The following is a 144,179-nucleotide window of genomic DNA, read 5'->3' as shown; positions in this document are numbered from 1 at the left end:
AGGCTAAAATATGATTGTGGGATCCAAGTTTTTATAGTATAACCTTTTAGGCTTCAGTCTTATAGTAAAGTCCATGAGGAAAATGTTGTCAAAGCTAGTGAGAGAAAAACATGTTACGTCTTTGTGAACATTTCAGTGTCACTGAAATTTCAGCTAACTTAATTCATAGGCACTTGTGATTAATTTGTGGGTTAAAAATAAAAATAATACCTGTACTTAACTTTTTTAAAATTTAAACTGTTCAGAGGGGCAAAAATGAAAAGTGAACATTTCCCTTAACCAACAACTTTACTCCTCTTGGAAACCACTTTTAACTCTTTTATACTTCTTTCCCTCTTCACCTCCCTTCAGCCAGCTCTCTCTCTTTCCTTCTCCCTCTCTTTATGTTTTTCTACTTAATTATACTGTCAGGTAATAAAATTATTCTTTCATTTTCTGAGTTATCAATCTTCAACTACTCAAATTGTCTACGATGAACGGCGAATTCTTTTCACACAATCACTGTCTCCATATCCTCTTACTTCTCCAAATTTCTGATTTTTGTCAAGTTTGATAACATGTACATTCTATTCCGTAGTCATAATTAAGCCTTCTCCTCCTCTTCTTCTTTTTCCTCCTCGTCTTCTTCACTACTATAGGATGATACTATATATTCTAACCCAATAAAGCAGTATTACGTTATATAAATATTTTCAATATTTATAACCAGGACCAAGTATTTTGGTTGGACTTAGGCAAAGTAAATAATATTTCACTAAATGCCCACTGCTGGAAGGAGAGGATCCCAAGCTTCCAAGTCCAGTGGATATATGTTTAAATTTCAGCAGTCTTTTTTTTCTTAATTTCCGGGAATTTTTCCTTTCTCATTTTTTCATAAACAGCCTGCTCTTGTTAATGGATATTATGTTCTTTCAAATCTCTTTAAAGATACTGATTATAATTTTTAAAGTTTTATTTGCTGAACAATGCTTTTCTCCATTCACTCATATGTTTTGCAAGTTCTTGGTTCTTTTTTTTTTTTTTTTTTTTTTTTTGCGGTACGCGGGCCTCTCACTGTTGTGGCCTCTCCCGTTGCGGAGCACAGGCTCCGGACGCGCAGGCCTAGCGGCCATGGCTCACGGGCTTAGTTGCTCCGCGGCATGTGGGATCTTCCCGGACCAGGGCACGAACCCGTGTCTCCTGCATCGGCAGGCGGATTCTCAACCACTGCGCCACCAGGGAAGCCCCTTGGTTCTTTTTTTAAGGCTATTAAATAGAATGCTATCAAATATGGTGATCCTCCATGTGTGTTGCCACTGCAGCTGTGTAAGTTTCCAACAGAACTTCCCGTCACATGGAAGCACCATTAAGTATTTGTGAGGTTTTTCTGAAGGAGGTGTGTGTGTGTGTGGAGCAGGCAGGCACTCAGGAACTCTCATAACTGCCACATAGGATGCTTTATTTTGGCCATGGGGCACTTTGATCTCTGTTTTCTCCTTGGTTGCTGGTAAGAAGAACTACTATTACATCCCCTCTGCCCTGTTTCTCTCTCAGGCCCAACTCCCTCACTGGGCTTACTTTCCAGCCATATCACCCACTTTCTTTAGAAAGCAATTGTTCATTTTTTTGGGGGGGGACTATAGTTTGCTCACATCACATGCTGGAGAGGGAGAGTAGGGAGAAAGATCTTCGTGGGTCAGCTGTTCAGCATGTAACTATCCAGTTCCCTCCCTGCTGACAGCCTCACAGCCTTCTCCTACTGTTTGAGCTTGTTGACTCAACGTGGGCTGATTTTTTCTCTGAACTTTGGGACTGCGGTTTTCTTTCTAGTCTTTTCTCCTTTAATTTACTTCCATTTTCTTTGAATCAGTTTCCTCCGAATTTATGGTTTGCTTCTGGTTTGTTTTCTTATTTACCAAGGCTCTTAGGGTTTTATTCTTTGGAAGACAAAATAAAACAACCTCTTCTGCCATTTCAGTGTGACTTGGAAAGGAAGAGAAGGTAAATATGAGTGCTTGGTTTGCTTTCTTGAGCTGGAATCAAGGTCAAGGGCTGACCTAACAGAACTGTGCTTTAGAAAGATGTCTCTGCCAGTAGATGGAGGGTAGAAAGAGGAGAAACTGAGGCTAGGAGACTCGTTAGGAGGGTGCGAGACTAGTTTGGGTTCAAGATGGTGAGAGTTTTAACTAGGGCAGTTCTTTATTCTTTAATTTTATTTATTTAATAATTGTAATTATTGTTTAATTTTAGCAGCCATATGAAAATAATGCTATGTGTGAAAACAGAAAATTCCAGGGATACTTAAGATGTGAACATCTTAAACTTTTATGTGTACCATCCTGGACAATGAGAGATGATGTTTGGAAGTAATGATCCTGAGGTAGTGCAAAATATTTAATTATGAAATAAGAATTCATTGTGCTAACCAGACTGCATTTTCTAGGACAAATCTAGAAGAACACTTTCAACTAAGGCTAACAGAATAAGGTTTTACAATAATATGGTTTGCTAGTTGTGCAGAAACTTCAATTAACTTCAAGAATCCAGAGACACTCACACCTGTTTTGTGTCAAGAAGGAAATATGGAAATTTTATGTCAAGAAGGAAATATGGAAATTCTACCTTTATTCAATTATGTGACTAAAACTTACATGTGTGAGGGACTTGAGAATTGTCTTGTTTTTAAGGTAGGGCAGCAAAGCCAGATTAGCAAGACTGCACAGTCACTAAGTTTACTTGATATTTTTGGGAGTGGTCTGTGTTTCTGCTTGTATTAGAATTATAAAGAATCCAAACATATGCCTAAAACAATTTCTCTAGGTTCTTTGATGGTGTTAGCATATTCTTCATATTTTAATATATTACATAAACTTTGAGCATTAGAGGGGCAGTGAGAAGAAATGGAACCAAATCACTTTTAGTATAATTATCATTGTACTCATCTAGTAGGAAGAAAAAGAGAAAAATCCTACATATTATGAGTCTTTTTAAAATGCATCTTTGTCAAGGAAATTTTTTGTTTTCATAATAGTTTGGTAGTTACTCCATCACAATGTAAAATGGTATGGGCATAATTATTAACTATATTCCCAGTGAAGTACACATCTATTTCCTTTGCAGATGTGCACTTTATAATTTCTTCTGTTCATAATTTGTGTATTGCCACACAATTCCCTTTTCTCGTAATAATGAAATAAGTGCAAGATGATTTATTAAACTTTTGAGTCTTTTTCCTTTCTTGTATTAGATCATTAAGAATATTCTAATAGACTCTTTTCTTCAGAGAAAATCTATTTCCATAGACTTCTGTGTGTTGTTGGAGAAATGTTTTCTTTCATTTACTCATCCCTCTGTTTTTCCTGCCTCTTTGTGTTTATTTCAGTCAATAAATAGATGAAAAGAAAATGCCTGCATAACAAAACGCAAAGTGTATTTTTGTTTGCTAGTTGATAAATTATTTAGAAAAGATGTGGAGAATGATAAAAATATAACCTGCATTTGCAAGGCACTTTAAAAAACTTTATAAAGCAGCTTTGTAAACTGTGTCCTATTCTGGCTTCTTAATGGTCCTGTGAGTTTGTAGGGCCAGGTATTACTTTTTTAGGATAGGGGTTGAAAAGCCAATTTGCAGAGAGTTTAAGTGACTCATCCAAAGCCCCACAGCTGATTGTGGACAAGTCGATTCACACCTCCTAATTCTGTTTGGGAATGACCCTCTACTATGAGTAAAGCACAAAAGCAGAGTCTATAGCTGGCAACAAATGAACAAAGAAAGAAATAAACAAAGTATTTATTCAGCAATCTTCCTAATTGATACTAAGCCCCAGTATCATTATATTGGTTGTTTAGATATGTTGATTGGCAATCTGCACTGATTATTAAAATGGGCAAAGTAAACAGATTAATTATGTGTTATCCTTCATGACACATGCAAACACATGGCCAATGAATGTTATAGAATCTAGAAACGGGAGAGAGGTCTCTGCAAGGACCTTGTCCAACATCCTGATTTTAAACATGAAGAGACCAAGGCTTGGAAAAACCCAGTGACCTGTCCAGGATCATACCGTTATTAGTCTTAGACTCACTAATAAAAATTCAAATTTCCTTACGTCCAGGCTAGGATTCAGATCTTCTCCTTAGCCATATCTTCCCATTCACATACTAATTATTACCCAAATCATTGAAAAACTGGAGCTCTCTACAAAGTGTTTTCTAGCTCCCATTAACGAGATGGGAATGTCATAGGGTTTCTGATCTGTGTTTCAAAAAAGAAAAAGTAAGTTGGAAGAGGCAGAAGAAGGAAAATGGAGATGTGTTCTAGGCCCTTGCTCCACAGTGTAATCCAGGGACCTGCACCAGGCAGCCTGTGAGACATGCAGATTCTCCAGCTCCAGGCCAGACCAGGAATCTGCAAGATCCTTATATGGTGTGTGTGCACCTTATAGTTGTGAAGCTTTGCTCTAGATCAACAGAGTAAGGAGAATGAATTTTTTGTTTGCTTTTCTCCCATCAATTCTTTTTTTCTAAAGCAAAAAATGTCTTTAAGTAACAAGTTGTCAAGATTTAGCTTTTTGAAACGGTGGAAGTGGCTTCTACAAATTCTTCTCTAACACATTAGAACCCTCTGGAAGAAATCTCTCCTTCAGAATTATAAAATGCTGTATTTTAAAAAACGGTTCTCTATATGCCAGATATCAGGAGTATATAAAATATGCCAGATATCAGGAGTATATAAAGTGCCATTTTAGGAAAAAAATAAATGAATGGATACATCATAGACACGCTATTCACGATGTTAAGGATCCTTCTTTGTTTGGAACGCAGAAGTGTTCAGGTTTATCTTTATTTCGAAGGCTTAGTCCTCTAGGTTCGATCCAAGTTTTTGATATCATAGTGCGAAAAACTCCAAAGAAAATCAATTTTGTATCTAAAATTTTAGAGACAAATGAAGGCAATACAAAATCAGTAATATATTTGTATGTAAGCAAATGACCTCTGCTGACAAAACATTTACCTCAGTGAAATGTAGATCAGTGACTTTAAACATGAAGTTTGCCTAGTATTTATGTAATATTTTCACACAATGCAAATTAAAATGGTTCTCATTATTTACATTATATATCTTATACTATTTAGAGAAGGCTAAGCTAATGAAAGGACAGTCTGATATTTTTGCAGTCCAGATTTTATTCTTTCCTTATTTTGTTGCAAGGCTTTCAGGGCATGAGTCAGTGAGGTGAGGGAAGCAGGACCTGGCCAGTGTCTTAGGAGGTGAATAGGATTTGAAAAAGTAGAGAAAGGATAGGTCAGGCCTAGGAAGAATCTAGGTTTTGTGGGGCCTGCAATGTGTACACTGCTGGGTCACTTTTTAAGATACATAGTCCACATTATAAATACAAACTGGGGACTTGTAAGGGGCTCAAGCAAATGCTTCCTGGCATGTTTGCCTCTAGGAAGGCATTCTGTGTGGATGGAACACTAAGCACCAAGGAGCAGGGTCGAAATGCTTTGAGCGTTACAGAACTGTGTGTACAGAAGACCAAAGAAGATGATAATGAGAATGAAACCTTATTGCCACATGCCACATACCCCTGTAACTTTTCCCCTGCCATATGGGTCTTTCTTAGGGTTTAGGAACTGATAAGTCATCTGGCTTTTCCCAAATGTCACTAACTTTCAATTTCCAGGGAAGAAGCTTGAAAATAAACCCTGGCTCTGAAAGTGAGGTGACAAATTTCCCAAGAGCATGGTGCTGACTCTGTTTATTTTACCCAGTTTTTAAAAATAAAAGTGTTAGAATTGAGAGAAATATTTTCAGTGGAAATAGAGGACACTCTATATATGTTTAAAGTGGTCTGTGATGCTTTCACAAACTGTTTATGTGAATGGGTTGGTTTTTCCCTGGTGGGTATGCAGCAGTATCCCTTGTGGGTTACTAAATTCTAATTTAGTAAAAGAATTCCAAACCTTTTGCCTTCCCCCAGCCAACTCTTCATAATATTCCCCCAATTAACTCGAATTCTCAAAAATTATTTTTTATTCATTTAAAAATTATATAGCACTTTGAAGTATTGCTAAGTAATTGGGCTTAAAAAAAATAGTGATCCTAGAAATGACTGGGGATCTGTAGGCTAAAGAAATAAATTAATGAATGTGTTTAGGATGTGCCAGGATAATAAGGCCCCCAGCAATTCCTGGCTGAGAAAATTCTGTACTTCTAAATCCCAGAGGGCAAATCATGTCTCTTTCATTCATCACAGTCTTGGAAGCTCCTAATTTTAAACTAGTGTGTAGGTGTCTCTCTGCTCACAATAGAACAAGTGAATCAATAAGAGATGAATAGTTTGGGAAAATTTCAACTGCTTCTGCACCTACTTTCATTACACACAGAGGGCATAGATGCATCAAGGTCAAGAGTTACTTATAGACACTGTGATTTGGGTCCAAGAGAAGTTTTCTCTGGAGTGTCATTCTCTCGAAATGCATTTGCAAGCACACAGCAATTTAGACTAACAAAGGCAATCCACTTTACTAATAATTTGCTGTAGCAGAAGAGATGCTCAAATTCAGGATTCAAATGCAAAGCCAAAAGAGGAGACTGGAATTTAAAAATCAAAACAAAACAAAACCTAACTCACCAACTTGTCTGGTTCCCCCAGTCTTTGCTCCCCTTGGATTTTCCTCATTCTAATACATTTATTGCTCTATCTGGTTAAATCCCAAATTACCACTTCAATTTATCAGCTGGGCACGGTCTCATAGAACAGATCCTAATCCCAGTGTCAGCCTCATTGTACAAGGGCTCCTCCTGCTTTAACTTGGGGCTGAGTTGCCCTGGATACAGCTCCCTGCCTAACTCGGTGGCCCTCACAGGGGGCTCTTCCAGCCCGCAGGCAATGCAAATGAGTACAGGAAATATTACATTAATTTCTAGGCACTTCAAATAAGAGTTAGAATGAATCCCGAACTAAATTGGTAGGGAACAGTTAGGTGACTGCCTTTCTACTCCTGGGTGGGGTACCTCCCTGTTGATTGACAGGTTGTCTGCTTTTGAGCAGGGGAAGAGGCTGAGAATTTAAACTTCACTCCCACCAACACTTTCACTTGAGCAAGGAAAAGCATCACTGTAGTCACAGGAGTATATTTTCTCTTAAAATACTGCTTTATTTTATACACACATGTGCACACGTATAAAAATAGAATTACTTATATGTGCATATATGTGTGAGTGTATATGTATATGTGTATATATATATATATATATATATATATGGATATATATATATATATATATATATATATATATCCTTAGGAATTTTAATGTGCCTGGGTGGACAGCAGGCTTGCTAGGAACACTCTCTGCCTGTTCAAATCCATTGTGTCATAATCCCATCGCCCTGCCTTCATGAAACAGACATTTGTGTTTACTGGAACCTACATAATGCTTAATGAGAGTCAGGACAATATGGTCTATAGAAGACAAGTCCTCCAGGCTAAGACTGTCTAGGTTAAAAATCCCAGCTCTGGCACTTACTGTTCTGTATGTTCCTGAACACGTTTCCGAACACTTTAGTGCCTCAGTTTCTTCATCTGGAAAGGAGGATAATGATAGTAGCATACCAATTAGGATAGATGTGCTGATTAAGTGAGGTAGGACAGGGACTTCCCTGGTGGCACAGTGATTAAGAATCTGCCTGCCAATGCAGGGGACATGGGTTTGGTCCCCAGTCCCGGAAGATCCCACATGCCGCGGAGCAAATAAGCCCGCGAGCCACAACTACTGAGCCCGCGTGCCTAGAGCCTGTGCTCCACAACAAGAGAAGCCACTGCAACAAGAAGGCCGTGCACCACAACGAAGAGCAGCCCCCAGTAGACACAACTAGAGAAAGCTCACGCACAGCAACGAAGACCCAACGCAGCCAAAAATAAATAAATAAATAAATATTTAAAAAAATAAATAAATGAGGTAGAACAGTCCATGTTATATTGCATATAATAAGTACACAATAGGGGCTTCCCTGGTGGTGCAGTGGTTAAGAATCCGCCTGCCAATGCAGGTGACACGGGCCTGAGCCCTGGTCTAGGAAGATCCCACATGCTGCAGAGCACCTAAGCCCGTGCGCCACAACTACTGAGCCTGTGTTCTAGAGCCCGCGATCCACAACTACTGAGCCCGTGTGCCACAACTACTGAAGCCTGCACACCTAGAGCCCGTGCTCCGCAACAAGAGAAGCCACCACAATGAGAAGCCCGTGCAGTGCAACGAAGAGTAGCCCCTGCTCGCCACAACTAGAGAAAGCCCGTGCACAGCAACGAAGACCCAACACAGCCCAAAATAAATAAATTTTTTTTAAAAAGTACACAACAGATGTTAGGTATTACTTTCTTACGATATTATCAGGAAACAATAGAATATTTTATGTAATGAATTACAACACTGAAGCACAGAATAGTTACCTAACTTGCCTAAAGGCTAGTAAGGGTGGAACAGGGAACTCCATCCCTGGTCTGTCTGACAGAGAAGCTCTTGTTCTTATTTCCCTGTTTCCTGACCCCTGTTTTTGTCTCTGTGTTAGCCTTGCCTGTCTCCTTATCTAAGACCCTGTCTTATACTCTGGGGCATCATCTACAGTGCTTCTGGCAGTGTGGAGCCCAGAGGATGCATAACAAAGATGCATTGGTGGGTTAACTTGTTAGAGCACCCCTGCCTGTGACGCTCCTGACCAGTTCTTAAACTTCTGTCTGACAATATACTTCTTTAATACCTGTTATAAAATGTTTATCTTTCAGAATCTGCCTTTCTTAACTCATATCTTTTTCTCCATAGTGCAATTTCGCATGGCTCTGTCATATCCAACTTGTTGGTTGAGATTGTTTTCTAATTGTGTATAGCATGGCCAAATAAATTGTAAGTTGTACTGTTTTATATTCCTGCTTAATTTCTCTTGCACTTTAAGGAGCAGTAAATAATTATATACACAGTGGAGATTCCACATATAAACAAATTGAATTATCAAAGGAGCCATTGCATTTTTCCTTACTGGTGTTTTGCTCTCACATGGTTTGAAGAAATGTGATGGTGAGTGTAAAGTCAACAATGACCTCCAGGTTGCTTTTGTCTTATTTGTCCTTTTTGTAACAGTTGATACTACGGACCAATCCTCTCTCCTTGAAGTTCCTTCTCCCTTGAACTTTGGTGACACCAGAATTTCCTGGGCTTCTCCTCTCTCTCAAGCAGCCTCTTGGGCATTCTCCTACAAGTTCCTTAAATGGTCATTTCTCAGGGCTCCCTCTTTGGTGTGCTCCTCCTTTGACTCTAAAATTGCTGCCTGGCTACTCTTATTCACATCCATAACCCTCCCTATGACACACCACATATTGTTCTGCAAACTTTAGTACCGAACCTATGTACCTAACTGACTGCTAGATAATTCTCAGGTCTCTCTCACTGTACCACAAAATCATGTCCAAAGCTGAACTAATTTCCACACAAAGCCCCCAGTCTTCTCCTCTTCTCTATATTTGATGTCTAAATGAATAACACCACCATTTACCTTTTGCAAAATAAATAAAACCTGGGTGTGAGTTCAGATTCTTCCTTCAAACACCAAGTCTTATGTATATTACACCCTAAGTATCTGTTGAATCCACCTGGTCTTCATACCCAGTACCACTATCTGAGTTTCATTCATTGCTACTTCTTGCCTGTGTTATTATTAACCCCTAAGTGGTCTCTCTGTCTCCATTCTCACCCCCTCTGATTTATCACCTTTGTGTTTTCTAGAAGGACCTGTCTAATCAGAGATGGAATTATGTCTCTTCCGTGGTAAATACTCATTTAGGTGCATGCATTCCCATCGCTGTCAGGGCAGAAACAAACACCAAGCACCAAGCACTGGAGCATCCTTGCAGAGAATGCAGATTTAAGACCTGGTTCCTGCCCATTTCTCCAGCCTTTAGGAGACTGGAGGACACTTCTTCATGCATATTCTGTGTTTCTGCAATCCAGCCAACTGGTCTGTCCTTGAACAAGCACTGTCTTATTCTTTCACATGATGTGAGTGGTAGAGTGTAGGGCAGTGATTAAGTATGCGGACTCCTGAAGCCTGACTGTCTAGGTTGAAATCTAGGCTCTGTATGACATTGGGTAAATTGTTTAACCTCTCTGGTCCTGGCGTTTTTCAACTATATCTACAATATAGGATAGTTGAAATGGGTGAAGCATAAAGAATAGCAAGTGCTCAATATAAGGAAGCTGTTATTATTTCTATTACACATTCTTTAGTGACTCAACTGCCATTCTCCTAATTCCTGGTCTAGCTAACATCTTCTCTTTCTTTAAAACTTAGCTTGCATTACATATTCCAAAAAAGTTCTCTGACCCTCTCCTCTGGGCTTCCATTGCATCCCGCACATACCTCTATCACTGTGCTTACCTTGATTTAGTGTAGTTGTTTACCTGGTTTGAGCTCTTTAATCTCTGTCTTCTCTGCACCAAGCGCTTAGTACTGCCTCTGTAATTGCTGAGTGGTTTGTTTAAGAATGTAAGTCAGTGTTTAAAGAAGACTTGAGCTTGAGCCTGGGAGTTAACTACTTACTTGCTCTGTGGCTTTGGGCAAGAGAAAGTACGTTTTCTCATAGGGTTATTGGAATTATTAAATGTATGTGAGTATGATTTAAGCACTCTAAAAGTGTTAATTATCTGAACAGCTGAAGATGGAAGTGGTATTTCCACCAGATCGTACCTTGCTGTATAAAAGCCATGTACCTTTGTTGTTCAGCTGTGTGGACAGTTATACTTAATTGCTTTTTCTCTGAGATATCACAGAATAGACACTTCAGCTGAGAGACACCATGAGCTAGAGGAAAGAAAGGATGCCGGGCCCGAGGCATGATGCCTGGTTTTATTCTGTGTGTATTCCTGACTGCGTTAGGGAAGGAGGTGGCCTCTCAGAAACTCAGTGTCCTTACCTGCAGCAGAGGGCTGGTGTAATTTGTTTAGGTTCCTCCTTGCAATCATAGCCTATGATTTGTAGCATCTGAAGGAATACTGTAGTAATGGTTTCATTCTTAGGTACTCTACATTCTTAGTCACCTCATCTTTCCTCCTTTTCTCCATCTCTACCAAAAAGCAAACACATCAGCCTGGCTACAAAGTGGTTTATTCCAAATATTTTGAAATATTTTTTAAACCGTTTTCTATACGGTTTAAAAAGCACTTGTTTGTGTTGCCTGAGTGACGAAAGAGAGCTTTAGAACTTACTGTGGAATCCCGCTGCCTGAGAAGGAGGAAGGGTGGGATGGGATGATGATGAATGAGAAGCCCTCTGGCCTTTCAAAGGCAGAAAATAATTGATATTTTAATGGACCATCCACCCCAAAATGTTTTGGGTTTCATATCATGAAAGAAAAAACACATTATAAGATCTGCTTCAGGTAGCAAGTGACCAGAGAAAATGCAACAAAATAAATAATACTAACAGTATCTATTCCTAAACAGGCAAATGGCTCAAAGAAGGACTTGAGAAACTTTATTAAATAAGAAGGAATTCCTGGGCTTCAGAAGAACAAGGCTGGACCTCAAAGGAAGATTTCATTTCTAGTGTACGGATAAGCATTTACTATGTGTGTGTGAGGCCTGGTCATAGGCACTTTGCATGTATTAAATCACAGCGACCCCATGACATAGGTACTATTACTATACCCATTTATCAGATGAAGAAACTGAGGCACAGTTCTACAAAGTCACACAGCGAATAAAAAGGGCACATGAGATTTGAATTCAGGCAGTCTAGCTCCAGAGTCTGAATCTTACCTACTACACTGTATGAAACATTCTTATTTTAATTTTAATGTTTAGTTGGAAAGATTTCCTGGAAATGGGTGTGGAAGCAGGAGGAGGATGGATTTTTTTTTTTTTTTAAAGGGAAAAGTAGAATTTCCAAAATTCTAGACCTGGCCAAAGTAGTCATTTATTTTCCTAAATCTTCAAAATGTATGGAACTTAATTATCCCATATCCTGTATGTTCAGTCATATGGAAAGATCAACTCTGAGGAATGGGTTAGTGCAAGTTATTAAGTGCAAAATGAATAACCCCTTGTTGTGTGTCATGACGATATTGACATGCAGGACCCATGGTTCTTTATGTTCATACATCCTTCACTATATAGGAAAATTCAGTGTGAATGAGATCTTGCCATTAAAAGAAGTGAAAAAGTCACTGTGGTGACCTAAATGGGAAGGAAATCCAAAAAAGAGGGGATATATATTATGCATATAGCTGATTCATTTTGCTGTAACAGTAGAAATTAACACAACATCATAAAGCAGCTCTATCCCAATAAAAATTAATTTAAAAAATAAGTGAAAAAGTATAAAAGAATGTTGAACCCCTATTTTCCATGGAGTACTGTAAATTTGGAAAGTTGTCAAAACTGTCAGTGACATTTTCCTTTTTTAATTTTTAAAACTTTTAAATTATATCGCACAATTAGTAAAGGCATATAAAACGTAAAGCTTTAATGAATATTTCCAACTGAACATGCATGCAGCTCCCGTTCTGGTCAAGAAAAGGACACTCCCAACACCTCAGAAATTCCCTTCCATCCATTTAGCAACCCAGTCACAAGCCATACCTTTCCCTAAAGCTAGCCACTATCCTTATGTCAGTTTTATTTTTAACTCTTTTTTAAAATCATCAAATATCCATCAAACCACAGAAACCTAAAAATTGTTTTACTGGGCTTCCCTGGTGGCGCAGTGGTTGAGAATCCGCCTGCCAATGCAGGGGACACGGGTTCGTGCCCCGGTCCGGGAAGATCCCACATGCCGCGGAGCGGCTGGGCCCGTGAGCCATGGCTGCTGAGCCGGTGCGTCCGGAGCCTGTGCTCCGCAACGGGAGAGGCCACAACAGTGAGAGGCCCGCATACCACAAAAAAATAAAATAAAATAAATTGTTTTACTCCATACTATCAGTCCACTGACTCACTAGTTTAATAATCACAGAATCATACTGTGCAGTGCTAGGTTCATAAATAAAATTCATTAAAAAGTTACCAGTGTTTAAAAAAAAAAAAAGGTTATACTGTTTGTTCCTCAGGGATCATTGCTCTTCACTAAGGAAGAGTGTCCTATACTTTATGTAACAAGGGCTAGGAGTCAGTTTAACAACTATTATGTTCTTTTTTTTTTTTTTTTTTTTTTTTTTTTTTTTTGTGATATGCGGGCCTCTCACTGTTGTGGCCTCTCCCGTTGCGGAGCACAGGCTCCGGACGCGCAGGCTCAGCGGCCATGGCTCACGGGCCCAGCCGCTCCGCGGCATGTGGGATCTTCCCGGACCGGGGCACGAACCCGTGTTATTATGTTCTATTTGTATTGTACAAAGGACGTTTGAAATAATTTTTTCAATTCTTGCAATAAAATTGAGGTAAATATTATTACTACCTTTTAGTGGTGATAGATGAGTGAATATCATTATTATTCCTTTTACAGATGAGGAAATAGGAAATTTATGGGTGATGGATGAGCTAATATCATTATTACTGCTCTTACAGATGTGCAAAGAGGTTGGGTGAAGTGCCCAGGAGCACATAACCAGGAAGAAGCCACTGTTGGGACTCAGTGTCTCTGTTTCCTGCCCTTTCTGCTTGATCCTCCTGCTTCTTTTAAAATAAAATGTTTAATAGCCGTCTTTTAACTTTTTAAAGTAACAAATAGTTCACCAGGTGCTTTTAATTCAGGAGACTTCTTAGCAGCATCTATTCCTAAACAGGCAAACGGCTCAGAGAAGGACTTGAGCAACTTGATTAAATAAGAAGAAATTCCTGGGCTTCAGAAGACCAAGGCTAGATCTCAAAGGAGGATTTCATTTCTAGTGTACGGATAAGCATGATCTTAGCAGCCCTACTAAGGTAGGCAGAGCAGAAGTTTTGAGTCTCACTGGGTGAAAAAGCTGAGGTGGTTCAGCGATGCAGTGTAATAACATTAAGTCATGTATCCAGTGACTTTCGGAGTGAAGTCCTTTATGTGGATGCCAGAGTGAGGTAGAGGAGGAAAGGAAAGAGGGGCCTCTGAGGGGGTCACATCCTTTCCTCCTCCCTTCCCCTTTGACCACTGCTGCCACAGGCCGTGTCCTTGACCACAGGGAAGACCCTGGAAGAGGCCGAGACTGAGGTTGTAGCAAGCGGCCCTGGGTGTGAAAAGCCCTGCGGTGGGAACAGAGAAGAAGGTGGCCAGTGGGGGGGGAATCACAAGAGTGGAAATGAGTACAAAAGTGGTCCTGAACTCTGAAGCAAGAGACTCACTAGGAAACAGGCTCATATAAAAGATGGGGACTATCATAGTGTTTTTGAGATATGAAGAGAATAAAACATCAAAAAAATGAATCATGATATTGGTTTCAAGGTCAGTTGGATAAAAAGAGAGTTTCATTTTAAAAAATAAATTTCTGCAGTTTTTCTCCAACCCTATTATTCCTAATTTGGGGATACACCATTTGGCCCTATTTAGTCTACCAATAACATGTGAGAATTGGAAGTTTCTATGCCTAATCTTTCTTTCAAACATCCTTTCTTGGTTCTTCTGCCTGGTATGTCTCAAGGAAGCGTGTAAAATTCTTTCCACAGGCATTTAAGATGTATCTTAATTTAACAAAATAATAAGCATATGCTTTGTAGCACTTTTAAGAGGGAAAGGAAGGTAGAACCCTATCAAACCATCATAGGGTATTACAATTCTATAAAGGTGAAGAGACTTCATCAAACAAATAAAATAGATCCAGGGGGACCAAATCTGTAATTTAAAGTATTAAAAATTTGGAACTGGTAGCTAATTTTAAAGTCATTTTCTCACCGCAAACATCAAAGTGATGACGGTATCAGAGCACTGTCATTCCTCTTTCAAATATTTACTCACACAAAAAGCCAGTAATTAGAGAAGCGAGCAGGATTTTCACAGTCCAGTCTTCGTCTCAGAAGGAATCTGTTTTTTTTTTGTTTTTTTGTTTTTTTTTACACCCTTTCAAACTATTTGGAGATTTTATATGCCTAGACTCAATCATAAAATTGAATCCAGATATAACCTTTTGCAGTATGTGGAGCTAATGAAATCACCCCAAAGGTCATTTACTTAAGCAATAAGCACTTCAAATTGATCATGATCAGTTAAACTATCAACGCCAGGTAATGATTTTTTCTCTCCTTTTCTTTTTTTCTTTTAGTACTTACTCAAGTACCAGAATTAGAAGATCAGTTTGTCCCTAGTGTTTAATATCCAATTTTCTACCAATCAGAACATAAGACATGCTCAGTTAGATTTATGATACTCTTAAAATGAGTTTTATTTTACAAGTCAAGGTACAATCACCAATTTTGTTGACATATTATTACGAGCCATGTAAAATCTTAGATAAAAGCCAGAAAGGAGATAAATCTGTATATCTCACATCCAGTAGTTAGATATTGTGGGAACATTTGAAATATGTAAGGATATGAATATAGACATGTGCTTGAAAATAAAGGGCAGTATTTCAAATTCAATATTTTTAGCTCAGTTTTCAAGATCAATTTTTATTTCTTATCTCTCTAATAACATTTGGTAAGTCAGGCTGTGTAATACTACATATTATCTTTACCTCAATCAAATAAAAATAATTATGTCAGTAAATTCAAAGAACCAAATGTAATGTTATCCTTAGCTAAATATCACAATTTCTTTAAAAATTTCTAGGAATTGTGACAAAACTTTAGCACTGTTGCTGAATTTGACTTTAGCTAGTTCTAAGCAGAATATAATTATTTTATCACGTGAATATGTGCCACCGTCACATCTTTATTTTTTATTTGGATGGTTAATTTTTGACCAGTTCACAGCATATATATAGCCCTTTCTCTAGAATATGAGCAGAGAAAATAAGAGGAGTAGAAATTTAAATCATCAACTGTGTCACCTTGTCAGCACCCCTGGCAAAGCAGCTGATGGTTGCTCAGGTTGAAAAGGATTATTGAAATGAGACTTTGGGGACTATGGATTTAATTTTGTTTTTCCTATTATGAACTCCATTCTAATGCATCAAGTAGCATCTACTAGCCGGGACAGAGGTCAGAAGAGGAAACTAAAGTTAAATAGACAATGGCGCCTCCTACAGAACCTTAAAGTAATTGTCTACCTACCTCTCAGATTCTGAATACATGATTTATGGAATCATCCACCATTCTTTCACTAGTGAAAAAACTATTTTTTTCTGCTTATTGAAAAGCCTTTATTTTGTATTCTATCCAAGATTTTTATTTTGGCTAAAATATTTATATTATCAATATGATGATATTGTTTTGCTTATTTTTTCTTGCGTCATGCAGGTAATTTATGTCCCACATCCAATATATAAACAAATCCTGTTGGTTTTGCCCTCAGAGTGTCCTGAATCCAACCATTTATGACTACCTTATCTCCAAGTCACCACAACTCCCACCTGGATCACAGCAAGAGCTCCTAATAGGTCTCCTTGCTTTCAGTCAGGCCTCTGATAGTCTACTTTTCACAAAGAAGTAATACTCTCAAAGTGTAAATTAGATCATGTCAACCCCCTGCTCCTGCCCTCCCAATCACAGATAGTACAAAATGCTAAGTTCTCACCATGGCCTGTGAGACCCTGCATGACGTGGCTCCAGGCTTCCTTGCTTCCCACCCCCCTTCCGGGTTCCAGCCACACTGGCCACTTTGCAGCTGTTGAACATGTAAGCACGCTCAGGGCCTTTGTTCTTGCAGTCACCTCTACCCGGAAAGCGCTGCCCCCAAACACACAGTTTGTGCCTTCACTTCATCTAGGTCTCCTCTCAAATATCAGCTCCTTAGAAACACCCTCTCTGACCATCCTATCCGAAGGTCTGACCCTCCTGTTACTCTTAAGAGTATAGTTTTCTTCAAAGCACTTATTGCTATCTAAAATGATATTATCGGTTAATTGGTTGCTTGATTAACTATCTGGTTGCCCCAATATGTTTGACTGCTCCAGAATATGAACTCATATAAGTCAAGGACTTCCCTTCTCCCTTCCCCTTCCTTCCTACCTTCCTACCTCCGTTCCTACCTTCCTTTACTGTTCTATAACTGGGAAGTGCAACTAGTGCCTAGAACATAGAGGCACTTGATAAAAATTTTGTTGGAAGATTACTGGAGGAATGATTTTTCTTTTTAATAAAATGTGACATAAGTGTGACACATTTTATTTTCCCAGATGGTTTACCAAAGATCCCAGTACCTTGCTTCTTTTTTCACTGATAGAAATGCCATCATTGTAACAGTGAACAGTAGTATCCTTTTGCATTTGTTTGCAGAGATTCCTATTCTATCCCTTTATATGATTGGTGTTTTGGAACCAGCATCATACTGCTTTAACCATTATAGTTTTGTGATCTGTTTCAATAACTGACAGTGTCAGTTCCCTCCCCAATACTCTTTTCAAATTCTTATTGATTATTGCCCATTCTTCTTACTTAGTTTTGACAGATGAGCATTTGAAGGGCCAATTCAAAAAAGTTGGATTTTAACTGAAATTATGTACAACTATGTATTAGTTTGGAAATCTTTCTGCAGTTTTTACAATGATGGGTCTTCCAATTCAAGAGAACTATGTCTCTCCATTTATTTGAGTCTTTTTAATAGCTCAGTAAAGCTTTTTTTTTTTTTTTTTTTTTCCATTTCTGGACCTTTCTCATTATGGTTATTCTCAGGTATTTTGTATTTCACACATTATGTATAAGTGATTTCCAATTGAGATGTAGCTTTATTTTAAGTGCTATTTTCCCAATGAGCCCCACCTGTAGTTAGCTTTCTCTTTGTGCTGTGTAACTGAAGATTTGAGTTCATGTTAGAGCAAGTATTTTCAGACAGTCAGTTCCTTTTTTCATAACTCATGATTTCATGTTCATGATAATAAATATAAAATTATATATTTCTAAAATTCTCATGTTATGGTCGTTCATCCCTATCCCTGCCACTCCCTGTCCCCTTTATCAAAATAACTAACAGAATTTGTCGTTTGTATTTATACAAAAACTCCCTGTCATTTGAACAAATTATCAGCCATCCATCCAGAAATACACCATGAAGATAAGTTTAACACTGTTCAAATAATTACAAGTCATTTAAAATCACTTTTTGGAAAAACAAACAAACAACTAGGTTCTTTCCAAGTAGAATATGTAGAGAGAAGAATTTTCTATATTGTATCTGGTAAGGAAACAACTCATTCCTTTTTTTTTTTTTTTTTTAAGAATAGTCTAAGCAATGGAAGGTAAAACCAAAAGAAAATCACTAGACCCTGAATTACAGAAAACCATAATAGATGTAAAAATAATTCAGAAGTATGCAATATATCCCTTCTTATATCATGTACGTTTTAGAGGCTTAGCTTATATAAATGGTAAAACTATGTGACATAAGTCAGAAGTAACAACCAACACTTGGAAATTACAAATTCTTTTTTTTCTTGTTTGTGAAATTTTATTTTACTTCATGTGCTGCTGTGGCTTTCATGTGCAAGTACTATACTATTCTCAGGTCTAGTGCAGGACACTCATATCAGATACAGCCTGGAGAAAGTCAAGGGTTCTAAAATATAATTTATCCTCATAAATGATTGTAAATAATGAGTTCTGGGATGAAATTATTTAGCATATAAAACATGTTATAATATGAATAACCTAAAATGACCACTTGCACCTTCTGTTTTGTAAAACCTGTAACACCTTCTTGGTGAGGACTTTTTTCCCCCGTATCAGAACTCTGTGACCAGAGTTATGCCCCCTTAGCTGGTGTGAGCTTCAGTACTCACGTGGTGTTTCCTCAGAGGAGATGGTCATTTGGAGCTTCTGGAAACCAGTATGCTTTTTTTTATGTTTCAGGGAGCAAAAAAAAATAAAATCCCTCTCTTACTATCTGTTTAGTGTATATCCTTCTGCCTTTTTCGGTGACACTCATGAGTAATCTGAACTGTCACTTTGATAACTGGTTCCTAAAGACCCATTTTCAGAAGATCTGAACTTCTGAAGAGGGAGGCCGGGTTGGGCAGTGGAGGCAGGGAGCGCTGGGGCTCCAGCCAACGCGAGAGGGCAACACGTGCAGGGACGCCGCGCTCATTTGTGAGAACTTGAGGGTCGGTGGCTTTAAATTAAATATTAACATTAAAAAAAAAAAAAATGAGGTCTGGGCTGGTTGTCACTGCACAGAGGAGGCCTAAATTGGGCTGTGGCCCTGTGGTCCCAGCTCCACGGGCAGAGCCAGCCCGCTGAGAGGGGCAGAGCCATTGGCCTGTAGAGGGAGGTGAGATTGCAACTTCATTTTCCTCTGACATATTTTGTTGGCTGATTAATAGGCTGACACTAATTTAGGTCTCAGAAGACTGGAATGTTCCGTAACAGGATAGAGAAGGAAGGAGTGGGGGACGGACGAGAGGGGGAAAAACAGAATGTGGGTTGTCTCAGAATTCGGGCCTAGGGAAACCCAGGGCATATTTTAAAGACCTTACCCGCTGGCAAAGTGAGAATGAAAAAGCCAGTGCCTTAAACAATTAATTTCCCTAATCAGGCAATCTAAATTGTCACACTTAAGTATCTCAGTGTTGACCTGTTTAGACAATATGCCTTAATCCACGGGGGAGTAGTTTCGGTAGATCATGTTTAAGCTAGCTAATTAATATCAAAAGCAGTGTGGAATTGACTAACAGGTAATTTAATCAAAAGATAATTAAAACTATTGAAATTTATAAATTATTATTTAATTAATATTAGTTAATATTATAATTTCCAAAGTCTGAGTTATGCTGATTAAAGGGTTCTCTCATAAATACCACTGAAAATGAATTGCAAATTAATATAATCTGCTGAACATCCTCTTAATGGACTTCCAGCTATTCTTGACTTTTGCAATAAATAAACATTAGACCCCATACTGCATCCCATCCTCCTGAATGTATTAGGTATTCTAGAAATATTGAGGCCATTAACTCCTTGGATTTCTAAGGGAATTCACACGTAGAACGGCATCTTGAATAGCCAAGAGGTTGATTCTTTTACTGAGAAGGAAGCTGAAGAGCACTGAGTCTGGGTGAAGATGCTGAGGAAGGAATTCAACTAGCCAGTGGCTGTGTGGCCCTTAGTGTGTCTCCATCGAATCCCTTTCCTAACCTGCTTTAGTGAAGTTTCCAGAAGACAGTTGGGAGGGAGGGTGCAGCAGACAGTTCTGATATGGAATGTTGCCCTAGGCTCTTTGCTTCTCTCTGTACTCTGCTCCAGTCCCTGCCTGTGGGTGAATTAAGTAGGAATGTTGTGAAAGGATTCAGGTGAGTATGACTGGGGAGCCAGTGAAAATCAGACCTTGTCAAAGCCACCCAAAAGCCTGTGATGGAGCTGTGTTACATCTGCAGAGAGGAGAGAGAAAGGCAGGAGAAGTCGGGGTTTGCACTAGATATTTCTGTCCCCTCTTATCTACCACAGGAAGACAAGCTAACAACAAACCCGGGGGAAATGTTGTTCTTATTATATTAGGGAGTTGTCAATATTTCCATATTGAACTGGGCAGATACCCTCAAGAGACAAGTCTTTATTGCTGCTTCTCCCAGTATTTAATTTCTTGACTGTTAGGGGACCTAGAAAGAGGAAATGGAAACCAGAAAGCTGAGCCAAAGGGAACTCTCTTTGGTCATTGAGGATTTGTGCTATTAACCTTTCCTAATAAACTGAAAATGTAGGGCCGCCCCCCCCCCTCCTGCCACCCTCAGTGTATAGCATCTAGCACTTTGGGGGTGCCCTGTAAATATAAAATGACCTCTCTGCCTCTATTTATGAGGTAGTTAGATGCTGAATGGGATGTCACATAACCTAATACTACATATAGAAGCCCCTGGCTGAAATGTATATGCAGTAAAGACAGATTTATAGCTGTCTTGAGTTTCCCTTTGAATTTCTAAGATTTATTTGAGCTTAAGATCTCAACTTTAGTTTATGCTGCCAGAGCATTCTCCAGAATTCACACGAGAGCAGGGTCTTGGGACTAGTGCTGAATTTCCTTTGGTGAACGTATGCTTTTGGTCTCTCATTTTCTCTGGAGGCTGTGACTGAAATTGAGGGTGATGGTCTTCATTTTGTTTTTGTCATTCACTGTGGACCACTATCAAAACTGCTTTTTCTTAATTGGAGCATTTTGGGGAAACTAATGAAGGGAAAATCTTGCCCCTTAAAAATTGAATCACAGCTCTAGTAGTAGATAAGACTGACGCATTCAGTCTTTAGAAAGAGGCAATCAATGTTGAATGCATCAGGTGAGTTCATTTCTCAAGCTCAGCTTTAATAGCTTATAAAGAAGATTGATTAAGTTCCTGTCTGATAGATCAATAGTGGAATGAAACTGAGCTTCCCTCCTTCCCTTCTTAAATGTGGATTCTTGATATGCTTCGAGGCAGAGAAAAGGCAAACATTTGTGCATTGCTTTTCTGCTTCAACTTGTTATTAACAGCAGCTACTATAAACAGGCACAATATTTTAAAATTACCTAGGTTGCTTTATTGTATATTAAACATTTGAGAAAGTTCATTAATTCACTCAACAAATAAGTCCATTTCAGTTGTGCTACTATGAATGATTCTGGTCTAGATAAAGATAAAAGTGATAACATCAAAAACTTAGGGAAACTTCATGGATTTAAACATTGAGTTTTCAAATCTGCCGTCTATTCTTTTCTGTGTAGTGGGTATTAGCTTATAAATGTATGAAATTTTCGGTTTTATACATTTCTGTTATATTTTTAAGGTAGAATTGTAAGTATTTGTTAAACTAAATAATTTCCTTTACCAATTATTAATATAAAATACATATGCATAATTTATTTACATCGTATATTATATATTCCTCAATTTAGTTAATTCAGTTCACGTACTTATATTCAGATTTTTCTTCAGTTGTCTTCCTTTCTTCTCTCTTTAGTCTGTGGAATCATGACTGTTGACATTGAACTGTAGTGTGATGATTAGGTAGATAATTATTAAGTTTTCCAACAAAGATCAACTTGCGTATATCTGTAGAATATTTTTAAGTGCCATATTTCTAATTACTTTTATAAATTGGGCAGATTTTTTTCTGCTTAAGCTACTGTTTTATCATTTACATGTAAATAAACTCCTTAGTGACTTCCTGGTGCTCTAAGAATAGAGATCCAAAGCCTCCTTTCCCAGCCCTGTATGGCCTTGTGTAGTCTGATGTCCAGTTAATCAGCCTCCAGTTCCATCACTCCCACTCACATGCTGCTCTCCAGCCATACTGGACATATTTCAGTTCTTTAGGCAGTCATTTCTCTTTTGCACTATGTGACCATTGAAAAATGGTTTCTTTTTCTTCTGCAAGGAGCCCTATCCCTCCATCACCCTCCCCCCATTTACCTGGTCATCTCTTACATAACCTTAGTTGGCCATTTATTCGTCACTTCCTCTGGAAAGCCTTCTCTGATTCCTCCAAGGCACATCTTGCTCTTTTATATAGTCTCACCTGACACCTTGTACCATAGTTTGTATAATGCCTTTGTTTGTTTAATTAGTTGATCAGTGCCTATGAGCCTAGTGACTAAGTCTGGTTTTGCTCACCTCTGCAATATGGGTCGAATAATAATAAATTGAGTTTCTGGCACTTAGTACATATTTGTTTAATAATGTATGAGTGTTGACTATGGAACCACCTTGAACCATCCTTTTGCTTTAATCATCTCCCCGCCCCTTTTAAAGAACATTAGGAAGTACAGAAAGCAGGTAGAGCATTTAATAAAATGAATAAGCCAACTAACTTTGCCTCTGATTACTGAGTACCCAAGTGGATCTTTTCTTCCTTAAAGAAAGGAAGAAACATAATTTAATGAAAACCATATATTGCTGCTTGATTAATACTTAAGTTCCCTCCTCTCTTAGTAGAGATAGGAAAGAAGGTGTGTGTGTGTGTGTGTGTGTGTGTAGGCAGGGGGGTTTGGAGATGGTGATAAGAAGTGTTGTGTTTGAATACTCACAATAGAGGACCTGGAGAAGGGAATTATAGTATTTTAAGAATAATTACAGTGTTTTCCTCTGTGATTTATTGAAGAAAATGTCTGATCAATGTCAAGGTGAGATTAAAATACTTTTATACATCATCAAAATAATCCTGCTTTTAAGGGAGAATAATAGGCCATCAAGAGTAAAAGGGTGTCTCCTAGAGGTTGGTCTCCTCTTCATGCATATGAGCACCCTCTTGGGTACAAAAGGAAGAACAGAACGGAATATATCAAATGATCAGATATACGTTATTTGACAGTATTGCAACCATGGATTACTCTGAGGTTAAAAGTGGCATGTTAAGAATACAAGAAGCTTTCTAGGAGGGTGAAATTATTCTTTTCCAACCATCTTTTCATCTCTTTTTACATAATTTTTCATCTACCATTAACTTTTCTTTCTTTTTGAATTTTAAACCAAAATGCTAATACTTTTCAAGCACAGTGTTTCTTAATTTTCAAAAGCTGTAATGAGAGCAAGTCAAGTGAGTTGAGTGTACCGGGCTTCGATGGCCTCTAGCTCTGCCTTTGGTTTTGGTTTCGGTTTTGTTTTGTTTTTTAATGACCAGGGCAGCCTTCTTAACCTTGTTTCTAAAATTGCAATAAATACTGCAAACATCATAGGTTTTTAAAGGAAAGAATTACCTTAAACTTCCAGAAATATTATTTTAAATAAAAGGTATTATAACTGTTGTTTAAAATTACCGTTAAATGATTGATCACTATATATTAACTGATTGATAGCATAGAAAGAAATGTTCAAGGTTACAGCAAAGTTCATTGGCACAATAAGAGCAAGCATGCAACTTTTAATTATATATTATTCTTATTGACTTTTTATTAGTAGCATAAGTATGGTAATATGATAGGGAAATCTTTTTCTTTTTTTTAAGGTTTTTTTTTGAGGTTGATTTTTTAAAGTTTTTTGGAGTATAGTTGCTTTACAATGTCGTGTTAGTTTCAGATATACAGCAAAGTGAATCTGTTATACATATACAGATAGGCACTCTTTTTTAGATTCTTTCCCCATATAGGCCATTACAGAGTATTGAGAAGAGTTCCCTGTGCTATACAGTAAGTCCTTATTAGTTATCTATTTTATATATAGTAGTGTGTATACGTCAATCCCAACCTTTCAATTTACTGAGGTGGTTTTTTTTTTAAAAAAACTTACTTTACTCATTTATTTTTGGCTGCGTTGGGTCTTCATTGCTGCATGTGGGCTTTCTCTAGTTGCAGCGAGCGGGGGCTACTCTTCGATGGGGTGCACTGTCTTCTTATTGCAGTGGCTTCTCTTGTTGTGGAGCACAGGCCCTAGGCACGCAGGCTTCAGTAATTGTGGCATGCAGGCTCAGTTGTGGCTCACAGGCTCTAGAGTGCAGGCTCAGTAGTTGTGGCTCACAGGCTCTAGAGCGCAGGCTCAGTAGCTGTGGTGAAGAGGCTTAGTTGCTCTGCGGCATATGGAATCTTCCCGGACCAGGGCTCGAACCCGTGTCCCCTGCATTGGCAGATGGATTCTTAACCACTGTGCCACCAGGGAAGTCCCTGATAGGGAAATCTTTGGGATGCAACTCTTTTCACCTTCTCAATGACTTGGTAACCACAGGTAGTGTTTGTGTTTATTTTGGAACTTTGTCTTATCAAATAACTTTTGAGATAAAAGTCATTAGTCTGATGGCACAGGATAAGGTTTATGTTACTAATATCTTTTTAAAACCATTTTATAGAGTGTAAGTTTCTAATTAGAAACTTAAGAAATAAAACATTGACTCTAGAGAGAGATACCTTTGCCTTCTCCCTGAGAATATGTGGACAGAAAAAAAAATAATGAGGAAGTTGGGAATTCCCTGGTGGTCTAGTGGTTAAGACTCAGTGCTTTCACTGCTGGGGCCTGGGTTCTCTGGTCGGGGAACTAAGATCCCACAAGACATGCGGTGCAGCCAAAAGAAAAAAGTAATAATAAATAAATAAAACAACTGGGAAAATATTCTGCGTAGATTTTCTCAACCTTATCTCAGCCAATAATCTCTTTATTATAAACATTTTATAACTCTCCTTATTATCCTGAGATGAAATACATAGTTAACATAACTTGTTACACACATAACATTTTTTTAAAAAGCAACACAATTTTCTAATTGTAATTTAAAAAAGAAGAAAAAGGAACATGATCAATAATAAAGTAATATGTATCTCAGAATGTAAATGCTTGGCAGGACTACACCAGAAGATGGAACAGAGTTGGCTGAAGCTTTGCCTGTATGTATGTCACCATGACTGACCATGGCTGGGAGAACTCTTTGACGTGTTGGCTACTCAGATGCCGGAGTGGCTTTCCATCTGTGAAATGAGTTACCAAACAATGAATAACACTTGGTAAAGTTAAAGAACAAAGCAGTGCATAATCTTCCCTTGATTATGTGGTAGTTGCATTCCCAGAAAATTCAGTTTCTGTTAAATTTGTGGGAGAAAAGCTTTGTGTTTATGTGTAAAAGGGTACCTTAGGCTCAAAGAATTACAGTGGGTTTTCAACAAGAATATTGTGCAAGACAACAGAAAATTATTCAGGATGTAGGTTAGTTTTTTGTTACTTATTGGATTGACTCACTTATTGCAAGATACTTAGCATCCCTGGCCTCAACCTGTTAAATGTCGAAAGAACCCTCTTCATCGTTATGACTACCAAAAATATCCCCGCTTTTTCCAAACAGCTTCGAGGGCTTTCCACTGAGAACCAACCATATGATTGCTAGTGAGCACTGCTGTAGCCTATATAAAGGAGAGAGATAAATACCCCCTACTCCAAGCTAAGTATCATTGAGTCTTTCATATTTGGGTTCAATCACAGTGTGCAAATAGGCTGAAATCATGCAGCTATAAAATACGATCATTATCAAAAGCTTTATTTGGGGACTTTAAGGTCCTTGAGATTATAATGATCTTCTAATGGTGAGCTTGTGACCATTTCTAGATTTGCAGTTTTCAGGAGAAAAATTATTTTTATTGGGAATTGTACTTCAAAAAAGTCCCCCCAAATTTAGCTAAGAAATGGCCGTAACCTCCACCAAAGGGCATGCCTTACCTAGGAATTGAAGTGAAAAGGGCAGTAAGAAGAAACTGAACAGGGCTTATGCTGAGGGGAGAGCCCAGTCACAGCATGGTATAAATTGGGTTCCCAAGGATGTAGACTCTGAGACAGTGTTTAGTGTATGGGGTGTTTATCAGAGAATGCCCCGGGGATCAACACCTGTGCAATCAGGACAGAGCAGAGAGAAAGGTCAAGCTGTATCCAGGCTTAATATCTACTTAAGATGACTTAATAGAGAGACTAATCAGGTAGGATGGCCTCTCAGAGTTGCACCAGGATGGCCAGATATTTTGGTCTCACAGTGACCATCCATTTTATGTGGACGGCTCCAAGAAGGGGAGTGAACTTGAGTAAGGCCACTCTTTGCAAGTGGGGTGAACCCTGGAAGGGCTAACAACTGAAGACCGTTTGCTGACAGCACACCCTGCAGTCAGGACAACTTGTTCTTTATTAAAGGGGGGTGTGGATGGCACCTCACGGTATTCACCACATAGGTCAGGCCATCTGTCCAACTGGAATTTAAACAGCCCACCTGGCAAGGATACCCATGGAATCCAATCTCTTGGATGAGAGGCTGAGGCAGCAAGAACCTCTGGCATACATCTTATGAATGGCAATACACACATTATTCCAGAAAGATCTGGCAGTACTGAAAGAGGGACTGTGAATACAGAAGAGTCCAGTCACCAGGAGCAGAATATTGGCCAGAGAACCAGGTCCAGGCCCCAAGCAGAGAAGCTAAAATTCAGCACAGAACTCCAAGCCCCAGTAGAGAAAAGAGAGACCAAGGAGCTAGAATACCTTCTGGAAGCTGAGGTAGAAGGATAGTTGTATGGTCTGGACAAAGATCATAGGTTTGGGGAAAGAGGCTGCACATCAGAGGGAACACCCTAGTGGCCCTGACCTCAGGGACAGATTCAGGCTCTGACACCTTATGTCTGAGTCGGGATTGGCTCAAAGGTTGCAGGCTGGACATCACTGAAGATTTTTATTACTGTTGACTGTATGAGGTGAAATGGGCAGCAACTAACAGAAAGGAGAAACTCATTATAACGGACATAAATCTGAACAGTGGAATGGAATTCACTGTGCTTTGAGGAAACACGTTTTGGTTATAGTGACAGGCTTAGCAAAATGGCCTGTCTGGGCTGTTTTCAGAGGATTCGGAAAAGTCCAATAGCTCTCATCTCAAACTAAAGAAATCTGAGATCTGTGTCTCATGGAGAGACGTGACTGTGGAACAGGACGGTAGAGGATCAGATGTCAACCTTAGCGTTTCCCCTTTCGATTGGCATACAGTCGAGTTCCTCTGTCTGGATTTTTCGGTCTGGCATAGTTTCCTTTCACCCACTTGTCCTGCCTTACTCCCTGACCTCTCCCATGTGGCATGCTCACTGCCTCTTCCAGTGCCCTCCTGCTGGAGGCTCCCCCAGCTCTTTGCCTCTCCTATCCCGTCCTTCTTTTTAACAATCACTTCCGATCACACCTTCTCCATGGAGATCTGCTCCATACAGCATCTGTTCTCCTGTAATTGTACTGGCAAAACTTAAATATTTAATTGTTCCCGACTTATTTCCTGGATACTACTTTTACCTTCCCAGATAAACAGACTGCACTCCTCTTAAAGGAAAGGATCATGTCAGAAGTTTCTTTTTTATCCTTCCCAGTGCTCTGAGCAGTGGACACCAAGTGGCTGCTGGGTAAACAGTGAGAAATTCATCTATTGACTTGGCTGGAGAAAGCATATTCCAATTCACATTTCTTGATTTAATGACATGGTTTTGTTTTTAAAAATCTCCCCATAAGATCTCATGTTTTCTTACATCTGATGGTGATGAAAATATCTCACCTCAAACATATGAAAATATGAATTCTTATCAGTATAATCTCCTTCCTCTTTTAATGAATATGTTTTCACGGCAGTCAAGATTTTAGGTCTCACTGGGAATTAACTTTTGTCTTATTCCAGTGTAGCAGTGCCATCTATGAATCTCTCTGAGAGACGCCTGCCCTGCCATCTCTTCTATAGTTGTGACCCAAAGGGTATTAAATGATAGCTATGGGGCAACATTAATTATTCTCGGGAATGTATTTCTATGGTAGAATGTGAAGTTCAGAATTAAGAGGACCTCTTTTGCTCATGACATTTTGTTTCATCTGTGTTATTTAATTAGAGATAGTCTTGTATTATTAAGGACTCTTTCTCTTGAATCAGACGGTGTTTCTCTTCCTAAAGCTCAATCTCCTAAACACGTATTCTACAAATATAAACTCCATTTTGTGAGACCTCAACAATACAAAGATTATTTTCAACACACTGGTTGACTAATTAATCTTACATAAACCAGCAATTTGAAATCCTTGATGTATTTATTCAAGTCTGAAAAGAAGGTCTTGTTTTAAATTCAATAAATGTGTTTAAAAATATCTTCTTGGGCTTCCCTGGTGACGCAGTGGTTGAGAGTCCACCTTGCCGATGCAGGGGACACGGGTTCGTGCCCCAGTCCGGGAAGATCCCACATGCCGCGGAGCGGCTGGGCCCGTGAGCCATGGCCGCTGAGCCTGCGCGTCCGGAGCCTGTGCTCCGCAACGGGAGAGGCCACAACAGTGAGAGGCCCGCGTACCGCAACAACAACAACAACAATATATATATATATATATATCTTCTTTTAAGGTTGTCATGTTATTCTTTATATTAGTTAATAATGACTGTTATGTATATTTCTATATATATGTAAATGTTATGTGTATACATGTGTTATCTATTATCACAATAGCATTTTACCTTTTTCTTTTTTTGTGTGGTACGCGGGCCTCTCACTGTTGTGGCCTCTCCCGTTGCGGAGCACAGGCTCCGGATGCGCAGGCTCAGCGGCCATGGCTCACGGGCCCAGTCGCTCCGCGGCATGTGCATGTGGGATCTTCCTGGACCGGGGCACGAACCCGTGTCCCCTGCATCAGCAGGCGGACTCTCAACCACTGCGCCACCAGGGAAGCCCCCACAATAACATTTTAAAACAATGCTTCTCATTCATTAAACAAATATTTATGAAGTGCCTAGGATGTGCCACTTATCTAGATACTAGAAGAGAATAAACAAAAAGCCATGACTTACAGTAGTGTAGTGGGGAGTACAGACAATAACTTACATTCAAGAAGGGAAGGCAGACAATAAATTATAGATTAGTAAAATGAAGCAGGAAAGGGGGATTTTTTTTTAAACTGTAGTTTTGTTGAATTGTTAGATACGTAGGAAGGTCAGGGAATAAGAGGAGGGCTTTTAAAAATGCCTGAAAGAAGTGGAGGAAGAAGTACCAAATGTAAAATAGCTAGCTAGTGGGAAGCAGCTGCATAGCACAGGGAGACCAGCTCGTGCTTTGTGACCACCTAGAGGGGTGGGAGGGTGGGAGGGAGATGCAAGAGGGAGGGGATATGGGGATATATGTATACATATAGCTGATTCACTTAGTTATAAAGCAGAAACTAATGCACCATTGTAAAGCAATTATACTGTAATAAAGATGTTAAAAAACAAAAGAAGCCCCATGGCTATTTGGGGGAAGAGCATTCCTGGCGGAGGTAGAGGCAAGTGCAAATGCCCTGGGGCAGAGGCCCAGATATGTTTTCAGAATAACAAGGAGGGGAGTGTGGCTGAAGCAGAAAGATTCACTGGGAGGGACTAGTCATAGATGAGGTTAGAAAGGTAATGAGGAGCCCAATCCTGTAGGACTCTAGTCTTGGAAGCCATCATCAGTACTCTTATTCTTAGTGAGATGTAAGCCACCACAGGTTTAGAGCAGCATTACCAGTTACTATTATTACACCCATTTTACAGAAGGGGAGACTATATGGAGCTCTTATTTGAAAAAAAATTTGAAAAACACTCTCATTCTTGAATCATTTATATTATAATCCTATTGTATCTTTTTAAGGAGAAATGTTTTAATACTTGTTCATGTATAGCAGAAAGAGTGACCACTTCTATTTGGCAGATTTTTAATGAGAAAAGTCTCTTCAGGGCTTCCCTGGTGGCGCAGTGGTTGAGAGTCCGCCTGCCGATGCAAGGGACGCGGGTTCGTGCCCCGGTCCGGGAAGATCCCACATGCCGCGGAGCGGCTGGGCCCGTGAGCCGTGGCCGCTGAGCCTGCGCGTCCGGAGCCTGTGCTCCGCAACCGGAGAGGCCACAACAGTGAGAGGCCCGCGTACCGCAAAAAAAAAAAAAAAAAAGAAAAGTCTCTTCAAATTCCAGTAGTAAAAGCCCAGCCCAGGTAATGGGAAAGGTATTGGATTTCGAATTTTCTATAGTTTTGGGATCTTGCTTTACTTCTACTGGCTCCCATTTACCGAAAGCTCACTAAAGACAGGCATCGTGATAAGACTTTTACATTCACTGTCTCACTTAATTCCCACAACAGCCCTATCAAATAGGTATTATTCCAATTATACAGATGTTTAGATGAAGAAACTTTGGGTTAAATAATTTAAATAACTTGCCCAACGTCCTATTACTAGTGATCAAAGGAGCCCTCATTTAAGTATAAGGTGCGGTGACTTCTGATACCTGAGACAGGTTGTAACCCTTACATCCTTTATCACTGTGGCCAAAGGGAGAGTTTTGATAGACTCTGGGAACCTTTCCAGGTATCCCAGACTGAACTTGTTCCACTGAAAAGGAGCTGGGGTTCTCCTTGTTTTAGGGCCACTATTGTTGAAAGCTTAGGTTTTTATTTTGTACTTGCTTAAAATGAGACTCTAAATAATAAGACAAGTTTTCTTCCCTCTTTCTCTGTTTCCCTCTCCCCTTTCTCCTCCTCATACCATCTGCACCCCCCTCCCCTCCTCTGTCCCTGATGGTAATAAACTGTGTGTATGAACCGTGACTCTCCAAGTTCGTATAATCATATGTAAACATAGATATTTCCTTTGCTTTACAAAAAAGGGATCGCTCTGTATAAACTTCTCTGCATGTTGTCACTTGACATTGGCAAAAAAAAATCCCTGGAAAAAATTCAGTGGATCTTCAACCATTTCCGTATTAAAGGCATTTTCTTTGTTTCCAATTCTTTGTGTTTCTGTAAACATACCTGTTACCCACTGATGCTTTTATTTTTGAGATTGATTCCCAGGTATAGGATTACTGGGACTAGGGTATATACAATTTTAATTTCTATAGATCTGTCTGGATTACTTTCAAAAAGTTACATAACAACTCATATTGCCAGCAGCTGGTTATGAGATATAACCATTTTCCTGAATCCTCACCAGAAGTAGGTGCTACTTCTCTGTTTAATCTTTTCTAGTCTGATGGACATAAAATCATGGAATTTATGTTCTCCTGTCTGGTAGGGAGGTTGAACATCTTTTCCTTTTCATAAGTTTATTGGGCATTAGAATTTACTCTTTTGTGAAATGTTTATTCAATTGCTTTGTACATCTATTAGATGGTATTTTTTTCCATTGAGGTGAAATTCACATAACATAAAACTAAACATTTTAAAGTGAATAATTCAGTGGCATTTAGTACATTCACAATGTTCTGTGACCACATCTCTATATAAGTTCTAAAACATTTTCATTGCCCCAAAAGTAAACCCCATACCTATTAAGCAATTACTCCTTATTTCCTCCCCCCACTACCAGGCTCTGGCAACCACCCATCTGCTTTCTGTCTCTGTGGAGTTACCTATTCTGGATATTTCATATAAATGGAGTCATACAATAGGTGACCTTTTGTGTCTGGCTTCTTTCACATAGCATAATGTTTTCAAGGTGTGTCAGCCTGGGTGGTACATCTTTTTGTTATCAATCTGAAAAGCTTTTTGTGGATCCTAGATTTTAAAACTTTTATGTCATCTGGATTGCAAATCTTCTTTAAGATAATACCTGCCAATGGATTTTGTTGATTGAATTATTTGTCATATAAAAGATAGTAATTTTTACATATTCAGATATGTCTATTTTTCTTTAATTTCTGGGTTGGAAATTCAGTCTAATATTTGTATTGGTTTAGGTTTACATTTAAATTTTTAAGCAAATGAATTTTAGTATACGATTTTTCTTCCTCTCAGAGTGATGGCTGCTGGTATCATTATTATTTTTTAATAAATTTCCTTTCTTTGCGTGATTGAAATTGCATCTTTCTGTATATTAAATTCCTGCTATTGACTTTTTCTGTTTTCTCAAGTGTGTTTCACTGATGTTTCTGACTATTCCTATGCCAGTGCCATACTATTTTGATTATGGTGCTTTGTATTGCTCTTAATTTTCTTTCCCTGTTACATTTTTTTGTGAGTTTATATTAACATTCCTAAAATTTTTTGATTGTATGCAAGAACAATTACTTTAGTTTTTTTTTTAAAATTTGGATCTTAAAAGCAATAAATTTAAAAGATTCCTTCTGACCTAAGCTGACTAGATAATTTCCTGATATTTCTGTTGCTAAATCTATAAATTGCAATCCTGATTAGCAAGAAAAGATTGCTTCTTGACTGGTTCCTTCTTAGGGAGAACACAGAGATTTAGCCCCTTCCCATCAAGTCTTATATAAATCACGAGTATTTCATACTCAGATCCATCCCCACTGCATTAATCTGTGAGTGTGTTTGAAGGCAAGTACAGAGTGATGCGCCAGCTTTCCCAGGAGAAGTTATGTGAAATTTGCTTCTTAGCGATTTGCAGAACTTGTCACTATGCATGACTTTTGTTCCTTGATTATTAAAGACCCTTGAACTCTTCATTCGTGAAGCATTTGTAGGCAACCGTTATGTACCCATTACTGGGTAAGATCTAGAAAAGAAGACATTACTCGTTCCAGCTTTGAAAAACAAAGATAATTTTTACTTCACTAAAAGAAGACACCATCTCTACCCTTGGGAAAATCACAGCACAGTTGGGGATATATAAATATTTATAATTATATCCAAATACATCCTCAAATCAACATTTATACACACATATACACATATCTCCCAGTAATAACTTGCATTTGTATAGCACAGCTCTTTATAGTTTAGAAAGTGTTTTCATCAAAATTGTTGTATGAGAATGTCCCTACAACATTGTGAACAATGTCCAGCAGTTATTTGTACCCCCAATTTACTGATGTTCAAAATAAGATGTTTGGGGTAGACAAGGGCAAGGTCCTTTCAGAGAAGATGGTTTAATTCCTGATGCTTTTTCTCTGGTTTATTCTTTAATGGAGTCATCCTTGCTTCCAAGCACCAAAGGTATAGGACATTGTTTTCCTCTAGAAGTGGGGCTGTTCACCTGTCTGGTGGGCATTTATATTATGTAATATGGCTTGTTTGGGGGGCTAGAGATCCAGTAGAAAACAAGACCTCCATGGTCCCTACCCTTATAAAGACTGTGTTTTTGAGGGGAGGGACATATAGGGCAGGGAAGGCAGGAATAATAGATATATAAACAAATAACTAGAATTGTGACCATTATACAGCACATTGGTATATGGAACACATAGTATTTGACCTGGCCTAGGTGGATAGCAAAGTGAACTTTTCTAAGGAAGTGATTGTTAAGCTGAGTGTGCCACAGCTTGGGGGAAAGCACTGAAGAAGAGGGAAAGCCTTAAGACAGGAAGGAATACAGAACACTGAAGGATCTGAAAAAGAGTGGGAGAGTCTGAAATGTGAATAGTAAAGTCCGACTGTAAAAGCCAGGCAGTGAGTTGGGGTGAGATTCTGCAGGGCTTGTAGGTCAAAGTGAAGATTTTGGAAGTTATCCCTGCAGCATCAAGAAGCTTAGGAGAGGGCTCTGACTGGTTCAGAGTAAGGCATAAGAAGAGAGACCAGTTAACAGCCTCCTGAGAGAGTTGAGGTAAGAAATAAGGGTCACTAGGACTGGGATATTGGTAGTAGAGAGAGACAGAAGGGGATGGATTTGAGAAGCATTTAGGAAATAGAATTCACAGGGCTTGATAATTGATTCATGGTGTGGAGATGTCAGGAATATCTTCCAAGTGTTGGTGGGCTTAGGGGGAAGATTATATGAATTTAAAATAACAGTTGGATCAAAGGGTCTTGAAAATTATTTTGGTTCTTTCTACCTTGGTGCAAAAGGGGAAAAAATAATAAAAGAACGTGCCCTTGTAAGCATTAAAGCCACAACGACACACCAAACATTCGCTTTAACTAAAGAAGGCTACCGTTGTACAGAGCTGAATTGAATATGATACACTATTGATAATAAAATTGAGGTCCTGCCCTCCATAAAAGTTAAACTACTTATTATACTCTTGCATGTTCACTCATGTTATTTATTATTTTCTATGTAAAACCATTATTTTTATTGCAAAAGGGGCATAATTTTACTCTCAGCCTATAAGCCTTACTATAACTTATCTGTATCTTCTAAGCACAGAACCATTTTTGTCCCTTTAATAAGTGTAGTAATTTACAGTGGTATAACTATGATAATTAGCATAATGTAGTTGTATTCTTAACCACTGCCTTATTACAACAATTTAAAATCTTGTTATCTTTTCCTGGTGGAGTGGAGCTTATGCTTATCCATGATTTTTTTTAAAACTATGTTTAAAAAAATTTTTGCTTGCTTTATTTCACTTCTGGCTCAATTCAGTCAGCAAAACTTTATATGTAGTTTGGAGATTTTAATCACTATGTATTGGATGAAATTGGATACTGTGTGCATGTTTTTTTTTTTTTTTTTGGTTCTAGATTTATTTAGGTTTTCTTCCTAAATCTTTTACTTCCAGGCTAGTGCTTGCAGGTTTTCTTGCACGGCAAAAGGGAAATTTAGTCTTTCTTTTTTTTTTTTCAACTACACTGTGGTAGACAGTTGGAGCAAGGAGAGTTTAGTGTTAATGATTAAAATACTGAATAAAAATTACAGTGAACTCTGCCATCTGGAATAATTATAAAATAAAATGCTTTGTTTAGCCAAATATTCATATACACATATATTCCATATATAATTTATAGATGGCTAATTTTCAAATAATCAGAGCTAAATTAACTTCCCCTAAAAATAAAACAAAATTTAATTGCACGTTGGCCTTTGAGGAGTCAGAAGATGTATCAGGATTTTCCAGTGTCTGAGGGGGCTTAAATGGGAACTTCCCATCATTTCAGGTTCCATTATGCATACTCTCTATAGTTGCAAAAGTTCTTTGTAATAGAACATATTAAGTATTCAGAAAAGATAGCTTTGCTCAATATGTCAGATCTTCATTATCTACTTCTAAGATATAGTAAATTCTCAACTTTTTAAATAAATACATATTCTACAAAGTGTGAAAGCTAGCAAGGCCACATTTAGGAAGTAAAAGAGATAGTTAAAATAATTAAAATGTGAGGTTTTAATTTTTTATTTTATTTAAAACCTAATAATCTGGATCCTAACTCACCAGAACCATTAATTAAGTGGATTTTTTTTTCAGCTCTGGCCTTTCCCACTTTAGTGCTGAGGTTGTTCAAGTTAAAATCAGCCCTGTTGTCTTCCTGCCACCTCAGATCACCAACGATCAGAACACCTTTCAAGGTTTCAAATTATGAAAAAGTGTTAAATTATGTTCAGTTTACACTAAGTTAGCCAGAAAACTTATTAATCAAATACCTTGAATATTTCCAATTTTTACAGCTTTATTTAATTTAGAGAATTTGGTAAAAGAAACAAACACAAGAGCAAAACACATTTGTTTCAACAACTTATGAAAGTCAAAAGAATATGATACTTTTTTCATTTTTAATTACCCAGAGGCAAAGTATGTTCCTCTTCTCTTTGACTCATGAAACTCCATCTAACATGGGTATCACAAGGGACAGTAGCAAAGGTACTTGCTGCATTACTCTTTTGGTGCAAATTGTGACAATCTGTGGAACTTTTTAATGACATTTTTTTAATCGGATGAGATTTTACATATATCAAATAATTGCATCCATTTTCTTCGTTGTTTATCTCCCGGAAGTTGCTTAATAAACGTTCAATACAAATGCTATTAACCACAAGAAAGAAGCCATGTATGTGAAACAGCTTTGCAAACCGTAAAGTGCTCACAGATATATGATAATGAGAATGTGATAACAGTGGGTGTTTTAACAAGGCTGACGGTTGAATATTCCCTGAGTATTAACTGGGAACCAGGGAGCAACTTTCTTGGAGGAGACTTTGTAGTACTTAAGCTTCTGCATTAATTTGAATCTGCTCATCTGCTCTGCTGAGATCTTGCACATTGGCCCATTTCACTCTCTAATGACAGGCCTGGTGCATTTTGATGGAGAGCTTGCCAAACATGTCAAATTTCAGAACAACAGGTAGCCAGCCATGTCTGTCTCTGAGATCCTTTCTACATTTTGATTTCATTTGTTTCACCTCCTTCTACAAGGTCCAACTCCAGGCTGATTTCTTTCAGAAAGCCTGTTCTTCACTATTCTGATGTCAAAGGGCATTGCCTCAGTGGCTCTTAATATTTGAGCTCTTATTTTGACATCAGATTAGTAGTCAATGTTGAGGTATCTCTCCTTTTGCCTTCTGGAATCTTTACTTGGATCCATACATTTTCAGGTAAATCTTATGTGTGTAAATTTCAATTTTCAGGTCCAAAACCATACCTTTTATTCCTTTGGATGCTTCACAGAGCTCAGGATCCATGAAAATATATGATCATTTCAGTTTCTGTTGATTTGATTTTGATCACCAAAGAGATAGTCATAAAACTTCCTGTGCTTGGAACATATATTTGATTCATTTATTTACTTTTTCACAAAGAGGTATACTTTTTGTAAAAAGGGTTGTGTGTGGTTTGGATAAAGGAAAGATACAAAAGTATGTTTTTTGCAATTCTCTCTGTGGTCAATGCCAGTTGGATTGAAAAGGATACTTCATGTGGATGGCCTTCATAGGGTCCTTAAGCTTCCTGAAATTATATGAGTAATGTTGTGTGTTTGGGGACTTTTTTCCCTTTGTGGGGAAAGAGTCCAAAATTTTTATCAGATTCTCAAAGTGACTCAAAGATAGTTGAGGGTTATTGGATTAGAAGGTACTGGCATAACTGAGTTTAGGACTACAGATGTGTAGACTAAAATACCCAGTAACAAAGGCTTTTTTGTCTAGCTGTTGATAGTACTACCAAAGACGGTTGTTCCGTGTGTTACTTTTCACTCTTAACCTTACTTTACCATACCATGTTAATGCATTTATAAAAATACTCAATACATAAAAATCCAAATTTATAAATAGGGTGATGTTTACCTCATGAAATGATTAGGTAAAATTTTGTTTAATGAGCTTTCCCAGACATTTAAATTACTTCATTTATGTGTCACTTTTCAGAAACAAATGTTCTTTGCTCTGGACAAAGTATACCAGGAATTCTATACTTTGCAATGGAATAAGCAAGCCCATAAATGTATTGCATCTTTCTGTGGGGTAGCCATGATTTTAAAGTGTGAGTCTTACAGATGTGAAGGTGTTTTTTGATTTGTTTCTGTTTTTTAATTCTATATGAGCCCTCACATTGTCCACAGCACTGGACTCACAATTGGTAGATGAATAAAACCTGTATGTGGATTAAATGACTCTGTTCATGTATTAGTCACATGGGTGATTCTTCCAAAACCCCAGCCTCCAAGTTCCTTGACCTCCTTTCCCACAGTGATCTTGTTTTCCATCATACCTAACCCAAGATCACACCCTGGACCAGTGATTCTCAAAGTGTGGTCTCCAGACTAGCAGACTCAGCATTACCTGGGACTTACCAGAAATGCAAATTTCAGGGCTCAGCCCCAAACCTATTGAATTGGAAACTCTGAGTGTGAAGTCCAGCGATTCCTTTACCAAGCCTTCCAGGTGATTCTGAGAGCTGCTTCCCTAGACCTTGCTGATACCAATAACTTTACCTGTTTCCTCATCTCAGTTTCAAGCTTCCCACTCTTCAATCACCATTTTTATCTTTCTGGCTCTCCCCTTCTAGTATCTTAACTTTCCCTAAGATCCATCAATCATTTTTACTTTTTTCTCATCGTCAGCTTCATAGCTCCTGTTCTAATGAGATTCGGTGGTCCTTGATTACAATCATTAAGTTTCATGCTCCCTCTAACTTCATCTTACCTGGACAAATTCCCACCCTAGTTAGGTCAACCCTCCACTCCTGCGCCCTCACAGCTGAGTATTTGGAGGAAAACTCACAACCATGCCAGAAATCTCACTTTACCACTAACTCAACTGGGCCTTTGGTGCTACTTGGAAATCATAGTACATTTCCCTAGTCTAGTCACCTTCATATTCTTTTAAGTATTTTCACATGGATGTTACTGTGGATAAACTACCCTTGCCCTTCCAACGGCCATCCCCAAGCTCCTGCACCAGCTTTCACCTCCTCTTCCCTATTACAGGAGATTATTCCAGCAATTCTCCTTTCTTTCTCCTGCACCACCATTTGTTCCTTCTCTAGTGGATCACTGCCATCAGCAAAATAAATATGTCGTGCTATCATATATCATTAAAAAAAATTCTCTTACGTGCAAATGCCCTGCTACCTATTACCCATTTCTAATAGAAATACTCCTTTTAAAATGCTGTATCTAGTCAATTTCTCCCAATATTCTCTCTTGAAACTATTCCAAACAGGCTTTTGTTTCCATTGTTCCACTGAAACAATTCTTGTTAAAGTCACCAACGAGCTCCATGTTACAGCCTCCTAAAATGCCTCATTTCTGCCCTTCTCTCTGTCCATTAGATGCTGTTCTCCACCCCACAACTAGGACAGTCCTATTCAAAAGCAAATTGAGGACTTCCCTGGTGGTGCAGTGGTTAAGGATCCCCTGCCAATGCAGGGGACACGGGTTCGATCCTTGGCCCGGGAAGATCCCACATGCCACAGAGCAACTAAGCCTGTGTGCCACAACTACTGAGCCTGTGCTCTAGAGCCCGTGAGCCACAACTACTGAGCCCGCATGCCACAACTACTGAAGCCCGTGCATCTAGAGCCGGTGCTCTGCAACAAAGAGGAGCCCCCGCTTACCTCAGCTAGAGAAAGCCCAGCACAGCAACGAAGACCCAACACATCTAAAAATAAAAACAAATAAATAAATAAATTTATTTTAAAAAGCAAATTGCATCATGTTACTTCTCTGCTCAGAGCCTTCCCCAAACTTCCAATTGTATCAGAGTAAAATCAAATTCCTTACTGTGGCCATGTGGTCCTATGTGACCTTGCTGCCTCCAAGCCCCTGCTCTACCTTGATGATCTCACTGTCTGCACTCTTCCCCGTGTACACCTGCTCCAGCCACACTGGCAGTTGCACTAGTGCTCAGTAACCAGATCCAAGCCTGCTTCAGGATTTTGTTTTCTCTTGTTTCGCATGCTTTGCCTGCTTTTTCCAGAGATTTCCAGGGCAAGATCCACATTACCCTGCTCTCTCACTTATTTAAGGTCCCTTCCTTCCCAACTACCCTATTTAGAAGAGTAATAGCCCGCATAGACTCACTTTCTCTTCTACCCCAGCTCTGTTGTGCTCCATGTCACTTATCACCATGTGACATATTATTTGGGTTGAACCACATGAAATTGTAGATAATGTCCATTTTGGTCCTCCAAAAACTGTCAGTGCACAGAGTTCAGGCTAATTCATATTTCCTGTTTTTGAGTAAGCGCTGTGATAGAAGAGGCTTTTTCTGTTTTGTTCACTCTTGTAGCCCTGGCTCATAGAATAGTGATTGGTACATAATTAATACTCAATAGCAATCTATAGACTAAAATGAATGAATGAGTTGGCAATACTTCTAAGGTACTTACAGTGTGCTATTCATGTTTCTATCCATGTATCAATCTCTTTTTTGTTTTATCTCTTTATATAAAAATGAGTTACCATCTTTTTCAACCAGGAACTAGTATGCAATTGGGATGATTCAAGGGGAACAGAGTAACTATTTGAAAGAAGTATGTGATATAAATTCAAATCTAATATATGTATCTATATGTATATAATGTTTATTTCACTAATTATGCTTTATTTTTACTAAGACCCCCTACTGTCAATTCTGATATTTATGTCCTGAGCACATTTCACCTGAGTAGATGAGAGGCGTGCTAGCAGGGCAGAATTAGGATGGGATTAAACTCTTGCTTCAAATTGACAAAGTGATATTTCTCTCCAACTAAATATTGACTAAATTTGAAAGGAAAGGCTCTGGGATCATGGGAAGTATGAGCATTGCCGGTGGGGGGAATGCCTTCTTTCAGTTTTGTAGTAAGAATATGCTTTAAAAGCTGAGGCTGGTTGGAAAGAACCTGAAATGCTTTAACAATGAAGTTCAGCTACTAAACTGAAGTTGGGGACTATGCATGCAGGCCTGTGCTCACCAGTCATCTTTTTAGGATGGTATATAAAGATGTGATCTGGAACACTCAAATGTAATCTGAGGAAAAATAATTGAATCGGGAATCATATTTTTAAAAAACCACACAACTTGCAACATCTGGTAAGGTAGTTAAAATTGCTACATTCATTCTTTGAACAAGTTCACTGAGGCAAAGGAGAAAGCAGTCTTTTTCCAGGAGCACAGCACACATTGGGTGGAAGATCCGGGATGAGAGCCCAAAAGCCCCATCTTCCTGTCTCATACTTTTGTATTCAAAATATTGCAATCTGTTACCTAGAAGATGATTAGTGTGTAAAACTGAGTGCTTTAATTTTACCGCAGGAAAAAGTAATGTAGAGAAAGCATAGGCTGTGATGGAGACAAAATTTGTCTAAACAAAGATATCTTTGGTTAATTAGTAAAATGGCAGAGACATTTATGAAAAACAAGATAGGCAGATAAATCTCTTTCATAAGTGTTAAATATTTCAATATTCACTCATTTGAATATTTTCAAATCATTTGAAAATCTTTTAGTGGTAATTCTCATATATTTGTAGAAATGATTAACATTTCTACAAATTATGTTTGAAACATCATTTTTTTTTTTTGCCACTGAGCTAACATTAATTTTTATCATTGTATCTTTGAATACTGTATTACTTATCTGACCTAGAACATTTCACATAAAAGAAAAGCTAAGTTAGCAAAAGAACAGCTCAGCTCATAAAAAGATGTGTGATATCTGTGAAAACAGATATGATTAAAACAGTGTGTGCTGTTTAAATGAATTAGGAGTCATCATGGAGAGCTCAAGGAAGAAGTCTGCCCATCACACAGAGGCAGTTAGGAAGGCAAATAGGACTCCAGGGTGCATTAAAAAAGGGAGAAAATAATATGGAAATATTAAATTGATGTCATATCAAATAATGATACACTTTCATCTAGAATACTGAGTCTAATTTCAGTCGATGCACCTTAAGACATGTCAAGCAGAGAATGAAAATATCCTGAGGAATGGAAAAAAATGAGTGTATGGGGAATGAATTCATGTAAAGACAATGTATCTCTGAAAAATAAGTTTTGTTAAGTGGGAAGTCACTTGTTTTCCCAAATAGCACAATAAAGGACATTTTGGTAATTGGGTGAATGATGCTTATAGTAAAATAAGTAGCAGTGCTAGATAAACCTAAATAATAAATAAAGACTGTATTATCTGAGAAGTGGAATGATACTTAAAACCAGTGTTCTGGGATTAGAAAATGGTTGCTGATTAAAAAGAACTGAGGGCTTCCCTGGTGGCGCAGTGGTTGGGAGTCCGCCTGCCGATGCAGGGGACGCGGGTTCGTGCCCCGGTCTGGGAAGATCCCACATGCCGCGGGGCGGCTGGGCCCGTGAGCCATGGCCGCTGAGCCTGCGCGTCTGGAGCCTGTGCTCCACAACCGGAGAGGCCGCAACAGTGAGAGGCCCGCGTACCGCAAGAACTGAACAGCAGCATCAGTGATGGAAACAGAACTTCCACACTAGTGGCCTTATTCTTTACCAAGCTGTGTACCTACCTCTGTCCCCAACTGACACATAACATTAATTGTAGGTTTATACCCTTTTATGGTGATATAAAAGTATAAAATAAGGTCTCTTGTCTTTTTTTACTAATTAACAAAGCAACTTGCATATGTGTTTTCTCAGCATAAAAGAATATACTTATTATAGAATATTAGTAAATCTGGGAAAACTAGAAAGGAGAAAAAATTCTTACTGTTACCAACCCAAACTGATCATAGCATTTTGACGTATTTTCTTCCAACATTTTATCTATATTTGGTGCTTGGTTGCTTCGTTTTATATATACCATGGAAACAGTTGTTTTCTGTTTCTTTTCATTTTAGCAGAAACATATTCCTGTGTTATTATAAGTTCTCAGTGATAATTTTCAAACAATAATATTGCATCAATAGATGTACCACAATTTATGCAATCATATCTATAATAATGATGATCCTGATAGTGGCAACTTTGTACTCTGTTTGAGATAGTATTACCAAGTGGTTAGTGAGTAAAAATTTTTAATAAAATGAAAAACTTAATGATTTTACAAGTTGTAAGGAGGAAGGGCAATAACTAGCTTTTTCCCCCACCTATGTTTATTTTCAGTTACATGCATTCACATTATTTTAGCATTTCCCCTCTAGAGTATAAACATCCACTGGGTTTGTATGATATCTCCATTAGCCCATTTCTATGTGCAACTGGGAACTTAGTCAGTAGTTTCTGAAAGCAACTACCAGGGTTAATCATTCAAACAGTGATCATGGCCAACTCTAGAGACAGATACCTGAGGGACAGGAAAATTATCCCCAAAGAATTCTAGGCTTGGAGAATGTAGACTCAATGAAAGAGCTTCTTCACTACAAAGGATACTTTGTGCCTATTACTTAGAACTAAAAATAGCTAGAGCTCACTATTGTGAAGCCTGGAGCTTCCTCTAAGAAAAGAAATGAAATTGTTTTATTTTTTCCATTAATATAATTGTCATTTTATAACATGTTGGATTTAGTTTAACTTGGTATATAAATTTTATCTCATTTATCCTCATGTGCTTGTTAAGATGATTAATATTATCTTATTTTACAATGAAAAAACAGACTTTATGGTTGGAAGAATAAAAGGGAACTAGGTTTAAATCCTAAGTCCTTCACTATGAGCCTAGTTTACAGTCTTTGCAGTGACATTAGTTTTTATAATGCAAGTGACAATGATGAGGTAAACTTAACCCTCATGGACTATTAGATGGAATCTGAGAAGTCCTTTCCTTTATTTATTTTTTGCTTGTTCAAATAGGAAAAGATTAGCTAATTTTAACTCCCTCCCAACACAGGAAGCATGTGCTATTACTAGAAATTGGGCTTATCTATAATGTGCATGTGCATATTTCTAGCTGGACCAGTGCAGATTGCTTTCTTGAATCTCTATCTATTTTTGATTAAGTTATTTATTAACACTCTCTCCCTTAGTCATCCATAGCTCTGGATGATTCCAAAGTTCAAAAAATTTTTATGCCTTTTCCATAGACTACTGTTAGGCTCAAAAATTTTTGTTCCTTTTTTTTCAAATCTGTAAGGAGATTAGTAAAGACTAAAGTTTGGGAAACTTGGAGGAACAAGCTTGTTTCAAAGGTAGAATTAAGAGAATGAACTCACAAGGTACATATATTATTTCAACACCAAACAGATATTCAGAGAAGAAAAGGAGAGGCTAGAAATAGAGTGAAAATAGAGGAACTGAATAGCAGAATCTAAACATTTTAGAGCTTTGAGTGGGGCATTCTTTCTTCTCTTATGTCTTTGAAAAGGATTTGGAGCCTTGATTGCATGCTTAGGACGTCAGAGTACTAAGAAGGGGTAGGGAAATTCAGGGCCCTATTCTGCTTCGCTGAATACTGTAGCTTTTTTCTACCCCCCACTGGTAATTATAATGATTGGAAAGATGGGGGGTGGCGAAAGTTTTTTTTTTTTCCTTGGAGAATGCTTTTCTTTCAAAGATCCTGAGTTTGGAGATGATCTTTAAGTGAAAGGGTACTAGACATAAGAGTCTTTTTAAGTCCTTCTTATCCCAACATTTGAAAAAGCATTTTATTCATAAAGCTTACACTTTTTTTCAAAGGAGCCATTTAATTCATTATGGAGTAGTATGAAGCTGTTGAGAGAGATATGGCAGCTTGATTCATTTGAAATCACAGGACAAATAGACTTTAAAAAGCAAATGCATCCATTTTGACACTAATTATGTGTCTTTTGCACATGCAGTATCTCATGTCACAAATTGCTCTCATTTGCTTCTCTTTGCAGAATGTCTCTGAAATGAGATGAGTGGAAAATGCCTTAAACAGGTGGATATGGAACAGGTCGGGGCTATAAGGACTTTGGTGGAGGAGGGGTGGGTTGAGGAAGGAGAAAAATGAAGGTGTCTTAGAAGACACTGGAATTCATAGGGGATTCGTTCAACGTGATATTGACCTATGTGATAAAGTGGAATATATAGCTTTTCAAATATTATGTATCTTCCTTACAATTGTAACAACAACATAACAAAGCCCACTATAAACCAGGCATTGTGCTAAGGTTATTTTATTTGTACATAATCTTTGAACCTTAAAATAAGCCTGTGATTATATTCCCATTTTATAGATCAGGTCACTGAGGAGGTTGAAGAATTTACCTAAGGTGTCTCCAATATGTGTGTTTTTCCCAAAACACCAAGCAATTAACTCAGTTCCGACACTATCTACCTGGAAATAGCATCAGATCCGACAGGTTAAGAGCTCAGTTCTCCAAGACTGCCTTCCCCCAACCTCAGATGGCAATCTCAAATCTACCTAGACCCCTGTGTTTCTGACCAGCTGGCTATAGATCAGAGGTCCCACAACCCTCTCCTTGGGTGGATTAATTTTCTAGAGCTGTTGATAGAACTCAGGAGAACATTTTACTTACTAGATTACCACTTTGTTATAAATGAATTTAACTCGAGAACAGCCAGATGGGAGAGATGCATAGGGCAAGGTATGGGGAAAAAGGTTTGGAGCTTTCATGCCATTTCCAAGGGTACCACTCTCCTAGCACCTCCATATGTTCACCAACCTGGAAACTCATCAAATCTTGTTGTTCAAGGATTTTTATAGAGCTTAATCCGCAGCACCTCCACCCTTCCCTTTACCCAGGTCGATCAGTGGGGCTGCAAGTTCCAACCCTCTGATCACTTGATATTTCTGCTGACCAGCCCCTATCCTGAAGTTATTGAGGGGCCCTACCCTAAGTCACATCGTTAACATAAGCTGAAAAGGGGCTCCATGTGAATGACAAAAAGTACTCTTGTCATTCTAGAACTTCTAAGTGTTTGAGGAGTTTAGTGCCAGGACCTGGGGACAAAGACCAAATATATTTCTTTTTATATCACAGTGGCATAACTAATACTTGGGGATTAAAGCCCAGGCAATCTGATTCCAGAGCCCTAGAGAGCGCTCTGGCCACAATTGTATCCGGACCTTTGTCCTGCATTTTTCCTGGTCCCACTCTCTAGTTTGCTACCCCTGTGTTCTGTAGAATGCTTCATGACAAAGTTTACTGAAGTCTACAGAATTAACCTGAGTTTGGCATCTTGCAATCCGTCCTTGGATCTATTTAGCACAGGAGGAGAGCTTTATAAATGATGCAAGAGTTTCTTAGAGTTCTTTATAGAACAATTCAAATAGGGCTTAAAACAACCAAGAGGAGAGAGAAGTATACATTCACTTACCCTGAATATGAACAGAAACAAAAGCATTTGCTGTATGGTGTGAATTGGAGGAACGTTATACTATTGAGCTGGTGCTTGTTGCCTGATAAAGGACAAGATTAGCGTCACTTTTCTGTAACTAAGCCTGTAATGGTGTCACAGCCTATTTGATGCCAATTGGTGTTCCTGAGGTCCTTGGTATAAAGCAACCTTTGCAAATGAGTAGTCGAAATGGTTGGAATAAGGAATAAAACCAGAGAGTAAAAAATGAATAGCTAATTCAACACTTAATTTCTTTTAATTTTGAGAGTCTTACATATGTGCTACCACTGTTAATGGGTGGGTTGCTGATGATAGGGGAAGAGTTTTAAATTGTAAATTTATTTTCACCTCAGCTGCAGAATTCAAACCTGGCATGCCTTACACGTAAGGCAGTTTGACAGTTCATTTGAAATAAATGTGCCGATAACCCTTAAAAGTGGTAATAAAATACTCTTTGCTCTACTGTACAGATGATTAATACCACTAAAGTAATTAAATTCCATTAGGCTGAGGTTCACATACCCAAGGAATTGGTGCCAGAATTTAGCCGTTCTCTAGTGAGGACAAAAGACTAATGCCTTTTAAAGCCATGTTTCACCAGGAAAATCCCAGGGAAGTCTATATTAACTTAGGACATCTGCTTGTTGTGATTGTTTGAGGTATTGATGCATTGGATCATTAGCAGGGTAGCGTGAACTAGTGTTTTCCTGTTGACAAGGATCTCTCACCAGGAGCTGCTAGCTTTCTGCAAGGGGAGAGAGAAAGCAAAGCAGGGCAGCCAAGTTGAGTCCTGTGAATGGCTTTGACTTACAGAATTATTGCTAACTGTATAGCCTCTGATGGTAGGAAACAGCATTTTGCCCCCAGCCATTTTTCCCAAGATCAAAGCCAAAGTAACTCTGTCTCCTGCTGTTTTGTAGCTGTAGATTCTTAAAGACTGGCATTATTGTCATCGATGAACAGTTTGCCCCCTTTCAGATGGCTGCAGTAATGACCCACGGGGGAGGCAGTGGTTAGGCAGTGCTGACAATGTGACCAGGTGCTGCAGCATAAGCGTTTCATTAAATATTGAAGCAATGGTTTTCAGTTACACTGGCGAAAAGGGAATTTGGTCTATGTCCAAATATGTGGCTATTTTTTTCCTTCCACCTCTTCTAATCACATTATTTTTTGCATGACCTTTCTGCTGGAAATTAGCTGCCGTCCTAAAAAAGCATTGTGTGTAATCTACCTAAGGTAATTCTGCATTCCACTTTACACGCTGGTAATCATTCTTAATGTATGAATGATTTATTTAACGTTTTTTTTTTTCCTCAAAATATGCGAACCATAAAAAATAAACCTTACGATTCTTTTCAGAGGTACTACATGAAAGAATCCTGAATTTCCAAGGGAGCGATAGTTTGCAGAAACTGAGAACGGGACTGAAATGCATCTAAGAGTTAGGTTTTTATAGGTATCATGTGAACAACAGTTTTAGAGCTTCAACACTGTTTCCCTTTGGAGACCATGTTAAACTTGTCTTTGTAGTTTGTGAAATTGAATTCGCAAGAGGACAACTCCGGTCATTTCTAAAGGAATGGGGTTGCCTCTCCCTCAGAGAAGGGTCTGCTCCTCCACTTCCTGTGTGTGCAGGCTCGCTAACAAATCACAACAATGGCCTGGCTGGTTGCCATGTGACTTCCTGCCATGCGTATTCCTCATCCTCTGGTTCCAGAGTCCTCTAAGAGAAAGTGGGACTTAACATAGGACAAACATTTATAAATTGTAATAAAATGCCACACACAGAAAACTCCCTCAGAACTGCTGGAGAAAAACCTGGTGCCTGTTGGAGGCTATAAAAAGTAAACTGCAACCAAAATGTACAGTAAAACAAACCAAAGCTCCTTGTAGGAAAGAACACAGAATTTAAATAGTTTTGTCCCAGTTTTGTTTACAGTTAGGAAGAAATGAATTAAAATGCCATAATAACCGATCTTTTAATCTTTATCTTTCTTTCTTGTTCCATTTTTATTCTTTTGTGCTTTTTTCCCTCAAACTTATAGGTATTAAATGGGTGTACCTATAAGATTAAAAAACATACTGAAAAATGACTATTTGTTGAACAGGTTTTCATATTATGACTAGTATTAGTAAAATAAAATAACTTTTAAAAGAGATATAAGTCAAATTTCAATTACTTAAATATATTGTTACAATTCCTTTTAGGCTGTGCTGTTCAAAGCACTTTAAGAAATGATTACATTCTTGTCACTGATAAATTCTTTAAAATATAGAGATTTGTACAGAATAGAAAAAATGGAGGCTGCTGTAGATGAAAGCAAATAATGAAAAAACAAAGGGAAGACTTGTTTAAAGAAGTAAATGGTATATCAAGTTTGTTTAAACCTATCTATGCTTAGTTGATGATATTATCACCCAGCTAGTACTTTCATGTTGAAAATTGTCTATAGTCTTGAGACTGTTTCAAGAGACAAAAACTGGGCAAAATTCTAGGGTTTTGCAGTGAATACAGAAGTGAATACAAATGTGTCTCTTGCCAGTACCATTGCTTGTAGCAGATCTAGCCAAAACAGTTCCTAAAAAATGTTCATGATATTCCTCAAAGGAGTATATTTATCTATTTTCAAGTGCTGGATGGCATAGTTTCTCTGCTTTAAGAGTTTTCAGGAGCACTGGTGACATCTTCAAAGTTCAGTCTAATGGGATTGAATAGTTTTTGAGAAGTCGGTAGGCATTGAAATTCGTTCTTTTCTTTTCTTTATTATAATGTGAACATTCTGTTTTGACACAATTTCCTCTTCATTTCTTCATGACAATTTGCATGCACCGTTTAAATTATTCCTCATTATTCAACTGTATTCTTTGGGCTTCTTTGAAATACATAAATATTAAGGATAGATTAATTCCAAAGAGCACATCCAAACTATTGCTGATGAGTCTATCGTGTGGCCAAAGGGGAACTTCTTTTGGTAACTAGAGGAAAGATTGAGATACAGTTAGGTGGGAAAGGGAGGAGCTTTTTATGCTAGGCTACTAACTAGATGATATCTGTTCAGAAGAAGATCTTGTGTAATATAATATATTAAAAATGTTTTTTTTCTTTTTTAAACTTTCTTTTTATGATGAAATAAATATGTTTTAACCTTAACTTTTGTGGGGTTCCTGATTTTGTGATATATGGCCTTAAAGACGCTAAAATTATCTATATTAGGAGAAATCCCTCACTCTCAGAATGTTCTATATGTTGTGCAGTGATTTAGTAATATAAATCAACAAACATTTATTAAGTAACTGTAGATACTTATCTCAAAAAATACTTTGGCTAAAGCATCTGAGGTCTGACCTTAAATATTTAATTTATAGAAATTGACTCTTTGTTTGTTTGTTTGTTTGTTTTGCGGTACGCGGGCCTCTCACTGTTGGGGCCTCTCCCGTTGCGGAGCACAGGCTCCGGACGCGCAGGCTCAGTGGCCATGGCTCACGGGCCCAGCCGCTCCGCGGCACATGGGATCTTCCCGGACCGGGGCACGAACCCGTGTCCCATGCATCGGCAGGCGGATTCTCAACCACTGCGCCACCAGGGAAGCCCGAAATTGACTCTTTGGTGGTGCTTTCCCTGAGAACTTTGCATTCTCTTTTAAAGATTAAGTCATGGCTTAACTTGTATTTGGTAGAATCCTGGCATCCTGTGAAAGACAACAAAGGATTCCTATACTGAAATGTAAAGCTGATAGTTGTCCTGCTTCACCCTAATTAATTTTCTAATAACAATATTTCCATTTTAACCTTTTCTTTTAGGACTGACCCCTTTTGAGACTCTGACTTACTTTTGAGGCTTTTGAGCTAGGTAGCATTGCCGGAGAGAGCCAGAATTTGATCAGCACAGGCATGCTCAAGGAAAACTTGGGGCTCTCGGTCATTAAAGATTGGGATTTTCAAAGGAATGAGTAGAACAGAGGTAGAAGATAGGCGTCATAGACTGCATTCTTTTGTCCTCCCCAAGTTCGTAGGTTGAAACCGCACCCCCCAATGGGATGTTATTAGGAGGTGGGGGCCATTGAGAGGTAATTGGATCATGAGGGTGGAGATCTTATGATGGGATTAGAGATCTGATAAGAAGCGTCAGGAGAGTGCTGGCTCTCCCCATGCCCTGCCCTTCTTTCTCTCCTTACCTCCTCTCTGCCATGTGAGGACACAGCAAGAAGACAACCATCTGTGAACCAGGAAGAGGGCTGTCACCAGAACCCAATCATGCTGGCACTCTGATCTCGGACTTCCCAGTCTCTAGGGCTGTGAGAAATAAATTTCTGTTGTTTAAGCCACCTAGTTTATGGTATTTTTGTTATAGCAGCCCAGACTGACTAAGTTCTGATGGTATGTGTGGCTGAGCCACATGAGAAGACAAGGAGGGAAGGAAGGAGAAAGAGGCAAGAAAATTATCAATAATTGTTGCTAAAAGGAACAATCCCCACCCCTGCCCGGGTCTGGGGGATAAGCTGAAGGGACGATCTAGCAAAAGCAAAGGCAAAGTTCCAAATAGGCAGAGATAAGTTAATAAGGGCGTGTCCAAGCATAACTGAAGAGGAAACTTTTGTTTCTCCTTTCACTAGAGCTGTCACTTACTGAATGTTGAGAAGTGGTGGGCATGCAGACCTCCTGCAACAGGAAAAGTCTAAAATTAGCATGGAAAGCAATCTAGAGCTTTTTCCCTACATTTTGTCTTCTTCTGGGGCTATTTCTGTCATTATGGTTTCAAAGGAGGAACTAAGGGAGAGGCCTCTGATATATTTATGTCTCAAGCATTGTTTCCAGTACTTCACAACTACTATTTTATTTAATACTCTCAAAATTACGCCAAGTAGCTCCAATAAGTGGAACCTTGGCATTTGTAAATGAGCCATTCACTATTATGACTCCTCATGAGTCACTGAAAGGTCTGCTGCATGTATGATTTTTAATGATACTGACAAAGGAGTCTGAATTGCTCTGCAAGGCTTATGTGTAAGGGTAAGTACTGGACAGTGAGTGCACTTGGCTAATCTCCTAACACTGACACCTTTACATGTCTTTTTTCTTCTCACATCACTCAGAATTTTTATAATTTAAATACTTTTTCTTTTTTTTTTTGTGGGTGGAAAAAAAATTCCTAGAGAAAGTCGGATGCTAGGTGATAGAAATGAAGAAGTCTAAGAAAGTGAGAGGTTTTAGTTAAAAAATTCGAAGTTCTAGATACGTTTATGAATGCAGTACTGCATCTGTCTGTAGTTCAAATCTGTAACTAAAGAATCCACTATATGCACTGAAAAGGTAGAAGAGAAAGTGACCCATAAAGCTGTTAAAAGAGTCAAAAGTTCTTTAAATAAAAGAGGAAACTCTGAAAATTACAGATGGTAGAATTTATTTTAATAGCTTCATAAATGACTTAAAACCTGTATTTATAAGATCATTAGGGGTCTGAGGGAGTTGCCTAATTTTTTTCACTTACATTATTGCATTTCATAAGGGAAATTATATACTACTGTGGTATGTGGAAATTGAAGGATTTGAGAGGGACTCTAGTTTTATCCTTCACAATTGTCGATAGTGTTTTATTAGGCTTATTATTAGCCGCATTTTAGAAATGAGGTAACTAAAGAACAAAAAAGTTGAGACTGACAAACCAAGGGCACACAAGTAGCAAAGGGGAGCTGAGATAAACTTGGGTTTGACTCAAATGCCCTTTCCACATCAAAAATTTAAAATAAAAACCTTTGAAGGTGTGACCTTAATTCATTTACATGGGACAGGTTGGGTCATGTACCAAGCAGTTTGCATATGACTTTTCAGAAATTTCAGACCACATGGATCTTTTACTTAGGACAAAACCTACCGGTCTTAGACAGTCTGGGAAAGTCTTCAGTTATTTGCAAGTCCCTTGTGACCCTTCACATAATGTCAACTTGACTGCTCCAAGTTGAAGAGAAAAACACCCAGTGGTTGTACTGCAGCTGGCTAGTACCGACTGGTTCACAAGAGCCAATTGTTAGATTGTCAGGCATTTTGTAAGTCCATTGTTAAATACAGCCATCATTTATATATCTATATATATATAAATTTATTTATTTATTTTTGGCTGTGTTGGGTCTTCTTTGCTGCGCGCGGGCTTTCTCTAGTTTCGGCAAGCGGGGGCTACTCTTCATTGTGGTGCATGGGCTTCTCATTGCAGTGGCTTCTCTTGTTGCGGAGCACGGGCTCTAGGCACCCGGGCTTCAGTAGTTGCGACACTTGGGTTCAGTAGTTGGGGCACACGGGCTTAGTTGTTCTGCAGCATGTGGGATCTTCCCAGACCAGGGCTCAAACCTGTTTGCCCTGCACGGGCAGGCAAATTCTTAACCACTGCGCCACCAGGGAAGTCCAACACAGCCATTATTATAAATCAAATAATTAAACTTATAGATAAATTTATTATATTTAAGATAAAGGTAATAGATACTGAAAACTCATCACTTTTTAAATACTCAGTGACATTTTACTACGGTCTATGATCTTGAGGTCATTTATGTCTATTGTATCTTTCTAGTGAAAATACTGCATGGTGGTTTGCTACTGCGTGTCTTTTCCCATGTCATCCATTTAGTATCGTCATGTTGGTAACTTGAAATCAGCCATGGTGGGAGTATTTTCACCAGGAAAATTGGCAAATTCTACAATCAGAGCCTTTTTCCCTCCCTGAGAGCTAGCTGTTAAAATTTACTAGCACACCTGTAGATAAAGCTTTACTAGTGTTTAATTGTGATTTTCTTTTTTTTTTTTTTTTTTTTTTTTTTTTTTGCGGTATGCGGGCCTCTCACTGTTGTGGCCTCTCCCATTGCGGAGCACAGGCTCCGGACGCACAGGCTCAGCGGCCATGGCCCACGGGCCCAGTCGCTCTGTGGCACATGGGATCCTCCCGGACCAGGGCACGAACCCGTGTCTCCTGCATCGGCAGGCGGACTCTCAACCACTGCGCCACCAGGGAAGCCCAATTGTGATTTTCTTAATCATTCCTTTGACAAAAGGAACCTGAGCTACACTGGTTGAGAGATTCAGATTGAGGGGAGGTTTGGGAAATTAAACATCTTCATGTTCAAAATCGGTTTCTAGTTAAAGGAAATGAGGAAATCTTGGCAAACTCTCTTATGTCTAAAACACAGGTTTTCTTGGAATTTTACCCACATGTCATATGGAAAGAAATCAAGACTGGATATTTCCGCTTATTGGGAAAATCAACACATATGTATTAAAACAGAAGGAAAAAGCTCATTTGTAATGAATTTGACCAATTGTGGTTCTGAGGGTGCAAAACTATTCTTCTCTAAGTTGCCAATACTTGAAAACTAAAAAGGACACAGAACAATCATGTGATTACAGACAGCACTTAGCAGCACGTCAGCAGTTGCTCAAAAGCAGGTGTGAGAAGGACAGGAACCTGTCCCTAGGAGTCATGCTGCCTGCTCTGGGTTCTTGGAACCTTCTAGCTCCACTAAAATAGGTTTCAACTTTGATGAGTTATGGGTGCGAGAGAGAAGAGGATTTTTTTTTCGGTCTCAGGGTGCACATTTGCAGCTTTGAAAGTCTTTTACATTTTCATTCTTCATGCTGATGAGTCAGGCAGATTTATAGAACCATGTTATTATGGGTAGTGGAGACTGTGTCTCCTTGAAAGTAATGGCATGTGATTGCTTACTCCATTACTTTCAATGGGACTCAGTCGTTGCCATCCTTAGGGACTCAATCCCGTTGAAAGTAATAGTCTGAAACTGCCCCCATTGTTACCGTGCTTTAAATTGGACTGAATTTATACTGAGCAGTATGGGCCAGCCACAGAAGTCTCACTTGTAAAAGATGTGGAGTTGATAGCGTTTTTTGGCCAGCAGTTGGCAAGTTTAACTGCCTGTGTGGAGAATGTATTCTTACTATTTGAAACATTCATTTCTTAATGTCGAAGTGTTTTAACACTTAGCCTCTGAACTATTGGAGGAACTCATAACATGTCAGGAAAATTGTTTTTAAATTTTAATTCTTTCTTAACTGTGCTCCATTCAGTCATTTCAGGAAAGAAGACATTCTTTTGCTTGGACGTTAATTACTTTCTTGTGCTGAGAATACTTACATTTCTAGAACTGGAAAGAAACTTCACAGAATCACATTTTAGGTGAGGAAACTGAGGTTCAAGATAATTTGCCATGGTCAAGGTCACAAAGGAAGATCTTTGTCACAAAGTGGAGACCAGAAGAGCACCGGGCAGGATTACCCAATCCCATTTAACTCTTAGGAATTAGTTTATTTTTATACCTAGAAATACTAATGGCTTATTTCAGGATAAATTAATACATTGCTATTTACACTCAAATAATAACATGTTTTAATTTTTCTCCTTAAACATTTTCATATCTTATTAGCATAAAATTCCTTTATGGTGAAAACATTCACTGTTGGGGGGGAAAAAAGTAAGACAGTATTGTAAAGGAGGCTGCCTCAAATGGTGTGAGAAAACAGCTCCAGATCTTACCTTTTCTCTAACTTTGCTCCTGTGTTTGTATCATAGTTTAGAAATGTGGCACATATAGTTTTTAAAATTTCTGCTCTAAGATTGTTAAAATGCCCAACCTTACTGTATTGTTATATAAAAAAAAGTTTTGCTGTAACTTCAGTAAAACTAGCAAAGGGTTATTTTATATTTAGTTGACACTAAAGCTTAAACATGGAGATACTTTGATATATATATAACAAAAGAAAACAGTTAATAAACTCATTAAGTATTATTCAGTTTGCACCTTATCATGAAGGCTGATCATTTGTGAGTTGTAGTAAAGACCTTCATCTTCATTAGCAGTGCCAATAGCTGAAAGTATTGGCTAGTCCTCCATGCTCAGTGTAAAAAAATTCAATGCTTTGTCAATTATGTAATGAAAATGAGGGAGATATGAGGTTTGACAATTATAGCATAACCAGAAATTTAATTTATTGTTTTACTCAGTGTCGATATTATCGTTGTATAGTTTTTGACCACATACACATGTGCATACTGCTTATCGAACTAATATTTGGATAGAACAATTGAATTAAAATACATTAGTTATGTTACTCTGAGAAACTGGTGTAATATGAGGGTGTAAATATGGATATTCTGTAAAATCTCCTCCATTCCCAGAGCCTATGACTATGTGATTTTAAAATTATAAATTTCAGCTAGGGCAGTGACTTGTCTTTTTTTATTGTATAACCATAGTTTATCCTACATCATTATTTAACTTTTTTTTTTAAAGTAAATGACCATATCAAAAAACCCCACATGACATACTAATCTGTGCCTTTAGAAGTCAGAGTCCACCCTTGGAGTGGTGTTGATGGTGGCTGACGGGTGAGGAGCATGAGGGCAACCTCTGGGTGCCCAACTGATGTTCTGTTTCTTGATCTGCATGGTGGTTACACAGTTGTGTTTGGTTTGTGAATATTCCTCAAGTACATTTTTCTATATGTACATACTTGAATTAAAAGGGTTAAAATGATATTCACATATAAAGAATATGGTTAATTCTTTAAAAAAATCTGATATTCCAAATGACTTACCTCCTTTGAAAAGTCCCTTCTAGAGTTTTTGTTTGTTTTTCTGTAATAGTAGAAGGCAGGGGTCAGCAGACTATCCTCTGGGCCTCATCTGGTCCACTGCCTATTTTTGTATAGCCTGTTAGCTAAGCATGTTTTATACATTTCAAAATGATTGAAACATAATCAAAATAAGGATAATACTTCATGACACATGAAAATGATATGACCTTCACATTTCAGTGTCCAAAAATAATGTTTTATTGGAACACAGCCACATTCATTCATTTCTTTATTTTCTGCTCTTTTCCGTTGTCCGTTTTACTGCCTTACAGCAGTTTTTGTGCTATGATGACAAGAGTTGAGGAATTGTGACAGAGATCACATGGCCTGCAAAGCCTAAAATACTATCTGGCCTTTCAAGAAAATGTTTGCTGTCTTGGGAAAAGGGTCAACCTTGGGGTCAAAGGTTGACTGATACTATCATAACCGAAAGTGAGGGTCCAGCTGCTCTCTGCTCTGAAGCCAATGAAGAGGCAAGGTTGGTGGAAAGGAACGTTTGCTTTATTTCTGATGTCTGCGACCTGGGGGGGTGGGGTGGACTTCTGTCCAAAGGCCGACTCCCACCCACTGACAACCAGTGGGCAAGAGCTTTTATAGGTGAACAGAGCGGGGGGCTACATGTATAAACAGCACAGTCAGCTCTGACAGTCATCTTGAAATTGGTCATGCGTCAGTCTGATCAGCATCATCTTGAGTATTTTAAGCACAGTTAATCTTCAGTTCCAGGGTTGGTTTTTTCCCATGTTTTTGAGGCCAGATCTAGGAATTGGGGCAGCTATGTCATGGTCATCATGTAGTTAACTTCTTCCACCTGTGAGGGTTTTAGTATCTATAAGACAGCTCATAGGATATGGCTTAGAATATTATCTATAGCCCTTGAAGAGGAACTAAAGGTCCTTGACTATCCTTAATGACTAAACTATTATTATTTATTCTTGTTGGACTGTTTTCCTCTGTTTCTGCATATTCTTACTCCTCTGATAAAACTTATTCTTTGGCTAAAGTTTTTCGACAGACAAAAGGCAGGCTGAGGGCATATGGGGGGCAAGGACCACAGGGTCCTGCTTCGTTTCACTATTACAATTTTTTTTGTACGCGGGCCTCTCACTGTTGTGGCCTCTCCCGTTGCGGAGCACAGGCTCCGGATGCGCAGGCTCAGCGGCCACGGCTCACGGGCCGCTCTGCGGCATGTGGGATCTTCCCGGACCGGGGCACGAAGCATCGGCAGGCGGACCCTCAACCACTGAGCCACCAGGGAAGCCCCCACTATTACAATTTAAATGGCGTATGAAACTAGCCACCCATTGTATCAGCTAACTCAGATATTACCCTCCCTTATCAGGATAGTCATTTTCAGAGTCTACATTTATTGTTCATGAGATGCTATACATGAGTGATGAAAGCAAAACCAGCAATTTCATTGAACACATAGTTTCTTTGGGGTATTGCTACTTTCCCTTGTCCTTTTATCGTATCAGTTTTCAGCATCATTATGGACCCAGATTGTCTCTACCTTCACAAATTTCCTGCTGACTGAATTCATGCCCTGAGGCTGATAATCTGGTTAATACTGATATTTTGTAGTCTTCATGTGGGATCACACCAGCCTTTATCTTCAAGACGTGTAGCGTTGATTTACCACATGCACTTTGTGACCCTCAAATATCTGTCAAAGTTTCTTCAGTTAATTGTCTGTGTTTCCTCAACTGGCATCAGCCATGTTCTGAAAGTCACACACGTACACACACAGACCTCCATGTAGCCCTGTGGGCAGTTGTCCCCATGTTATGTCTCCTTGATCTAGTACATGCTTACGGTTTTCTTACATATGGTCAGTAGTAGCAACCTAACCAATATACCGGTTGCTTTGCTGATAAGAATCTTTTTGAGAAATAAAGAGAGAGAGAGCTGTGAGTGCTCAAGTCTAGCCAGGGCCAGAGGAAGTCAAAGATCATAAGGCACCAGAAGCTGGACTGACCACTGCTGCAGACAAAGCAAATGTTGTATGAAATAGGGTGAGAGAGTGAGAAGGAGTTTGTAATTCAGATCCATCTGAAAGAGGGAAATCCATGCACCAGCCACCCCAAACCGGACCTGTGCCATGATTCTCTAAGTCCTTCTCCTTTGTTTTTTCCTCCCATTTGTTCCATACATATACATTGAATGAGAGCCTCTGGCTGTTGGACAGTCTGTCCAAAGTGGCCGTGGTGCACCCGGGACTGTAGGCGACAGCACATTGCAGTGGTTGAGAGCATGGTGTCTGCAGCCAGAGGGTCCAGACTGAAACACAGCTCTGTTACTTCCTGGCTGTATGTCCCTGGCAGGCAACACATCCCCTCAATGCTTCTGTTTCTTCATCTACAAGGTGGGGGCTAAGAGAGATAAAACAAGTGCTTTGAAAGATGCTCAGTTAATATTACCTATTGTTGTTTTAGTTATCACTCTGAAGCTAAGACAGTGTCCTCAGTATAATACTGGATGCCAGTATGGCAATAAATTGGCATCAATAATGCACGAAGTAACTCTAAACGGAATTTGTCATTTGCCTAAAACTCACCTATTCTTCAACATCTAAAAAACATTGTTTGTCCTTATGGATGATATCATGCTTAAAACTTGCCTCCTAAAATGTCTTAGACCTTATTCAACGTCTTAAATTCACTCGTTGCTAGAACAAATAGTTATTGAGAACCTACCGAGTACAGTACTATGCCAGGCCCTGGCGATTCATCGGCGAGGAAGGCTCACATGATTCTAGTGGGGCAAACAGAAGCAGAAATAAACAGCTGTGAGGGAAATAAACATTGTGTTCAAGTGTTGTGAATGAAAAGATAGAGCGTTGACCTAGAGAACTTCAAGGAGAAATATGCTTATGACGAGAGTGTTCCAAGCAGGCAGAGGAAACTCTTTGAGGGACAATTTCGTTTAGACTGAAGGGTGAAAAGGTGCCAGCTAGGCTGACTGGGAAGGAGAGCCTTCCGGGCACCCTGCACACCTAAAAGCACCTCTAAAAGTCCTGGGGTGAAAACTGTCCCGTTCAGAAGACTCTGAAGGGGAGCTGAAGCTTGGTGAGCAGGGTAGAGATTAGGGAAGAGGATGAGTGAGAGTGGGGAAGTGGGCCAGGACAGATCTTGCAGGGTAGGGATGTTTCAACCACATGGTTCATCTTCTACAGCGGGAGCCTCACGACATGCATGCCTGTGTCGGACGGCGGGGGGTGGCTAGGAACATACACACCATGATCCTTATTTAGCAAATCATGCAGGGAATTCAAAATACCACCGTGAATGGAGCAATGATTTTATGTAGAATATATATCTAAAATAGCTATTATGAATGTATGTTTTATATGTCCTTATAAAAGATGGAATGTCTTAAAATTACATAATGTGACTTAATGTGCATGCACTTTAGGATTATTATTTAGTGTGTAAATATATTTACTTTCATGTTTCAAGCTTTCTAAAATCTTTCCCAGAAAAAGTATTTATTTTAATCCCTTCAAACCTGCATCTCCATTAAAAACTTTCCTTGTTTTCCTCATGTACGTGAAAATCCACATTAATTAGCACGTGGATAGACTCGAAAATGTAACGGGCATAATTGTTATTGAAATCAGTGTTGGGGAGACCTGGGTGAAAGCAGGTCCAGGTGGAAGCACATCAGCTGTATTCTGCTTAGGCAGGATGATTCTATTGAAATTTCAAGTCTCTCTGGGTTTTTTTTCCAATCAGCCGCCTGGCTTAGAAACTCATGATGTGAATTTTTGATGGCAAAATTAGAAAATAAAGTGCCCTTCTCTTTTAAAAATAAATTTTGAATTCAAGAAGCGATCTGGCTAGACACTTGTATAAACTAACTTTACATTCCTGATGAATGAATATAACGCAGACAAGAAGTTTCACCTGGCTCCACATTAATATGATTATATCCTGAGTTGGAGATGAGGTGCCACAGGTTCTGAACTTGCCTATTCTAACTAGTTTATTCTAGAACGAGAACCAAGTCAAGTGTATCCACATAAGAGCTCGCCATGCCACCTAGGAAAAGTGTGTAATTATCCTGAGAGGTCCCCTTACCTTAGGAATGGGACACAGGATCCAATGTGAGTCAAGTTATTCAAGCTGGAGTTGGCAGTTCCCCCAGCCCCTCCCTCCTTTGTCCAGGACTAATGCAGACAAATGCTCTAATCCTCTCATCCTGAGGTTGGCAGTTTGCCAGCTGTAGGGACATTAGCTCCTCATTAGCACCTCGTCATCTGCCCACAGATCCACATTCCACCCAGAACAAAAGTAAAGTGGGCCTGGCCCATTTGAAGCTTTGGCCATTGCCAGAAGGAATGCCAGGGCATGGGGTTCCTTATGGTTTTATGAGTTAGGAGTAAAAGAGAGATTCATATATTACTCAGGTACAAGAGATCAGTGGGCATATTGGTCAGATTATTTAATCATGTAAGACATCGAGGTACACGTTTTATAAATTCAGATTCCAACACTGACCTCTTGTTTCCAAAGCAATTAGAGATAGTCTGTTCATTTTCCTCCAGAATATTGTCTTTGATGATGATGATGATTTTTATTTTAATAAGATAACATTACAAAGGTGCAGAGTAAAAAAGGAGAGATAGATGTTCTTAGCAGTAATTCTGAGATGTTCTGGGCAAGCAGAAGAGTTTAGGTTGGTCTAAAAGTCTTTGCAATAGTGAACAGGTAAAGTCCACTTGATAACAAAACAATTTTCATTAACAGCATTCCACCGTCCCCGCTTTTTTTTGTCCATAGAGCCTGTCTCAGTCACTCTGTGGTTACAAAATGTGTATATCTGTGAACACCCAAGTCAGTAAAAGCTTTGAAGATAAATATCCTCAAATCTGACTTTGTGGTCATTTCAGCCATCTGTGTCATCAATTTTGGTCACCATATATGCTAATCCTTTGGAATCAATGCACAGCTAACTGAAAAAGATTGAGAATTTTGAATTGGGTGTTTTGCTTTTGATTTTGACCTTGGGTGTAGAAATAGCTGAGAAACATTTCTTTTAGCCCTCAGATTTTCACCTTGGTGTCCACCCCACTCAAGGTCTGAGAATTAGGCAATTAAGAAAATAATGGTGCTTTGTGACCACCTAGAGGGGTGGGATAGGGAGGGTGGGAGGGAGACTCAAGAGGGAGAAGATATGGGGATACATGTATATGTGTAGCTGATACATTTTGTTATAAAGCAGAAACAAATTATTTTTTTAAAAAACAAAAGAATGGTTAATTATTATATTTTGTAATTTCCACTTTAGTTCAAATTCTGGCTTGCCAACAAGCTTCGTTTCTTTGAGGGCTAGTCTGCTTTCAGTACTTTGGATCTATGTCAGTCTGTACCTTCATACCCAATAACACAAATTGATTCTATGGGAAATGGTGAGGTCAGTCATTGTCCCCAAACTGATAGCTTGCTTTGTTGGGATGGAAATATTAAGGTTTGCATTGTCTTTATAAGATGGCCTTACACCTTCCAGATCACCAAAAGATTTTAGGGTGCATAATAGATTCAAGATGGGAAGATGCTACATTTTCAGAAAAGGAATTACCTCTTATGTTTCCATCCCTGAAAATATTCAGAAGGGAAACATATAACTATCAGTTGGGATAGTTTTATTCCCCTCTTAGATACCAAAAGGCTGTCTCTAATCACTTTTTAAAATCACTTCCAGCTCTATGAAATCCATAAGGCTCTGTGGCTCTTATTTAACTTTTCATATTTGCAGTGTGTATATGTGTGTGTGTGTGTGTGTGTGTGTGTGTGTGTGTGTGTGTGTGTGTGTGTGTGTAAAGAGAGGGGTCCTGTGTTGGTACCTGTCCCATCCCCGTCTGATTAATTTACATAGGGTATTTCTATTCTGACAGATCAAGCTCCTGGCTGTTTGAGTCTCTTTCTAACTGCAGCTGCCATCTGAATTCCTTTTTGACATAGTCCATTCATCTATAGCTCAAATTATATTTTTTCAAAATTAAAGAAAAAGATTAATTTCATGACATGTATGAGTTTCACTGATTTAGTGATGTTTATATGGTAACCAACAGCATCCCAACAAAATCTGGTCCTCAGACATGCAACTGTATTGTTTTTCTAAAGGCCCAGGCCCTCTGGTATCATTCTCTAAAAGAATATTGTGGATTGGTTATCTAGTTTCTGTTTAAATATATATATATTGACAAGGAAACCAAGATATATAGCATTCACAATCTGAGCTTTCTAATTCAAAAGTATAGTTATCACAAACATACTTCATAACTCAGCAATGCATAAAGTGTTTAAATAATAGATCGAGATGACAGATGTCATAAACATATATGAAATGGATATAATCAAATATATATGGCAAATTTTGAGAAGTGGTTTCAATCGCAGTATTTTTGTTGTTGATTTTTATCTATGATCTGAGGCAATTTTAAATTAAGGCAGATGTCACCTTTAATTTATTGTCAGGTGGAAGGCACACTTATTTTGTACTCCAAGGATTTATTTAACTTAACTCTGTAATTGCTAGCAATATACAAGCTCATTATTTCACAATTTAGTATATTTGATGCCAGCTGTTATGGAGTTAATGGCAAAGTCAAAAGAAATGACATAAAGCACACTCTCATGTTTAGTGCAACCATCCTGTATTACCGTAAAAAATCTCCAGTCGGCCAGGAGTTCACTTTAGTATTGTTTCTTGCTATTGTCATGAGTGAAAAATGAGATTTTTTTCTCCAAATATTGCATTTTTTGCAATATTTGAAGTTATTGCATATTTTGCTAAACATTAAACTTTTGGCCTCTCTTTTAAGGTCTGAAAAACCTCTTTTACCTATTTTATTTTTCTGAAAGTTATTTATGGCAAAGCTGCAATTTAAAAAACTATTTTCTCTTTATGGGAATGGGGTTTGAGAGGTGTCTGTATAAAAACTAAGAATATGATTTTAATTGGGTTATGTGTCAGTATTTTCTCCCCCTGAATATAAGTTGATTATTTCCTACTTATATTTTAATAGAACCTGTGGTTCTTAGGGGAACAATACCAAGCTAAAAAAGCGTAACAACCCAGTATGAATTCAGTAGCAAAATTCTGAAATTAGTGAAAAAAGATTTTCCTGTATTATAAGGAACTACGTATATATTATATATGATATATATTTATAGTGTTAAATAGCTACAGTGATTGCTATTGCTACCTTCACCATTTTGACACAAAATGTCAGTCTTCACAGACTATAGCATCCCCGTGTAAAGCCATTGATTTATTTGTGTTTCCTTTGGTACAGTGTAAAATCTATCACTGTCACAAAATTTTCTTGATTTGAAATCACGTACCTTTTTTTCTAAATATATTATTACATAGATGCACAAAAGGCAACAGTTGATATGTTTCTTAAAATTGAACAGATGTTAAAATAAGAAATAGCATCGCAAACTATATTTTTAATTATAGGACTACTTAAAAATATTCCTCCACCCTCTTGTTAACTGATATATTTAAACCAATAATTTTACACGTTTTGGGAATTTGCGTATTTAACTTGGGAAAACTCACTCTTCACTGTGTGAGGCATAAAAAGAGAAAATGCGTTTCCAGGAAACAATTCACTAGTAATTTAGTTCAGCTATTTTCACTACTTAACTTTTGTTTTTTTCTTAAGTTCACCATAAGATGACATTTCATTATTAGATTTTTTTTTTTAATAGTCACTCACCAGATATTAAAGGATGCAATTGGTTTCAGTTCAGGAAGGTTTTAACTGCGTTTTAATTAGCTTAAAACATATGCTTCCATTTATCGTATTACATGGAGTACATCCTATTCCATTTAGCTGAGTATTGAGGACTATTGTACAATATGGTGCTCAGGCTAAAACAATGAAATACTAATTGGATCCAGTAAAATAACTGTAACATTTCCGATTCCTATTAGGCAGGTTACGTAAATTAGGCTAATATAAAATGGTGCTTAATAGAATTGCAAATATGGTGTGATAATACATTCAGACAGGAAAGACAGTGAAAGGGGATTTTGGAGGAAATCAAATACATTTGCATTACAATAAAACGTTTCCTGCTGTGAGGGCTCTTGCAAGGCTGGAAAAAACAACACTCCAGTACCACTCCCTCTTATTTACATAGGAATGCCATCCCTACCTCTTTCAGCTCCTATGAACAGTTGTCAGTAACAGAGAATAACATGCAGTTTTAAGTCTGTTGATGAATATAGTCCTTTTATTATTTCATTGGGCATCCCATCTGAGATCTTCATATTGCAATGAGGGAGCATTTCCCTTCATATACAGTATGTCTTTTTATGATGAGAATGTACTTTCTAGGTTTGAAAAGCTGACTGCAGTCATTGGAACTGGATTGATATTTCCTGTTTCACCTACATTTATGTCTTGTGTCTATTTCCTTCTCTTCTTTTACGTTATTAGTCACTGGGTTGGATAGTTGTGACGTGTATACACTTGAATTGTCCTAAAATGGAATAGAAGGTCTTCATATTCCTTTCCTCCAATGTCCTGGCCCCCTTGGACTTTCTTGTAAGTGTGAATTACAGCTACGTGTGATATTTTAAATGAAGAAATTTCAGAAACTGTCACCGGGATGGAGAAAAGTAGAATGATCCTTCTCCTAAAAATCCTTTAAACCAACACTAATTTCACCTTTGTTCATTAGCAGTCCCCATGGTGAGCTTGCTTCAGTGTTTTTGAGGAATCTGGAGCACTTTTCTGGGCCGAAAGGTGGTCTGGGGAGGAGATTTTTGAAGCTGTCCCTCAAAGGAAAAGTTGCCCAATGAAGTGAGGAAAGGACTACATTTTTCCCTTGCATATACATTGATAAAAGAGCTTTCTGCTGAACTCACAAGCACCCTTGTACCTTTCAGTTTGCTCCCAGCGCTCAGATCCCAGTGTTTCTGTGAAATGGCAGAGAGAGGGAAGACCATTCTGGGGCCTAGCATGCAAATGAGCAAACCACGTAAAGGAAAAGAAAATTTAAATCCCATCTATTATATTCTAAGCAGGTTGCTAGCAAGCCTTTGTGGAGTGGTATAAAAACGAATCTCATCTTCTTCCTGCCATGAAAACTAAAAACATACTTTATTTCTCACTCACATCAGCAATTTTTATGCAGTTTTATCTTCAAAAAGGTTTTGTTTTTCTTAGGAGTTAAGTGTGTAACATTTTCATTCATGACACAAATTATTTTATCTGCATCTGTGCCTCTGATTTAGACCTTAATCTTTAGTTATGGAATTTCTCACTTTATTTATATTCACAGGTAGTCCTCTCCCTCTTTTTAAAAAGTGTTGGAATTAATACTATTTGCTTAAAGGAACAAGCAATATAAAAAAGGCACTACATCGTATGGGGCATGCTTTCCTAGTGAAGCAAAGCAAGTTAAAATCCTCTAGATTCAAATTCCCTTCTCTTTCAGCTTTCAGCTGTGAAGAAAAGGATTTTCATCTAGATGTAAAAGATGGTAATTGTACAGTAAGGGAAAGGTCCTGGCCAATAGGAATGTGCCTGGGGGATGTGAAAAGAGGAGCAGAGAAAGAGTCATCAGGCCCTGCAGGCCGGACTTATTGGGAAAGGAACGCTTGACAAGCCACGCAAAGCAAAATGGTCAGCTAGCTAACTAGGTGCTTTGTCCACCAAACCAAATAATCCGTTTGCTGGTTCTCTGTCCCCTTCCCCACCCCCTGCTTTAGTCACCAGAAAAAAAATTAAACTGATGGATTTGTTTCCACCTTATTTCATATATGGAGAGTGTGTAAATCTTTAGATGTGTTTATTTATCTCTATCATGATTTTCTTTTTCCCTGTCAATTAAACAAAAATCCAGGTACAGTATAATTTCATATTAGTTAGAGGAGGCAACCCATTGTCCAGAGAAGGTCTCTGTTCTCGAATAACTTAAAAAAAAATGTATTTTTAAATAATTATTGATTCACAGGAAGATGCAAAGATAGTATGGAGAGGTCCTGTGTACCCTTCATTCCATTTCCCCCACTGGTAACATCTGACATGATTATAGTACAACAGCAACACCAGAAAACTGATATTGACACTATCCATAGGCCTTGTTAGCTTTAACCAGTTTTACATGCATTCATTTGTATTTTTGTGTATTTGTGTGTGCACACCTGTGTAGTTTTAAGAAATTTTATCAAATAGCTTTTTTTTTTTTTTTTTAGCTTACTCATAGCTTTGTCAAAATAAAACAGCCAAATGGCTTAAACAGTGATGATATTTTACTAAATCTCTCATTATTTCAACATTTTATGATAGCTGAAAGTAAACCTTTTGTTATTACTGTTTGGGTTGTTGTTTTGGCTGTTTTGCTGTTTAAGAAGTAGACTCTTCACAGACATAGGAACATAAATGTTCGATTTAAAAGTGATGACCTAGATTTTGCAAGATATAATTGTAACCAAAATAAAAGCCCACATGGATAATTAATATAATTTGATTTTTCACACAAGTCCGACATTACTTTTTAATTATGCTTAGAATTATAATTTTTCACCTTTCACACACATACCCATGTGCACACACACAGGTATAAGCTTGCTGGAACCCTACTTTTGTCTGCTTGATCACTAATCGTTGTTTATGTGTGCACACACATATAAATAGCTACAGACTGTACTTGCATAGAGATCTCTAGAGTACAAATACCTTCCCTCAGGAGCCAGCATACTCTAAACAGGGCCAGATAGTAAATATTTTAGGCCTTGCAGGCCGTACGTACAGTCTCTGTTGCAACTTCTCAACTCTGCCCTTGTAGCAGGAAATCAGCCCGAGACCATATGTAAATGAATGAACTTGGCTGTGTTCCAATAAAACGTTATTTATGGACACTGAAATTTGATATTATATAATTTCAAGTGTCATAAAATATTCTTCTTCTTTTAATTTGTATTCCAGTATTTAGAAATGTCCAAATCATTCTCAATTCACAGACCTTAACGAAACAGTCTGTGGGCTGGATTTAGTCAGCAGGCTGTAGTGTTCTGAGCCCCATACTACACAAAAGTTGGAATTTGGGGTGTGCTTTCATTGATGTGTGTGCACACAAAAATTTTCTTCCTCCTAATCTCCAATCTTATTCTTATCATCACTTGAGAAAGCATAGACAATCTATAGGGAAGAAACATGCTAACATGAGAGAAAGCTCTTGATGCAATAGTAAAGTAACAGTAGATTGTTCCTTTTCTTCTTTTTTTCTCCCTTCCTTCCTTCCTTCCTTCCTTCCTTTCTTTTAGTTTAACATTACATTAAGGGAACAGCTCAAGTTTCTCAATTTACCCCTATTTTCTTGTCATGGATATATTAGCAGTACATGATGCATACTAATTATAAAGTTGGCTGTAACAAGAGTTCCTCTTGTGAATCCATTTAAGAACTGATTGTTTACTATCTTTTTCTGTAAGTATAAAATTTTAATTATGCCACTGACAGGAACTGTGCGTGATACAGTGCTCTACATTTATCACTGGGAGAGGGCCAGTTGCAGAGCTGTTTGACTTTGGAGAAATCCTGATGCGTTTGCAATGTTGAGCAGCAGGTGCCACATTATTATGTACAGAAAAGCAATTAGGAAGCATATTGGATGAATGGGGAGTGCATTAATATTAGCAAGTACATTTGTCAGTGGTTTTGATGCGAGTCTTTTTCTTTTCTTTATGCAACATTAAGATTGTGGCTCTCATAAATTCTCCCCTTAAATTGCCATCTGTTCCCTTGTCAGGCAGTAGTGAGGTAGAGAAAAGTTTTCTTGACAAAATGAAAGGGATTTCTTTTATTTAAAGTAGAAGCAAAAGAGCTGATAGAAAGTTGCAGAATTGTAGGTTGCGCAGTTCGGCTTTATGTGTGTTAAGTAATTACCTTTGAATGTAACATAACTGTAGAACCCTTTGATTTTTACAAGTTGCTATTTTCCCCCCAGTCATTTCGTGTATTTTAAAATTCAATAGGAAAGAGTTACAATTAGATTAATGCAGTGACAACCAACAATTGGCCACTTGGGTTAGGAAGTTTGAGGAAGGAATTGCTGATTTTTTATTGCCGTGGATCCTTCCATTTTGCTGGCCCACGGCCATGTTCCCATCCTGAAAGGATTTAAGAATCATAACTAGAATGTCTCCCCTCTTTAACTCTAGAGTTTTTCTGAAATAAATAGCACTCAGTACAATAACAGTTGAAAGAAATTCTCTGCACATTATGTACTGTAACAACTGGATATTATCTTCATGACAAACTGATGTATAATTATATAATTAAAATTTCCAAAATCTTCACTAACTGAAAAGCATAGTGCATAAGTGACTTTGGTTAATTGAGTTTTCTGGTTAACCAAAAGGTAATGTAATTCTTTTAATTCCAACTACGTTAATTGGAATGTTTTTTTTCTTGAATATATTTGTTCACTTTTTGAATTTAACAATGGAGTATATAAAATATCATTAAATCTCTGCTTTTATGCACTTTCCTCATTTTTTCGTATATCAGGCCTTTTCAAAAATGCCTCAGAAAGAAGGGAGAATTGGGCTTACCTTGTACCTCACAAAAAGCATAATCTAATTTTTAAAAAGGCTAGTATTGTCAGCATATCTTTTCCTACTTTGGAAACCGAAAGTCTTTTTGAAAGGAAAATCGAGTTGGTATACTTTCTGGTTGAGTTCTCATTGATTATAAGCACAGAGAAGAGGGAGTTTACATGATTTTTCCACCTAGGCTAACTGCTGTCATGTGTAACCCGGTCCTGTTTACAGGTGGCCTTGGTGAGGATGCTGCAAGTAGCAAGTTACACACTTTCCTTCTGGTTCTCTTGGGTCTGTAACTTGCTGTTTGTGGCATTCTCACCACAGACACATGTACACGGGTGAGGGCTTCTGGTTTCCCCTCCTGTCTGTTCCCAGGGTAACTAAAGTCAGGAGGACTAACCCAAGCTCACAGAAAAACTAATGTATGATTAATGCTAGTTTATTCACTTAAAACCAGATTTGCAGCTAGTCTTGTTAAAAAGCTGGAGTTTAAACCCTGTTTTTTGTTGGTGAGCAAGGCCTCACAGCCACTTAGTTTATCTGGATCGTAAAAGCCAGTGTCCTCAGGTTCTGATAGCCTTATGGATTTGTCTCCACTCCTGGAGTTCAGTTGTCCTCTACCCTGGACGAGGCTGGAGACATCTTGATAAACTCTTGATTTGCGAGTTCTCCATTTTCCTTGCCTCTTCAGTTTTAGCTCTGTTAGTAATATCCACGTTCCTTTGAAAAGTGGATATTCCCACATTTTCTTCATCAGACGTAGGTGAACAGTCTCTTACGTGACATATGCAGAGGTGGCTGAGCTTATTTATTAGGTCTCGTTTTTCAGCATCTCAGAGGTATCTTAGTTCCACATTCTGGCTGCTCATATACACTCACTAGCTCATATGAGGCACCTGGGTGCTAAAGGACAGTTTTAAAGTCTCTCTGGGAGTGATTATGCCATGACCTTTCATCCTCACACTGGACAGCTAGCCTGGGCCACATATACAGAAACAAAAATCAGGTGGAGGGAAGGACAATTAGCTAGAAAATTCAGGAAAGCAAAACCACAAAAGTAAGGATGAACATACCTTATCAGCATTTGCAATGAACTTTCCCACTCATGATCTCGGTACCTTCTCGTTAGCAGCCCAGTGAAGCAGGCACTGTTCACCCAACCTACTGCAAGTGAGGAAACTGACCCTCATCCAGGCTTCCAGAATCATTCTGCAGGGAGGGGCAGGATTAGCAGGCAAATGAGGACCTACACACTCTGGATCTGGGGCTTCCTCCTGCCTCTCAGACCTCTTCTCAGCTTTTCTTATTTTACAAGGGCGAGTCTTTTAACTATAGTTCAGCCATTTGCAGATCCCAGTTTCTTCTGGTATTTGTTCAAACCTCCAGTTTGCTTTGTCAGGATAAGTGGATCCAACCCTGTCTCATTGACATGGAGAGTTTTTTGTTTACACCAGGATGAATGGAAGGAGATGTCACCATGGTGGCTGGAAAAGAGCACTGGACTGGGAGTTAGGAGAGCTGACTTTTACATGAATTTGAGGGATAGGTTTGGGCCAACCTTTCAACCAAATTAGACTTCACCTGTAAAATGAAGAAGTTGTCCTTAGATATATCTTCCAAGCCCTGGTTTGGGGGTTCTATGCCTGTCTCATCTTTTCCAGAGAGTTCCTGAGCTCCTCACCGATCAAGGAGCTCAGTCTTCTGTTTTGGGGGCCTCTATGTATCTGGATGCACTTGGCATGTCTGGGTTCCAGTCTCACCAGGCAGTATAGCAGCTCTGTGACCTAGGCAGGTAGAATCCCTGAACTTCTGCCTTGTTCACACAAAGAGAATGCAATGAGGATGATCATCTTTACTTTGCTGGCTTCATAGGGTTGTGTGAGGATCAAAAGAGATAATAGTTGTGAAAACATTTTAAAGACTGTAAAAAAAAAAAAAAAAAAAAAGAGTCCATGAACTTATATTAGCGATCTTTGCTAAATCATCATCTCTCTAGAGCACCTATTCTTCTCTCATTTTGTTCACTGGGCCTGTCTTGAAGGCTAGAGACAAGTGCTGAAAGACATGCAGCACTTGGGGATGTTAGAGCCATATCCTCTAGGGCGATAGTTCTGTAGGAGTCTAGGTATTCCCCAAACCCAGCCTATTCTTGAAGCTAGAGAAATGTCTATGGGAAGATATGTGTACATTTAAGCCTCCTAGAGGAAAGAAAAAGCATAACTATCCCTTAAAGAAATGTTTTAAAACATGATTGCCTGGCAGCCTGGACATCTACTGGTGGCAAGAAAAAAATGCCTCCTGAGCTTTATAACTGGATGTCTGTCACTGTCTTCCAGCCATCCATCCAGGCAGGCAAACCCAAACCTACTTTCTATCTCTCACTGCGGTGAGATCTAAAGCCCAGTATGTAATCCTTCTCGGGGTATCTTTTGGATCTTCTCTTGGTTCCACAATTATTTATTTATTATTATGAAACCATCGCTTTGAGTCTGAGCTTGAGTACAAAGTGGAGGGAAAAAAGGTTAAAAAAAAAAAAAGCGGGGGGCTTCCCTGGTGGCGCAGTGGTTGAGAATCCGCCTGCCGATGCAGGGGACACGGGTTCGTGCCCCGGTCCGGGAAGATCCCACATGCCGCGGAGCGGCTGGGCCCGTGAGCCATGGCCGCTGAGCCTGCGCATCCGGAGCCTGTGCTCCGCAACGGGAGAGGCCACAACAGTGAGAGGCCCGCGTACTACAAAAAAAAAAAAAAAAAAAAAAAAAAAAAAAAAAAAAAAAAAAGTGAAAAGTCAGAATCACAAAGGTTTGCCAACTGAAGTGACTTGCATATACCACTCCTTCCATTTCTCCTCCCTTCTCCTCCCTTCCACAGGGTGCACCCTGCTCATTTCAGTGCCACCACCCACCTACAGTCAGACCTCTTTGCAGGAGTTTAATCAGATGTACCTAATGGCTAAGTCCAAAATGCAGATGAATTTTGGACCACTTACCTGTCTTTCTCCTCTATCCTTAGTGACCTGCTTTGCTGAGTCTAATCTCGGTAGAACTTGGCGGAGCTCCCTTTGTCAAAAGTCAGCCACTCCTTAGGCATTTATTATGCACAATCACGTCTTGGATTATTAATCTTTTGTATTTATTTGTTTGGGATTAGTTTTGTATTTATTTGAGTCCTGTGTATGGATTAATTTTTTTGTATTTGTCTGAATCCTGTATATCAGGCACAGTGACATAGGTTGGTTCTCTGGTCCTTCTAATGTAGGTTCATTTTTGTCTGTAGTTTCAAAGCACTTCTCAGAAGGTATATTTGAAATGAATAAGAGAAATAATGTCTTTGGTACACAGACATCAGTGTAACTGTACCATGCCCCCTTCAAAATTACTAACTTAATTCACTTTCATGAATATTTTTTGCTAATCCCAATATTTATTGAACCTCAGTGTCATCGCCATTTATCAATACTGTGAAAGTTACTGGGAAAGGGAAATGAAATATAGGAGATTATTCCTCTTCTAAAGTGATTTTACAGTTTGGTGAGAAGAGGAGTCAACGCATACAGACGTTTAGAGAAACCTATAGCCAAACTGTAAATTTAGATGTGGAATATAATACCCACAGAAACTCAGGGATGATAAATAGATCAACAGACTGGAGTTCATGGGAGAGGCTTCATGGAAAAGGAAGGATATGAAATGGGCCTTAAAGAACTTGACAGAAAGAATAGGAGCAGGAAGGACACAGTGAGGGGAGGATACGATAGGAGCAAATTTGTAGAGATAGGAAGGGACATGGTGTGATTTGGAAGCCTGTGGCACTGGGCCCCAAAAGGGGCATCACATGTGATGAGAGTCACTCGGAGGGCTGGGACCTTAGTATCAAAGATTTGAGGCTGCAGATAGAAGGAGGCTGCTCAAGGTTTGAGACAAGAACAAAATATATCAAGTATATGTTTTTAAGAAGTTGAATGTGGCTAGCAATATACACAGTAGATGGAAGAGAATTAAATGGAGCTCAGTCAGACTGGGTCATCAAATTTAAGCTGTTCAGATGGGAATCTGTTGGAGTCAGTCATTGAGAGGATGTGACCACTGGTTGACCCGAGCTGAGTGCTGGACCCAGCCTGCCAATGGGATGTCCAGTTCGCCCACCGTTCCCACAGTGAGAGCTGTTTTCGAGTATGCAGCCTTGAGAGAGTGAGTTGTTGAGACTGCTTGAATCCATTTGAGGCCTGTATATAAACTTTTTTTGTGTGTGGTACGCGGGCCTCTCACTGTTGTGGAGCATAGGCTCCGGAAGCGCAGGCTCAGCGGCCATGGCTCACGGGCCCAGCCGCTCCGCGGCATGTGGGATCTTCCCAGACCGGGGCACGAACCCGTGTCCCCTGCATCGGCAGGCGGACTCTCAACCACTGCGCCACCAGGGAAGCCCCTAAACTTTTAAGATTCTGGAGGGTGGGTGTGGAGATCTACTCATCTCGTTTATAAGTTCCCTTGCTTATTAAACCTGCCACCTACTGGTCTGGAGTGGGCTGCCTCTTTTTTTGGTATCTCCTTGCCCTCTGGCTGCTAGGTTTCAGATTTCACCCAGGGAACTCCCAAGGTTGTGAACCAACAGTCATATTGTTTTACACTTGTTAAAAGATAAACTGAAGCATATTACAAGTTTTATGAGTTTATTTGAGCAAAAATCAATTTGAATCAGGCAGCACCAAACCGGAATTGGTTAGGAGTGCTCCACTGACAGGAGCCCAGGGAAAGACTTTCATAGGGAAGATGTGGAAGCAAAGCAAGGAAATCTTTCGATTGACTATAGCTTAAGGTTGCCTTATTTGGGAAAGCCTAGTTGGCTGTGATTGGCTCTCCTTAGGTTTTGACTTCTTAACCTTGAGGCATTTACAGGTTGTGGTTTGGTTTGCCAATGTAGGCTGCTAAGGCATCAGAGCCACCCAGTCTAATGGCCTCCTTGTTCACTTAATTTAACACAGTGTTATAGTATTTTACAGCTTTCAGAGCACTTTTGCTTATATTGTCTGAGTAAGACTCAAAATAACCCAAGCAGGTAAATAGGGCAATCCATGTTATCCCAGTCTATGTGGATAAGAATCAAGGACTCAGCGATGTTAAATGTTTTACCCAGAGTGGCAGATTAGAACTGGTGGAACTGGGACTTGATTGTGGGAATTCTGATTTTGTAACTGGACACATGCTATGACACCAGGGACCAGAAGAAATGCTACTTTCTTAGGTCATTAAGTTGGTTTCAAAAAACGTGAACATGCAGAACATTTTACTCCTGAAATCAGTTCACTCAAGTTACGCACAGCCGGCTTCACACATCACTGTGTATCACGTTCCCTGCTTACAAACATTGTCCATTTTATTAGGAGTCAAACAAGTATCTCTTAAGATGCTTTTTTTTTTTTTTTTTTTTTTTTTTTTTTTGTGGTCCGCAGGCCTCTCGCTGCTGTGGCCTCTCCCGTTGCGGAGCACAGGCTCTGGACGCGCAGGCTCAGTGGCCATGGCTCGTGGGCCCAGCCGCTCCGCGGCATGTGGGATCTTCCCGGACTGGGGCACGAACCCGTGTCCCCCGCATTGGTAGGCAGATTCTCAACCACCACGCCACCAGGGAAGCCCCCTTAAGATGCTTTTTAAGGCTTTAAATGTATTGACCAAGTGTGAGGTATTCTCAACACTTTTAGAGGACTGTATTCTTTTTTTTTTTTTTTTTCTTTTTGCGGTATGCGGGCCTCTCACTGTTGTGGCCTCTCCCGTTGCGGAGCACAGGCTCCGGACGCACAGGCTCAGCGGCCATGGCTCACGGGCTTAATTGCTCCGCGGCATGTGGGATCCTCCCGGACCAGGGCACGAACCCGTGTCTCCTGCATCGGCAGGTGGACTCTCAACCACTGCGCCACCAGGGAAGCCCGGACTGTATTCTTTACAACCTAGGGTGTCATTATTGGGTTTTGGCCTGAGCCTTACTCTTAAATACCCTAGGAGGATAAACTCAAGGGTTTAGGAATGTACATTATGACTGATTTTTTTTTTTTTCTTTAGAAAACTTTTTACTGAAATGTAGCTTTAATTCAGAAAAATGTACAGGTCAGTGAATTTTTACAAATTGCATGTACCTAAATCAAGATACTAAACATAGTAGGTATCCTAGAAGCTATACTCATGTCTCTTCCTAGTTGACTGACAACTTATTTAAATGCTTGTTCTTTCTTACTTTTTTGAAGCTTATATACCAGAAATATTGATTTTTAAAAAATTAATTACTTTTATGTCTTGTATACCTATTTTAATACCTTTAAATAGTTAAAATTCTTTCATTCTTTTCTTTTTAGCATTTCCTTCCATATTTTTAGCCCTATATATAAATATTTATTGAGCATAGTCTCTGATATTATTATAAAGAGTACTGTCATTTTTAGGTAACCCAGAATAATTTTGATATAGCTAAATTTCAATTTGCATTCCTTTCACTACTTCGACAGTTGCCATTTGATTTTCAGGGTTTCGCCACCTTAGACATTTTTGACCTTTCTTTTTTTTCTTTACTAGACCTGTCATCTGTGTTAATCTAAGTCAAGGGAATTGGCTATTTTTTTTCTAATTCAACATTTATACATCAATAGCAAGCTCAGCGCTTGATTTCCTCTATTTAGTATATATAATTTAATGACCAATTATAATCCTTTGTTATTACCAACACAAAGCTTGTTATTACTTTCATAAGGCTCATGGAGTTTGGTACCTTTTTGGTCCTCTGATATATCTTAATAAATCTTAGAACAGTACCTATGTGAGTTTGCTAGTTTTGTTCTTTCACCTCTTGCTATTAAACCCACACATATGGAGATACCATTGTTCTGTTGGTGGTGACCTGGCTCTGTGGTCCTGCTCTTGAAATTTTGTGAATCTGAGTCATAGGTCTTCCATAACCACGTGTCTGATTATTATTATTTTTTTAAGTCTTAGCTCAGATGTCTGATTCTGAAATCACTTTTATGCCATGTGTTTTTCCCACATTCTGCCCTGACCTGATCACTATGGTTCCTTTGAGTAGGAGGTTGATTTGATACATGACCTTAGCTTCTTTCCTAACTATGATTAACCCACTATACAGACCTAGTACCAAGAATCTGGGAACTTCCCCTTACAACATCCATATCTAGGACTTCCATTTTGCTTATGCAAACAGCCCTACTCTGATTCCTTTCTGACCTATGCTGTACATTGCAAGATAAAGCATACTCAAATTAAGGATTCCTTGCAATATGGTTCATTACCTTCTGAGTTAAGCAAGGAATGCTCCCTGGAAAGGGAGAGGAGAGGCTCCTTTCTGCATCTCCTCCCACATTCTCTCCAGGAGGGAGCAAAAGAGATTTCAGGGACTTATTCTACTAAGTGTGACACCTAAGTTTTACCTGGGAGGAGGGGTAAACAGTCCATTTTCAGGAAGAAAATAAATCTTGCCGTTAGATGTTCAAGAATGTAGAGAAATCCAGGTAGGCATCAAAGGGCTCCTTCTCTCTCTCGTCCCTTTTTCTTCCTAGTGTCTTTTTGTTGTTTTGGGTTTATATTTCTGCTTCTCTCCTGAGTTTGGTTTCTCAGTCAATATGTTTTTTGGTTTACTCTCTGGATACAGCTAACTGGATGGCAGCAGAGGTCCTTGGGCTCTTAGGTTTTGCATGTCATCTGCATCTTTTAAGGCGAGCCACCAAATGTCTCTCTCTCTGTCTCTCTCTCTGTCTCTCTCTCTCTCTCTCTCTCTCACACACACACACACACACACACACACACACACACACACACACACACACACACATTCTCACCACTTCTTGTTGCCTGACTTATATTTTCTTATGCTCACAGTTTCTCTGTCTCTTTTGGGTCTTTCCAAATAGTCTCCTCCCAAGAAGGAGAAACAAGCAAAGGAAGAAGCAGAGGCAGGTGACAAAGTGTGAAGTAGCCCCATCCTGCACTTGAGTATTCTTAATAACTCTTTGAAGAGGCTCAGAATCTTTTCCCTGGAGATGGTAGAGAGGCCAGGAGGAAGCCTTAGGGCTTCTGGTTGTTTCTGCTCCTGCAGGAAGAGTGGAGAGGATGCGATCAGCTGGTGTGGTTTAGCATTAGTATGGAGGGAAAGCAGCTGCTAACTCAGCCCTCACTGCCGCTTAGTGAGAGGCTGCCTCCTGCACGTTTGCATGCGCTCTGGAGAGTCCTTCATGGACTTTGTGATTCTGTGTCCTCTTGACAGACATAGGTGTTCTTTCTGTGAAGGTGGAAGCAAGACAAGCTTTTCTCCTTTGAGAATGAAGAAAAAATTGCATTTTGGTAGTAACACATATTACTTTAGGTAGAAAGTCATAGTTACATTCTATGTAACTTTTTCCACCTTTACCAGGATAAGGCTCTTTCCACCGGTTTCTGATCCACACAACCCCATTCCTAGCAGAAGCATATGTGACTTTTCACTTATCTCCGTGCAGTTACTCAATGCAGGGTTTAGAGTCCTTTCCTTACAGGCCATGAAAGCGATTGTCCAGGTTTGCGTAAGAGCATTAGTTTTCAACATGGTTCATCGATGTATTAAAATAAAGTGCCTTTAACTTTTTTGGGTAATAGTTATAGTCTGATTTAGCTGTACTGGGAGGTGTGACCAACAGTTGGCATTCGCAAAATGACATCGTTTACATGTGCTCTTTTTCAAGATACTCTGTCAAATGATTAATTCACAGCTTCTACCTTTGTTTTGAGCATAGAAAGTACTAAGTATGAGAATGTTTATTGTTTTCTAATCAAAGTTTTTTTTTTCATTTTTGGTGATATTTCACTATTAAATGACATTTGGGATTTCTAATCTTTGATCTAATTTTAACACAGCTGCTCTAAAGACATAGACTAATTCTTAGAAATAAAACAAGAAAACAGGGGTTTCCCTGGTGGCACAGTGATTGAGAGTCCGCCTGCCGATGCAGGGGACACGGGTTCGTGCCCCAGTCTGAGAAGATCCCACATGCCGCGGAGCGGCTGGGCCCATGAGCCATGGCCGCTGAGCCTGCGCGTCCAGAGCCTATGCTCCGCAACGGGAGAGGCCACAACAGTGAGTGGCCCGCACACTGCAAAAAAGAAACAAACAAGAAAACAGTACATTTCCTTAGGGAACTGTTAGGGGCAACAACCTTTGGTCCCAGGGGTTTTTAGGGGAAGAGATTGGACTGTATTGGAGAGAGTTAATGCAGCACATTTACTGAAGAAGGTAGTAGAAAGATAAATGAAAAGATCCCAATCTTTTCTGAATCTTTTCCCAATATTTACTGAATAGTTTCTGGGGAGTTTGTACCTCAGTCCCCAAGACAGACACACAGACACACCGACAAAGACACACACACGCACACATGGGCTTCAGGCTGTAATGAACTCTGGTGGCATCTCTTCCCATCTTTTCTGCTTTTCAAGTTTGCGTTTGACAGTTTCTTCTTTCCGAAATTCACATAAAAATATTTCTGGTGATGAAGAGGCTGGAAGAGGACTAGGGTGTTTCCAGGAACCAAGATATCCCCCCACTGCTCCAGAATCTTCCACATCCTATTTGATTCCCGGTTATGATAAAATACCTAAATTAAAACAATTTATTTTAAAGATGATTTGACTTTAATTGCCAGTACATTCCTCCATTTGGCAGCACTCATCCTAATACCTTAATCAATTTTAATTCCAGGCTTCTCTGCCCTGTGTGTACCCTCTTGGAAGGGCACACCTACTGACCTCTGTCCAGGATGAGCAATAGGGTTGCAGTGACTCACTTGTGTGTTGACTTGCTGTGTCTACACAGGCAAATCATTCCATGTGCATGGTGATATTTGCTTGCCTAGAGGGGAAATTTGAAACAAAAGAAGGACATAAACATGGAGTAAAGATGGTTTTAACTTGATTGTTTCATGATTAATTTGTTGATTCTTACCAATTACAACTATTAGGAACATTCAGTGCCCTTGATGCTAGGATTATGAAGACCAAAGAAACACTCCTGCCATCAGACTGTGTACAGTCAAGAGGGGAAAATGGGCTTATAAAGACATGTTGAGACTCATATGTGTTAAGATGGAGGCTTAACACCCAGGGCCTCGTGAGAGCACGGGAGAGGGGTCTGTAACCCTACCTGAGGTCGATTCACAGGGGATGGGTAGGAATGGCTTCTTGTAGCAGCTTACTCCTAATTTAATATGAGAGCAAATGAGTGAAAGAGATGAATGAGTTGAGGTGGAGGGAGAAGAGAGAATGCTATTGTTGGCAGAGGGTACAGTATTAGCAAAGGTTTGGAGCCAGAAGTGCACGTGCACACGGAGCGAATGTCAAGCAGTTCAGCGTCATCTGAGGATAAAGTGGGAGGGGAGGGGGATGAAAGATGAGGCCAGATAATTAGGCAGGGGTGTTGTCTGCCATGTGAAGGAGTTTGGACCTTTTTCTCTAGCTGATGAGGTGCCAGGAAAGTTGAAACGGGGACATGACATGGCTCTTCCTTTAATCTGACCAAGACTTCAATTCCTTCCCACTTTGAGGAACTGCTGGGTATTTGTCAACCCAGAGGTGTAGGAGGTGTTTTCCCCTGATAAGTGGACAAGCCAGATTCTTCAGAGAGATGCTGCCTGACCCATATGGCCCACTGACAGTTTGACAGTTGACAGCTTTTAGTCAGACTAGACTCACTTAAGCTGCTTACCCATCCTGAGGCATGCATGCGGCCAGAGCCCGGACTTCACATCACTCTGGCTGTCTTAATTGGGCACTAATTAAATGTTTTGGCTGGAAACCTCTCCTTGCCATGGCTGAATGGACTCATTTGAGGCCAATATTTCAGGGAAACATCTTGTTAGGCTGATCTGATTCCCTGTTTAAAAAGAAAATGCACATATTCAGCTTTTTTCTTCTTATTTCTGCCTAAGGATCTATTGTATTTGTCTCCTTTTAGAAAAAAACTAAAAGTTTAAAAGGATATGTGTATATATGTACATATGTATACATATGTATATGTATACATATATACATATGTATATGTATATATGTATACATATGTATATGTATACATATATACATATGTATATGTATGCGGGTGTGTGTATTCACATATATATATACTACATTTATTCACATGTATGTGTACTATCTATATTTATATGTCTATATACTTACACACGCAGGATTTAGAATAGGAGCTGATGGAAAGCACAGCCTTGCAGTCAGGAGGCTAGAGGTCACATTTAAATTTTATTTAAGATTTACCTTAGGCTAAACATGTAATTAATCTGTTGATGGCTTAGTTTCTGTATTTCTGACAGAGTCGAAAGAAAGACACATTGGAGTTTCACCATAATTTTTCAGTATGAAATTCAGGGATGAGGATGATTCATCTCTAATCGTAGGGGATTTACAAAAGGATTGATTGATGGACAAAGACCTATTTCTACTTTTACTTAGCTATTACATGCTGATAAAGATTTCTTTCTCAAACCATCCCCAAAGCAGAGTAGACAGCAAGTGACTGGGGCTCAAAGGGCCACTCTTCAGTCCCCACTACAAAGTATCCAAAGAGTGCCTGCAATGTCCAGAGGTGGAGTGGTTGGTGCAGCAGATAGATCAGAGAAGAAACACTGAATTGATCATCCATCTGTGGACCTTCAAGAGCTGGTTATACCACTGCTGTCCGTTGGCATGGACTACGATTTCTGTGAATCAGCAATCGTTTCTTTAGAAATTTCTCCACTTGCTGAAACTAAACCTCTACTGAATGTTGCTTTTCTGGAAAAATAAATCTAGTATTGTAATAATTGTTTCTAAAATAATGGTGGTCTTATTGTATTAAACAAGGACTAATGTGAAAATTCAGATTTTCAAAGGTTAATATTCATTCCTAAATTATAATTTTCTATGAAGAAATAGAATTAGATAACAGGGTTCGAAGATGACATCTACTCTGGAAAAGGAAAAATAAAATGTGCTCCAGTTCAGGTGTCTTCACCTGAATTTACACCTGAATACAATATTACTATATATGGTATCCATTAAGTGTAGGTTTACAAGGCAAAACCTCATCAATTAGCTATTCTTGAATACGTTTGCACTTGATTACTAAGGAGTAATTGTTCAGTCAACAATAGTAAAACAGGGCAGAGGAAAACACTGGTCTGTCTGAACTAAAGTAGATCTTCAAAACCTCTTTGATGTGTGTGCTTCTTTAGGTCTTAAGGACACATGAAAGTATCTGTTGGACTTTCTAGTATTCACTTTATTTAATGAGAAATGTTTTCCTTCTTGTTTTACCACTTCCTTCCTCCTCCATATCCACTCCTCCTCCTCCTTTTTTTGTTCTGAGCAATGATTCTGTGTGTTCTTTTCCTATTTAAAATTTAAAGAGTTACATTTGGGAGAGGAACAATGTAGGGAAAGGAAACCCCTGGAGTGTGTCTGATGTGATCGTTCTCCTCTGTGCCACCATTTTTCCTCCCGCTGTGGGAGCGCTAAATGATAATGCCTGATACCTTCCTGAATAAAGCCTGACACGGTTTCCAGCTGTGAGCATGTGATCAGTTTTTATGTTTGATTTTTGCACATAAGTATACTACTGCAAGCATGTCCACAAACTACTTCACAAATGCTTAAGGGTGGAATTGCTATTGAGTGAATCAAACATTAAACAAACACTGAGTGATTGCATTAAAAAAAAAACCAAACTACATTTATTTTAGAAAGCCGTTTCTGTTCAAACCCAGAATTTTAAAAACATTTAATTTCTATTGAATGGTCAGGTATAACCAGACAAGCAACCCTCAAGGGATTTGCTTTCAGGCTAATTCTAGTCTGAGATGAATTGTCCAAATAGAAAGGAGATTATGTTGCTCTCTGTACTTTGCTTTCATGATTAAATATGATTGTAATTATGCAATGGGTTGATTCATTTACGAGAAACACTGACTAATATATCCTCCATTATGTCATGTTAAAATATAGTCTTATAATCACAGCTTATAATGTTTTATAAGCTGTGATTTTTAAATCCATATTTTTCTTGAAGCAGCATATTGCACATATATGATTCTGGGTTTAGTGACATATTTTGGCAATATTATAATCCTAGATGTCAGAGCATTCTGTTTTAATATCTTTCCTATAATAGACAATATATTTCTTATTGTTAATGTGTTGATACCCATAAAAAGACTACCTATTCAAACCGGTTTCCTGAATTTAAAAATAAGACACTAGTAAAACAAAAATAAATTATCAGTATACTTTTTAATTCTGAAGGCCTACTGCTGACATTTATAAGGTCTGTGGTATGACATGATGTTTGTTAAACATTGAAACTTATTGTTTTCAACTTCTTCCTGGCTCACTGATCAGAGTAGGAAAAAAGGGGGAGGGGAGTCCAGAGGAATACACGCCAACAGGCAAAAAAGAAAGTTATTCTGCTTTTAGTGATAAGATGGTTAAATCATTGGTTGGGGTTTAATGGTTTAGAGATGGGAGGGGAGGCACATAATTTATGAATTAATGAGAAGTACCGATAATTATGTTTCTTTAAAAAGAAAAAAAAAAAAACCAGCTACTTCCATGCCAAATTCTTGGTTTTCTAAATCACACTCCTTGCCGTCCTGCAAGTCCCAGGTCAAGAGAGGGGGCCACTCCTACCCTCAGACTTGTTTACCAGGTGTAATACTAGATACAGAGGCACAGGATTATTACATTTAGAGAGAGAGTCAAGATGTCAAGTTTCTCAACCAAAGTAGAAAACCAAAATCAAACATTCCACTCCTAACTTTAGCATTTGAAGGTGTGGTTGAAGTGCAGCTGTGCTCCGTGATAAAAATGGAGACATGGGCTTCCCTGGTGGCGCAGTGGTTGAGAGTCCGCCTGCCGATGCAGGGGACACGGGTTCGTGCCCCGGTCCGGGAAGATCCCACATGCCGCGGAGCGGCTGGGCCTGTGAGCCATGGCCGCTGAGCCGGCGCGTCCGGAGCCTGTGCTCCACAATGGGTGAGGCCACAACAGTGAGAGGCCCGCGTACAGCAAAAAAAAACAAACAAACAAAAAAAATTGAGACAGAACGAGGGTCATTCTGGAATGACTGTCAGTGGAGACTTGTCTGTTTTTTAACATCTTTATTGGAGTATAATTGCTTTACAATGGTGTGTGTTAGTTTCTGCTTTATAATAAAGTGAATCAGCTATATGTATACATATATCCCCGTATCTCCTCCCTCTTGCGTCTCCCTCCCACCCTTCTAGGTGGTCACAAAGCAGTAAGCTGATCTCCCTGTGCTATGCGCCTGCTTCCCACTAGCTAGCTATTTTACATTGGGTAGTGTATATATGTACATGCCACTCTCTTGCTTTGTCCCAGCTTACCCTTCCCCCTCCCTGTGTCCTCAAGTCCATTCTCTACGTCTGTGTCTTTATTCCTGCCCTGCTCTTAGGTTCTTCAGAACCTTTTTCTTTCTTTCTTTCTTTTTTTTTTTTAGATTCCATATGTATATGTTAGCATACGGTATTTGTTTTTCTCTTTCTGACTTACTTCACTCTGTATGACAGACTCTAGGGCCATCTACCTCACTACAAATAACTCAATTTTGTTTCTTTTTATGGCTGAGTAATATTCCATTGTATATAGGTGCCACATCTTTTTTTTTTTTAACATCTTTATTGGAGTATAATTGTTTTACAGTGGTGTGTTAGTTTCTGCTTTATAACAAAGTGAATCAGTTTCTGCTTTACAACAAAGTGAATCAGTTATACATATACATATGTTCCCATATCTCTTCCCTCTTGTGTCTCCCTCCCTCCCACCCTCCCTATCCCACCCCGCTAGGTGGTCACAAACCACTGAGCTGATCTCCCTGTGCTATGCGGCTGCTTCCCACTAGCTATCCACGCTACGTTTGGTAGTGTGTATATGTCCATGCCACTCTCTCACTTCGTCACAGTTTACCCTTCCCCCTCCCCATATCCTAAAGTCCATTCTCTAGTAGGTCTGTGTTTTATTCCTGTCCTTCCCCTAGTCTCTTCATGACATTTTTTTTTCTTAGATTCCATATATATGTGTTAGCATACGGTATTTGTTTTTCTCCTTCTGACTTACTTCACTCTGTATGACAGACTCCAGGTCTATCCATCTCATTACAAATAACTCAGTTTCATTTCTTTTTATGGCTGAGTAATATTCCATTGTATATATGTGCCACATCTTCTTTATCCATTCATCTGTCGATGGACACTTAGGTTGCTTCCATGTCCTGGCGATTGTAAATAGTGCTGCAGTGAACATTGTGGTACATGACTTGTTTGTTTTTAGCTTCATATGCATCTTCTTTAAACTGCAACTGAACGTTTCTAGAGATGATCATTTGTTTCCTTTTCTTACAGAAATCTGATATTTCCTGATATCAACAGTTTCTAGCTGTGTCTTTACTGTGTGTGACAGGATTAAATCACTGCAGACATTCAGTTATCATCTTTAGGGCCAGTCATTACAATTTCATAGAAGATAGAGAGATAAAGGAGAGGAAGGACAGTTAGTTATTAAAACCCCTTCAGAGATAAGGAGACTGCTCACTGACACTGCTTTCCTGAACTTTCTTCATCAGTGTGCTGGCAAAAGAACAAGGCTAGTCATTCACGTAACCTCTGAATCTATGAATTTCTGGGGATTGAAGATTGTTCCCAGTACAGTTTTGGATTTCCATAAGCCATTAACTATTTTCTCTCTGTCTCTGTCTCTGTTTCTTCTATCTCTGTATACACATACACATACCGCACTCGTAAAATATACGTGTAAAATATACATATGTAAAAGTACCTGTTAAATATATTTGTTAAAAGTATATATGTTAAATGTGTATGTGAGATATATGTTAATTATACATATATTGAATATATGTTAAATAAGTGCATATATGAGATCTATCGTCTATCCATCCATCTATCCAAGTATCCCCCTTTGAAGTATGAGATTAGTAAATGGCCATCTTTCTTCCAGTTGGTACTTTAGAATTTAAATTTAAGAATATGGTGTTTGGGCATTGGTGTAGGCATTTGCCAAGATTAAAACTTCCAGGACTGGTTGGAAGATGGGGGGGGGGAAAGGGGAGTGGGGGAGTGGAGAATTATCAGATATAATTGACAACTGAGGCTTCTGTGTTCTGAGTAGATTGGACTCTGCCCAGTCCTTCTGCGTTTGTACACTTCTTTTCTGTAAAATGCAGATAATAATATTTCTTGTTCCACATACCCTGAGCTGCCATTTCCAAACAGCTGCCATATACCAGATATCTTGCAGTTCATAACATCCAGAGGCAGAAAAAGGGAATGTCCCTTTCTAATGTACCATTTAAAGAGAGAAAATGCTATCCTAGACTCTACCCCTGCCCTGCACCGCTCCCCACCCCAGACATCTGCTTACATTTCATTGGCCAAAACTGTGGCACATACCTGTGTTTCCACCAATCACTAACAAGAGGAATAAGTCTCTTTCTGAGGCAGCAAAATAGAGGACTGTGGTCAGTTCAGAACGAGAAAGGACAAATAAGGTTCAAATAAGAAAGAAACTTTCTGGCCCACCAGAGCTTAGCATTTTATGGAATCATTGCAAATCTTACCTAAATCCTGTTTGACTTTAAAAAGTGACAGTAGCTTTTAGAATTTTTCTGTTTAAGTCATTCAGAAATTCTTTGGAAGTATAAAATAATAAAATTGAAACAGTCTACCACCTTATCTTTTAGGTAAATCCAGATTCTTAATCTGCTCCTACCACCACTGTTTCCCAATTAAACAGCCAAAAGAGTCAGTCCTTAGAATGGATTAATGACCTGCAAAATTCCATTTGAACATAGCCACTCTTGAGTTTTATTAGTGGAAAAATACAAACTGGTGTGTGGTCATGGATTATTACAGATTTGCTCCAGACTGCTGAATTGAACTCTGATGAACCTGCGACACTCTCCATTAAACCTCAAAATGAGCTTTCTCTTAATTGGGGAGTAAGAAGGGAAAAGTTAACTAGTGGCTGGTAAATGCCAGACTTGTGAATCATTGCTTTATTTTGGACAGAGTGTTGAATCATTCTTAGATATGCATGGAAGTGAAACCAGGGAGGGGGGAAGAAGTTTATTCATTTACTAAGCCCTATTCTCTTCTAGGCAATGGTGTTTTTTTAAAAGAAAAACCGAAATATAATACAAAAGGAAGGCAGTCTTATAGTCATTTTAAGATGATGATAAAATTGATTTCAGAAAGGTTAAGTGACTTGTGCCAGGCTAAATAATTGGTGGTGAATCTAGGATTGAAACAAAGGCATTCTGTAGATATTTATTGAGCCAAACTTAGGAATACAGTGCTGAAGAACCCAGACAGACCTCTGCCCTTCTGGGGCCTACTGTCTAGTGGAGGAAAACAATATATATGTTTAAAAGATTCATTCAAAAATATACATGATTATAAATTGTGGTAAATATTATGAAGAAAGAGTGCAGGGTGGGGACATAATTTCCATTGGTGTTTCCACCACATCATCTAAGTGGAGACCTAAAGAATAGAGGAATATCATACAAGTGAAGTGTGGAGAAAATTCTACTCTCTGTGAGGAAATGGCCTCGATTTCAGCGGTGAGAGCTGAGAGCTGGCCAGTGTGACCAGAGCGTGGTAATTGAGGGCTGGTGAGATGAAGCTGGCAAAGAGGCAAGAACCAGACTTCTGTAGAACTTTATAAAAAGCCATGAGGTGGATTTAGATTTTTATCTAAAGTGCAGAGGAATACCATTGAAACAAGGAATGTCATGATGAGATTTACAAAAGCATTCCTATCCTCATGTAGGAAATAGATTGAAGGGATTTTTTTTTTTTCATATCAGGATAAGTCAGTAAATATTTGAAATCATAATTATATATGCATCTAATTAGTGTTAGTTGAATGTATGTATAAATGAATTTGCAGACCAAATGTGAAACAATGCTTTAAAGACAAATTATTTTTGGTAGCCAACATTGGAGAGAGAATTATCTACTAAAATGGCTCTGAGAAAGCGTTGTTAGATAGTTCTAATGACAAAATGTGTACTTTATATTTCATTTTGCAAATGATTAAATGAATAAACTTCTTTCCCCAGCCCACACCCTCTCTTCACCTATCCTAATTTTCTTTCTTTCTTTTTTTTTTTTTTTTCCTACTCTATTACACATTTCTACCTTAAGAGACTGGGCTTTCCAGAACTATCTGCTTAAATTAAATTTGCTTCTGTTTTGGAAAACTTGGCATTTTTAAAATTAAAGCCTCCTAATGCTAAATACCTAGAAAGCTGCCAAGTGATTTTAGAATAGAAGAAACCAAGAGTCCAAAATGTTCCTCTACCCTACAGTTTTTAGAATTCAAGATTATAGCTGATCAGACTGTTTTTGTGTGTCTTTCAGTGTATGGAAGACATATTTAAAAGGTTAGGAGATTTTTTTTCTCCTAAGCAGAGACAGTGATGGGCTGTTATTATTATGAGGGGTATACTGGTGTTCTATGAAGAAATTATTACCAGGGGTACAAGTGAATATTTGTCCATAAAGACAAGCATTGATCCTCAAGATCTCCACATATATATATATATATATATATATATATATATATATATATATATCTTTTTTTTTAACGTATATATATATATATATATATATATATTTTATGGTACGCGGGCCTCTCACTGTTACGGCCTCTCCCGTTGCGGAGCACAGGCTCCGGACGCACAGGCCCAGCGGCCATGGCTCACGGGCCCAGCCACTCCGCGGCATGTGGGATCTTCCCGGATCGGGGCACGAACCCATGTCCTCTGCATCGGCAGGCGGACTCTCAACCACTGCGCCACCAGGGAAGCCCTCCACTTATATTTTATGCCTTTTCAGGAGCTGTCTGATCCACAGGTGAACTATCAGCACAATTTAACACAAAAAATCAAAATAAAAAGCAGAATTGGAAGGCTACGTAAAAGATCATCTAACCCACCCATGTTTATATTTCAAGCAGAGAATCTTCCAAACTTTTTGAAGCAGTTGGGCTCTTTTTCTTTAATGTCATCAAGGAAAGATGCTGTCTCTTCCCACTAGACCAACATCTATGCTAAATCCAGGTCAGAGAGCACCTGGGAGAGTCTGTTTGTGAGCAGGTCTAGAGTGGGTGACTATTTGGTCTTTGTGCTCCCTGGGACCCTTCTGGTGACCAGACATTTGAAGATGCTCTCCTATCTGTCTGGGATGTCTCCCTCCTCTTCACCTTATACTTACCCTTCGAAATGCAATGATGCTACCTTTTCAGGGCAGCCTTCCCTGAATTTGCCTTTAGATTAAATTAGATTACATTCCCTTGTTATGGACCCTCTGAGCACCATGGCATTTATCACAGCTGAAATTATACAAGTATTTGCTTGGTTATTTGATTAATATCTAGTTTGTGAGCTCCATAAGGTTAATGACAGTGTCTGTTTTTGCTCAGTGGCATCTAGCGTATATGAATGTGACCAGGTGAAGTCTCCATCAGTATCATAATAAAGTAGTATTTTAAAGTATTCATTACCAAGATTAAGTTCATTGTGCAATATGTCTCATTATTTTTTAGAGCTCCATACCATTTCCTTCCCGCTTTTCAAATAAATCAACTAAAATCATGACAATTGAAGGCTTTTAGCAGTTAGTTTGAGTTTGTCTGTGACCTACACTTAGAAATTCATTTTACATCATGACCCTGTACCTGCATGCATCATATATATGAATAAAAGTTTCATTAAAAACTTCTATTATACTGCATAAACTCCCATTCTATTATTTAAAAAGGATGCTGATCATAAACCAAAAAACTGATTGTACCTTCCACTCACGGGTTGTGACACAATATTAGAAAAGCACTTAAATGGTCGATCTAATTAGGATTCTCCCCATTACAAAATAAATGACTCAAAATTTAAATTATCTAGCCATTGATAGTATTATACATGCTTCTTGCTTTCTTCTTTATACGATTCTGTATTGAGCACATTTTTGTTTTACATTTGAGTATATTGCATTTATAAGCAGAAAAAGATTAGGAAAATAAAGTTGTCCAGTGATTATATTGTCAGTGCTGTAATATATACTTCTTTGGTATTTGAACATTCTAAATCTTAGGTTCTCACTAACCTCTCAATTCACATTGTCTCATCTCTCCAAAGATTCCTCTTCTTCAAATCTTCTCACAATCCTCCAACTTCCAATTTGTACTCTAAAGAGCTATTATGTAAAACTGTTTTCCCGGCTCTTCTTTTGCAAAGTCTCACCCACTCACATCCAATATATAGATGCTTGGAAGACAAGTACTTTGGGTGTCGCTTACAATTTAGACGATCAGCTTCTCCCCAGGAGATGCACTTATTCCAGTATGTATGTGTAGTACAAAGGACATCATGTTGTTTGTGTTTAACACTGTTTGTTAGTATCATTATTAACATAGTAATGTTATTAATAACATTGTCAGAAACAACAGCAATCACCAAGATAACAGCCTTAACAACAGTGGCATTTACAGTATGCCATTATATTAATTATCACAATGGATCTGACAGGCTGCTCCTAAGAATTCACATTAGTGAATAGTTTATGATTTTAAACTCAAGAGGAAAACCTGAAGCTACATCAATCCTAATACACCCTTGTCTTCATGTACCTCCCTCTTTTCCTAAGTTTATGAAAACAAAGAGGAAAATGATAAAACCATTACCAAACCAAATTTATTAATGGGATTAAATAAGTTGTTAGCTCTGTAATAAAGGGATGTGACAAAGAGTGCATAATTTTTTGCTCTGTAATTTGATCAGTGTCATTTGGCTGGATGCAAGTAGTTCATCAGAAGGAAATGTGTGTACCCAACAAGAGGAAGCCATGAGAGGCAAGGATTCTTGCATATTTAATATTTCTAAATATACTTAAGTTGAGAAAATATTTTCCTCTGTTGGGGAAAAGAATGGCATAGCGCCTGTAAGCTAGTTTTATAACTTTGTATGTTGTAGGTGCTGTAGTCATGGACATTAAGAGGGGGATAAAAGTCATTATCAGTGGAACGTCCTCCTGATCTAAATAGTAGAACTGAGCTTCACAAAGAAATTTTTTTTTACTTTTGTATAAATTAAATGTTGATTGTAATTTATGAAACAAACTTCTTATCCTCATTCTGAAAGCTTGTTTATTTACTAATCAATAATGTACTTATTAATTCCTGTGTCACTGGACAGATTTGAAGACTAAGTAATTAAAGTGTCCTACTGATTAGGGGTTCCTAGAAAGCATAAAATTATCTGTTTTTCTTTTATAGATTTCATTACTGTGGATGGATCCTGCCTTTATTTTTGGTTATCTGAAGGAATTATTAGATCCAAATAAGTTTGAATTTTGCCAACTGTCTTCTTTGATGGTCTGATATTCAAATAGCTTCTATCAGAGAGCTGTATCACTAATGGCCTTTTGAAGACATTGAGTATGTGACATTAAATTCTGGAAATAGTCATGGAGAAGCAGCAGTCTAAAAGTACATGACACATACTCATTTCTAATCAATAATAGGATGTTCTTGATTTATTTTTGGTGTCATAAGAGTTAAACTTGGTAAAATAAACTGTTTATTCATGTTGTTAGGTTTTTTGTTTATAGTTGAATTTTATGTTTATTTATTTAAAAGGATTTGTTGAAGATATCTAACCTAAGGCTAATTCATATTATGGCTAATTTGTAACAGATGGTTGGTGAGACAAAGGACCTTTATCTCAGATCTTATGAACTAAGTAAGATTGGGCATATTCAACATGGTGCGTGGAGCATAAGACAGTAGTTAGATGACTAAATGTAAAGGCAAATCCAGGTTCTTTGTTAAATGGATATTCAAAAGTTGGGTCCAGCTGAAACGCTCTTCAGGTGCTGTGTCTGTCAATAGTCATGGGCTTTATGTGGCAGAAAAGGAAGTCACAATAAGTCATTCCTCTCAACCATTAGAAGCAAATGGTGAGATGTTTCATCAGATACTTTTCATAAAAATGAGCGGTTTTGTTCTAAACCTCTTGGAAAATTCCAAAGGAGACATGCACATGGCATCAGATGGAAGGCACATTATAGATCACTGTGCCAACTTCACTGGTTTGCAGAAGGCAAAGTGTTAACAGAAATCATAGTTAAACTATAAGTCCTGGTACTTAGCACTTTAACTCACGGATTATTTCTAGACTTACTCTTATTTATGTTGACCTCTTTCTTGGGGAGTCTTGGGAGTCACAGCCGCATTCCTCTTCACTTGTAATATTAAGGGGATTTGAGGCTTTGGTTTGTTCACAGGACTCTCCCAAGGTGAAAGATTTGGGCCAAGAACTCAGGGGTTCCCTCTTCCAGCTCTGACCTCTACCCCTTATGTTATGCAGCGTCTAATATCCACCTGTAACCTCATTTGTGCATTTGTTCCAGTAAAGCACTTTGCTAACTACTGGGCTTCAAAAGATGAGATGAAAAGTAAAATTGTGATAAGTGCATCCGAGGGACAACATGCTGCATTCGCTTTGGTCTTAAATTCTTGGATTTATGGGAAGGGACTTTGATAATTCTAATGAGTACTTACACCTTCTTATCGTTTTAAAACTGTGCTGTCATGGTGTGTAATAGAATCTGTGTTTTGAGACATCTTCTCTTGAGAGAGAACACAGATTCTCCCCCAAGCCTCCAAAACCCTTCTTTCAGTGTTTGGTCACTGCTATTAAGTAAAATGTACTTCAGTCTAAAGAACGGGGCAGATGTTAAAACCCCCTTGTGGTCCCCACCAGCCAGGGGGTTCCTCTGTTTGTTATTTCCCGGCTGCTTGGCACGTTCCTGTGACATACAACAAACCCCCATTATAAAGGATTATATGATGAATCAACGAGTTTGTGAAAGATAGCAACCAAATGGTGACTCCCAATTACAAGAAAAATTACTATAATCACCCCTGCTGTAACACCCGTCTGTTGGCAAAGTGGTTGATCCCCTTGAAAAGCTTTAAAAGAAGGCCCAGTGTATTAAATAAAAATCTCAGTTCTGTGTGTAATCATAAAAATTAACACTGTCACTTTAAAAAAAAATCTAATTGGTGTACTAAAGGGAAACCTACTAGGCTATGTAAAGTAGCTATTATGAAAACGTTTAGCCTTTTGAATGTATTTCAGACAGCCTCTGTGTTGCCAGATTTGTCAGCCAAAAATTCACTAAGCAGATTTGTCAGGGGCTCAGGCCATAATCTGTAAAACAGACATTGGCATAGAGATTAAAGATCAAGACAATTATATAGGTTTTGTTACCATGTGCCAAGATTCCTTTTTAAAAGTAAGTTTGTTTGGTATGGGCTGTAGCCAGAAGCAAGTGCTGTCTTTGTTTGGTATTTAATAAAACAGCGGTGTCTCCAGCAGGGGAGAGCAACAAAACCTGTTCATTCATAGACCTGGGGTGTGAGGAGTGGAGAGGCAAGCAAGATGTTTCTCACATTTCTCCCCTCATTTCCTTCCTCTCTTTCTAGTGTAAGTCTCATATGTGAGTTGTGGATTAAACACCAGGGACAGAAGAGCTGTTGAGTCCAAAGTCACACGCTTCCCGGGCAGGGACTGTAGGAACTGGCTGGATACCTTCACTGTCCAGGGAACGTGTCCCCAACATGCAGGGTACACACCTGGCAATCTGGTTTCTCTTTTCTTGCCACAAATGACCCCTTCACATTTATAAAGCTCCCGCTATGTCATTTTACACTTAGAAACATCAGTGACCAAAAATGTCTGTGTGCAAGACTGAGCAGTGTCTGCTCCAGCCTCGGAGCAACCTTGCCAGTGGCTCTTAGTTAAGTCACAGAATCACTCTGAACTCCCCGATCCTTAAAGACGGGTATGAATCAGGTGGATTCTCAGGACCTCTTGCTCTTTAAAATTTTGTGAACATGTAAAGAATCAGATCTTAAAGAATCAGATCTTGCATAGTTTGCAAATGCAACCCTCCCAGATGCAGCAAGAGAAGGAGCTCTATATTACCAAAATATATGCTTCAAAGTTTAGAATGAGAAGAGCATTTCCCCCAAACAGTTGGGGAGAAGCATTATGTTAGAAAAACTAGGAAAATATAAAGTGTCTTTTGGAGTTCCAGTAAGTCACATATAGGGATGCTTTCCCTAGAACTGTGGATACTGTCTGGGTATTTACAACAGCTAAATATAGTAATGACATTCTGGCACATTTACACTTCTGAGATGACTGTATATGTAACTGGTGGTAACACTTCATAATGTGAACAGTGTTTTAACAGAGAAAGTCTGGTCCACAGACAACTGTGGGACACAAAAAAATTAATTTACCTAGATGGAAAGGGAATCACATGCAATTTGTTTGGGAACTTTCAAAGGTGCTTACACTAAAGCTTTTCCAAGCCACTTTTAAATTATATCTTCATCACACAAATGAAATACCGCCCAAAGAACCGCTGACTGAGAGAAGTGGCAAGCAGTCGTCCCAGACTTTATTCAGTATTCACATCCAATCACATTAGTAAACATAAATACATCACAGCGCTTATTCAAACACCCGCAAGTTATCTATAGAAAGACGACAAACTACCATATATTCTCTGAAATAGATTTTCCCTCCATTTCTCTTCTTCATTTGCATCCAGTGTATTAAGTGCGAAGTTCATCCCCCCCCCACTTTTTTTTTGGAAGCAAATTATAGGCTCTTCATGACCCCACCCATAATTTTCCGCATTTTCTTGAGACAAACTCTGCCACATTGAGACAAAGGTAACGGCAAACAGAAATTCTAGGAAGCATCCAAAAGGGGTTTTGAGATTTATACCTTGGTTCTCAACGTGAGGGGAGAGCAGATTTCCCGCTGGGCTGGAGTTCTGGGAGTCCATCTTTAGGAACCACTCTTGCTCCCTCATTTGATTTAGCAGGAAAGGAAGGGAGATACCTGCCAGATGCTTCCATGCTCACATAGACACTAGGGGGTGTCCAAGGACCAAATGTATTCCTCCTTGCCTTCAGCCTTGTCTCCTCTGTACTCCTAGGTCCAGCTAACTTAAAGCACAGGAGTGAAGGGAAAGTCCACCCCATTAATTCCTGTCTTGGGCTGAAATGAATTATGTGAGATCAGTTTCATCCTCAGGACCCAACCCCTTGGATCTCTGGCAGCCATTGTAATCTCAGGGTTCAGAGCCAGGCACCATCCTACAATATAAGCCACAGGTGATGGGGAGTGAGGTGCTCTGCTATAAAATGCTTTTTACCTCTGTGTTTGCCAGAATTTACCTGTAGTTGAAAAGAAGTCCCCGGTTGTTCCTTAGTTTGTTTCCGGTTTGGTCTGTCCGCCCCGGACTGGAGGTGGTAGCACTGTGAGAAGGCAGGCCTCTGCCTACTCTTTCTTGTGCTATTTGGTTTGCTTTTTAATGTAGATGATTTGTGGATTATTACCTATTAGAAAACATTTGCCCTTGCTGCTATAGACATCTTCAGGCCTTTGGGCCTGGGTCTCCTTGTGAATACCTATTACTTCTTAATTATGATGGTTTAATAAGATATGTCTTTCATTTTCATCTCCTATCTCCTTTCTCCTGTGATTCTTCTCCCTTTGCGATTGGTCCCTAAGGGCATGTTACTGGCTCCTTTTCTTTATTGCTCCCGTCTTCCGTTCGCCCCTCCTGGTGAATTAAAAAAATAAATAGAATGCATTTTAAGGCTGACAACAGTAATAATAAGGTCAGGAGTTGCTTTCCAGCTAAATGCACTGATTGGAAGTCCTATCGAAAATAACATAAACCTATTTGAAGTAGTCAACCCCTCCCATACAGGTCATGCGATGCTCTATTAAAAGGAAGGTAAAACAAAGCTTGTGACATTTCTGCATTTCCCGGACTCACTTTTCCTAAGATATATCAATAGTATTGACGATAGTATTGCATTGTGCTCCCCAGTGACCTGGGCTGTCATCTTCTGGTCCTGGATAATTCTTTCTTAATGAAACTGTAGTGTATCCTTTACGTAGAACAATCAACAGAACAATAATTATGTTTCAACATGTAGGACTCAAAAACTTGAAATAAATCAAAATGGCAGCGATTAACTAGCCTAGAACACTGATTAGTTAGATAATGCGGATACTCGTTACCCACCTATTGTAGCTATTAAAGATGCTAATACATTTGCTAAATTTATGAAAATATACAAATTGCTAAAGAGACATCTGATGTGAAATTATCAGGAGAATTGGGATTATATACAAGGATCTGTTATTTGATTTCATTTTGAACAGTTTAAGTAGACTCCTCAAGAGTCATTAGTTGGTCCTAAGCTTTATTACTGAAGTCTCTTATGTTAGATGGAACTATCAGATTTGATGGCAAAGCACTAGCAGCTGGGAAACTGCTCTTTCTCTCCCCTCTCATTTCCCAAACAATGTTTGCACTGATTAATACTATGCAACAAGACATGACGCAGAGATTGTGTTGGCATTGTGTTCTGATGACCCCACACATTGTGTGCGCTCCGTGGTTCCTTTCGCTGTTCATAGTTATATGGGTTTATCAGAAATTACATGTCAGGCTCCCGATGAGTGTAATTGTATACTGATTGTGTATAGTTTTTTTAAACCTCATTATTAGCCTTGTATGCAAACCAAATAAAAGGAAAGTTTAAAAAAGGAAAAAGAAAATAGCCTCCACCGGACGTCATATTACAACCCAGGTGTTTGAGCCTGGATGCAGTGGGGGGGAAACAAAATGTTCTCTCAGGGACATCTGCTTCAGCCATGTGCTTGAAAAAGGCCCTAATGGATGGAGGGGGAAGGAGAGGGATGCCTAGGGTGTGGGGGGAGAGCTCTGTGGCTCTACTCTCTTCTGGCTCTGTTTTCCTCGCACACACGATTCATTTAATCACAAGGCAGGAGGACACTCAGGGATGCCGTGCACGGGTCCTCATTTATTTCAACTTTCATTAATAGGTGCCCCCGTGGCAATTTCTCTGAATTCTGACCCTCTCCTTAGAATCACTCTTTTAACAGAATAACAAAAACACCTCAACTGCATAGACGCAAAGTCAGGGGGAAAGTAGACACTAGGAGAGTGATGAAATGAACAGTGCCTTCTTTTCCTTCACAGGGCTCTGCCCTTCTGTCCACTTACACCTGAGCATCTAGTGGACATTTCTAAGCAGTTATTACCCAGGATGTGCAGTCTTTGGGTTCATGATAAGCAGGAAGCTCAGCAGGGAATGTTGAAGTATTACCTACCAAGGACGAGGACCATTAGAATTAGACTCATCTCTAATGTGGGAAGTACTTAGTTCTCTTTTAAAAACCTTTAATCAGTATACAGTGGTTCAGTACACAGATGTTAGCACCAGTGTGAGGGCTCTCTAATTGTAATTTAAGCTACCCCTGCCTAAGGGCCCTCAATCAAATTATTAGACTGCTGCAGTGAGTCCCTGGCTCTTGGTTGCACCTTGCAAGGGGGTATTTTCCAGAATGATGAGAAACAGTGGTTTCTCCTGGGAAGCAAATGTACCATTATGGACTTATTAGGTCCTTGATTAGATCCACAGCTGATAAGTGAGTAGACTTTTCAAGAGAAAACATTGCAGTTTATTTCAATCGGCCTCACTCAGCCATTGGGTCACGGAAGAGGAAGTAAATGAAATAGAACTAAAGGAACTATGCGTGCAATTTTCTTAAAAGTGGTGGTAGAATTTATTAATCAATGTTTATAATTGCCATGAGCCCTTTAGGCAATGAAGGTAAAGGCTTTTAAAGTGTGTTTGTTTCGTTTGTGTGTTTTATTTTTCCCAATGCCCAAGCTTGCTTTCTATTGACAGTTTTCCGATTGGATTGTCAAGACTTAAAGAGTTAAACATTTGGAACGACAATTAATTAATTTAGGGGGTCCTAGAAAGTTAACCTCTCAAGTTTCCTTCCTGAAATTCATGTTTATCTGATTTGCTTTAATAAGTGACTTGCCATTGAACTAGTTTTACATACTTTAATTTGAAGATAATTACAGTACTATAATTCACATTTCAGATGCACATTAACTTTTCAAAAGATATCAAGCTAGCTACTTCTACCTAGCATTATGCTTATTTTTTAGTAAAGTGTAACCTGAAGAATAATTGACTGCTTGTAGTAATATCTTTTAAGTCTTTCTATTACTAGGCATTTATTTGATTTTAATTGTGGAACCATTGGTCATATGGAGCTCATTTCCTGTTCATGTTGATTTCATGAGTCTCTCCATTAGTATTCAATTGCACAGTAATTAGTCATTAGTTCACCGTGATGTCTTCAAGCATGTGTACACTTATATTCTCATTTACCACTCAGTTTCTGCAGTCCTATTTGAATTCACTCTTAAGGAGATGGAGGCCGAGATAAGGAAGACAAAATGCTAGATCATGAATTTATTAGATTAAACATTTTTCCAAAAAAACCCTAGTTAAAGCATGCAAAACTCGATGCACTAAAAATGAAGTAAGTGGCACTGCTTAGCCACAATACTGAAGTCATTGAGGTGTCAAAGCCTGGAATCTGAAGCCATTGTGATCAGAGGCGGGATAGAAGCTATTTAGTGAAACTTCAGGATGGCACTTGACACAGGTGTGCATCTGGCTAATTCTGATTAGAGCATCTTCAATTTCTGAAGAAAGGTCAAATTCCCAACTCGTTACTAAGCTCCAATAATGTATTGGATTTTGCCATTTTAACTGTTTGGCTTTACAGATCTATTTTCCTTTACAAGAGAAAGTGTCCTTTAAAAATATATTGTCGGGACTTCCCTGATGGCACAGGGGTTAAGAATCCACCTGCCAATACAGGGGACAACAGTTTGAGCCCTGCTGGGAAGATCGCACATGCCACGGAGCAACTAAGCCCATGCTCCACAACTACTGAACCTGCGCTCTAGAGCCTGCAAGCCACAACTTCTGAAGACCGCACACCTAGAGCCCGTGCTCTGCAACAAAGAGAAGCCACCGCAGTGAGAAGCCCGCCGCACCGCAATGAAGAGTAACCCCCACTCACCGCAACTAGAGAAAGCCCGCGCACAGCAACCTAGACCCAAGACAGCCAAAATATATATATATATACTATATATATACTATATACTATATATATATAATAGACTATGTATATATAGTCAATGAATTCATTAATTCCAGATTTGCTGTTTTTAGCTCACATTTTATCTAAGGTATTCCTTTAGCTCCTATGAAAAGTAAACATGTCATCTGTCATAGCCTGTCGCAAGCTTGTAATTTAAGTCCATTAGAAAATTGTTCCTGCTTTTTATTTGAGCTGGCTTCACATTGTTGTCCTAATTAAATTGGAATCTTATATCGTTTAAATGTTAGGCTTGAGAATGAAATTATTTTTATTCAGGTGATAATGGTGGTCCTCTTGCCAAGCTCAAAAACTCTACTTTTAAGACAGTTGAATCAAATGTTCAAGAAGCTACAGCTGCTGCATACAGGTTCCCACTGGCATTTACTCCCTATACAAAATCAGAAGCAAGAGAAATAGGGTGCCCAAGATAAGAGTCTCTTCTCTTCCTCCAAATATACCAGTTGTGCAGTAGCTTATTCCTATGCCTCCCTTTTTTTGTTTGTCCAAAGGGAGTTTAATTCTCATAACTTGACTAAGCAAAAACGTTTTGCACAATAGTGTACACAAATGCTTCTCAAACGTTAATGTGCATATGAATCGCTTAGGGATCCAGATAAAATGCAGAGACTGACTCAGTAGGTTTGGGGTGGCCTCAAGATGGTACATTCTCATAAGCTCCCAAGTGAGACAGATGTGGCTAGTCCACGCTTCACACTTCATGTTGCAAGAGGGTAAAATGATTAGGGGGCAAACGGGGTGAATCAAACTTAACATCATTTTATCTAGCCCTTATTAAAATTTGAAAAATTGTTGTCAAATTTTCAGAGTAATAATGCCAGTTGTTATTTTGACTTGAAACTTTGCTAAGGTATTGCTTATTTGTTGATTGATTTATTTACTTATTTATTTTTAAGCTTTAACATCTATGGTTGATCCCTTGAGAAGCAACTGGCTTTTGTTAGAGAAATATATGCAGCTTCAAATTCACCCTCGTGACTTAAACATACTCACTGCTATATGCGTTTCCATGTATTAAACTGAATATTTAGAAGTTAGTGGAAGATTTAGTATTTCTACATCTTTTTTATATTAAAAATTACCTTTAATTTTACTTAAACATCTAGGCTTGAGGAATTAATTTTCATCTTTTAATTTAGTAGGGTGACTCTTTATACAGAATAATATCCAAGAAGTTAATGATAAGGGATGCCAATTTCAGAATCACAAAGAACTATGGAACTCCCCAAATATTCAAGATGGCTTAAAATAAACGTCCGTGGTGCCTGTGTGCACACGTGGACACACGCTCGGTTGTTATTTGGAAACTAAATTAGATCAACAAAACAGTTTATTTCATTTCTGTGGGCATGGAGTCTGAATTTCTTGGCCCTTTGTTTCTATTCTGCATGTAGTCTCAACTACAAATTGTTCTCTGAATTGAATTATAGTCTATAAAGATCCTCAAATCTGTTTGAAGAGCTCTTTAAATTTTCTCTAAATTTTGAGAGACAAATCAGAATGACTATTACTCACTTGTGAAGTGGGACACTCTTGACCTTCATCCCTTTCTCTCTCCCTATTTCCTTCCTACCTCTCTCCTTCCCTTTCTTCTTTTATTCTTCCTCGTCCCTCCTCTCCTTTCCTCTCCCTTCCCTTCTTTCTATTCTCTTTTTATGTGTCTGTTAGATGAAAAATGAATGATCAGTATAGGGAGATTAGAAAAAATCCAAATTATGATCAGACCATAGAACTTATTTTTTAAACTGTTTTTTCTTATATAACATGAAATCAAAGGAAACATTTTATGAATTTTAGCTATCCCCTAGGAAGTTGGTTCACATCAGTGATTCTCTTGCTGGTTAGATAATGTGTAAACTTTGAAGAAAACACTTTTTTTTTTTTGTGGTACGCGGGCCTCTCACTGCTGTGGCCTCTCCCTTTGCGGAGCACAGGCTCCGGACGCGCAGGCTCAGCGGCCATGGCTCACGGGCCCAGCCGCTCCGCGGCACGTGGGATCTTCCCGGACCGGGGCACGAACCCTTGTCCCCTGCATCGGCAGGCGGACTCTCAACCACTGCGCCACCGGGGCAGCCCAGAAAATACTTTATTTGTTGTAATTCTATTTTAATTTTCGGAAAGAATCATTTTTAAAACTCAGGTACGGGGCTTCCCGGGTGGCACAATGGTTGAGAATCTGCCTGCCAATGCAGGGGACACGGGTTCGTGCCCCGGTCTGGGAGGATCCCACGTGCCGCGGAGTGGCTGGGACCGTGAGCCACAACTACTGAGCCTGCGCGTCTGGAGCCTGTGCTCCGCAACAAGAGAGGCCGCGATAGTGAGAGGCCCACGCACTGCGATGAAGAGTGACCTCCGCTTGCCACAACTAGAGAAAGCCCTCGCACAGAAACAGACCCAACATAGCCAAAAATAAATAAATAAATAGATTTTTTAAAATTAGAAAAAAACCCCAACAACTCAGGTACGTCCAAGAAACACAACAAAATGGATTAGGGAAGGGGAAAAATAAAACAAGACAACAACAAAATTCTTAACTCATCTCAGACTTTAGAGCCCAAGAAAGCTTTAAGTGAATAAGGTGTAATTTCTCTTGTGTAAGGGCAGGTGGTGTGAGGGAACAAGATGTCTCCAAAGACAGACCGAGCCTTCTTTCATCCATCTGCCTTTTTCTGCATTTGCTACTTGGAAAATTACTTACTCTTTCTTAGTTTCAGTTTTTTTTTCATCTATTAAGTGAGAATGCTGATAATTCCTAACCCAAAGGATCCATTTGAATTAAATAAATTTGGGTTTCTTGGCTCTGGAAATAAAGCAGAAAACAAAATAGGAAAAACAAACCCTCATGTAGCTTACATTCTAATGGGGGGAAGACAGACAATTAAGAAATAATGACAAATGTAATATATGCTGTGTAAAAAAATGGGCCAAAAAGAAGGGCATAGAGAATGCTAGGGCAAGAAGTAGAAAGATGGGGATTTAAAATAAGATCATCAGGAAAGGTGACAATTGAACAAAAATCTCACTGAGAATAGTGTTCTAGGCAAGGGGAACTGCAGGTGCAAGAGTCCTGAGGCAGGAATGTGCCTGGGATGTATGAAGAAACAGCAAAGGGGCTGGTGTGGCTGGAGAGGAGTGAGTGAGTGGAAGAGTGGAAGAAGATAGGGAGGTAACTGTGTGGCCAGATCACCCAGGGCCTCCTGGGTTAATCTCAAGACTCTGGTCTTTGTCTTGAGTGACAAAGTGATGGGACATTTTGAAGAGGTGAAGGACAGGATCTAATTTCTGTTTTTAAAAGGAGAACTCCCACTGCAGTTTGGTGTCAGTGGAGGTGTGAGATGTAGTCAGATCCTGCGTCGACTCTGCAGGTAGAGCTGACAGGATTTGCTGCTGGATTTGGATGTGGAGGGTGACAAAAAAAAGAGAGGAGTCAAGAAGGATCAACTCTGTTTTGGCCTGAGAAGCTGCAAAGAGAGTTGCTATTTGCTAAACTGGAGCTGTGTGTGGGGAGGCAGGAAGGTCCTCGGTTAGGTTAACATGTCTTAAAATTTGAGAAGCCTCCAGGACATCCCAGTGAAGCTATGACACGGTAGGTGGGCAAACGTGTTGGTCTGGTGCTCAGTGGGGAGGTCCAGGCTGGATGTGGAAAACCGTGAGGTCACTGGTACCCTGGAAAGCGATGTTTCCATGGGAACGTGGGAATGAGAACACTTGTTACATTGTAGGTGCTTAGTAAAACGTGAGTTGCCCTAGCCTCATTTTTCTTTCACCTTCTGATTGACAGTCTTATGTTTCCCCACCCCCTTTTAATATATAACTAGATATAAATAGGTCCAGATGGTACATTATTTACTGTATGTCTGTATGTTTTCTTCATTTCTTCTAAAGATGTATTGTTCTATATCTATTGGCCGTAGGCTCTGCTCCTTGGTTTAAAACACTTTAGAACTTACCTTCACTTGAACTAAGCCATATGTCTTTGTACTGTCTCTCTTTCTGGTGAGTATACCATAATACTTATCTTCACAAGTGTTTATTAATAGGCCATCTGAATTGTGGGGTGCTATCATGTAAAGCAAGTTGAATACACTTGTAAATGGACCTTAAGGCCCTTACCCTTGAAGAACATTCAACCGCATGCTAATAGGCTCATAACCAATAAAAGCTGTTAGGTGCTTAAATGAATACTGAGAAAACACACACAGATTACAAAAGATGCTTTATATTATGCCCAATATTGACAGGTGCAGCTGATATTTTAAGATTTTTTTAAAGGTGCTGATACAAATAGTAACTGATAGAACAGACCATCTGGAGATTCTCTACCTATTGAACTATTAGAAATGTAATAAAATTCAATTTTGTTTCTCCTCTCTATTGGCCTCATTTTCCCACGTGGCATCCCACATTGCTCCATGACCGAGTGGGTCCATAACATACTTATGTTTCTATTGTACTGATTGATTGCAGAGTTTTGTATTAAGTGTGTCCCTATATCCATCCTTTATTTGTGGCCTACTGACAGCTCCCAGTTCAGAAGTAGCACAAAGGTAGGGGTGTCTTGATTATTTGCTAATGAAGCATTGTGGCTGGAGATTTGCCCTCAGGAAAGCAGAGCACACTGATTTGAAACATGTTTTTGATGAGACCTTTTGTTGAGTGAATCTGCTTTGTCTGTAATGAACGTCTATGTATATTGGTTTATTTTTTTCTCAAGGGTTAATTTTCCTGTCCTGTAGTTATATAGAGAGTGCTACTTGAAAGCACAATATACAGTCATGCGGTTTAATGATCATTTATTCCTTTAGAAAATATCTAGAGTAGTAGGTGTCAGCTAATGCCAAGGCAGTAATCAAATTGCAGTATAGAAATGTATCAAATCAACATTTTGTGCGCCTTAAATTTACACAATATTAAATGTCAACTATATCTCAATAAAAACTAATGTAAAAACCCCATGTATTTTTTAAAAAATAGAAAATACCTATAGTATAGGGAAAACTCCTTTTTTGAAAGAATCTTGCAGGATTGTATTATCTTGTCAAATTTCATTTAAAATTTAAAAAATAATTTTAAGCCATCTTTTCTGACACAAATCAAATTAATTATATCTAGAATTATAATTCTAATAAAAGGAAGTGTTTCAGGAAAAAAAAAAAAAAAACACCTACCTTTCAGGATGACCATATTCTAGTCAGGGTAGGCTGACGGTTGGACAAAAAGTCTAACTCCTCAGTGGCATAACACAACGAGGTGCTATGTCTCCCTCTTGACACAGTCCTATTAAAATGGGGCTGCTTTGCTTCACATAGTCATTTAGGGACCCAGGTTTCTTCCATCCAGTGGCTCACCCAACCCTGTCTTCAGAAGACTCAGTGCCCTTCGCTGGTTCATTCCTTTCTGGACAGAGAGGGTAGAGGACAAAGAAATAGCATGCACACTGGTAGGATTTTTTTTTTTTTTTTTTTTTTTTAAGAGACCAGCTCTAGAAATACCATATATCACTTCTGTCTATCCAGTGGTCTACTATCTAGCCAGAACTCAGTTATTTGACTCCATGTAACTGTGGGGTAGCTCAGAAACGAGGTTTAGCTGGGTGCCAAGAAGGAGCAAATACAGATATGTTCTCGTATTAGCAATTTAGTTTTAGCAGTCTGCCAAAGAACCTGTTACATTAGCAACCCAAATCCTCATAGTAATGGATCTCTTTGTCATCCTGCAGTTTCTCTTAATGCTATGCTTCCCCACCTACTCTTCTCTTCTGGTGTTTACCAAATTTGGGAAACTGTGAGATGGGAGAGAATTGCAGACTAAACTTAAAACTGATGAAGAAAATAAAATGTTTCTATTATCTAGGGAGATATCAATAGCGAACTATATTGGTCTCTTTTATCAGTTGATTTGAACATTATCCTGCTCAGTATTTAGCTTGTGTTTCCCTGTGTTGGAGGCTGTCATCTACTAAAAATGAGTTCCAGTATGCCATGCAGGCTTGTGGAATTCTGAGAAGGAGATTCTGGTATAGTGAGTGTTCTGTTGTGTTTCTGCAGGAACATAGCCCTGGAATTAACATTTACTGAACACCTACTACGGTAGCCTTGCTAAAACCTTTGGGACTATTAATCTCGTTGTTTAATTCTCAAAACAACTTTGTGAGTTAGGATTATTCCTATTTGGAAGGAGAGGAGCCTGCTTTGACTCAAATCCAGACCTCTTTGACTCTAAAACCCATGTACTTTCCACACCAGGCAGTTCGTTGACTGCCCCTCCCCTCCCTCACCCCGACTCCCCAGGCTGAAGGCCCTATCCAAGGCTTCTCCTGTCTGACCGGGTAGACAAAAGAAATTACTTATCAAAACAATCGAATCTGTTGTATGTATAGACACAGACTGAGCCCATAATCAAGCCAGGGTACTCAAACCAGGGATTAAAAAAACTAACTTGAAAAGAGATCTGGGGTCATTTAAACATAATGAGAAAGAGAACACAGATATTCTGCATAAGCTTTTTAAAAATAATTTTAAAAGATGAATAAGATAAATGAACTTAGTGCTGTTTTCCCAGATACTTGGTTCATTTTCCACTATTTTTTCCCCCTCCTTTTTTCTCCTCTGTCTCATTCGTCTTGTATGGCTGGCAAAGGAAACCAAAAGAATAAAGAAAAGAATAGATCACATTTGCCTTTCCATGGACTCCACATAAAATGGACATGGTGTCAACTCCTGTGATGACTTGCTCTTCGCGTCCATCTGCATAGCTGATCGAATCATATTAATATCATAAGAAGGCAAAGGGAGATAAGCTAACAAGTGAAGTTTTTAACTTGCACAAGAAACATTTCTAATCCCTTGGCTTCCACTGTCCCTTAAGCAGCGATTTTGCACCCCTGGATGCTCAGCAGGAGTGGCATTCGCCACCCCATATGGCAAAATGGATCTGCGTGCCTCCACGTAAAAGTGGTCCACGTGTGAATTAGCTTTGAGTTGTATTTTGTTTCTTATACTAATATAATATTGTTCTAGTGCTTGCCCCTGATTAAAGAAATACATAAATAAATAATTTATAATTTAATTAATAAGGTATAATATGCAAAGCACAGTAATTTCAAACAGCTTGTAATGTCTCTAATGTACTTTCAATTTTTTATTTTACATAAGGGCTATATTCATTATGTGGTTATGATAAACATACTAATGAATTTTATTACAGGAACAAATTTAAACATGTAAATGAGATCAAATAGTATTAAAATGCAAACGATGGTGAAACTTATTACAAAATAACCTTGCCAACATACATGGAAGGATATTATTTTAAAACTTTGCAAGTTCTATCCCTTTAACAAAGGCAATGCCTTTTACAATGTCCCTGAACATAAGAATTTGTGAACTGCATGCTTTATTCTTACATGAACCCCTCAACCAAAAAAAAAAAAAAAAGTTAACTAGAATCCAGGGTTTGCATGTAACTTTGGATGACAATTAAAATCCCTTTTCTTGTTCCAGTGAACAGTAATCTGTGCATAATTACATTCAAATGAGATATTAGCATTTTTTGTGCTTACTCTTTGTTAATTGCAGAGTTCACTCACCATGGTGATGCTTTTGATGGAATCAGGCAACCTTATTGACCTGATGCCGTAAGGCGTGTTGGGAAATTCTGCTGTATTCTTCATTTTTTTTTTTATTTTGGCATTTTGAGGAGTCCTGCTGCTTTTATTACATTCCTGACACTTTTGTTAATAAATCATTGCAAAGTTAATGAAAATTGCATTCAGGCATATCCAAAATAATTGTGTCCTTTGTCATGCTAATAAATTGAAAGATGTTGATCCAATGGGCGAATGCATGCCCATTATGGAGAAGTTTGTGATATGGGTGCCTGTTGCACTCACTTTTTCCTTGCCATATCCTTCCACATGTAAAATGTGGGAGAGGAAAACAAACCTCAATATATTTATTTCATACTTTATACAGTGAGCCTTTAATTAAGTCAGCAAATGGGTGAATTATATCTCCACAGAAAGTTACAGGTATCTGTATTATGATTTATGAAAGGTTGTTAATATCAATAGGAATCAGCAACAGTCTAATATCAGACGCATGTAAATATGAAACCATGTTTAACTGACCTTTCTCTCATGCCTGGGGATTTTTCCACATTTATATATGACACACTTGATTTAAAAATGACAATGATAATAACTCAACCTTCGTTTCCCAAGGCTTCTCCTGTACTAATTTAGAAGAAATGTGATTTTTAAAAAAATTTTGTCTCTTTGGCAAAACATCAGATCTTTTAATTCACTAAGCCTTAAATGTACAAGGGTGTGAGTGAGTGTGTTTGGGGACTAAACACACAGTCACACTCACACAGTGAAGCAGGTTTAACTGTTCTAGGTAAAGAAGAGTATTCAGGTCAGAAAAATTTAAACTTATAATAGATTGCATAAGTATTTTTTTCCAAATTTGTCTCAAGGAAGAACTCCAAATAATTGTTGTCTTGGGGAGTTCTTAATTTATGCAGTAGCTCATCATGCTGATTTTAGGTAGGTATTTATTCTGCTATTCAATCAAAAAGCATAGTTTCCATAACAACTGCCACATCAGATGAAACGTACAGCTTGGCATTTGAAATACAGGACTTCTTAGTAGATATGCTTCCTGACATATTGTGTTGAACTTGTGTTCCTTTCATTCCCTTTTAAGCTAGCAAGATCTGTGTTTCTATAAAGGACCATCTCAGTTTTGCATAATTATTACAATCCATCTGCACATTTCCAGGATTTATATTAAAGTAATTAAAGCCATTTTGTATTAGTGGGTGCTGTGTGGAACTGGCTTGGATGCAGTGTTCTAAAAGTTCCCACTTGCCTGCTTGCTGTGCTGTAATTTGGAGAACAGAATGTTCCGTAAATGAGGTTTGGGAATACTACATTTTTTTCTTTTTTTCTTTTCTTTGCAAAGTAACTTTTTTTTTTTTTTCCTCCAGTGGAAAATGGAATAAAAGGTTCACCTAGGGACTGGAATTAATGTAGTCCTTCTGCCTAGGGTTAAAAAAGAGCAAAATCAACATTGTGCAAACCCTAATATATTTTCTTTTTCTATGGAGAAATAATAAACCTGTGTTTCTAAGGCAACTTTCTTCCAAAGAGCAGCAAGCAATCTAATTTATATTCTCATTTTCCCCAGCAGTATTTATTCAAGGTGGATGAGGGCCAATATTATTAACCCCATTTTATGGATGGGATGATTGAGGCAGACAGATAATATTGTACAGAGCAGATAATGAGATAGATAATGTTGTGCTGGGCAGGGAGGAGGCATATTGTAGCAGGAATAATAACTAATACCCTATATTAAACCCAGAGAAAGAACTAACTGGAAGTTCGATATTGCGGTTGCTAAGAAAAAAAATCATGTAGGTTCCATGAACTATAAAAGGGACAGTATGGGGCAGACTCAACCGCTTCTGATCTACGTGAGAATCCTTGGCATCTCTGTTGAGGTTTACAAGGCATAGGTTTGATTCTTAGTGTTCAGGATCTGCCTGATAAGAATTTGTGATTCCGGGCTTCCCTGGTGGCGCAGTGGTTGGGAATCCGCCTGCCGATGCAGGGAACACGGGTTCGTACCCCGGTCTGGGAAGATCCCACATAGTGCGGAGCGGCTGGGCCCGTGAGCCATGGCTGCTGAGCCTGCGCATCTGGAGCCTGTGCTCCGCAACGGGAGAGGCCACAACAGTGAGAGGCAAAAAAAAAAAAAAAAAGAATTTGTGATTCCTCTTGGTGTCCACAGCAGAGGCCTAGAGGAGGTCATCCCATCTAATTAAGGAGATCGCATGCTTTAAAAAAAATCTAGATGTACTAAAATTGTTTTCTAAATGGAGAGAATTATTATCTTCCTCCTTGCAGCTCTCTCTCTCTCTGTATCAGAACTTTCTCTGCTATGAGGGGAGGGGATGAGTGGTGCTGAGCCACTTATCTGCCAGAGCATTGTTGTCACCCTTCCTAACAAATTGTTATTAACTGATCTTTCTGTGATCCCATCATCTACCTAGAAGGCTGGGTGATGATGAACACTCTTTGTCATAAACAGTAGCATCCACAAAATTTATGGGTTATGGAATCCTGCCTTCTGCCGTAACAGTGGAGCTGAGACGTTAGGGTGTCTGGAGCCCAAGGTCTTGGTATACAGTAAAGGTTATGCACACAGACTTTGCCATCAGACAGACCTGCTAAAGTGCCACTTACCTGCTGTCTGCCTTGAGTCAGTTACTTGACAGCAATGAGTTTCGGTTTCTTTTCTGAAAAATAAGGATAATAAGAAGTCACTCATCAGGTTACGATCAGTGTTTTGTGAATATTTGGAAAGTGATTAACTCATTAGTGGCACATAGTAAAGATTCAAGAAGGGGTAGCTTCTAGGATTGTCTTCATTTATATATTTTAGAACTTACCAATTTGCATTATCTAGCTTGCTAATTTTCTTTCCTTCTTTAACCAATCTCTCTCTTGAAAGTTTCTGTTGTTGTTGTTTTTGTTTCCTTTTTGGTATGCGCGTGTTTTAGGTAAGAAAGAACTCAGGTTTGACGATACCATGCTTGTTAAGTATATGATCATGAAAGGTAAGAAACCATTACCTACCTCAGTTTTGGTTTCTACTCACATCCCATGTCAGTAAACTAATACAACTAAAAAAGTATAATGGAGGCAACCAGAGTGAGTAAAGGGGAAAAGGACATTATAAGGAGATTCAAGAAAGTGGACTTCTTGACAAATGCCAGAAGTTAACCTGGAGAGACTTCTCAAAGCTTGAAAGAATAAATTTAGGGGAAGAGGATTGAAGATTTTTTGCATAATAGCTATTAAAATGATGTAACTTTACCCTAAAAGTATATATTTTGAAGCTAATTTAAAGTTTTGAACTCATTTCAGGGGTTTCAGATTTCATAAAGTCAAGCAACTGGCATTTAACCAGATTAGGGGGTCATCTTTTTTTTTTTTTTCTTTTTTTTGCGGTACGCGGGCCTCTCACTGTTGTGGCCTCTCCCGTTGCGGAGCACAGGCTCCGGACGCGCAGGCTCAGCGGCCATGGCTCACGGGCCCAGCCGCTCCGCGCATGTGGGATCCTCCCGGACCGGTGCACAAACCCGTGTCTCCTGCATCGGCAGGCGGACTCTCAACCACTGCGCCACCAGGGAAGCCCGGGGGTCATCTTAAATGGGGGGTTCAAGTGGGGTAGTGGCTGTGGGCATGGGGATAAGAACGACGAGGAGAATGTGGTGAAGAAGCACTTTTGAGACCTCGCCAAGCTGGTTCTAGAAGCAGAATGCCAGGCTGACTAGACCCCTGTTGAACCCAGTATGTATTACATTTCTGATGTTCTCCACAGATTGTCCAGTGGATTATAAACTAGGTAGCTCTTCCAAAATAATTCAAGCAGGAATAGATATACACACAGTCCTTGTGGACATTGCCAAAAGTATACTTATCTATCCCATGGTCTCTAAAGGCAAGTGCAATACAAACAAAAGTTTTGATTGAGAGTGGAGGAAATCCTGCTGCATTGACATGCTGTGATTAAAAGAGTTCCAAATCTGGGCATTGCCTGTTTTCATTTTTGTTCTGAAAAAATAATTTGCCTTTGGCACACCTCCCCTACCCCCTTTGTAAAATATACGTTTATATTCATTCAAAACTGGCACTTTGGAATGATTGACTTGTTTTATGCTTCTGTGCTTTAGTACAAGTTTTATTGCCTACAGTCTCCTTTATGGTGTACTGGCGAGCTGCTGCTTTTCTTGCACATAAAGTCATAAAAGTCCAAATTACTTTTGGGTACATAGAACCGCTGACTAACAAAAATTCCAATCTATGCATTTTTTAAATCTAAATGAACACTCCTAATAATTTTCCGTTTAAAAAAATTTTTTTTCAAGCCTATCTCTTTTAGGCTAAGGTTGTTCAGGATTTGGCTTTGTAAAGGACCAGTGTTACATTAGGGAACTGTTAAAGAGATGAAGCATCTTTAGTATACTAGAAAGTACTATAGGACTGCAGTTGGAAGACCTGGATTATAATCTTTTCTGCTACTCATTTTCAGATTCACTTTCTGCAAGTTCCTTAGCATCTTTAGTTCTCTGTTTCTTCATTTGGGAAAATACAGAGATACTTTCTGAAGTGTTTATCATTTCTAAAATTCTGTAATTCTGGGGAGGTTTTTTGTTGTTGGTATTGTTTATTATTATTATTTGAGTCTTACTTTTATTTTATTTTTAACATCTTTATTGGAGTATAATTGCTTTACAGTGGTGTGTTAGTTTCTGCTTTATAACAAAGTGAATCAGCTATACATATACATATATCTCCATATCCCCTCCCTCTTGCATCTCCCTCCCACCCTCCCTATTCCACCCCTCTAGGTGGTCACAAGCCACCCAGCTGATCTCCCTGTGCTATGCAGCTGCTTCCCGCTAGCTATCTGTTTTACATTGGGTAGTGTATATATGTCCATGCCACTCTCTCACTTCATCCCAGCTTACCCTTTCCCTATTATTTTTCATAACAGATCTTATGGAACAAAACCTCCTCTGGGCTCCACTCCTTTCAAACAATGCAGCATACAGCAATTGAAACAAATCACTAGTCCAAATTTTAAAGGAAAGAAAAACTGAATTGAATAGCACACCTTCTAGTATATGTAACACCAATTATTCCATGTTGCTACTCTGCTCAAAAAACCTGGGTTGGCTCTTCTCTGTGCTTCACACAGGTTGGTCCCAACCTTTACCTCCAGGCTTATGTTCCCCTCTCCTGTCTCCAACACATCGTGTACTCCAGACCAGTTGAATGGCTTGCCAGTCTCTGAATATTTCTTGTTTTTTTCTTTTTTTGGCTCTTTTATGGTTCTGTTCCTTCTGTTGAGGGTGTTTTTCCCCTTTCTTTGTTGCTAGTGAAACTCCTGCATTTCCATCTTAACTAACTTTAAATTTTTTAATAATACTCATCACTAATTCCTTTGTTATAGACCTATATCCCCTAGCAAAACTATATGTTTTTTGAAGCTAATATCTTACATCAATCTCAGCTCTTAGAATGGTATCTAACCCATTATAGACAATCAACAAATGTTTGTAGAATAAATCACTAAGAATTCAGAAAGTGTCTATTGATTCCAGAGCTATAGAATATGTTGTTATAGAAGCTGTTGAAGTAGTTTAGGATTGATGCCCTCTGTAGAAGAAAGATGTAGTAAAATTATTCTGGAATTCCTTGCTCTGGATTTGAGGGACATCAGCTGATGACTTGCCATCTTATCCTGAACGGTCACTATCAGCAACTCTGATGTGGTAGCTAGAGGGTCCAAATTTCACATTATTTCTTTTTCTTCTAATCTTCTGACTTATGGACACATGAAAATTTCCTGAAGTTTTTTCTGGTAGTTCATACATTATCATATTTCAGTTAAGCTACCACCCATACAGGGTAGGAAGGCAAAATTTCCATGTCTAGTTGATGATGAATAGAAATCTGGAATCCTAACTAAAGGATTAATTCGATGTATTTTGCAATGAGTTGTAACCCAGTGTCTGTGTTAGCATCCGTCCTTAATGAGGAGCTTTTGATAAGCTTGGAAATGGCCAGGTTTCCCTGTGACCTTCCTTGGTAAGAATAGCAAGAGAGTGGGTAAATGCTAGTATTGGACTTGTACGTTTTATAAGTTCTTTATTCCCAGTGTTCCTGTGGTCTCCATAGTGTCTTTTCTTACTACTGGGCTTCAGTATTAAAAGTGATTGTAGCCCATTGGATTCCTGTACCTATTTCCTGGATACTCCATTAGAAAAGGGGTATTCAAGTGCTTCTTTAATGATTCTTCAAACTTAATGAATACTTTAATATTGAGTGAAGCAGGATCCTTTGGAGACATTATTATTAGGGTCATATCTTATTACAGCATGTGTTTATACTTAGTCAAGCCTCGGGAATATATTCTGCCTTTTTTTGTACATTCTATTCAGTTTGCTTCAAGGAAAAAGGATGCTGCTCATCATTGGAATATTTGAGAGCTGGAAGACTGAGGGCAAACACGTCGTTATGTCTCCATGTGTCTATTTTAAAACTTTCTTAAGACCTCGGGTGAGGGCTGTGTTAAATTCTTACACAAACGTTGGCTACCACTTTGTTTTTTAAACCATGTTCTAATTTTGACATGAGAGGATTTCCTATATGTGTATCAGCAAGCAGATGAGAGATGAGCAGGCCTTCAAAATAGACCTTCATTAGGGCAAAAGTTCCTCATGGATTGACTGGTCTAAGGCACTTTAAGAATAAAAATTTAAGGGTTAAAATAGTAAAGGGGAACCTCTGATACACGTGAAACTTAAGAACTCTAGCTGTGGCCTCATCTTAGAGATAATTGGCCCCTAATGTACTTATTTATTATTTTTATTTTTTTTAGAGTGAACATTTTTTTTTTTTTTTTTTTTTTTTTTTGTGATATGCGGGCCTCTCACTGTTGTGGCCTCTCCCGTTGCGAAGCACAGGCTCCGGACGCGCAGGCTCAGCGGCCATGGCTCACGGGCCCACCCGCTCCGCGGCATGTGGGATCTTCCCGGACCAGGGCACGAACCCGTGTCTCCTGCATCGGCAGGCGGATTCTCAACCACTGCGCCACCAGGGAAGCCCTGAGTGAACATTTTTAATATAACCATTTCTCTCCTCGTTAAACAAACAAACAACAGCAACAAAAAAACCCCTCCAAAGTCTTCCCATTACACTCAGAATAAAATTGAAACTTGCTTCCATAGCCAACACACTCTTCATCATCTGGGCCTGCCCAGCCCCTGAGCTCACTCCTTCCAATCCCCACTTTCCCATTACCCCGAGTCTGGAACCCTCTGCACAGATCTGAGGAGGGCTAGCTCCTCCTCTCATCCACCAGGACTCGGGAAGGCCCCTACTGTATTTATATCAATCTTAATGTTCCGGTGCATCACAAATACGTAAAATAATAAGTGAATTACAACGTGTTTAGGCCTTAAAACACATATAGTGAAAGAGCACTAGGAAAGCAGCTCTCCTCTGTGTCTCTGCTCACGTACACAATGCTCTGGGCAGGTCTGCGTGAGACTGTTGACCCTCCAAATAAGTGCAGAGTATGAAAACCTTGGGTCGTTTGAGTAGTTGGCATTTGACCAACTGTTTTTTTGATAGTGTCCAGTTGTGAGTCCGGTGCTGTGTTCAGCCTAATGTTTTTCTCTTATTTGAGGTTTACACTTGTTATAGTGATGTCTATCATTTTCCTTATGTTGCTTTCCCTGAGATTATCTGCGGCATTAAAAACCAGAGTCCAGATGAATTGTTTTTTTTGCCCTTTGTTTCTTCCCGCGGACGTTTGGCTGGTAACTATAAATAGTTGTCTTGTTGAACAACTGAATATGAATTAATTTAGAGGTGCTCACTTAACTGCAAGGCTATGAACAATGAAAGGACTTGGAGAAAATTCTAAACTACTAGGGAGATTGAAATTTTCATTGATTCTTATAGCTGTTATTATGAGGAGAATAAAGACTTCCAAGACATTTCAGAAGAATTTTTGTCATTGGAACCCATATTTTACAGTATTTTCCTAGTATAAGTGTAGTAACTTGACAATTGGGATTTTTTTGCCTCATATATCAGAATTGTATCAGTGCTGGGCAGTTCTTAATATATTTCTTTTTGCCCCTTTCTCTAAGTTTTTGATGGCTTTGTTTGATCTGACACTTCACCAGAGTCCCTAAAACATCGAGACTTATGTAATTCATCTATCACAAGGGACAGTTCCATGGACAACATATCACGTCTGACTGTCTATTAGATCTGCTATAATCTGTGGGCCTTGTGATGAATGGAGAGCAGGGTCCTTGATCACACAGCTCCATCACCGTTGATCATACCTAGAAACCCTGCACAGACACTAATTAGAGGAGAGTTTTCTGAAGGCCTAAAGTGGGATGAAAATAATTGAAGTAATTGAAACCCAGCCTCCCAACAAGCTTCACTTTCAGAGAGATCTGCTACTGTTTTATTCTTCTCCTGCTGGCAGCTAGGAACCCTCTTGCCTTCTCTGTGCAGCTGAGACAAACGACCTGCACCCATGCATCCAGTGCTTAGATGAAACATCCAGGTGCCACATTTTTTCTGGCTCTGTTCTCATCATTGACAAGCCATATTCTCACCACTGAAAAAAACTAATTACATTTGTTTTCATCCATCAAACGAGAAAATGACTTAGTCTGGGTTGCTAGAGGATTGTCTGAAAACACAGTCTTATCTTCTTTGGGTTCTATAAAGTGCTTCTTAGCTTTCAACGTGCATGTGAATTATCTGATATTTTTTTCAAAATGCAGATTCTGACTCAGTAGATCTGGGACTTGGCTCAAGATTCTAAATTTCTAACAGAGCCACGCTTTGAAGAGCAAGGTCCGAAAAACAACTCATGGAAGTGTATGGCTGAAGATGGTCTGTTCCTGTCCCTGAGTTGAACATACTGAGGAGTCCAGGGTTGTTCAGATTCCAGTTAGAAAACTGTCCACTGTAGCATGTGTCCTTCTTATTTCCATTAACAGGTACTGAGCCTCATTATTGATCTAACCAGCCTTGAGGGTCACACTTCATCCCTAAATGAAAGGCTTCAGCATATCCTGAACCCTGAGCCACAACTGCAGGAAAACCACCCAGCAAAGGGGATTAATTTCACCTCTTTCCGTATTGACCTTCCACTTGGGGAGCTAGTATTTCTGGCTCTGAGCCAGCTGACTTCATCCACAAATTAAGCTGACAGTTTCTTCCAGCAATAAATGCTGTCTTGGAGCCAAAGCAACATTGATTTAATTGGTCTCAAACTATTCCACTGGCCACAGCTTCACATTCCTGAGGGAGAGCCTCTCTCTCCTGCCGAGGTGCTGCAGCCCTCTTCTTTCTTCTCTATCTTCATTGATGCTGCTGGCCAATGGTTTGGAACCACTGCACGACAGAGAAGGGGTGAGATGGGTATTGGTTAAGGTGGGTAGACCTTAGATGCAGGCAGATGGGACCAGGATGTCTGGTCAGAGAGTGAAGAACAAGGACTGGTGAAGGCCAGAGAGTGAACACACACAGGAAAATAGTCACTGCGGGTTTGAGAATATTTGAAACCTCTCCTAATGGGTATATTTCCCTCATGGAGTATAAAGGCTGTAGCCAGCAGAAACACAAGAACTCCAAAATGGGAGGAGGAAAGGAGCCTTTCTCATTCACTATGTTTATTAGAGGTTGCAAAACAACAACCAAAGCCATGGAATCCTGTTCTAAGTAGTAGTAATGTAGAATATGGAAATAAATTCAGTAACAGGTGTATGGGGCTAAGAGGAAGCTAATATCTGATGGTACCCATGAAACTCAGTGAATTTTTACTGCGTCTGGGTCATATATTCCCTTAGTTTCCAGGAATCCTTGAACTTCCTGATTATATCTGGCATTTTGTACATATGAGCATTTTTTTTTCCCCCTGGAATAAGTTCCCTTTCTTTGATCAGGATATCAGAATTGTTTGCAATCTATAAAAGGCTAAATAAAAACACTGCTCTAAGGAACTGTGGTGAGAAGAAAATTTTGGCTATAGCCTGTGCTATCTAGTACATTACTCTATACTCCAAACTTGATCAGAAGTTACTTTATAATAAATGAAGAAGGTGGAACCCAGCTCCTCCAATAGCAAGAACTAAGGCTGACACTGGTTTGCTTGTCTGGGATGAGCCATACGAGCTACATGTGAGGAAGGACCACTTACATCTAAAGGAAACTGAAGCCTAGAACAGTTGAAGTACCTCACCCACGTGTTCTGGCAGAACTACAGTGAAAGCCTTAATCTAGTGTCCATTTGCACTTCACCTAATGTTCTAATTCAGCCGTCACTGTCTCAAAAACCTGCACTAGCCCAGTTTCCTCTTTCAACTCCACATCTTCCGTCATGACCCTGAGTGCTACATGTCCTTGGCTTACACCCTCAGAGCCCAAATTACTTGGTAATTTTTAGTTTTTATCTTGCTTTATTTTATCAAAACATAGTAAAGTTTGAAAGACTGTTCATTTTCAAGGCCTTTCCCACTTTTGCCTTTCAGTCAAAACTCCATTCTAATATTTCACAGCCTCGTAAGAATGCAGAGGGTTATAAATCCACGCCTGAATCTCTGTTCCATGCATTCTCTCCCTGCCCATGTGTTCTCTACTCCCGTCTGGGCTCACGCGGTTACATTATGCACTCTGACACCCATGTCATGTCATGTTTATCCAACTGTTTTACTCCTAGTCAAAATCAAAAGTTCTTTTCTTCCCCAATTCTCCCAGCAGCGTCTTCCCAGCTTAGCGAAAATGAAGCTGTCGGCCATCAGTTTATACATCATCACCAACAATAAACATGCCAGGATCAGAACCTGCATTTTGTTATCTGTCCATTGTTGATGGCAGGGAAAAAAGACAGCTTGATGTTCATTAGTTGGGCTGACCCCCAGCCCTGGGAGCAGTGGGGAAAAAATATGCATTTTGACTGGAAGTAAACTGAGGAAACATGACATGGAGTCAGGGAGGGATTGTAGATCGGTCTCAGGGGTGTGATTTTTTAACAGACTGACTTTTGGCATTTGAGGAAAATCTCAACAACTCTTGGGGCAGAATTTTTATAACTGTCCATTCGGCAGGGCTGATGTGTGACTTGAAATAGTACTCCTATTTTACTTTATATGCTCTGGCTTTTGTTTACAAATGGTCTGTTTCCCGAGGCCTGGAAATGGGGACTTTTCCTTCTTCCTTTCTTGTCTTCCCCACTTTGTATCTGTGGCCTCTAAAATAGTGGTGTGTACAATAGGTGTGTAATCAGTGTTTTCCGAGAGGAGGTAAATGTTTATATGGGGGTGGGATCTGCCTTTTATTTGCTGTGTGGTACAGGAAGAGGAGCAGACTTTGGAAGTCAGACAGGTCTGGGTGTCAATCTGGAGTGTCACTTATTGAATTGATATCGGTGTCCTCATCTTTATCCTGGTTATTGAAAGACCTTCTTCCTAGAGATGTTAGAAGTAAGTGAATTAGCATACGTGTAAAGTGCTACCATGTATGAAGTTCCTGAAATAGGTTAGTTACCTTTCCTGTTTTAGTTGCTTCTGCCTTTTGGTATAAATGCTAGATGTGCTAGAAATATAGAGCAACCTCACCACAACTTTTACATGAATTTTATGACCTTTCTTTTGAAATTTCTTTGTGATAAATAGGGAAGAAAAAGGGCATTGGAATCAGATAGACACAAAATCCATTCTCCTTTTTATAGAGGGCTTAACTAAAAAAACAAGAATCAGGACACAACCACTGCCCAAAGTAAGATATATTAGTTACATAACCACCCCTGTACCTACAATCAGAGATATCCTGTTTTTTCTATTGTTTGCACTTAAAGGTATATTTATGTCTCTAGCAAAAGAGGGACAGAAGAACCTTTTTAAATAGAATACTGGAGAGGTATCAGGAAGTAGGAAATTAGGGGAAGAAGAACCAAGGTGTTGGGCTGGGAGAAGAGAAGAGCAAGGCCAGGTGGGTGATGCTTTGGCAAGCAGTACAGACCCATTGTCGCACCGGGTGGAAGGAAACATCACTGCCTGCTTTCAAGCCTGCCTCCTTTTCAATGGCCTGGATGCCACCAGGGCTGCTTCCTCTTGACTGGGGTCTTCAGAGTTAAGATTCAAATCCCTCCTTCTCTTCCTCTTGAGAACTCTAATAAAGGCACCAGGAGGATCTTGTTCCCTCTGGCCCGAATAAGATGAAAGAACAAAGGAAACTTGATTCCATGCCTGCAAATCAAATTTTCTTTATTGGGTCCATTTTTAAAATCCTAGAATAAAAGATTCACCTGGACTTGGGGACATTTCATTTGGACTGGGCTTAAGACCCTCAGATAGACGATTGGAATGCTACTGTGCAGATTTAGTGGATGTGTTATAAAGTGTGGACGTGTTGGGGAGGATGAAGGAAGTGTTTTCAATAAAGAAGTTTAAAGCTTCTGCTGGTCATTGCTACTGAGGCAGCAGTCTCCTCTCAAGGACATTTTCAATTCATTTCAGCAACTATTTGTCCATTGCCTACTATTCTGGGGATGAGAGCAAAGGGTTGCCTTCTCTCCTGGATTTGGTGTTATGGTTAGGGCAGAACCAACTTACGCGGGAAACAGTTAAAAACAAAACAAGGGCTTCCCTGGTGGCGCAGTGGTTGAGAATCCGCCTGCCGATGCAGGAGACACGGGTTCGTGCCCTGGTCCGGGAAGATCCCACATGCCGCGGAGCAACTAAGCCCGTGAGCCATGGCTGCTGAGCCTGCGCGTCCGGAGCCTGTGCTCCGCAACGGGAGAGGCCACAACAGTGAGAGGCCCGCATACCGCAAAAAAAAAAAACCAACAGAATAAAGCACTTAATAATTAATTAGCCTATAAGTCTCAATAAACAGTCTGGTATGGGGGTAGTCAGAGAGGTCAATGACCAGCACTTTTTTGAACAGTCAGAAACAGGTTCTTGGAAGTGGATTTCACACCAGGATAAAGCATTGCTCCCTAATATGGCATACATCATGGTGCCTCGCCACAGTTCTTGACCCATCCTTCTCAGGTCATCATACGTGCCCTAAGAAAGGTTCACAGTTTTTCTCCTGTACCACATTCTCTCATGCCTCTCATCTTTGCATATATGTTCCCTCTGCCTGGAAGTCTCCTCTCTCCTTTCCTTTATTCCTTTGATTGTTCGTGCATATATAATCTGGTTGGATCCTGCTTATCTATCAAAATGCATTTTATATGTCACCTCCTCCAGGAAGCCTTCCCAGAGAGCTGCCCCCAGCCTGAGCAGGGTGTTCCTCTTCCATGTTACACTCAAACCTATGTATACCTTCCTTACAGTGCAGTGAAGGCAAACTGTGTGTCCCTGACCAGACTCTGAACTCCGTCACACAGTGACTTGTTTCAGCTCTGTGTTCACTGCCTCTGCAGTGTTGGCAGTCCATAGCCAACTCAGGAAAAGGTTTTTGTATGAGTGAATAAGAGAATACATTGCTACTTTAGCTGCACACTCCTGAGCAGAAAATTTATGTGGCCAAGGTTCCCATTTCAGAAGCAGAATCCCTAATGCATAGCTCACCCCTGAAAATTTTGCTCTTGCCTGGCAGTGATTCCTATTCATCCAAAAGACAATGCTCTTTGCATGGGTCTCAGGTGACCGCATGCCCCCGCTCTCCTGCTGGCAGTTGGCATGGCTCCACGCTGACTCCAGGAATGAGAATGCTGAGGCTGGCTTCTTCTAGGATGAATGAAAGGTCCTAGCAGTGCTAACTGAGCAGTACTTGGGGTCCGTTTGGGGGCTGACCTCCTGTGTTGTACAGTACATGCTCTGCTGGGGAAATGGGTGCTATGTTTAGTGTTCCATTTTCCCTGCAAGAGATGCAGAGATGTGAGGCTAACCAGAGAGAGGTTAAAGAGATGTGGGAGCCTTACAGCTGGGGATCATTAACAACAATCAAGACCAACATAAAAAGCCAGCAGGACTTCCCTCCCTCTTGGCCTTGGAAGCCATCTGGATAGAGGAAATTTGGTTTAAACTCTGGTAAGGGAACTTTTTAGTACTCTGAGATTGTTTCTTTAACTTCTCCATGCGAGTCCATTGAATCCCTGAAATCTGTCCCTCAAAATCCTTTACCAGCAAATCTGTACCCCTTTAGACCAGAGCAGATGGTGACTGACAGAATAAACTATGACCTTCTGAATCTTTCTTAGAAATACCTGGTAGGCCCAGCGGATCTTTTCACACATTCTAAAAGCTGTGGTCCTGTTTTAATCAGAACTAGGCAGGATTCTTTGACTGCCACAGCCAGGTACCCCTACTAAGGGCCCATCCTCTGTCACAGCTGACTAGAACACAGGTGGCCTCCTGACCCTGGGTAGCTTAGTGGTCTACAACAAGGCCTGGCCAAGTCAATCATACTTTTTCTCTTAGAGAATTGAAGCAGGGACAGAGAGAATTTGCCATCTATGATGTACTCTTGAGAGGAAAGATCAGGGTTGTACAGAATTAATGCTGGGACTGCTTTCCTAATATCACACCCACACTGAAGTCATAAAGGGCTGAGGAAACAGCTGAGCCAAGGGGCTAGGTCAAATGAGCTGAGAAGTAAAGATGAAACCCTACAGGCCCTAGAGGTCTGAAGGAGTGGTCTTTGTGACTGCATCCTGGTTTCCAAGTCGAGGTTCAGCTCTGCTGTGTTTCCTGTCCTTGGATTCCTAATGTCCATCAGGAGCCATCAGTCTCCTTTCATGACCTTGAGAGGGTCTCTCTTCCTGGCAATGGAAAATACCTGATACTTATCCTTGTTGGGTTTTTCATGACCATGACACTTTTATTGCTTTTCCTGGACTAAATAAAAACAATGTATTTAGGCAAAAGGGGGCTAGAGGGGTCGGTCAATAACTGTCCTTCTTCCTTAGTGTCCATCACAGTTCATGGCCTCTGGAGCCCACTGTCTGAGTACCCTTTTTCTCGCGGTCATCTGCACATGTAGCAGTTTAGACCTGAACTGCACTCAGTTTTGTAGAGTCTCTACATGTCTAATTCCAGACATGTAGCATTTTTGTTGGGATTGCTTAAACAATAGCCAGCAATATGTTTCATGCTTCTCTTACATGCCCCACACCCCTCAGTTGCTGGGCACCGTGCAAGCATCCAGCAGCTATTCCTTGACGTGGAAAAGTAATGGCGCTGACTCACGTTTTCCTCTTAGATGTTGGTGAGTGAAGGAAACCACCCTAGTCCCTTGTATAATTTGCTTTTGAAACTAGTGCTATAAAACCAAGGGTGGACGTTCAGAGCCACCCCCTTATTTCATAGTTGATACTCAGAGTGTCAGGGAGGTCAGTTTGATGATGGAGGTCCATCCAGGGCTTGGGAACATTCTAGGGTCTTGAAAAGTTTTTTCCTTTTTCAGCAAAATGAAATAACCATATGTTTTAAAATCTGATTATAAAAGAAATGTATGTTTACAACACTCAGGGCCTTGGAATATTCATTCTTTTCTCCCTGTGATGCTCATGGCTGGGGCCTTAGTCTCATTCAGGTCCCTGCTCAAATATCACCTCTCCGAGAGATCTTCTTTGGCCATCCTAAATATCATAGCCCAGGAGTTACTCTGAATCATCTTCCTCTGTTCCTTCATTGCATATACCACAGGCTGACCTTATATTCGATTTTTCTTTATTTAATCCGTTCCCCCGTCCCAATATTGTAAGCCCACAAGTGCAGAGACTGTTTTGTTCTGGGTCACGTCTTCAGTGCCTAAAATGTGCCAAGCTTGTGGTACCAAAACTGATATGTGGAATGAATATATAAATGAATAAAATTTTTAAAACTTCATAAAAAAATAAAATAGAAGGTAAACATTGCCCATGCTTCTACCACCCTAAGGAAAATGCTGTTAACATTTTAGTGGATCACATTCTTGATTTTTTTGAAAAAAGAAAGGAAGCATGCTATTTTAATCTGATTTTTTCCTGATTACAATGATAGTGGATATTTTTCAATGTTATATTGGTAGTTCTCAGCCATGGTGGTACAGCAGGTGAAGAGTGCTAAAATCTACCTTTCAAAGCCCTACTTCACACCAACTCAATCAGATACTTTAGAATTAGGGCCAACATTCCCAGCTTTGGAAGTGATTTGGATGCACAGCTGGAGATGCAGGTTTCTGGCCGACATGGTTATTTTACCTGCATAGAATGGAAAGTTTTGTTTTTGTTTTCTTTTTGCAAATCTAATGGACCTTTTTAGGAATCTTAACTTATGACCATTGGAGCTAGAAGTACTGACCACTAATTTGGGTTCATAATATGGTGATATTAGCAAATACTTTTATGGTATTTACTGTTAATTTGCTGTATTTAAAGATATAGGGCTTCCCTGGTGGCGCAGTGGTTGAGAGTCTGCCTGCCGATGCAGGGGACATGGGTTCGTGCCCTGGTCCGGGAAGATCCCACATGCTGCGGAGCGGCTGGGCTCATGAGCCATGGCCGCTGAGCCTGTGCATCCGTAGCCTGTGCTCCACAACAGGAGAAGCCACAACAGTGAGAGGCCTGCATACCAGAAAAGGAAAAAAAAAAAAAAAAAAAAAAAAAATATATATATATATATATATATATATATATATATAATCCTCACAAGCTCTGTGAGTTTGGAACATTGGTATCACCATTTAACAGATGAAGAAATTGAGGTACAAAGAAGTTGAGTAACTCACTCAATGTCAATGTCAAGGTCACACAATCACACAGCTAGTAAGAAATAAAGCTGGGATTTGAACCCAAGGAATATGGTTCCAGAGTCCAATCTCCTAAACCTGACACTATACAGCCCACCCATGGATTCTAGTGTGTGTGTGTGTGTGTGTGTGTGTGTACATACACACACTATACACTAATGTGTATATACACACACTAGGATATATATATCCTAGAATATATATATATATGTATATATAATTTAATAATTCACATTGATTTAGTTCTTAAGTTTGAAAATAACTTTCACTTAGGAAGGCAGCATGGTGGGGTATAAAGACTGTGACTTTTGGAGACATTTAGCCATTATCTATTTAATGGTTGGCTGACCTTGGGCAAATTGTTTAACTTCTTTAGTTTAGCCATATCTGAAAAACGAGAACAGAAATACCAACCGATCACCCATGGAGGGAATGTACATAATACACCTATTATAGTGCCTGGCACAGGTAGGTCCTGAATACATTTCACTTAATCCTTGAAGACATACTGGGAAGGACACAGGAGGGGCTTTTGGAAAGGTGAACTGTGTTGGGCTCCGTGTATAACATTTTGCCTACACTTGTCTGCTTCCAATAAGCAGGGTACCTTGATAGGTCTGAATATGCTTTGGTGGGTGAAGCCTCTATTACATCATTGGACAAATGTCTAAAGTCTTTCCCCCCACTCTCTCTGTAAGTTACAGAGGAAAAAGGCACACGGGGATAGAATAGGGGTAAAAAGATAGGTGACATATCTGCCTTTTCTGGTTGTCTTTATTCTATTTTACTAGTGAGCGATTTAATTTTACTTGCAGAATAACAGATGTTAATTGTCATGTCAGAGCCTTTACATGACAAGATACAGTTAGTTATTGAATAGATAAGGACAATTTCAATGCAGTACAGTTATGGTTGAGGTAGCACAAGTGAGCGGTGACATTTTTTCTTTAACTCCCTATTACATTAAAAAATCAAGTCCTTCCACCTTTTCTTAAGAAATTATCAGCCATCAGTCGTTTGAACTGTGAGGCTCATGAGTTAAATGTGTCTGCAGAATACGTCTGAACAATCACATTATAAAAGTGTCCCCTGCCTATGAAATTGCCAACGGAGTCTACTCTTACTCAGACGCTCGGAGTCTAAGGAGTAAAGTGTAGGCGAGAGAAGTGAGTGGGCATGAAGTTGGAAGGCAAGATTGGAATAGGAATTTCTGTGGAGTGGGAGAGGTGATGGAGGATGGAGGGGGAGACAGAAATTGGGAGACTAGCTGGCTATGACAGTGTGTGAAATGGTAGTTTCGTTTTTCCCTGAGGATTCAGAGCTTAGGACACTCCCAGACATGGCCAGAATATTATGTGAAGTTTAGTTACTCATCTCTCTAAAAGTTTTTTGACATTGTCTTTATTTCCTTACCCTTCAACCCACTCTCCGTGAGTTTCATCATTGAATCAATTCAGCTCTCAGAAGGGCGGACAATAACCTACATGAATTCTTGGTCTTCATTTTTTGTGACCCCCTCAGCCTCTTCTGACATTGTATTCCTCTCTCCTAAATGAACAAAATATTCTTCCCTTGGTTTATGACACGATATCTTCTGGATTTTTTTTTTTCTATGAGTCTGGATACTTCTATTCAATTGCCTTTATCAACTCACTCTTTTCCCCCCTAATCTTTAGATGTTTGAGTTTCAAAACTTTGTCCTATCCCTCTTCTCTTCGCAGGCTATGTTTCTCCCCCCAGGAAATGTTACTTATGCCCCTGGCTTTAAGTACGGTCTGTATTATAGAATGACTACAGTGATGGCTTGTAATTGTATTTCTCTAGCATGGAAGCCCCTTCAGACTCGTATGGGACACCCTCACCCCAATCCCCCTCCAGTTTCACAGGCAAGGTCTATTTCTCAAAAGCTGAACTCATCATCCCCCTCCCACCCCAAACAGAATCTTCTACTTTTCCCTAGGGCAACCTTGCATTCTGTCTCTCACCTCCCATCTCCAAGTGTTTACCAAGCTTCCTGGTGGTCTTACCTCCTAAATTTCTTTTGGCTCTCCACTTCTCTCCTCCGACAGTCTCATTGTTCTAGATGAAGCTACCATGATCTCTTCCCCTTGACCGCATGGCCTCTTAATTGATATTCCCACATACCTCTTCCAAACTATTTTCCATTTGTTTTTTCTAATTAACTTCCCACTGCTCTAAAGCTAAATATCAAAAATCCTTAACACAGTCTCAAATCCTGAATGACAGAGCTTGAACCTCTCTTCTGATCACTCTCTGAATCCCAGACCATTTAGTGCCTATGCTCCTTCCTGACCCAGAGCCTTCTCATGTTCTGTTCCCTTACCCTGGAAATCCCCATCCGGCTCCACATGCTTAATAATTAATTTCTGCCTTTTCATTTCCTAAAGAAAGCATTTGCCAACCTTCCAGGTCCTTCTGCTATATGCCCTTATTATACTCTACCATCATCCTTTATCCAACACTCGTCACAAGTGTAACTAAATAGTGAACTGGGGAGAGAGTCATATAATATCCCATCAAGGTAGAGGTCCTATCTCTATTGTGCTCTGCTTTTACCTCCATGCCGTACTATAGTTCTTTACACATAGAAGGCACTCACTAAAAATTCACTGAAAGAAAGAAGGAGAAAATAGAGATTTCCTTAGGGATGTAGAAAATTCAGAAAAGAATCTGGGCAAGAAATAGTCCATTACTAAATCTGAGAAGGATAGTTTAAAGTTCTTTCTCTATATTGGTCAGTCTGTATTTTTTTTGGTAAGCAAATTCTTTTTTACTGAGTGAAATAGATGGGATAATGGGATACTTTCTCTGCTTCAAAACTCCAGTCAAAGGAGGGCAGTCATGCTATATTTATGCTGAGAATATATGCCCAGTTGATAAATGTTCTTTGCCTCTCAGGAGAACTCTATTAGTTTTCTTTTCTTCTGTTAAAAAAAATGTGAGAAAGTCGAAAGATATTATAGTCCCGATTGCTGAAGCATGTTTCTGATTTAAACCCACATTTCTTTATGAATTTAATTTAATGATATATTGAAGATGCTTGAAGGGTATAAAGTTCTGTGCTGGTATCAGTGTGAGCACACCTAAGTAATTAGCAAAGAGTATAAATACTTTCTTTAAATAAACTGCTATCTTTTTAGCACCTGAGGGAGATTTCATCTTATCCTTGTTTCCTTGATTAAAAAAGAATTGATATGGCTGCTGTAACTCAAGGGCCTTTACTCACTTCACAGGCAATGTTGACACCAGAGACCATTTCACGAAGGGGAAAAGAAAGCAAAATTCTCACCCCTAACAAAACTGTCACAAAATCACATTTTCACATGTCTGAAGGAAAGAAAAGCACAATGCTATTCATTTCCGATGTGGATTTTTCAACAGCTAACTACAGGTGGCAAATGAATAGTATTATACAACTATTGTCTAAAACATCTCCAGTAATTATCACTGGAAATCTTTTGTGTAGAACAATATTTGGGGGATGGGCAACTGAGAAATGGTGATAAATGGAGACTTATAGGAAAACTGTTCAAAAGGTAAGAAAGGAAGGGAACAAGTTTCTGTGGAAGGAGCAGGAGAGGAAGGTGGTTTGAAGAGATTAGCGAGAGAGAAAGGATGTGGAGTAGACTGCTGCGGATCCACAGAGGATTGAAACCCAGAAGTGGAATTTTGAATTGGATGTACATATGAGAGGAATTGATTGAGCATAAAGGAGTGGGATGTAGCATTTCAGAATTATAAATGTGAGGAAATGGACAGGGCCATTGTCCCCAAGCACTGATGCACTGACCTGAGTAAAGGAATGAGCTCATCATGGTACAGGATTGGAAAGGCATGGAGTATTGCATCAGCCTCCGATGAGGTCCTTCTCTTCCTCTCTGTTTTTCCCAGACACTGGCAAAATCTCCCTTGACAATATGCTTCATTTTTTCCATCACCTGACCTATGCTAGTTCTGTTTTTAATTTTTAACTCATATGAAGAAGGATTGGATTTATGTCTAAAAATATATCCCTAAATTGTGAGAATCATATATATATATATATGTGTATTTTTTTGAAATGTTTAATCATTCATCCAAATATATATCTTATGTCTTCAAGTATTTGAAAGCTTTTCATGTTGAAGAAGGTTTCTGTGATGCTGAGGGGTGACTCTGGAAAAGTGATGACAAATTTTGACTCAAAATAAGGAAGAGCTCTCCAAAACATGGACTATGACTTGAGGAGTGCTGCATTCGTCATAGTTAGAAGTGTTTGAACCCAGGCAAGTGCAGCTTGGCAGGAATGTAGTGATAAGAGATACAAGTCAGAAAGCCTGGACTAAGTCTCTATGTGTAGCTTGTTAACCTGTGACCTAGAGATAGGCCATGATCTCCAGATAGGTTATGTCTGTTCCTTTTAGGTTTTATAATTTTTGAACTAGTTGCCAACACTTATAAGTTGGGAGAATTCACAAGATCCAGATTTCCAGCTTTTCTTGAAAAACTTAGAAGGTCTGGCCATGGGATACTAACCTTTATAAATGACGAGCCTGGCAGAGAAAAGTGGCTTTTGTCCCTTGAGATGGGGCATGGGATCTCCTGTTGTCTCAGACCAACACAGTTCACATCTCACAATCTCATTTCTTCTCTGTTCTCTGTAAGCATTGGGGTTTTCAACTGGCTTATACATTTTTCTACCCTGAGATTTTCCAAACCTATGACAATTTCAACATTATTTTTCTCATTTTAGATACTGTATATTTTCAGTGTGGGATGAAAGCTATTCCATGTTTGAGATAAAAGTGAGAAGATCCAAGGGGTTTATACTGAGTGGAAACCACTGAGGTTCTGCCATCATTTTTAGTTAGTTAAGTCAAAGATATTTCATATTGATAATCACACATCTGATTGGATCAATCACTGTATTGCTTACAAAAGGAGCTATTTTGTAAAGTACTGTTATTTCTTTATGAGTAGGTATATGCTTTTCTTCATAAGACATGAGGCTTGATACTGTGAGACAGCAATGAGTCACTCTCATAAATTTTATTATAAATCTTCCAGGAATGCTTTCAACCAGATTGCAGTGATTTCTGCAGAATGTGTATAGATTCTAGACATCCATATTTTATAACCACTTTTGCTTAAAAGCAAGATGAACCAAACAAATATATTTTGTTTGGGAATTTGATGTCCTGTAGTACTTAAAGATGTAACCAAGGAATCAAAAACTTCTAGTCTTTTAAAATTTTACCATGCATCTTAATAGCGCCTCCTTTGTCGATTTTATTAGCAAAAACATGTTCAAAATTTACCACACTTTATTAGCATTGTATAACTCTAATGCTCAAAAGTCCTTAGAAGTAAAATTACCAGATTTATATAGGCTTTGAAATGGAATCAGATCCTAAATCTGTTCATGTGCAAAGTCTTAGGCAAGCAGGAGACAAAAGAAGAAATTTGTTTCTCTTTTCTTGTTGTAAAACTTTGAAGTATATTACCTTTTTATTGTAAGAGATACACCTTTAACATTCCTCTGTATTGCTTATCGTAGTTCCTCTATCTGCAGTCAGTAAATGTTCTCATAAACATCTACATACTCTATTTATAGACATTTTGATCTGGTGACATTTTCCCATTAAAGAAAAGAGAAAAGAAAAAGATTTTTTTAAACTGCTTTTTTTTTTTTTAAAGACAGGGTACATATCATTTATAAATAGCCATAAGATATATGTGGCAGACAGTTGAGTAAACGTGGTCAATATTAAGACTTCCACAATTGACTCAAGAGTGGGTGAAATTGATTTTTTCAACCTATAACCCATTATGAGTATGCATTTAACCTAACCAAACTTGCATGGTGGCATTTGCATTCTTATGTGGCTTGGATTTTCTGTTTATTGTCCAGCAAATGCTAAGAATGGGGAAGTGGAGCTCTTCTTAGACGATATATATGAGATCCATAAAGACACTTTTTAAAGAGTGGAAGAAACCTTTGGTTACTTTTCGGCCTATTTTTAAAATTCAGACTAACTTGTTATCTCTAAATGATAGTACATTTCAGAGTTGCCCCACTTATTTTTTCATAGCCGGTGATGAGAAGTGTGTTCTTTTCTGGAATGGAGAAGTTAAAACAGAGTTCCACAACCTCTGTATTTGTCATGGGGAAAATTCGGCAGTTTATTCACTTTCCTTTCATTCATACTGACTTGTCCTTTTCTTGCTTTCTAGTTTCTGTATCATGGTAGCTCTTGTCCCAGGCCTTGTCTTTTCAGGGGCAAAAGCAGAATGTTGCTTGTTGAAGCGATTGCCTTATAACATAGCTCCTCAACAATGTCTCGATGGTGGCAGAAGAGTGAAGTTAATATTTTTTAAGAACTCGTCTTCCCTAGCCAGATGGACTTCAGGGCTCACAGCTGGAGCTGGAGGGACTCTCTGTAGTCATCTAGTTTTGTCTTCACCAGCCCTCACTTCAGCATCGTTTAGTTCGACTGACATAGTGATCTTTGCTTGTTTGTTTGGCTGTTTGTTTTTAGTCTGAATCTCTTCCAATGAGGCATGTGTTCTCAGGTTCCTATATACCCCAGTACTTCCTGGTTTTCTCACAACTACCTACATGACACATTTATGCTAAACTAACTAGCCTATCAAAGTATTTATGTTTATCACCTTTAAGCTATTGAGTTAAACCATATAAAGTTACCATTTTTTTTAAGATTTAAAAGATGGTTGAATGTTAGAACTCTATATCATTCAGTCTTGTTATTTCACAGATAAAGAAGTAGAGTTCCAAAAAATGACTCATTTGTTTAAAATAACAGAGCTCCTAATATCTCAAAACAGGTATATATTTTTTCAGGGGATTTTAGGTAAAGGAAAATTTTACTAGGTTGACAAACATTGCCTATTAAAATTCAATTACCCCTGGGACTTCTAATTTTTGGAACCTTATCACTGAGCATATCTACATGTGAATAATTTCTTCCACTTCTTTCCCAGAGAGTAAAAATTGATAGGTAGGAGGATGATGAAAGGAAATGAACACCAATGTCCGTGAGGAAAAGAAGGGGTACTGGCGCGGAAAGGGTAAGGGCACACATGGAGAGAGGGAAAGAGAGAGGGGTGAAGAACTAAAGGGAACACAGCCAGCAATTCATGGGAGTTGAATGGAATTTTCCTGAAACGCTGTTGTCTCTGTAGATGGACCACTTGTTTTATGTGGATTAATAGTCATCAGAATAAATATGCTCTAAGTGATGTAAGTGAATTTTAACATTCTTTCATTTAACAGATTCCTAGTGTGAACCATATTTAATGATCAGCCTAAAATTGGAAATAGATATTTATTGCGGGGCTCTAAGTTATGAGTTCATTTTGTAATTGAGTTGGGACAAAGATATGATTACAGTTTGTTCATTATATGCACTATGGCTTAAATAATGCTTCTGAAATGCATGCATGTAGATGAAATTGCATCTGTGCGTCTAAGGAAAAAAATCCTGTCCTTTTTATTCCAGAATATTGAGAAAATGGGTTTGGAGATTGATTTTGGCAGTTCATAAAAGTAAAGAGTTACAATATTGTATTGTACTCTAAAAATAAGAGAGCACAGAGCCGCTTCATTACAAGTGTCCAGTTTTTCAGCTTTATATTTCTATGCTTGTTATGAAATCAATAGGAATTATTTTCTTATTTTTCTAGTTCTAGATGTGCCAAGAAAACAATAGCCCTAACCTAGTATGCTAACAGTAATAAATCATCATTGTATTCTCAATGATAAAAGTGTACAGTATCCTCAGGAGTTTATACAACACTTAGAGCTACACTGTCTCCTTAGATTCCAACCACAACCCCATGAAATGAGGATTAATATTGTCCCCATTTCTCAGGTGGGGAAATTGAGGTTTGGCGAGAAAAAGCGGCCTGCCATGAAGTGGCAGGGGTGAGATTAGAGTTTGGATCCTTTAACTCTAATTCCCATGTGTTGTTCCCCTTTCCCGGATGGAGAGAGGAAAGAGTAAAGAACTTCCCACACTCGGACTTTTTTGAGCACCAATGAAGTTTGGTACCAACAGGGAAGCTCTTGACAAAGTTCAGAGAGAGCACTCAGATTCTGACTAAGGCCTCTCTAACCACCTACACGTTTGAATTTGCTGCAGAGGAAAAGCTATGGTACCCTGCCTTCATGGCAGATCGGAACTTATATTGTCATGCTGTCCTTCTGCTTAAAAGGGTCATGGCTCTGTGCCTTTCCTTATCTAGGGAAATATCACATTATTAACCAGGGGCACTGAGGGATGTATATGAGAACTAGTGGCACAAATATATATAGATGATATTTCCCAGTGGTCTGCTGGAGAGAGCCTATTCCAATGTATTGCGGAATTTCAAGCTACATTAACAGAGAGAAACGCTGTTCACTGTATCCCTTCTGTCCTCGAGGGAGTAAAGTGTATAGGGAGAGAAGTTCAATTTCTCTTTCTCTGTAGCCATAAAATGATTTTTTTTTTCATTTTGATAAGGAATATAGGTCTTTGCAATTGAGAAAAATTAAGTTAGAATTATTGAAGTAATTGCACTCATTGGGCAATTACATGAAGATGGCTCATTTAAAAACAGATCTTCTGGTGTTTATCTCAAAGAGAATGTCCTACAGTCCTGTCACTTGGAGGAGGGTGGTTCTGTGACTGGTGATAAGCTAGTAAGCGGAAGCTAAAAACTGCTTCCTCATATAACATGTTCATCATTTGCAGGAAGAGTAAAAGAATTGAGAGGAGCTGTAATAAGGGTGGAGGAATTATGGGAGATAGTTTTCCAAATGATTTTGTAATGAAGCTATGCTAATTATGTAAAGGAAATATGTTTATAATAACAATGAATAATAAAAGTCTTTATTAGATGCTACAATTGTGTTATCAGTTGTATAAATATTTCCACCAGCATTTAATTTGGGGGAAAAGAAGAAAGGCTAACAGCAATACACATTTCAATTATATGTATAAAACAGTCACTTAAAAATTGGTCTTTGGATGAGTTTCCACATGTCCTGCCTGGGTCATTTATTTTTTCCTAAGCAGCAAAAAAGGAGTATAATAGACTTGATAAAGAAAAATACACCCCAAGTAAATGTATCAGAGTATTAGAGGGAGAGAGCGCATCACATACCTTTTTTGTTGTTGTTTCTGGAATCAAGTTCAATTTTGGTTCAAGGTAGGAGAGCACTCGGAAAGGAGCAACTGTCAAAAAGATTCTCTCTCTCTATCGTTGTCTTTTCTCTGGCTCCTTGGTAGTGATGAAATGACCCTGCTTGCGTGCATTGAAGTTTCTGGTCCTGATGTACAGTGTAAGTGATCCATTTTGTTTGTCACAACCAACATTCTTTGAAAGTCCTAAGTGTTTTCAGTGCAATTCAGAATGCAGTAGAGAGAGAGACTCGACCCTCACGGAAGTTGCAATCTAAAGGCAACCTGCCCTTCAGAGGCGGAATGTTTGGCCAGGTGAAGTGTCTGCCTCCTCTTCCGTGGAGATAGTGTCTTTCGTCTTGGCGTCATCCAGGGGGAAGTCCCTGCCCTTAACTATTAGTTTTAGAGAAGCATTTGGGGCTGAGGAAAGTCTTCAGGATTCTTTTCTAACTTAATATACCCATTTAACTTGTCAAGGACAAGAATTTGTTTCTTTACTTCTGTTGTTTTCATGTGGAAGAACCGTGTTTCATTCAGAAAGCTGACAATTGACCAACTTCTGTCGCAGAGAATAATTCAGGGGTAAAGCAGAACTCAGGAATTTTCAGCACGAGGCATTGCAGTGAGTGAAGTAGCCTAGAGAGAGGCAATCTGGACCTTCTATTGTATTATTGAGCATAAATGATCTATAGTATTTAATTCCATAGTGCCTGAGTTCTGGCCTTGGAGGACCTGAGAAGGTGAGGGGACAAGACCTGTCTTTTCTGTTTCTCACAGTCTTTATGTTTCTGTCCATGGTCTCAGTTTCTGATTATTTCCATGGCTCCCTGTGCTGTAATACCTTGGAGTCCTCATCGTACTTGTACAAGTTCGTGGAGTGTCTGCCTCATTTTACAATGGAGCTTCTGAGTGACAGTTTGTTTGAGAGTATTTCTGTGGCCAGGAAACAAATACATAAGCTCTTAAAGAAGCTCTCCATCCTCATTCTATTTTAATTGTTGAAATGCAGTAAAAAAAAAAAAAACAACAAAAAAACCTAAACTAAATTTGAAACTATTTTTAAGATCTTCTTAGGAAACATTTCCAGTTACAAAAAGGGTCACTTTCCAGACAGACTAACATACACACACATATACTGATGTGGTAATCTGGTGTTCATCACAAATAGACTTTTAGAATCCTGCCATAAGTCTGTGATTTCATGACATAAAATACAACTCTCACAGTGTACATTCTGTGGATGATAGATCCTGATAGATTCTTATATTGTATTTGATAGAAGGGGCACTAACAAGAAAGTCTTAGGATTACTTTATACATTTCATAATATCAACCAATACGTATTTAATACAGGTGTTTTAGCTTAGGTTATAATTTCAGACTGTTCCTTCTTTCAACACTAAAATGCAATAACGTTTTAACTAAGAAAGGGAAAGCACAAGTCCTAGTGCAGATAAGAATATGCCGTTTTGCACGTGTGTATTCTGTTGTAAGCTTTGTTTCTTGAATATAAGCAAGTGCTGCTAAATATTAGGATAGTTCCCTTACTCCATATACTTATCCAATGATGGAAACGATGGCATTCATTTCTTGGAGATGTGTTTGTTTAACTACTGGAGGTTATCCCACTGGCAAGTTCATCCTTATTTGATAATAATGAAACATAAGTTTTATGTGTTTGCTTGAGTAAGATTGCCATCTGGTAAATAATATGTTTTGTGAGTGTTTCTAACAATCATGGTTTAAGCCAAAATTGACTTATCATGATTGCTGCAAATAACACTTGAGTGTCCTGACTGGTTTGATCTTTTTTCTTTGTTGAATTGAGAAAATGTATTTCACGAAGCTTCCTGCATTTATTTTTAAAGTATTTTGTGGGTTTTAAAGCTTGAGTTTTCAAAAGCAATAATTACAGCTGATTACTATCTCCATACAGTACTTCTGCTCTAAAGTAGAAAAAAAAGATTGTTTCTATAGCATTGTAAGTATTGTTTTATATATATATATATATGTATATATATTTGATTTGCCTTCAACAAGTTAGAAGTTTATTTCTTTATGAATTGAAGCACTCTAAACATTTTCCCTTGATAGATTAGTGTATTAAGGAAGCATGGCTAACAGAGCAAACAGGAGTGTCTTGGTATGCTATTTCTTAGGCAGTAATAGCATTAGAAGCAATTGTGGAAATGGTCTCTAACCCATTATCTCTCCTTAAAAAGGAGAAACTTATGACAGAAAAAGTTTTTTTTTTTTTCCTCAGTCTAAGTAAAGCTGAGACTGTCTTTTCTCCCTGTCACATGTAAAACTGCTTTTCTGGTTTCCACAGGATTAATTTTTAACATATCAGTTCAATTTGAAAACGTCAAGTGAGATTCAATGACTTGTGCTTGAAAATGTCAATTAATATCTTTAACTAGTTGCTTTGCATATCAAAAGGAATCAAAAGAAATGAGTATTTAGACTAGAGATTTGAGGTGAGTCTAGAAAGGGAGTCTATAGTTGGTTAGTGATTTTTGGTTAGAAGACCAGGAGTTTGATTCTTCATGCCCATCAATTATCTTTACTGTTTTCCAAGGTCAAGATTATGGCACTTGGCTATAGTTGACTCTCTTGCTTTTGGGTGATGTGACCCAAAGGGCAGCTAAGTCTGAGAGTATAATTAGGTCAACAAAAAGCCATGGTCTGTTCTTTTTATCTTTTCTCATATTTGGAAGACTCTTTATTATTTCTTCATTAAAATGGTCTTCATCTATACATACAGCATATGTAGATACTTTCCTTAATTCCATCTTCAACCCACCTCTCTATTCATAATCTTTCTTTCAGAAAGTTCATTTCCGCTTACCGGTTCAACTTTCACTTATATGTGTATAACTTCAAATATGCATTGCTGCCCTTCAGATTTAGAGCTCTAGCCATATACATACCAGCACTCCCAATAATTGATAAATGGCTCCTTAAACAATGGAGTTTGTTATCATCCATTTTCTTGCTCTTCCTACATTCATGACTTCATACATGCACATGACTGTGGACATGCTGCCTCTAAACTGTGACTCCGAAATCTGCATTTCTAGTGTAAAGATATTACCTTCCTGCATAAAATTTGTCTATTTCAGAGAACAGGATTACCTCTACCCAGAAGCTAAAGCCAGAACCTGCTTGATTTTCCAGGTTCCTCCCATTACGTGATCCTCCATATCTAATTGGTAACCATGGCCTGCTTTGAAATAGCTCTCAAATCTATTTCCTCTTCTCAAGACCTACCACTTCCTCCTTAAAACCAGCCTTCATTATGTCTTGCCTGGATATGATAGATGTTTCATAACTACTTTCTTTTTTAAAATAAATTTACTTATTTATTTATTTTTGGCTGGGTCTTCTTTGCTGCGTGTGGGCTTTCTCTAGTTGCCACGAGCAGGGGGCTACTCTTCGTTGCAGTGTGCGGGATTCTCGTTGTGGTGGCTTCTCTAGTTGCGGAGCATGGGCTCTAGATGCGCGGGCTTCAGTAGTTGTGGCATGTGGGCTTAGTAGTTGTGGCTCGCGGGCTCTAGAGCGCAGGCTTCAGTAGTTGTGGCGTACGCACTTAGCTGCTCCGCGGCATGTGGGATCTTCTCAGAACAGGGCTCGAACCCGTGTCCCCTGCATTGGCAGGCGGATTCTTAACCACTCTGCCACCAGGGAAGTCCCCATAACCAGTTTCATCTTACCAAATAGACTTTTCAATGCCATCCTCCAAATCCCTGCTAAAATGATCATTGGAAATGCAAATCTGTATGTCTTTTCTCTATTTAAATTCATGACATTTTTGTTAACTTTTCTATCCAAAGGGACAAATACAACGATTGACACATAATAACAATGGTATTCAGCTCATAATGTTTTTAGGATTAAATTAGATTATTCATATGAAGCGTAAATGTTAGGACTTAGTTGCCATTATTGTCACCATTGTTGTAGTAGGAATCATAACAAAAGGGTTCAATAATATATGTAGAAGAACAAGTCATTTTCAGTGTGAAATTCAAGCCCCTACCATAGCACAAAAGAACCATTGTGATCTGGCTCTGCCAGCACACCAACATCATTTCATGCTCTCTCCTTAAACCCATCTGTGCTCCAAGAATTCCGAACCTCCAGCACCTTGCACGATGGGTCATGGTCTCTTTAGCCTTCATAACTTTGCACATGCCGTTTCCTCTGCATGGAATGCTCTCACTTGCAGGCTTCTTGGTTTAGCTTATAGTTTTCTTATTCTTCAAGGCTCAACCTAAGTGGCCTATTTTCTCTTGAACTGGGTTAGGTATCTGTCCTCCGAGCCTTATGCCATCCTGGGCATGACTCTAACACAAGAGTTATCATATCAGTTCAATAATTTTGCCTACTTGCCTGTCTTATCTGCTTATGAACCTCTTGCTAATAGTGACTTTTTTTTTTTTTTTTTTTTTTTTTTTTTTTTTTTTTTTTTTTTTTTTGTGATATGCGGGCCTCTCACTGTTGTGGCCTCTCCCGTTGCGTGGCACAGGCTCCGGACGCGCAGGCTCAGCGGCCATGGCTCACGGGCCCAGCCGCTCCGCGGCATGTGGGATCTTCCCGGACCGGGGCACGAACCCGTGTCTCCTGCATCGGCAGGCGGATTCTCAACCACTGCGCCACCAGGGAAGCCCTAATAGTGACTTTTAAAGTACATTTTCCTGTCTTCTGGGACAGTGGCTGGCACAAGGCAGCTGTTCAGTGAACCAACATAATTTTCCACCATAAGGTTTTGGTTCTTGATGTTTGTTCTTTGAATTTTCTTCTTCTTCTTGGCTTGACATAATTCAAATGTCATCTTCATGATGAAGCCTTTTATTATGACCTATTCGAACAATCTTTCCTTCCCATTACACAGTGTGTGACTAATGTCATAGCCCAGGGAGAAACGCAGGCTTGGAGTGGGGCAGAGCTGCCTTATAGCTGGGAGACCTCGGGTGGATACTCCACCTCTTTGAAGTCTGATTTCTTTGTCTGTAAATTGTGATATTAATACCAGCCTTCACAAAGTTATAAGATCCATTACAGGTGGAGATACAGGAGAAAATATGTGTAAAGATCCTGACACTATTGGTGGTTATAAATATTTCCACCCTTAACATAGTGTCAAAATCATAGATGATTTGTATCTTTGAGAGGATGATAATGATCATATTTAAAAATGAAAAAATAAAATTCATCTAGGAAATTGATATTATTTTTGTTAGGAATAAATCCATACTTTTGGAAAAAAATAGAAAATCATTACAGTTCATAGTCATTTTTGAGATCTTTTGTCTCTAGTCCTCCTAATGATCTTGCCGGGTATGTCTTATTTATCCCATTTTGCAGTATAAGAAATTGGGGTTCATAGAGATTGAACAACTATCGATGAGCATCAAGATTTTTAAAACTATTGATATCATTTGATTCACAATTACACTTTTGGGACTCCATCCTAAAGAAACAAAATCAGACGTGCACACAAAGATATATGTATTTGCATATTTACCACAAGCTTATTTGTAATTACATGAAATTAGAAAAAGAAGCCCTGACTTTCCAAACAAAGTGACTATTTAAATTTAGTATGGCACATTTCTAAAAGCAAAGATTTGAATCCTTATTCATTAACACTCACACCCTAATATATTTGCTTTTTAAAAAGTTTTTAAATGAATATTGTGTTTTTCTAAGATTTCCTTCATTTGTATATTTGAAAACTGCAGGTCAAAATTGCATTTTTTTTTTTTTTTTTCTGTATCTGGTCTAGCCAATTCTTTGATATCTACTGATCTGACTTCTTTTTCCAGAGGTATATAAGGATTTCTGCTAGTATTTGTGTTGGAAATGTTAGGTGAATTAAAAGTAGAAGGGTGGGGCTTCCCTGGTGGCGCAGTGGTTGAGAATCCGCCTGCGGATGCAGGGGACCACGGGTTCGTGCCCCAGTCCGCGAGGATCCCACATGCCGTGGAGCGGCTGGGCCCGTGAGCCACGGCGGCTGAGCCTGCGCGTCCGGAGCCTGTGCTCCGCAACGGGAGAGACCACAGCAGTGAGAGGCCCGCGTACCACCAAAAAAAAAAAAAAAAGTAGAAGGGTGAATTTCAGCAAAAGAAATGGCATTATTAGGAAAGTGAGCCACTTATAGTATTCCAAAACAAACCTATCATTTCTGCAGAGTGGAACAGTTTACTTAGCCAATGAGGATATAAATATTTGCATATCTGATAGACTAATGCCTGCTCTAGATTTAACACACGGCGCACAGCTGCTGTCGGCTGATGATTTTACTCCTGCAAACTCAAATATTAACTAAACCAAATGATAGATTTTTAGCTTCTGTTGATAGAAGTTTTACAAAGTGTCTCGAATACCTGAGATAAAAGAATTTTATCTCATGTATTTCCAAGGTAAACGTAATTGTTTATAAAAACTGTCCCAAATAGTGGTACTAAAAAATGTTTGATGTTAGAGGAAAATGCATGTGAAAAGACAGTATTAGAAAAATGATATAATGCAATAAACTGGGTTTTCAAACCACCCAGTGTTGTATAACATAAAAATAAATCCTGCCTACTCACTCCAAAAGGCTCTTCAGGATTTACTATTAGAAAATGTTAATTTTCCTTATTTCTTCCATTTTTCTGTAGATCCAATACATCTGAAACCTATTAAACTTTTTGATCTATAGCAAATCGAGTGTTCTTTATGTTACAAGCGATTTGAAAAACTGATTTTCCAACTTTTTAAAGTGATTGATTTTGACACGAATCTATGAAAAATCCATCCTTTTGCCTGCTTGGTTAACACCACCACAGAAAAAAAAAAGCACACAAAAAAGCCCGAGGTGAGTTCATCTGGAGAGGGGTGTGCTCAGGGCAGCCATGCTCTGCCTGGGCATCCAGGGCAATGTGATTAAAAAGCAATTTGTGCCATGTCTCCTTCACACTCATAACCATTCCATGTGAAAGCTCTCCAGGAATAAATGTGCCATGGTAAAAAGTTGGGTCAATTTTACATTTTCAAAAACCCAACACAGCAATACACATAAAAAAATAGTGAACATGTAACATTTAGTGAATCCTGGGCAAAAAGAATGGTCTGCTTTGGTGGTAAGCTTCTGAGTTAGGAATCCTGAGTTTTGCCCCATTGATCTTGGACACTACTTAATTCTTTATATTTTATTTGCCCTTTTTAAAAATATGGGAAAATGATCCTTCCCGACTTATAAGGTTGACCAAGGATGTACTACTATCTCAGAAAACATCATAATATTTTCTGAAAATCCTATTAAATAAATACAAGATATTGTTAATAGCATGAAAGTAAAGAGTTATAATAAGCATTTGATATTAGCTTTCAGAGAGTAAAGCCATACAAAGATAATTTGGACTTAAATTTGCCCCTTAAAGTAGAATGTCAGCCTTTACCTGAACCAAAAATAAAGGTCAATGTTGAATTGTCGTAAGGTTGTCAGACAGGGTGAGGAGAAGGTTTTCATTTTGCCTCTATTTTGCATCTCTTTTGGAAAGTTCTTTAAACTTTTGTATTTCAGGTTGCTGTTCCTTAAAATTTAGGCTTTGGGAAGATTATATCAAAGACCTAGTTTTAAAATTCTATCCATAGCATGAATCATAATTTATTCCCCTTTGGGATTATTTTATTTGACATCTCTTTAGGTAATAAAAGCTGATTAAACATTTTAAGTGACATACTGCAAGAAACTTGATCTAATTGAAAACTAGCCTTTAAAAAAGCACGTGTGTTGGGTTGGGTGTTTGGAAAGGGTTGAGACTACTATTTGTAGGTAAAACTCTCATGTATTTCTGGTGGAAACTTTAAAACACACTTTGGAAAATTGGTAGGAATATCAAAACTTTTTTTTTAGATGAGCACTGATGATTAAAAAATGTAAGAGTGGGGCTTCCCTGGTGGCACAGTGGTTGAGAGTCTGCCTGCGGATGCAGGGGACACGGGTTCGTGCCCCGGTCCGGGAGGATCCCACATGCTGCGGAGCGGCTGGGCCCGTGAGCGTGGCCGCTGAGCCTGCACGTCCGGAGACTGTGCTCCGCAACGGGAGACGCCGCGATAGTGAGAGGCCCACGTACCACACACACACACACACACACACACACACACACACACACAAACTTGATTTAATTGAAACAAAAAAATGGAGGATGGATCCTAACACCGAATCAAATGTGGAGCAACTGAAACTCTCCTCCAAACTGGAGTTTCTTGTGAAGGTAAACTTAGACCTGCCCTATGACCCAGCAATACTACTCCTAGATATTTTACCCAAGAGAAATGGAAAGTTACATCTACAAGATAAGACTTGTATAGGAAAGTTTATAGCCACTTTATTCACAATAGACCCAAACTGAAGCAGTCCAAATGCCCACAAATAGGAGAATGGGTAATTGTGATATATTCATACGGTGAAATACTAGCCAGCAATATATAGTAGCCAGCAATATAAAGTCATGGATTCAACAACATCGATGAAACTCAGAAACATTGTGTTGAGTGAAAGGAGCCTTACATGATAACATATGTTCTGTTACATGAAATTGAAGAATAGAGAAAACTATAGGGGAATGATTGATTGAAAGGAGACATGAAAGAATATTCCTGGATGATGGAAATGATCTGTATTTCAGTTGGAGTAGTGGTTATACGGATGTGTACATTTATCAAAACAAATCAAATTGTACTCTTAAGATCTGTGCAGTTAACCATATGTAAATTTTACCTGAGTTAAAAAAAAAAAAAAAAAAAGGAAGAGGAAGTCGGGAGAGGCTTTTATGGTAAGTGGAAAAGTTGACAATGGGAGGATTAAGGACCTACCTTACAGAAAACAAAAGGATGTTAGTGGTTTATGGGCAGGAAAGTAGATATTATTTACAGCAATGGTTGGAAGAGATGAATTCACTTAGTTCTCAAGTGGAGAGTGTTCTAAGTTTAGACAAAGTAGCAATCTGTAGTTATTTCACTCTGTCCTTTGTGCTGACAGAAAAATAAAAGTGGGGGCGGATAAATCTCCTTCCTGATATGTTCTTCTTCATATTCAGAACTTCAAATAACACACGTACCTCTTCAGATTTGGAAAATAGTAGAGATTTCCTGTCTTGAAAGACTAGGTTTGTTCTATATTGTTATTAAAAGGCCCACAGTGGTACCCTAAATTTAGTTTCTATACCTAGATCTAGAAAAACATGAGAAATCTGTTAGACAAAGCAAGAGGATGGAAATTTACATACTAGAGAGCAGCTAGTAATTGAGATGTGGTCTCGGCAACCAACCACAGGGACTAATCACTCTCCCCTTCTTCATGCATTTTTTTTTTTTTTTTTTTTTTTTGTGGTACGCGGGCCTCTCACTGCTGTGGCCTCTCCCGTTGCGGAACACAGGCTCCGGACGCGCAGGCTCAGCGGCCATGGCTCACGGGCCCAGCCGCTCCGCGGCATGTGGGATCTTCCCGGACCGGGGCACGAACCCGTGTACCCTGCATCGGCAGGCGGATTCTCAACCACTGCGCCACCAGGGAAGCCCCTTCATGCATTTTTGAGAGTGGATGCAGAACCCTAGGTTTTGCTTGTTTTTTTTTTTTTTTTTAATTTATTTTACTGAAGTATAGTTGATTTACAATGTTGTGTTAATTTCTGCTGTACAGCAAAGTGATTCAGTTATACATTCAGTTATACATATATATATATATATATATATATATATATATACACATTATTTTTCAGAGCTCTAGGTTTTGCGTGTGGATTGACTATCCATGAAAGTGAATGCTGATTAGCATTGCTCTGCTAGAATGCATATTTTCTGAGCACCTAGGCTGCTGTTGATCCGTAAGTTCTGTTGTTATTAGGGTGGGAAGTGGGTGGAGAAGTTCATTTGTGACTGATGGGTCAGCTCAAACATAAACAAATTTTGACTCCAGGTTATGATATATAATACATATTTCTTTCATTAGTAATCAGTTCAGCAACTTGAATCAGATTTCATATAATGTAACTTCACAAAACACAAAATCACTGTGTATTCTATCTTGATTAATCTGCTATAAATCAGCCTGAAAACTCTATTTTGATATAGCTTAAAAAATACCTTCTACAAGTCAACTTCAGACTAGTAAACTAACTGTTCATGTAAAGGGGAGACCTGAGTGATTTATAGAGTTCCTTTGAAACACAGCATAGTATTTTAAAGAAACTATTAAAAAAAAAAACCAACTTTTGTAGAGAGAAATTTTCAATATCTTCCTGGGCATGTGTCATTTTTTCATTAAAAATGCTTTTTTGGGAATAGCTTTTCGCTCACTGTTATCAGATTACAGTTTAAATATCAACAAAATCGTATTTATCTCACAAAGTAATCTGTTTATTAAAAAAGGCATCTAATCTGTGATTTTAATCACTGTCTCTAAATATCTGAAGGCCTGTCATGTAGAAAAGGGAGAAGTATTATTCTTGATTGTTCTAGTGGGCAGCCCTTCTAAATGGTAGAAGACGGAGATTTCCAGGGAAACTAAAGAATTTATAATATTTAGAGAATGAAAGTAGGTGAGTTTCCTGAAATAAACATTTATCACCAAAGAGTTAAAGCCTCTGATGTTAGATGACTGTGATCCTCTCAGAAATGTCACATAGGGAATTCTGCCATGGGTGAGAAACGGAACCCCAGATCTCTCTATTCTCCACAACTCTAAGGCTATACATATACCTGCTTAATAGGCAGGGGTATTTTTTAAATGATACTTCCTTTAGAAACAGATTTCTGTGGAAAAGTGGTTTCTAACACTGCGATAGACTTACGACACTTGATTTGGAAGGGACAATGGTTTAGCATATACTTCTTCCTCAAACATGACATTCTTGATAAATGGTAATTTAGCCTTTCCTTCAGTAGTTCCAGAAACTTAGAACTTGTTGTTTCATGAGGTAATCCACCTCAGTTTTTTATAATTCTAATTATTAATAATTTCTCCTTGTACTGGGCCAGCAGTTCTCCAAGTGTCACCTGGGGATTCTGGGAGTTCCAAAAAGCCTTTTGGCCCTCAGGATCAAAAACTGTTTTCATAATAATACAGAGACATTATTTGTGTTTTTAATTCTCTTCCTCCCACAGTGGAGTTTTTCAGTGACATGTGACATCATAATAGACTGAATGCAGAAGCAGATAAGAAGCCTGACTGTCTTCTATTGAACCAGACATTAAAAAGATTTGGAAAAGATGAAAAACAATGCCACTTTTCCTATTAAGTTATTTTTGTCTTAGAAAACAGTTATTTTTCATTCAAAATACTATTTATGTTTACATGTAATTGGTTTATTAATTTTAAAAATGAATTAATAATTTTTTCAATTTCTAATTTTAAATATAATTATCAATAAATAGAGCCCACATAAAAACTCATAGGAGTCCTCAACATTTTTTGAGTGTCAAGGGGTTCTGAAATCAACAAGTTTGGGAACTGCTCTGCCAGGTCAAAGATGGCTTCCCTCTAAAGTTTACTTATGGAACCTAGATCTACATAGGAAATGTTCAATACAAGTTTAATCTGAGAGCTTTGCGAATGCTTGAAGACAGTGTGTTCATCTCCCTCTCTAAGTGTCCCTTCTGCAGATAAAGGACCATCAGTTCTTTCAGTCATTACACAGAGCATATGATTTTTGAGTTTCCACACTATTTGATAGCTCTTTTTTGAATGTATTTCATTGAGTGATGTATCATCCTAAATATAGCTCTCAGAAATGAGCAAAATATTGTAGGTCATACGTTTAATAGTGGAGTGGGACCATTATCTTTATTATTGGAATTTTGCTGCTATTCGTGCTGCTTAAGATTGAATTAACATTTTTGGCAGCTAAATCATGATTTTTGATGCACATGGAGCTTACAGCTATCTAGGACTCTTAAATGCTTTTCAGTCAAGCCACCGCTTCTAGGCCACATTTTCCAAATCTTTTACTTTTTGTAGCAATTTTCTTTTTATCCAGTGGAAGATTTCACTCCCTATTAAGTTGAATCTTACTTGATTCAACCCTTAATTACAATATGCTGGCATATTTCCTAGACCTCCATTGCGGTCTCTGATGTATTACTTAGTTTTCTCAGCTTTGAAGCTTCCAGGTATTCAATAAACGTAGTATCTACATGTTGAATCAAATCATAGATGCTGGGCAAAGCAAAGGGAAGAGTTCTTTTATGGTCCCTTACTGTAGAACTTCCTTCATGTTTAAGATGTTTTCCCTCTTCAGATCCATCAGTACTTTCCTAAGGGGTGGCCAAGATATGAATTGTGAGTTCTGTCTGTGTCCTGAGCAAGGTTACTCCTATGAGCCAGAAAGTTATTGACAACCTCTGGTTGCTACGAACTCTTCTGTCACCCAGTTTTCCACCTACCCTGAACGTCACATGTCCACTTCAGTGTGTTTACCCTTTTATATATATATAAAAAAAAACCTTATTCTCTTTGACATAGAAAGCAAAAAAGAGTTGAATGGCTTTCCTTCTTCTCTGTCATCAATTATTTTATACCTTCTGTCCCAAGTAGACGTCTAACAATTTTCATCTTCCTCTTGCTCTAGATATAGCTTTAAAAGACTTTCTGTTGTTATTAGGGTTCCTCGCAAGTCTCTACACTCTTTGGGCTTTCTATTCAGATGATACTGTTCCTCCCTGGAAGGCACTCTCTTCACCATTGGTGATTTACCCTCTTTTAATCTACTGTATGAACCTTTACAGAATCTGCACTTGTCAGATTGCTCCCTGAGCTGCCACATGACCTGTTTAGACATCTTTCCCATCCATAGTGTCAGAATTTCCTCTATGAAATTATCCCTATTGTCTTGAGAAGCTTTTGCTTTTATGTGTCTCTGGCCTGAGATCTTGCTTATTTTTCCATGTAACACTTTGAAATCACCTTTTCTAAAGTCTGTGGTACCAATATGACTATGCTTTGTTCTGTCTTGTTTTGGCTTCTTGAACTCTGAAATAGCATGGTCACTTTATTTTATTTTATTTTTATTTTTTGATGTGGACCAGTTTTAAAGTCTATGTTGAATTTGTTACAATAATGCTTCTGTTTTATGTTTTGGTTTGTTTTGGCCACAAGGCATGTGGGATCTCAGCTCCCCTACCAGGAGTCGAACCTGCACAGAAGTCTTAACCACTGGCTTGCCAGGGAAGTCCCCAGCTCTAAAAGCATCTAATGTTCCCAAACTCTAAGTTTTTAAATTTTTCTGACATTTAAGTGCCACATTTATTTTCAAAATTGATTTCTTGCTACCAAAAATATATTTGTCTTGTCTCTGGGGTAGAAAGCAAATGTTTTATTTCCATTACATCTTTGTTTGGTGTTAGTACACCTTACCATGTGCTGAATGCCCTACATGTATTTGTTGATACCATGCC

The sequence above is a fragment of the Kogia breviceps genome, chromosome 11 (assembly GCF_026419965.1).
Source record: "Kogia breviceps isolate mKogBre1 chromosome 11, mKogBre1 haplotype 1, whole genome shotgun sequence".
NCBI lineage: Eukaryota > Metazoa > Chordata > Mammalia > Artiodactyla > Physeteridae > Kogia > Kogia breviceps.
Note: the sequence above shows the minus strand (reverse complement) of the source record.